The following is a 108,770-nucleotide window of genomic DNA, read 5'->3' on the forward strand; positions in this document are numbered from 1 at the left end:
GCAATTCAGATCAGAAACACTAGATGCTTAGACATTTCTCAAATAGAGTTAAACACAACTTTATTTGTCAAATAACAAAGCAAATACTAATATAATTAAGTCTGTTTTGTCTCAAGATGTTACGGTGAATACACTGACCGCTGCAGCCAGCCAGTAACAGGGTTGGTAGCAATTTCTCATATTACACATTCCTTCTGTTCACTTGTAGAGTAGATTTGATTCGAAAATGAAGCTATTTAAACTTAAACTGACACTTCACAGTATAATAAAGATATTAGATATTAACAATTCTTTCAAAAAAAAACTATTAACAATACAATTACAGCATATAAATAATTAATATATATGTATATGTTATTATTAATAATAAAATATTATTAAATATTGAAAATTCGGTTAACCGTTCAGTTTTTCGGTTAACCGAAATTAAAAACCAAATAACCGAATTTCAAAATTTTCGCTACCAAAAACCGAACCGAATTATATATTTTGTTTAACCGAACCGAAAAAATTTCGATCATTCCATTCGGTTTTCGGTTAACCGAACCGAATGCTCACCCCTAGGTCTAAGGGCGTTCTATCCTTGGGGTTTTCCATTCAAATTCAACGGATGCTGGATTGGATAGGATTTTTTGAATAATTAAATTTTCTAAATAATGTAATAATGCTTAATATATATGATATAAGTTAATAATAATCTTTCTTGAGTAAATAATGTTATATATAAATGAAATTATAATGGAATAAATTTAATAAATAATCATATATGAAATATTATTGGGCTATTAAATCACTATATATATTGTTTAGACTTAAATCTCTGTGATAATAAAATTCAAAATCAAGTGATTCGTTTAACAAAATTAAATAATATAACAAATTGGTTTATATATTTTCTCTTATATTTAAAATATTACTTGATATTTATATTTATATATATACATACACGCGCGCGTATGTAGTTTCGAGTTTGGAGCGGATTTTTAATTTTGAATTGAGTTTCACTTCAGTGCACATAAAATTTCGATCCAAAACATCAGATTCGGTGATATACAATCAAGTCGGAATGGATAGGATATCCATTCCATGAGGTTGTTTTGTTGCCCCTTTCCCGTTTTATTTCGTCCTTTGTCCATGATTGGTAAATTAAAATTTTTTAAATGAGTAATTGAGGATACAGTAAACCGGTAGAGCAGGGGATTAGTATTTTTTTGTCGAAATTTTTTAATTTTCATATATAATAAAAATATTAGCTTCCATTATCAAAATATTAATGATACACACACACACATTTATATGTATGACTTTAAATATCTTATGTATTTTATTGGTTGAGTTGTTTGCTATTATCGTATAATTAATTTTAATAATTTAATTTCATGTTTACTTTTTATTATAAACAAGTGTTAATTTGAATTAGTTCTTAAAAAGATGTTAAATGAGAAAAATATTAAACAATTATGATTTATTAAAATAATCTTAATTAAAAATATAGAAATGATAATAAAATCATTTACTCGAGGATCCTCTTTCTCCTTTCAGTAATATCGAGAATTAAAGGATCCTTATTCGAACATTGTGATGGGTTCAGAAATTAATTTCAAATATGGGGATCAACAAAAAGAACATTTTCAGATTTTGAAATAACCTTTATTTATTCTATCAATTTTTTAAATATTACCTCCACTAGTTTCAGTCATCGACCTTTTCAAAAAATTACTATCGACTTGTGATGGTACTACTCCGTATATCATCCGTTGTCGAAACTATCATTCTGACCATCAAAATCTTAAGTCAATGCTAGTTAACATGTATTTATCCCATATTTTTCATTAAAAAATACAACTAAAATCAATATTTTCCCTTTGAGTTCTTGAGGATTTAAGAACTTTTCGATCATGTTGTCGGTATCCATTTTAACAAATCAAAATTTGAAACAAACTCTATCTATTTCGGTCATCAATTTCACAACAGGGTTCGACTTTTTGATTTGTGTGTTCTTTGGATTTTGGGGGCATATGTGTTTTTGATGGATTTGTACTTGTTTGTTTTATATAATTCGCCCATGTGCTTCAATTCGTATGATATAATTGTGTACTTTGTATTGAGTTTGAAACAAATTTTGAAATCGATTGTATTTATTGATGTTTGGTTCCCTTTTTATATGTGAGTTTGTCAGAATCGAGGTTTGGGTGATGGTTTGTTGTTTGTCATTGTTGTTTGTCATTTGACTATGATTATTAATTCGATTCACAGAGTGATGACTGATGTTGGGAATTTGGGTATAAACAAAATAAAAATCAAACTAAAAGGAGTGATTTGAGCTATGGTCATTGGTCAGGACCTGACCAAAATCTGAAGCTTATCGGTCAAATTCTGATTTCCAAATATACGATGGCCACTTAACTTTTAATTAACATAATGCTGTTTTTAACGAGTATATAAATACCTAATAGTACCTCCAGCAAGTCAAAAACACGAAGAAATATCACAAGAATATCATTAATAATTTCCCCAAATTGATCTTTTGTTTTTTTATCTTCAATTTTAACTATGAAGTTTGTAAAATACTCCCTCCGTCTCAATTTATAGGTCCAGTTTGGAAAAAAAATTTGTCCCAAAATATTTGTCCCTCTCTTCTTTCAATACAAATTTATCTACATATTAATTGTGATTTTTTTTAAACTCAACATTATTCTCATTTCTCAATGCACTAAATCCCTATATTTATTGTGATTTTTTTGAAATTCAACAATAATCTCACTTATCAATGCACTAATTAATGATACATGAGATAAGATTCCATCTAACCAACTTTTTTCTTAATATGTGTGTTTATTCCAAAATGGACCTATAAATTGAGACGGAGGGAGTAATATTTTGTAAAAGATGTGTGAAGACTGAAGAACGTCCCTCGCAAAAATAACTCGACCGGATATTTAACGTATAATAACTTGTGAAACTCAAACTACTTAACCACACAGATACATGCGTGATGCGCGTGTCATATGATTGATGAAACCCTGGCTGGTTTTCAGGGAACAAACACAAACAAAATAGCAGCAGCAGCCATTAGTCCATTACACTTACTACCACAACAACAAGAACCCTTGTGTTAATATGGCCAAATCATCGCTCAACACTGCCAGAGAAAGAGAAGGGGCTTCAAATATAGCTGAAGATTCTCGTCCTGTAAAACGCTGTAAAATTGTATGTTTTCTATGTTTCCCCTGTTTTATTATTATTATTTTTCAGGGTTTTTGTATTTTTTTTTTGAAATTTTTATAGTCTGATCATAATTCATTACAGTGATGCAAAGCAAAGATGGCCCATTTCCTCTTTTTTCCATGTTTGTGATTTTTTTTTTGTTTTTTCCTTATTGGTGTTATGTACAGGAGAATTCAAGGGGTGAATCAAAGTATTGTCATCAGTGTAAAAGGAGTGATAAAGGGCGTGTTGTGAAATGTGGCTTGTGTGAGAAGAAGAAATACTGCGTACCTTGCATTTCGAAATTGTATGTGTACTTTTTTTTCCCCCCCTTTCTTTTTCCATTTAAAAGCACGCCCTTTTGATGATGATTCGTGTTTGTAAGTTGTAACTCATCTTGATGTGCTAAAAAAGGGTTGCATTATTTGCATTTTTCGGTATTAGGGTGTATGCAATGTCCATGCTATCATTCAGGGCTTGTTTGTGTAATCGACTTTTAAGTCCAAATTAACTTTTTTTAGCCCGTTTGTCTTACAACTGAATTCATAGTAAGTAGGAAGCATGAACTTAATTTGGTGTTATATAAAGCTATATTAGCAGTGAGACTTGGTACGAGTGTTGGACTCAAGTGTCGTGCCCTAGTGAAAAAACTATAGGATTTTTGGATGTGCGATTAGAATTGGTAGGGACTCGGCTAGTAGTCTTTTATCAGTATACTGCACTGAATTATACATGTTAAATATGTTTCATTATGAACTAGTTTTGTGCAAGGTGGATTGTCCGAGAAGGATCCACCTCAATCTCACAGTGACTCATACCCATGTCATGCCTAATAGACACCTGGCACAAGTACGAAGACAAAAAACAAGTGCGTCTGGGTAACAAAATTCCACGTATGTAATTGATTTGATAAAAAAATAATGCTACCTTCGAGAGCAAATAAACATTTTTCTTGTTGTTTTTTTGATATATAATTTATGAGCCATACTGTATATATTAATCCACTATAAATATCTATGAAGTAACTAGGTATGGATTATTAAAATAAAAAATAATTTGTAAGTACAAATTACCAAGTAAGCGAAATAGGGTGTTAGAAATTCTATCAAATTTACAATTTTGGTGGGCCTCTTTGCGTTGCGGGTTGCATTTAATTTTAGTTCATAAGTTAAAATTTTGTGTGGGTTTAAATTCGAATGTTGAATATATATTTTAAATGAGATTTGTCATGTATGTTTCAATTTGATTCTGAAATGTGTTTTATTATATTAATGGAACACCTAATGATTTCCTTTTTTCTGTTCTGTTCACAAATTTGATGACATACAACAGCTACCCAAAGATGAAAGAGGAAGATTTTGTTAAGGGGTGCCCTTTTTGTCGAGACATCTGCAATTGCAAAAGTTGTTTGTGCCTAAAATTGCCAATTAAAGTTCGTTTCTTTGACTTCAAACTTTCTTGTCAATTATAATTTATGTATTTATGGGGTTTCCTGGTTAACCCTAGATAAATGAATCCAATCGCGACTGTAGACTTCAATGCATTTATGGTAATTAAAAATACACTATCTCTATAGTGTTGGGACTGATAAGAAAAATTAATTTATCAAGGTTGTTCATCTATCAGATATTTATTTATTGAGGATTCAACCGTATAACCTTTATATTTACTTTTGGATGTTTGTTTCAGAATGCAACAAGTCTTACTAAAGAAGATAAATTCTGCCACTTGAAATATCTCTTGAAACGGCTTCTCCCTTTTGTTAGCAAATTCAATGAACAACAAAATTCAGAGAGGGAGATGGAGGCTAAGATTCAAGGTACTAATAACTGGCTGAAAAAATTAGCTGTGCTAATTAATCTAGTCAAACATTTGTATCATTATTGTGGGCTTTCTGAATACTTGGTGTGAGAGAATTTTCTTGAGTTCCCAGTGTATGTACATGGCTGATTCTTCTTATTCTTGTTGTACATCATTTAGTGAAAATCTGGTCAAGTAATTAGGTTGAAAGGACTATGTCATTGCTCTTGTTTGAGATTAAAGTAAATTAAATACTTAAATAATCTCTACTCATTTCAGTGTCTTTGGTGATTAATGGGTATTTTAATAATATATATATGTGTGTTTGGTGGTTAATGAGTATATTTAATAATAGGGTTTTTTGGGGTGTGTGCCCATGGGCACACACTAACAACTACTTACTATGATACACGATCGAGCTTGAGCTCTTTCTTTAGTAGATGTCTCTTTGACTCCTCTGATGAACAATGGGAATAAGATTAAAAGCTGTCTTTATTTTTTTCTAGTAAATAGTTTAAATATATTTGTTAAAGGAATTGATGTTATATTACTTATATCTTTTATATGTGGGGTCAAAAACTAAGTATGTAAGCTAATTATAATACGCTTGTTTATAATACTTATAATACGCCTGCTTCTTAGATTAAGTCCAATGAAGGCGCTAAAAGTGGTGCTATATCTATAATATAGCACCCAAGTAAAAAACCTCACTCCAATGGGGTGCTAAACATGGATGTAAAATAGCAAAATACTACAATTGGTGCTAAATATTAAACCAAGTATAGATGTTGCTATAATTGCCACGGAAGCATTCAAGTGGGATGATCAACATTTAAAGTAATGCTGACAACTAAAATAGTGTATATAAAGATTGGGTGAGTGATATATAGTTGTATTTAGATAATTTGGTGCTATTTTAAAACTACCATTGGAGTATAAGTTCTATTATAACACAAAAACCACTTTTTGATTTTATAATATAGCGATAGCTATATGTATTTTTAGCACCATCATTGGACTTGCTCTTAGGGGAATATGGCCATGTTCGGTATTGCCGCCGTTGCTAACAACAACTTATTGTGCAAAAAACTGTTTGGTAAATTTAAAAGCAGTTTTATGAACATCATTTTTGGCTCAAAACTATCTTTCGGGTCCCCCAAGTTTTTTCAGCTTTAGCGCTACTACATGTTTCACTATCAAGTTTTAACTAAAACATTGTATTTTATATTATACCTCAAAACATGCAAATATAAAAAATGTTACCATACAATTATCTCATTGCTGTTATCCGATATTTGCAACAACTCTTTTTTTACGAGCAGTTTATACTCAACATTTCCAAAGAGCCTAAGTTAGTTGAGAAAAGGCCCCGGATATCATAAATTGGGGTTATGTTACAAGGATAAAACGCAACACGATGTAGCGTCTTGAGGGATATGTTATATGGGCTTGGGCTTCAAACGTTAGATAAAGTAACGTTACATTATATGGCGTTAGATTTTTTAGCGTTTCTAGGTGTTTTCCTTATGGGTTTGGGCTTAAAAAAAGGGTAAACGTTACATCGTGTAGCGTTTTCAAAAAAAAGTTATAAACGTCACACGATATAACGTTGTAAAGTGATATTTGAGGCCATATTTTCCGGATATGATATTTGAGGCATTATTGCTTAAAATTGTGATAAAGAGGGCTAACACCCCGTGGGTTGTTTTATTTGGTATTCTGTTATCTGTATGTTATATGATCCCCATGTACCATATTAGACTTGATCATTGAGATGTTATCGAATATTTAATTAATTCTCCTTGTTCCTGGGTTGCGATACATAGTTTCTTGCCCATAATGCAGTACTTAAATGATTATGAAGGCCGCAACTTGTGGGTAGTACATGTTAATCTTCAGCTATTAAATTACCCAAGTTATTTCTATTCTTGTTTTACTTATTCCATCATTTTTTGAATGTCCTTTGGCCCGCAATTTGAGTATATTAATGTGGTCACTTTAACAATATATTTTGTCGCCTGTACCACCACCTTAAGGTTTTAGAAGAGCTCGTTAGTGCTATGTGTATGCTTCATACATTGAGTTTCACTAGCACCTTAAGGTTTTAGGAGAGGTGATTGGTGATAGCTTAATACTTGTAAATTTGTTTTATTGAAGGTTAATGAGTGTTAGAGGTTATAGTGCAAGCAGCCAATTGTCCAGTTGATGAGCTTTTGTTGCTCCATTTTGAAACTATTCCACTTTTTAGGATTGTTATATAGTGGTCCACTTGTGCGAGTGAGGGAGTATGCTAATAATATAGAATCCCTGTAGTGGCTTTTACTAACTGAGGTATCGGGAGAGCTAGCTGATATTTGAATAATAACTGATTTATATTTTGTTTAATAAATAAGGGTTTTTGAGAGGGTAAACATATTTAAGTGTTCAGAGTAATAATGGTTAAGAATATGAGATACTTGGTTATATCTCCGGTCATTTAAGATGACCCTCTTGAGTGTGATCACTTTTACCAATTGGTCCATTTTGTTGCTTCTGCCACCACCTTTAGGTTTTATAAGAGCTTGTTAAGGTTTAAGAACAGCTTGTAACTTGCCATGGTATTAGTTCAGGCTCAAACCTTTCGACCCTCGATATCTTGTAATGCTGTACACCTTTGTTTGTTTCCCCTTGCTGAGAGTGTGCCCCTTCGAGGGATTGTTTTTGTGCTCTCTACTGGGATTGTTCCTAAGAGTTGTTTTTTTTTTGGGGGGGGGGGGGGGGGGTGTTGTTGTTAGTGTATGCTTCATTTCGTCACTCTTAATAACAAACAAGGTTTTAAGAGAGATGATAGCTTAACACTTGCAAATTTATGTTATTTGTTTTCTCAAAGGGTTATCAGTGTCGGAGGTTAAAGTGCAAGCATCAAATTGTCCAGTTGATGAACGTCTGTATTGGTCAGTCTCCTTCCCTCACTCTCCCCTTCCCCCTCTGCCCCCAGTGAGCATTTCTGCATAATATAACAAATCACTCAATGATCTACGTCCTGTGCAGCAACTACTGCAGAACTTCTATTGCCGACTACCATCGGAGCTGTACACGTTGTCATTATGATCTTTGCATTACTTGTTGCCAGCAGTTGCGAGATTGTTGTTTGCATAAAAGACATATTAAAATCTTTCAATATGTAGATCCTGGGGAAGGCTATATACATGGTAAACAGTGTAAGAGTAATGGAACTTTGGGCACGACTGCCAAAACAAAGAACGGCGCTCGTGTGAAGTTAGAATCTGAATGGAAACCCAACAAAGATGGTAGTATATCTTGTCCACCAGAGAGAATGGGTGGCTGTGGTAAAGGAATTCTAAAATTGAACCAAGTCTTACCAAACAATTGGCTTTCAAACATATTAGTGAAAGCTGAAAAGTTATATGAACTATATAAGCTGAATGACATGCCAGAAACCCCTGCACATTGGTGCTCCTGTTATAATTTGGCTTCTAATAACATTGCCAAAAGAAAATTACGAAAAGCTGCTTCTCGTGACCACTCGAACGACAACTACTTGTATTCTCCAAGTGCTATAGACATTGAAGCGGAAGATTTGAAGTGTTTTCAGGCCCATTGGTCAAGAGGTGAACCTGTGATTGTTAGCAATGTGCTTCAAAGTACGTATGGTTTAAGCTGGGAACCAATAGTGATGTCACGAGCAATCCGTGAGACAAACTCGCAGACTGATATAGCTGTTGTTAATTGTTTGAATTGGTGCGAGGTAAGCTTAGTTCTGGCTTTCATTGTATATACACTTTTCCCTGTCTATTTTAGGAATTCTTTACCTCATTAATGTATGATATATTACTAAAGCACTGTTCTGGATGGTGTATATCCTAAAATTTATTTAGCAAAAAAGGGACACCTAGTGACCTTTAGTTCCAGATGGTCAGTTTTTGTATTCTGTCTTTATCGTCAATCAACAACTTTTAAATAGCCTCTTTGGAATCTTCTACCTTATCCCGAAGGCTCCACTTGTAACATTAATGAATTACACATTAAGAGGTAATTGTATTAGATCACATTCATCTTGTTCTCTTTATTGTTATAAATTTTGGAAATCAGGTTATTGCTATTAGCTGGAACAAGCATTATCCATTTATGTTTATCTTACATCTCATATGGAAATTCACACACGGTCTACAACTCTATAAGTCTAGTAACTTATCAATTGCTATATATCGTGCAGGTGAAACTAAGCGTAAACAAGTTCTTTACAGGCTATACAGAGGGCATATTTGACAAGGCTGACTGGCCCCAAATGCTGAAGTTGAATGATTGGCCCCCATCTGGTGTATTTGAGGATCATCTCCCACGTCATAACGTTGAATTTATAAGTTCTTTACCATTCAAGGAGTACACGAATCCACAGAGCGGCTTCTTAAATCTTGCTGTCAAGTTACCCAATGATCATTTGTTGCCAGATACGGGGTCGAAGCTGTATATTGGCTATGGCTTTCCCCAGGAACTGGGACGTGGAGACTCTGTAAAGAAAATCCACTGTCACGAGTCAGATGCAGTATGCTTTACTTCAGAATCAATAATTCACAATTCTGTTTGTTTATTGAATACCACATAAATCTGTTCTTATTTCTTTTTCTTCTTTTGGGATAATATGGTCTGTCGGCAAACCATTTTGGTATATTTTCTTGTATCATTGACTCACAGGTAAGTGAGGTTAATAGCAAAAATGTTATGTCTGAGCTGGGGCTTTTTGTGAACTGTTCATTATTTTGCAGTCATTGCTGTTATATATATTATAAGAAGTGATCATAAACTTTCTATTATTACGGGTTGTCACAGGTGTATGTGCTCACACATGCTAAAGAGATGACGTTTACTCCTTCACAGCTCGCTGAGATAAAACAGTTAAAAGAAAAGCACTATCTTCAGGATCTGAGAGAATTATACATGAACGGGCAAATTACAGATGGAATAGAGCAGCAGAAGGAACTTAGTGATATAGATGAATTAGAAAAGACAGATGGGGGTGCCCTTTGGGACATTTATCGCAGAGAGGACGCCTCTAAGTTGAAAGAATATCTCTCGAAACATTTAAAAGAGTTCAGACATATATATTGCCTGCCAGTAAAACAGGTAGTGTACAATATCTATAACTTTTCTCAAGATGGCTTGTAATCTCTTATAGGTGACTTTGTTTTCAACCTTGTTGCTTTATGTTCTCATTTGTATCTCGCTCTGACATGAAGTGTCTGTAAATATCCAGTCCCTGTCCTGTCCTGTTCTGTCCTGTCATCGTATTTTGAGTTTTTCATCGAGTATAAAAAGATAGTCATCCTTGTAGAAAATATAGAACCGTTGTGGCTGAATCGTATTCTCTACTGCTTTTTGGCCCTTTGTCTAATATCATGTCTGATATTAGCTTGTATGTTTTATCCCTTTAAACGAACATTGGACGATGTGCGAAATCATTTATTATATTTTGTCCCAGTCATTCATCTTTGTTTTTCCATGGCTGTTATATTTTTTCAGTATTATATGTGGAACAAAGTCATAGGGGACACAGAATTATAGACTATGCATAATTTATGTAAAGTTAAAAGTTAGGACATAATTATAGCCTTTTGTATAACTACAGACTATACAAGATATCAATACAAGAAAACTTGGTCCAGCTGCATAGAACATGCATAATTCTACATGTCTATTGGCATACCTTTACACATGTAAGAATATTCTTCTAGAACCTTCCATGATAATAAGACAATGTATGTGTGGATCCTTTGGGTATTAAGACAATGAAAAACGCATCTGTTTTTAGATAGTTGTATATTTATTCGAAATGTGTTATCCACTTTTAATTTTTTTGTGGGATTTACTGAAACAAACATTTAACTTGGTACTGTTCTTAGAAAAATCTGCACATCTATCGTATCACATTTTTGTAATATGATTCTGTTATTACTTGAAATGCATGACTACCTGTCAAATTGCTCTTGTTTGTTTTTGGGTATTGTATCTTTTAACTGTAATGTAATATTGTCCCTAATTAGCAAATAATTTAATCAGATATGGAGCTCATTCCTCTAGATACTACTTAGTTGACGTCAGGATATCAAGCGCTCTGATAACCCAAAGGAAACTTGGGCATTATCGTTTTTGCGGTGTATATAGTTTAAAATTTCTACTGATCTTAACATATAGACATATAAATAAATACTTTGAATTTCAGGTTTTTGACCCTATTCACGATAGATCATTTTACTTGAACACGGAGCATAAGAGGAGGCTTAAGAAAGAATATGGCAAGTTTTCATTTATTGAATATGCATAGGTGTATTAAGTTGATAATTACTATTGTATTATTTTCCTTTTAATGTTTTTATTATTTAGGAATTGAACCATGGACTGTGGTGCAAAATTTAGGAGATGCAATTTTTATACCTGCTGGATGTCCTTGTCAAGTCAGATATTTAAAAGTGAGTTTGCTCAGAAATCTCTATTTGTTATATTCAATCATTGTACTGTGTGTTATAAAAAAAAATTTATTAGTTGAAAACTTTAAAGTATAAATTATAAATTCAAAGCTATCCTCCCATGGTAGAGTCAATTGTTTTTTTGAGTTTCTGCTTATGGTTTCAGTATACTCATAATTCGTTTTACACGTGTTTGATCTATTTGCAATCCTCAGTCATGTATGCAGGTTTCAGCTGGCTTTGTGTCACCTGAAAATATAGATGCGTGCATCCGTTTATCTGAGGAAATCCGTGTCCTTCCTCTGAAGCACCGGGCGAAGGAAGACAGATTAGGGGTATCTGTCTTGTCTTCTTACTGGTTATTTTAACACTGCACCATTTTTATCATTCTACTACATAGGATGTTAAAATATTTCTATCCGTTGAGACTCTTAGTTTATTGTTTTGTCTTAAATTTTGCCTCCGTCTTGGAAAATTTTGCTTTATACAGGTAAAAAAATTGATCGTTCATGCAATGAGACAAGTCTTGGACGAGTTGGACGTGTTTACCAAGTATGATCGCTTGTATCTTGATTCTTCTACCTGTTCTTGTACTTTTTCCTTTCTTTTCCTCAACCCTGTTCTGGTAAACTCACTATTAAGAATTTTTTCTTTCAACTTTTAAGTTTATGTTGTGGCTAACAGTGCATTTCTGTGGTGCAATTTTTTGTTTTTTGTAAATGGATCGTGCTTGTTTATAATTCCTTCTTTAAACCTTTTCAAAGCACCATTATTGGGGTTAGCTGTAGTATGCTTATTGTTTACTGTCTAGTCAGTCGAGGTCAAGCTTTCTTTTCAATACCCAGTTTAGAATCCAAATAATTTCCTTGGGTGTAAATTTCTTTTAGCCTTGCCTGATAACGAATTTGTAAATTTATTGTATTGACTTTTCTTTGTTTAGTAATCAGCTCTCCGAGAACCGAACCTTTAGATGCCTTGAATAAAATATTATATTTAACACCTCCCCTGACTTATATTAGTGGACAATCATATGTAATATTCAATACTGCCCCTCACTCATACTAGGGACAAACCCATTTTAAGTAACCAGCTCTAGTAAAACCTTGAGGTGTTTGAAGGCAACCTTAATTGGATCATGTATTATATTTAGCATTCTTAAATTTTTGAATGTTACATAATAATTTAAAATAAAATCAGAAGTCACAAGGCACATTCAGCAAATGTCCCGATCTTCAAAATAGTCTTTTTGTGATTTGATCTAAATTTTGTGTTTTTAACAAAATACTTTTCCGTTGCTTGTTTGGAAGAGAAGCTCTTCTGCTTTTTTATTGGATTAACATTCCTTATTGTTTTATAAAATGGAATTTTTTTAATATATTATGTAAATAATGAATCCGATGTCTAGGCTCCTTAAATTTCATGAGTTACATATAATATTTTTGATAACACGGGCAGTTTGAATATTGCAGCTTTCAGTGTCCTACCAATCACCCTATGAAGACTGAGTGTGTGGATTTGAATTTTGATCCGTCAAAAGAAATTGGATACCTGGGATCAGTGCCAGACTTTGATCTTAAAAGTGACTTTCATCCTGCTAATTTGAAAATATATGCTAGGCGCCTATCAAAGAAAACACGGGTACTGGATCATAGTCCTAGATGTGATGCTACCATATTCAAGAGTGATTTTCAAAAGAAGGTTAATAAATTCAAGGTAATTTGGCTTAGCTGTCTTTTTTATGTGTGCGTGTTGTTAAGCTATAGCTAGGAAGTTGCTCCCCCTCCAGGTTGTTCATTTTTCCTTTCTTTTCAATGTAGGATATTTCTCAATCCATAACAAAAATATCGCAACCTCCGTCCTCTAACGGTTGTCCAGGCTTTTACAATCGAACACCCAGGTCAGTCCCTGCTGAGACAGTTGGGTTCTTCAAGCAGTTGGAGGAACTAATTCAAGAAAATAAGTTTGATGTATTTAAGACACTTCCTCCCCAAATTCAGCTGGATATACAGATTATCCAGAAGTATGAAAAAATGCTCAAGAAGTATTTGTCTGGACGCCTTCTGGACCTTGCTGATGATTTAAATTACCAAGAGTTTACTGAAGCCTTACATGGTTTGCTGGCTTGTAGGAGGATCCCTTCACGCTTGCAGCAGGGATTCTTAACCCTTCGTCGGGATTTGCCATATTTAATAAGTAGAGCCTATGAGCTTCACAAGGAAGTGAACCGGGGCATGGTTTTACCTCTTGCAAGGTCCAGCGAGAAAGAGGGGTTGAAGAGCATGTTGGGTAAATATAGTCGGATTGAAGATACTCTGGTGAATTTGGAGAAAGAGAAAGATGATAACTTGTTCAAGATAGACAAACTTCAGATGAGTAATGAAAACATAAGTGCGGAAGTCACAAAACTTAGCGCTGAAATGGTGAAGAACGTTGTTTTTGGTGGCTGTGGTATAATGTGCAATGACAATGTGAGGGAGCTGGAGCATATGAAAGAGCGTAACTCAGATGAGATGGTCAGACTTCAGGCCAAAAATGAAGCCATAGACGCGAAGATCGTCGAGCTTGTTGATGAAACTGAAGCGTTACAGAAGGATGCTGCTGCTCAGAACCATAAAGTGATGAACCTGGAGGCCTTGGGATCAATATACGAGGCAAATGTGGAGGAAGCTATGGATAGGTTGGTTATCATGGAGCTCAAATGGAAGCAACATGCTGAGTCCCTGCACTATTGAATTGCATTGTTTTATTGAATTTTAACCCTCTTCACTTGCTCTCTTTTTTAAGACCTCAAGAATCTTCATCAGCCTTAATTCCTATTTAAAACTCAATTCAGGGTGTTTAGTAGAATTCAGTACCATTACAAAATCTCATTGTTAATGTGAAGAGTATGATGAATTATAAAAGCTAGAAAGAGAGATCAACCAAAGCAGCAAACTGAAAGACTTGGGACATTATATAAGCCTTTCCTCACAGGAAACAAACATAATAAAATGAAAGCGGAATCAAACATTATAAGATGACATCTGATATTATAATCATCCAACATAAAATCCCTCGAGAGATCAACACATTAAGCCAATAAAAGCTTTCCCACCAGCTTCATATCTTATCAAGCTTTTCCGCCTTGACAACAGGATTAGCCTTGGCTATTGCATCACGTCCAGCAGTGCGGTAATCAAATGGGCACTCATGTTTGTCTGAGTAGCGATGTGATCCGCAGAAGAGGTTACCGCAGCGACATTTAAAGCCAGTTAATCCAACCCGTTTCTTGCAAGTGCTGCATCGACTAGGACCTTCTTTGGCCTTTGTTTCATCAGTTTCACCAGAGCCTGAAACAATAGGTGAAGGCAGAGATATGATCTTTGGCTCTGGAAGATCAACTTGCATACTCACAGTTCCTGCAGCAACAGGTTCTTTCTCACAGCCACTCGATGACCCATTTATAATATTTTCAATGGATGTTGCTGCAAGTGTAGCCTGCTCTCGTTTCATAACCATGTCCTTGTGGCACTTGGAGCACATATTCATAGTGGATGCACTTCCAAAAAAGCCACAGTTATTAATGCACAAGACGGGTCCTTCTGGAGGGGCTTGGCATCCTGTTTCATTGTTCTCCATTTCTCACTGCTGCAGCCAAGACACTTGAGAATTGCAATACCAAAACAAGAAATGAAAACTAAAGCAACTGAATCAAAAAGTAGAACTTACACATCCACATAATTCCATCGTTGATCATATTTAATACCCATTTAAATACATTTATGCGACATGAAGCATAATTATGATAGAAAAAACTTAACAGCAATACCACATTTCTTTTATAAACTACACATAGAATCAAGTAGAAAGCGGAGTAGAATTGAGCTAGGAGAAAATTCTGGTCAGTAACCTTGTGTGGCTAAGAGTATAATAGCAGGTTACCGCGGATAAACAAGGCTGGGCAGTATGTGGGTTCAATCAATCTGGTCAAGATTATAACATCATGAGCCATTTTAATAAATTTACTATATCATAACACCGTTCTAATCTGGAAAACTCATATTGCTACGACATCATTTGTCCAACTAATTAAGAGCTGGGGTACCACAATTTGTCACGCAGAATAAAATATGAATACTAACTAGGTAATGACTTTTAATGCTTTATTATCTTCTTGCTCCTAAAAAGACCACCTACCTCAATTCTGGCAAGTCCTCAAATATTTTCACAGTAAAGGAGAACTATCAAATAAAATTTGAAGTATTTTAATGATTCTGCAGTACTGAATCAGAGAGGCAGATGACTATATCCCAAACAAATTCTATGGCAAAAAATAAGAAGCTACTTTAAGGCTGAACAGGGAAGATTTGGATCATAAATCTGGGGAAGAAAAATTAAAAGCATATGGTGCGGTTAAATGAAACTAAATATCACGAAATTTGTGCTAACATGGAGAAAACATTTGATCCATAGTCTATCATGCCTCCCACTCCCACCTCAAGGTTCTCGAGCCAAGTTGCACAACCCGCTTAAGCTGCCTAATAAGTCATATCAACTGAAGAGGGGGACAAAATTAGGGATGCAAAGGGCCCGGTGGCCATGCACTAGCCTAGCATCTTAATCAGATATCCCTACACATGCCACCACCCGAGTCATCCAAGACACTTATATATAACGGCCTCGAAACAAACAAAAGCTTTGGTAACCAGTTCGGAGACCAAGAGTATAGTATGTTGTTTGCTCATAAAACACCCTACAATATGCATGCCTTCTAAATCATGTACAAGATTGCCATGCACAATATTCTACCCAAGTATTATAATTCTGTTAACATCTGACAAATCAGATGGTATAAACAAACTAGTAGCATAGAAAGACAATTTAAAACCCTTAAATATCAACACAGCAGATTAAAATACAAATTTCTGTTGCAAGCAAAAATCAACATATAGCAAACTAAACTAACCTAAGCTCATCAAATAATCTGCAACTAATCACACGAATTAGAACCTCCATATCCCATATCATCACATACCTCAATGATTCCACAATTTTTTTTATAAAATAAATTTAAATAAAAACACAAATTATCACCACCCCACATATCAAAAACACAAACCCATATAATCACACATACAATCACACGAAACCCCCAAAATTTTCGATCAAAATTAAAACGATAAACCCTAAAAAAATTAACAGATATTACAATAAAAAACACAACAGATCGACAAAATTGAAAGGCCCAACCTGTTAATCTTCCTCAAAATAGAAACTTTAAGCCGATCTCGCAACGATGAGCCCTAAATCAATCAAAAAACCAAGTCAAACATGAAAAAACAAGCGAAAAGAAACAAAAAACAAGGCATATACGTATATATTCATGAACGTAGAGGCTTTATGATAAAGATGATGTTGTATGAGACGGGTGGATGTAATTTGTTACCCTAGCGAACAAACGAGGGGATCGTCAGAGAGAGAGAGAATTGGAATAATAGAGCGAGCGAGAGAGAAAGAGAGAGAGGAGAGAGACTAGTACAACTTTTGGTTTTGAATTATTGACAGCTTTTTTATTTGCGTTTTAATTTAATTGTTCGAGTATAAATGTGGTGGTTGCGTGTGTTCCAATGTATGGTTTCTATCTAGACGTTTTCTCAGTCTCTTCCGCTTTACCGAAATAAAATATTTAGTCGAAAATATGATCATAAAAATTGAGAATTAAAATTAATCAATTAAACTATCGGTTCAGTATTTAATTAATATTTTTATGATAAATCGGAATATTTTCTGAGAATGGAATGTAATTGATAAATCAATGATTTTATTAAAGATTAATTAGAAATTATTCAAAAAAAATTAATAGACCAGATAATTTAAAAATATTGGTCAAAAAATATTGAAATTAATTAATATAGATATTCTTTACTAAATTGAATTTGGAGTATTTGTATATGGAGATTAATCGATTATGGATCGGCTTAAAAGGTTAATTTATCTATGTATGTGCAGTTAGAATGCTGTTTAGTTGGAAATTTCATGGTAGAAAAGTTTGAGGCTTCTAGAATCTAGTTGTGCCATATGATATGTCACCCCCCAAGTTTTTCTACTAGTAATTTGTAGGAAAAATAAATTTAATCTTTTTCTTTGGTATCCTGCAAAAAACTAGAAATACGTCATATTTTAAGTTTAATTACCGAAAGGCGAGTGGTTGATATCCTGTGAATAATTCCCAGTTTCCCACATTTATAATTTTATAGCATCCTTGTGGCTTTTGAGGCTTAACTGGGTTAAAAATATAGTTTGCCTTGAAAAATGTTGAAGCTGACCTTTGATTGGGTAAATACTAAACTTTATATGCTAAAAGGTCACAAAACTTGACACGGCGCCTATACTAGACTTCTTGTTTAAAACTCCCACAACTTGACGTAGCGCCTTCTTTTGTTTGTTTAGTCGTCAAAACGTAACAGCATTTTACCAAACACCGAATTCCAAAGACAAGAATCGAGTTAGTAGACCATACAACCATAAATGTACGGAATCGACTAAGAATGTCTACTATTGTCAAGTTCAATTCAAACGTAAGAAATAAGAAGATAAATAGTTAATCACATTGTATAAAACTAAAAATATATCTTGTTCTGTAATACCCACAAGCTATACCTCTCTTCCCTATAACAACTCTCAACACAACAAGACTCGGTGCTGTATTTCTTTTTTGTAGGTCTTTTAGGGTATTAGACAAGTGTCAGCTGAAGCTTGGGTCTATTCGGTTGGGGTTCTACAACTTCCATATGAATGTTTACGGTATCAAGAACGCTGTAGCAGACACTACCGTCCATCTTCTTAATCTTCTGTTGTTGCTCATCTACCGACCATTCTCCGCCTCCCTTCTCACCTCTCGCGGTCAAGTATACAGGTCCTTCAATACCATATCTATACAGAAGGATGAAAAAAGGCCAATCATGAATGACGGAAAAAAGAAAAAGTTACGATATCTTAAACTAATGGTAACAAGCACATTCTACTTCTTTGCTGTTAAGGAATATGTTCAAAGTATAACATCGGCAACCTAATATTCAGGACCATGCGCGATGATAATTGTTGGCAACGAAAGTTCTTAAAGCTCAAAAGTGACTAGAGAGGTGGGAGTGCACCTTTGGTGCAACAGTGAAACAGTGAAAGCAGTTTTAACTTTTAACTAATACAAAGTAACAATAAAAAATATCATATGCAAGGTGAGTTGACCATACTTGGGTACAAATACTATAAAGCCGTTTGATCTTAGCTTCACTATTCTGGCTTGGGTATCTGTAGGTCTGCAAAAGATCATGCACAGACATGAGATAGAGGAGGAGATTTGCGAGGGCGGATCCAAGGTCTAATATACATACCTTGTTCTGAAATATATGATTGTATGGAGCTCTACTGAGGCACGGCTTGCCATTTGTGCATTTCTATGTCGATAGTTTAGATCTGAAGAGAAACTCATTAGAAGCGATTTGTGATTACCATATAAAAGTAATAAATAAACCAGTAGATCCAAACATCTTATATTAGCAACTTTGGCATCTAAGCTTATACCAACACCTGGCCATGCACTCATCAATCATCAATATTCTCAAAACCACAGCTTGATGATGATATATATTACTTAAAAATGGCTAGTGTGCAATATTAGACATGCAAAAAGTACTTCAGTTTTAAACATAATCGGCAGTTCACCATAATAGTCTACTGTTCAGCTTTAACAGGACTTGTTTGTGGGAGAAATTGGCCGGTAAAGTGCAATTGCTATTATCACTTGCATTACGTGGTTTCAATTAATCAATTCTGTTTAGTAGTACATATTGGCTTTCTACAGGCAATGGAAAAAACAAATAGCAGTCTTACTATCAGCAATACTGGTGAGTTGGGGTCTGTCTTGGAATATATTTGGAAGCTTGTATATTCCTAAAGATGCAGCAAGCAACCTGTGTACAACAACATCTGAACAGGAAAAAAGTTTAGGTCATGCAAAAATACATCATTCACTTCATAGTTTATCGATTAAGAATATTTTTAGTAATAGATATATATAAATACTGAAACATTCATTGACCTGCATATCTCCTGATAGGGGAGGTAAAATGCGTATACAACAGTGCTGCAAGTCCATAATGGAAAAACTCTGGAGGGCTGAGGTCTCCACTACAGAAATATACTGCCTGAATTTGCAATCAACCACATAAATATATGCACATATTTTTTTCACACAGAAAACACATCAAAATTCCGAGATTGATCAGATGAAGATACCTGTGACATGCATCTCGTTGCAAGTATACGGATCAATTTATTGAAGTATGGATCATCGCCCTGGAACATTGTTATTGTGATTAATGTTGAGTTATACACACAAAGCAAGAGGGCCAGGAAATATCAGAGGCATCAGCTCTACACAAGAAACCTGACTTGACTAGTAGAGACGGAACTCACCACTGCATGATCAAGTGAATCAGCTAGTGCCTTTGATGAAGACACATCCAGACTGAGACCAACAGCACCAGCAGTACGTAGCAAAGGCTCAAGCATCTCTTTAGTTGGACTAGGATGGCGCCTGCAAGAAAACATATAATCATATGGTAGCCAATAGTCAATCAACAACCACATGAACTTTAAAAAGATTAAAATCAAAAGATCTTTTCCCAAAATTTACAAGGTAACTTAATGAAGCGGCATAAATGACACATGGCAAGGTTAAAATATAATGGATCTGCAAAGTCCACTACAACTGCGTTAAGACGATCATGTGATGCTTGCATTAGAATGAACTAGCTTACAACCCGTGCAAAGCACGGGGTAATTTTAAATGGTTTGTTTTTTCAGTAATTTTTAATTATCATATTTCTATATATTATAAATAATTTTAAAAAGTATATACTGCAATTGTCAGAATTTTACAATTATTAATGTTTTTAAAATTAATATTGTAAAAGTTCAACATAAAATTTAATATGCTGTCTGCGGGAATAGAACCATAGACATTTTTTATTGAATTTCTATTAGTATTATGTCTAAACATCAATTTGAGTTGAAAATTTTTAACGGATGTGATTAGAAGGGATCATACCTATTTTTGATTATTATAGTTTAGTATAGTATAGATATTGGATTAATTCAGTCAGACCCTACTTCCTCTTCTGTTTCTTGACAATCTACAGAATTAAGCATGCCATCACCCTAGTCAATTTATAGGAAGGCGTTATACCTAAGGTCATCACCTACTGTTTGACCTCATGTTGATGTTTGAACTCACATCAGAAATTAATATAGTCTCTGTAAAAGCTATTGCTTATCATCATAATATCAGCATATATTCAAAATTTAACAGTGAACACTTGACATGATGATATCTTGCAGACATTGCAAAATGCTGGCTTCAATATTTACAATCAGTTAAAGGTTTTGTTCCTACTGCAAAAGTTTTGGCAAGTTATGAGGACAAATGAGACAAAATATATATATACCTTAACAGTGAACACACAGGAAAATGTTTCAGAATCTTTTCAGCAACTGAAATGTTAGCAGCAAGCATAAATTCCTCAACCATCTGGTTTGCTTCCCGAATTTGATACATACCTACACATGCAAGTCATTAGTTATTAGCTTCAAAACTTCCTTCAAAGTCAGATTTCTGATCACTATAAGGACATGCAAGACGAGCTACATTCAGGACACATGAGAAAATTAAAGATGACAAATTTTAATCATTTTAAAATTAACAATAAATCCTGAAAACTACTGTTCCCACAATTCTTCTTCATCTAGCAGAGCAAGCAGATAATATATTTACTAAATTCTCCTATAAGAGATGTTTCCAGAATTCCTTGAACAAACTAACTCTTTTGCAACCATACAACGGTACTCCTTTACCTTTACCATACATATGGTCATCACAGAGCTGAAGGATAACCTAATAATTATTTAACAGTAAGTAGGAAAAGAAAACAATATAGTATCTTGTTAACCGACCAATATCTAGAGGATCATGAGTTTCAGTATCAATTTGAAACTTCACTTCAGCAGAAGCAAGCGTTAGTGCCCCTCTCTCAATCCGCCTTTGCCTCATTATCTGCAACACAATGGAAATACAGATCATAAAAAGGTTAAACATGTTACAAACATTAAGAGTGCTTTTTAATATGAATTATTGTTAAAAAATATTCTGCAGTCTTAACAAAATGATATATACATATATAAATTATACACATACCTTGGCTAAAGAATTCATATTTCTTAAATCTGCAGTTAAAGGATCCACCATGCGCCTGCAACTCAGAAGTAAAATAAACAGTTTACAAGCTGATTGGGGCAGGGAAGGGCAGTCTTTTAAGGCTCTGTCCACTCCAAAATATGATATCAATTTTATATTCTGAAAGTTGTTTTTGTGACATTATAGTATTTGAATTTGATATATATACCTCTATAGTTCTATAACTAAATCGAAATACTAATTTATTGTGCAGTTCATCTTATTATTTTTTTTTTGCCATACAGTTCATCTTATTTGTGTTGTTGATTTTGAGAAGCCTTCAGATTTCACTCCCAAAAGTCAATTGAGCTAAAATGCTGGAGTAGGGAGTTTAATTATGCTACTGTAACAGAATAACAGAGTCTATGATCTCCTTCAGTAACATTAAGCTTAATGTTTAATTAGAGAAAATATTAGCACCTGTCATCCATCCTTGCTTGCGCTTCTACATAAGACAATGCTGCACATGACTTGATTATACTTTTTGTAAATCTTGTAGAAATAATTTCTGCTTCAGGTGTCATTTCCTGGGATAACAATTTATGAAATATGGAAAGCATGTTCAACCAGCTGCAATCATCGGAGTATTAAGAGACAAAGAGATATGCACATAACTCTAATTTCACAAACATAAACTATTATTGTAGCAGAAATCAGGCTTGCCTAATGGATAATTCAGTGTTAGTTAATATCATGCATTTGACCACATAAACTAGAGCTCAATCTCCCTCACTCTATTTGGTCTGGACTCCAATGATCTCGGCCATATTTCTAAAAGCAAAATAGAATTTCACCTGGACGTATTAGCCACGAAAGCGGCGCAATCTTAAAGTATTGTATTACTAAATATTTCTAAAAGCACAATAAATTTTATCCGGACATAATAAATTCGAAAGCGGCAGAATCTAAGAGTGTTATATATTACTATAAATTATCTTAAAAAACTTCTAAAAGGATTGTCCAAAAATGCATGCTTTTAATGCTTATAACCAAGTGAACTAGAGCAATCAAAGCATTAAAAACTGAAAAAGTTGGTACATTCAGTGAAAGCAGGAATCATCAATAAACTAGGGACATAAAATAGAAGCAAATTGGTTTTCCTACATTTTACTCAAGTAAATGTACGTAGAAGAGGTGACTAGGTGACCTAAAATAGTACTCTTATAATTATTTTTAATAACTATTGATGATTCAAAGAAAAAGGATTACATTCTGACAAACTGCGGAAAAGGTTTCAAGTTGCCCATTTACAAACAACTAGAAAATAAATCCATTGGCTAGAAAGCATATTAAATTAGGTTTCAGTTAGGTGATTAAAAACAAGAAAAACTAAGATATCTGGTAATCACTTAAATCTTGCTGTATGCACGCCCTTTAAATGTCAAACTGCGACATATAATACTTGGACATCAAATAAACCCCGTTTCGAGATGAAATCTGATACATGGCTTCTAAAATATCGTACTCACTTACCCAAATAACAGAAAAGGCCAATCTCTCAACATCAGCTCGAAGAGAACAAATATCTGCAAATTATCAGGTCATAATGAGCTACAAAAAGCTTTGCATAGAATCATTATTTAATCAAAAAAAAGTCAAAACATGTCATGATAGCATAATTCAAGACTCTAGGAGGGCAATACAAATATTAAATTTAACTATAACACTTGAAGTTTTACCCTCTGTTAAAGGCTTTGGGAGCATGTCAATACGGCGTTCAACAAGGTAGACAGAAGTGCCTCTTTGAGTAGCCTCTTCATCGAGAGGAGTACCAGAATGGACAAAGTTTGTGACATCAGCAATATCTGATTTATTGTAATCAAAGATCCACAGTGGATATTATTGCAGAAGATTCTGTAGGTGAGGTTTACAGTGGACACAAAGATCCATTCAATCAAAGTAATTAGTGTTATACTAACATAGTAGGGGGAAAAAAATCACAACATGCAACTGCTAGTATTATTTTTACAAAAAAAATTAATGTAAAGAGGATTACAAAGTGACAAAAACTATGGCAGACCAGAAGGTTCACAAGAAATAATTTAGTACACCAAAATATCTATGAAAGTTACTTCCCAGGCCAAAGAATAAAACCCACTAGTAGCGGTAACTGGCAGGTAATATTAAACATGGTCTAATGATGATCAAATGTAGCAGTAGAATGTTTGATGGATCTTCAGAGTTTTGCTTGGCATTTACAGTTTTATATTTAAATTATCTGAGCCCTGAAAACCCAGCAAGTCTAACAATGCAGTTCTTCCCTTCGTCATATTTATTTAGGAGTTGCAATAAAGATAGACTAGCAATTTGGGCAATATGAAATATATATCCCATAGAGTGTACTGGTTATGACAATTTATATTGCACTGTCACATCTTACATCTGAGTAATGACTGTGAGAATCTCATTGGGACGAGTGAAAACTATGCATCGCCTCTGCTAATGACCAAGTTTAGACAATTGGCACATCGGGTGTATTAATATTGTTTCAGTGCGAGAAGAAATTTGAACTTTGCCCTGCATGTCCAAGACAATACACAGAAAGAATGAATGTTAAACAACACAAGAGGATACGAACTCCCACTTCAAAGTTTCCATTCGGAAAAGCCGTACAATGTAATGCATCATCAATATCCCTGCATCCTGCACCAATCAAAAAGGTCTAGTTTTTGAAAACGTATAATTGATTGTTAAAATATTTTTGATACTAAATAGTCCAGCTGAAAGTGTTGTTAAGATCACGATTAATCGCGCTTCGTGAGTAGGCGAAGATTCGGCAAGCTGAGTATGAGTGATTTATTCCGACTATGAAATTGGCTTAATATCGCGCTCGACTCATGACTACTTATAAAAGATTGCACTAAAATCACAGAAACTTGCAAAAATACAAAAAGACTGAAATGCCCTTAAAAAAACTACCTATCTTAATAAGTTATGACTCTTTATTCAGAAGAGAAAGAATTTGAGGGAACTGAGATTGAGCTAAACAATTTGAAAGCTTTAGACTTGCTAAGTGTTATTGATAGTTTGATACTTTTATGTGATATTCCCACTATGTTTGAGACTTTTACTTATGTTTTAAAGTATTTCAAGTATTATTCTATTGTTTAATACTAAAACAAACATTCTCAAATTATACAAGTATAATTATAGATAATTGTATAGATAATCTGATTCTAGGCAAATAAAATGTGCGAGTAATCGCGCTTCGCGAGTTGCAGTTCAAAATTGAAGCTTGCGATTTTCCAACTCTGCGTGTTTTACAACACTATGACTGATAAGAGGAAAAAAAAGAGAGTATATTTTAGTAGTTACTAATCCATTGTTCACTCACCTGGTGGATCAACACTAAAGACACGTATATGACGCAGATCCTGCCTAATTGGATTGCTTAGGTCTTCTGGAGACACAGACCAGGGAATGGGTGGGAGGCAAGCCAGAACCTGGGAGGAAAATGGTCTTGCATCTATGTCATTCTCTATTAATACTACCTGCAGTATCCATAATGAGAGATTGCAGTCAAAATAGATTCAAAATCTAATGAAACATAGACAATCAGAACAGCAAAAATCGATTAGCTTACCTCACTTTCAGTATCCCTATCACCTATTTGTCCAATAGTTCTCACGTAATGACCAGAAGGATAACGAGATGAACAATCCCAGGAATCAACAGCAACAATAATTCTTTTATCCATAAGATTTTCAAGCTGTCTAGTTTGAATTCGTATCTTCGGAATTCTGTTATCTTTCGAGACAAATAATGCATGGGCGATACCAGCATTACCTGCGGGCATAGGCATTGGCTCCAAAGATCCACAATAACTGCACAATGTAATGTTTATTTAGTAAATCTAACAAGTCATGGTACAAATGACTATAATGATTTCATTCTGCAATCTTGACCAGTTACGTCATTCATTATAAGCCTTCCAACCAATGAAGATCCAAAAAAATCACGAAGTTGGATATCATAGCATACATAACAAAGATAGCTGCAAGTTTAGATCAAAACAAAATGGGTTGTGTGCCACTGAATCTCAGGTCTGGACAAGCACGGGTCAACAATACTAGACAAACATCAGAAAAATAATTTTGTAAAAAATTGGAAAGATGAAATTATAGTGCTGCTAGACAACTGGTAGCAAGAAAACAAGAACTGTACCATGACTCCGTACATGGCAGAGAGAACACAATTCAGAATTGAGGTATAAACAATTGATTATACATGACGGTCCTGAGTATCTAAAATACGCTTCTAGTAAAGGATGAATTTTTTTTCCTACAAAGAGGAGGATTACTAAATGAAATGAAGTGAACTAACTGTAGTATCAAACCTTGAGAGTCAGTTAGATAACAAACTATTTTGACAAACCCACCAAGGCATTCCGGGAAAAAAAACTAATAACTTACGAGTGCCAGTTCCGCTTAATAACACCAACAACACGCCCGGCTGGGCGCGAAGCAACGGATTTCATGGTTCCATCTGATCCTTCAACTGGATTTGCAACCCTGGGAGCATCATCAGCGCTGGCAGGGACTAGGTGAACATCATCTTCAGGTTCATCCTCTAAAAAATAGAGAATTTGTTAAAAGGCTTTCATGCATAAAAGCAATGTGTTGCTACATAAAAAAAAAATTAACGGAAAGAATACATATTATGGAGATGTAACAAAACTAAAGCAAAGAGCTGTGAAAAGACCTGCTTAAATATATGGGTCTGTTCTAGACTTCCAGCATATGTCAAGACTCAAGAACAAAATAAGATTTGGAATTTTTTGGAGAATTAGAAAAGAGTGTAACAAGTTTCGGAAAAAAGTATGTTGAACTCATTAACTGTTAAAGAAGTTCAAGAGAATTGCGGGAAATCTCTTACCCGGTTTTGGAAACTCACCTCGTTGATTCATTTATTCACATACAACCATACACATAGTACAGATAAGGAAGTTCTGTATTCATTCTCATTGTACATCCCCTTCCTGTAACCTTTACTCTATGTCCTACACCCCAAATTAATTCCTATTTTACTGCCACCCTGCCTGAAATTCTTCAGAAATTAATTATTAATAGGTCATGTGACAATGTTTCTGAGAGTGCTTAAATTTAGTCCTTTAGGCTTCAATATAATTGATTCAAGTATTCAACTATTCCATAAAGCGAACAGAATTCATGTACCAACGGTTCGATACAAATGTACTAATTCTAATGAAAACTGAAACTAGGTAGTGGTAGTCAGGGTCTCAGAGATGGATACAATTCTAACAACTTGAGAGTCTTAATGCAATTCCATGATCTATAAAAAAATTGAATTATAAATTTTGATGCACAACTTGCATCTGTCTACATATATTACAGAATATTCAGTTTTCACTAATTTGTCTCCACATTGCACTCTAACCACCACAGGAAAGCTTTCAACAACTGGAATGTCATAAAAAAATTTATTTTGGAAGCATAACCTTTTAAGTTGTGTGCACGCTTAGCAACATTTCATATTCGTCATCGTAAGTAAAATTAATACATAAAGAAAGTAGAAATAACGCTAGATTTTAGCCACAAAAAGAAAAACATATTATGTCAAATATATATGCCCATCAGTGACTTGTAATTCATTTATTATTGTATTTACTAACAAGTGTTATTACCATGTACCTTCATCAGCTAAAAGTAGAGATTTCTCTTCCTGCCATTGTTCTTGTGGCAGCAGTTCAACGGCGACTATATCGCCGTCAAAAGCCCGATTCATGTTAGGACGTCCATAGATAATGATCTCGTCACCAATACTTTCACTACCAACATATGCTTCAAATGGATTGTAACGATTAACCCGAAGTTTTCCTTGATGATAGATTCTACTATGTAGGCCAGCAGTAATTTCTGACATGGGCTTGTGCTGAATTAAAAAAGCATATATTAATATTTTGAAAGGAATGACTGTATTTAATGGCTCACAACACTAAGTAGACAATTACAGCAAGCACAAATGCCAACATTACCTCAGTATATATCACTTTTCTCTTCGAAGGTCTAAGATCTTCAGAATCTACCATATGGACATCGTCAGATTGAGGACGGACAAGAAGATCAAGCAATTCCGGTTGACCAAGAGACTTTACGAATGACTCAACTGAAACAGAATGTTACTTTATCAGCGGACTTTAATAGTGTCAACCAATTTACAGAAACTACACAAGTCACCCAAGAAGATGAACCTGTCTCTGCAGAAATGCCCTCTTCAGTGGCTTTCCTTTTATTTTCTCTATCATTTGTAATTAGCAAAACCTGAACTCGACTGCCAAGATGATTTTGGTACCACTGGGTTGCCACACGAATTGCTGAACAACCAACAGTTCAAGTTACAGGTCAGAAATCAAAATTACATTTATTACATTTATACTTAAAGTATGCTAAATCGCGTTATTTTGGATGATAAATAATATAAAAAGTTAAGTGGCATGCTTGTAAACTTCGTGTGGATTTAACCTCATTGCCCCAGTAAATATAAGGAAGAATTTCAATTAATTATGTTCAGCAAAAATTTGTGCTACAAATCCGGCACATATTCCATTAAAACTAAACCCCTACACAGAAATGCTGTAGCACAAGATTTACTCTTAAAGAAAACTCTCTAGGAGGAAGCGCAAAGACCATACCTCTGTCATTACGATCATTTGGACTTTCACCGACCATAGCCTTCACATATGTGTCTCTATAGCAAATAAACTTCCCAGTTAGAAATCATAGAACTTAAACAAAAATTAACCATTGGAAGTGTGTGCTCTGTTTGAATCTGACAGAACCCCAAATCATGCTAAAGCATATTATCAGTTTCCCGTCACCTACTGACTGCAAATGTGAGCTACAAAGAAACTCAAAATTCAAATAGCAAGATGAAAATAAAATGTGGGACATACTTGTGGTATTCATTAGAAAACACGAAAAAGTTCCTCAAAGAATTGCTGCAAAGCGCCCTAAGTCTATTATAAACCGAAAGATTCTTATTCTTCGCCTCGTCCAACACCACCGACAACACCACGACATTATTAATCGCCGGATTCTCAAGCAAATCAATCTAACGAAAATTCAAACACAATTCAACACCACAATACTTCACATAACTCCAACACCAAACAATTCACAATCAATACCTGATTGAGCACGACATTCGTGTCCAAAACAAGCACACTCGGTATCGAAGAGCTCAGCCGAGCGTCCTTCGTATCGCAAACTTGACACGACGGAGCTCCGCAGTATATATCATCTCGTAAATAGTGCTCCCGAACAACCTACAACACAATTAAACAAATAAACATGCATAATTAATATGTGTGTTTGTGTGTGTAGTGTGTGTTTAGTTGAGGATGAAATTAGGGCTAGGGTTTAAGAGAAGACAGACCTTAACGACTTTTCCTTGACGTGTTTTACGCACGAAAGATTTGTTCTGCAACATTTTGTGCTCGTGCTACGGTTCGAAAGCAGGGCAGAAATAGATGTGACTTGTGAGTATGACAGGAGCTTCAGCAGCTTGAACAGGGCAATTGTTTTTTAGGGTTTGGTGGGTGCTGTTGTTTGAACAGCGCCAGCTGTTGTTTGTTTTTTTACCGTTTCCAGTTTATTGATCCAGCTAATCCGGCCGTTATGGTTTTTTTCCCCTTTCTTTGTCAATAATCATTGCCCCTGTTTGGTAACGAGGAGTGGAAGGTGCTTCTGGGCTTCTATTTCTCTGGACCAAGTAGAAGCACTCTTAGTAAATTGAGAATGCTAACTTCTCTCTCACGGCTTCTACTTCTTTTTCAAACACTTTATTAACTTATTTACTTATCATTCTTAATCCACTTTTTTACTTTAAGCAAAGAATTACTTTTTTTAAACTTGGCCAAACGGACCCAATATTATGAAAATGGAGAAAATTTTACTACGTAGTTGGTTTCTTTCTTTTCTTTTTGTTTATCGAATCTTTATATAATATTTTACTATACTTAGTGGTCCTATTATAATTTAATTTATGTAATCTATGTGTATATACATGCTTAGTAGTATAATATTGGTAATCCAAAATCTGATGGGATTTTTTCATAGATACCCAAGTCTAAAAAAAAAATTACAAAAATACTATTGTCTTTTAAAACAAACTGCAAGAATACTATGTTTCAAATAATTTTTTCGAAAATACAAATGTTGCATATGCAACCATATATGCAGCTTTGAAAAAATCTTTTGAAAATTACGTTTATTTGCATAATAAGTTGCGGCCAGTTGCAGAGATATAAAATGAATGCCCCTGTGGGGCCAATATTAACATCACAAAAAACAACCACAAAAATAATTACAAAAATCAAAATCAACAACCACGACAACTAACCATCAGTATACCTAATCAACCAACAACGCAATCACACATACAATCATACACGCGCAATTATATACATACATCTATATGATACCTATTTTTAAACCCTATTCTATAATTCAATTTTTGATCTTTCCAAAATTTTGAACCCTATTCTATAATTCAGTTATTGGAGAGAGGAGGAGGGAATGAGAAGAGGGACTACGACTAGAGACAATGAGGCTTGTAGAGCTAGGGGAGAGAAATAATGAGACATGAGATAATTAGAGGGAGGTTGACATGGGAGAAGTAGAGGGAGGTTGTGAGATGCTATTGTTGAGGGATGGATTGAGATATCGCGCTTGTTAACGTATATTTGCAAACTTTTCGGGGGTCGTCAAGTTCATGGGTATCAGGAATCAGGTATGGGGTTTGTCCATTCAAAACTCATACATGGTGTTTGGTTGGAAAAAATAAAATCTGAAACCCATACCCTAAACCCCCAAGGTATGGATTTTTGATACCCAAGTGGGGAGGTGGGCATGAGATGCATTCATTTTTTATTTTTATTTTTGTCTCTATTTAAGTACTGAAATATTAATATTTGATACAAAATTAAATCAATGATGCAAAAATATATAACTATAATAATTTTATTATTTTTTTTAATTAATATAAATTATTAACTAAATTTTAAACTCAACCAAACACATGATATCAGACATGATACCTCAAACCTATACTGGGCTTAACCCGATTCCTCAGCCCAACCCCACACCACTGCTCGAACCAAACGACCCCTTAAAAAAAAAGAACGTGAACTTGCAACGAAAAAACATATCTTCGATAACTTCCCTGATTTAATTTGTAGATTAATTGTTTAAGGTATCAATAACAAAACACGCACGTATCGGGACCGTTTGAGTAGACTTAAAATAAGCGATTCTTATTTAAAATAAAAAAGTGAAATAAAAGTTAGAAGCAAATTAAGACTTATAAGTGATTAAAGTGTCTGAGAAATAAGTAGAAGTCTTTTTAAGTACTTTTGAATTTTTTATACAAACGAGTCAAGAAAATCAGAAGTTGGCTTTTCACGAAAAAAAGCACTTAAATTTAATGTAGCAGCCAAACAGGCATAGGTAAAGTAAAAATAATCATACCGTATATTTTACAGCCGTCTTGCAAGGGTTTATTTGGGAGGCCGTCGCCGCTTTTAAACCCTCCGCTCTCGCCTTGTCCCCATAATATTTTGTAAATTAGGGTTCTTCTCCGTCTCACCAGCATCAATCATTCACTTGTATTCAGGTCACCCTATTCACTCTACTATTATTCCTCACTTGCTCAACAATTAACGTTTAATACCTGTTTTATTTCTCACTTTCTCTGCTTTGCTTCAGTTGGTATATCTGATTCTGCTCTCTCTCGCTGTTTGATAAAATGCCTGAATCAAATTTATTCAAGTTGCTTATCCGGTCTCCACTAACTTATAGAAGTCTGTGTGTATATTATTAGTTATTGAGTTGAATTAGTGTCTTGGAATTTCAGTTTTTAGGAGACTGGGGCGCGGGAGGTGGTTGATATCTATCGAGTCTTGACATTGTTATTATGAATATGGTGTTAGCTTAGTTCTGCTGGCTATATGTTTGTTTTTTGAAGGGAGTATTTTGTGCAGGTTGTTAATTATTAATTGGGGTGTCAAGGAGGAATGGGTCGAAAGAAGAGCAACAGCAGCAAGAAAGTGAATAAAGTGGTGTCCAATGAATTTGATTTCTCTGAAGATGACGAAATTGATGCTTGTAACTCTCTCTCTCAAACCCCCTCCCATCATCTCTCTCTCTCTCTCTCTCTCTCTCCCTCCCTCCCCTGATACTATGTGCTCTGTTGTTGCAGTTCATAAGCAAAAGGATGTTGTTCCCATTGATATAAATGACGATGTGGCCGAATCAGATGAAGAACATCCTGTATTTGGTTTCCAGGTTATCTATATATCTGTATATATGTTCTCTGTGATTCCGTATATTATTGCCATGAGTGTACTGTGCTCTAAGAAATATTTGGCGTTTTAAAAGTCTATTTATTACTTATTAGTTTTGATTTGAAAATGATGTATAACAGGATGACGATGAGAGCGAGGATGAAGAAGATGAAGAGGATATTGAAGATACCGGGCTTGCTGCACGAAGTAATATTATCTAGATAAGCTTGTTTTAATAATCTGTAATAAGAGGTGTTATGCGCAAAACCACTTTTCTTAACTCTGGTAGAAGGAACATAAAACAACTTTTGCGGAGTATGTGACTTGCTTCAACTTAAACAAGTTCTGTAAACATTTGGTCCATTTATGATTATAAGTAACTTATAAGCCAGAAAATGCATGTGATATTGGGCTTATAAGTTATGTATGAGCTTAGCCAAAACTACCTTATTATACCCTTGCGAACTTGTTGATAAGCAATATTGTTGCAAGTGCTTATTGTAGATTATAGTTGATCCTGATATTTAGTATAAGAATCTTCAGATACTGAAAGTACATCAAAGCATGATTTATCAACATACTTGACTGCAGAATGCAATGGCCACTAATTTGTAGTAATTATTTTAGTATCTAGAACTCTTGATTATAACTTCAAACGAGTTAAGATATGTCGCTCCATTGTTTTGTTTTTAAAATTATGTTTTAAAAAAAAAGTGGATAATTTAACAACCTAAAAAGAAAAATTGACAAATTACCATTTTATATCTGATCAATATGTATATATATGGTAGGTCTCGTAACTCCAGAGTCCTTGTATATAATTTTTTTGCTAATCATAATTAGTTTGGCTTATTTTATTATATTAATTCTACATTCACTTTATATAACTGAGGACTGCACTGTCATATATAGTCAAAAGGGAGCAAAAGAAATTACAGTCAAAGATTGGCGGGGTTGAGGATGAAATGGATGATGATCCCAAAGAGGCAGAAGAAGAAAGTACTGTGTGGGGAAGAGGGGGATATCATGGTGGTGATAATGTTGACTACGAGGTACAAGTGTAAATGATCACATTTTCTCTATATACATGAAACTGTATCACTGACCAGTATTATTAAGTTTGGAGTAGTGAATAATTAAAAGACTTCTGAACTGGCTGAATTTAAATTGCATTTGCTACATAATAGTAAACAGGATAGTATATTTTTATGTTTCTGACACTTAATAGTAATTCTATATACAGATACAATCCAGCGATGAAGATCTGCCTGCTGAGGAAGAGGCTGAAGTATTGCGATTGCAGAAGATAAAAACAAAATCTTTATCGAAGGCAGATTTTGGCCTTGAAGATGATAGTGAAGACGACAGTGATGCAGAGCCCACATTTGAGGTCTGAGATGCACACAATACGGCCTCTGTTTGATATTGAAGATCACAAACTTTATTTTATTTTTTTAAATTATTAATTTTTGTGTAGGGTACAAATAATCAAATTGTTTGCTATTGCAGGACATTTTGGTCAAAGGGAAAACATCAAAACCTTCTACAAAAGGACCTCAAGATGAAACCGGCACTACTTTTGAGAAAGTCAATAAAGATTTGAATGCTTTGACAACTGAAGAGCAGATGGACGTTGTCTACAGGTGACCTTATCGTAGAGGTTCACTGTAAAAATTATGTTGTTGCTAATGCAGTTTGTCTTAAGAATCTTCTAGGGATACAATCATATGGATGATGGGACAGTGCAAAATTATAAGAACATGTAATCTATATTGTAGAATTTTGTGATATACACCGCATAACTATTTTATAAAAATATAAAAGGTAATTCAATACAAGATATTGAATATATATAATAATGCTTGTCACACAGGGTACACTGTTGTAACAATGTTACTCATTAAGCTGTGTGGTCCAAAACTGTTGGCTAAGGAAGTTTTTGTGCACTTTATATTAAATCCTCTTAACATGGACATATACAAGTTTACAAATCACATAGCCTATATTAAGAGTACTAATATCTTAATGCAAACAACTACATTCATTTTCTATATTAGGATTATTTGTTGGAAGAAAATATAGTAAATCAAATGGTCTGGGTGTGAAACTGCAAACAATAAACTGTGACTGAAAATAGTGCAAGTGGAGCATGTTTTCTTGTAATTCGGAAAGAAGTGAAAGGTGAACATTTTAAGTAATATGCAAACATGTGAAAGGCACACATTTGGAAACAATGGCATTTTTGGATGAAATTCTGAATTTTTTTGTGTTTGTGTGTTACGAGATACCATTGGAACCCTAATAGGCTAATACAAATGGCCAGAAGCTAAAAAATCACACGTCAGATCCTTACCACTAAATCACTGATAGGTTTTGTTGTTTTTTGTCGCTGATTGTACTTCCATGTGGTTGATTTATCAAAAATACAAACCTGATTTATTTGAATGTGTTTCTATATGTGTGTTTCTAACTGTGGGCTGATCTATTTTAACAAATTATAGTGCTGCTCCAGAGTTAGTTGGTTTGCTGACAGAGCTTAGTGATGCATCTGAACAGCTTGAAAATATTGTTAATCCACTTATAACTAAGGTATGTTGTGTATATGTCAATTCTTAAGCAATTAGCTGTTTTGATATTCTGTTACTTTGTTGAAATAGACTTGTACTGTGCGCGTGACGAACTACTCGATTGATCTATGGTTCTAGCTGCTGTAAATATTACAAATTAACCCTTGAACAATAAAATAATGTGTTTTTAGGATATCTACTTGTAGTAGTATCGTATAGCAGTTGTCAGATATTTAGTACTTGCAGATTTTCATGTTTCCCTGGATGTTGCAGATGAAATTATATGGATTATACTGATTAGTGAGAATTTGGACTACAATTTCACCGATTGAAATGATTTTTGACTCTTTGACCTTGATCTTGGTGGAGTTTGTAGCTTTCTTTTGTTGTTAAAACTTGGAAGTGATGGTGTTTTTTTATTACATTATTTTGTCTCTTTGTCTTTATAACCTGTATTGCAATGCTTTTTTGAGTAAATGGCTTTTATTTCCAGTTTACAAAATCACATAGTTTGCACGTAATTATATTTAATATTATTTTTCTCCTTTAAGGGATTGTATGTTATAGTTAATGTGTTTGATTCCCTTGATTTTGCAGTGGCTTTTAATCTGTTATGCTTAATCGTATGTTGAAATTATATGTTTTGAAGGTTAGAAAAGGGAATATTGCTAATAAAGGTGGGTTGAAATTCTTGGAGCTTAAACAAGTTCTTTTGCTGTCATATTGCCAAGCTATTACTTTTTATTTACTCCTTAAGTCCGAGGGACAGCCTGTTCGTGATCATCCAGTCATTGAGCGGCTTGTGGAAATCAAAAGTCTATTGGAAAAGGTAAGTATACGTCAGTGTCCTCTTTTTCTCACTAACAAAGACAACAGAGAGATCACTTCAAGCTGGCAGGGTTTTAAAGACTTTGCTTGATCATATTATGAATTTCTTGGCATCACCATAAAATTTTTTATTAGGACCTCTATTTTAGTTCTTTGGTCACTTTGTTTGTCTTCATATGTTCGTTTTTTCAAGTGCTTGTGCTGATGCAATTTTTTTAGAACAAAAGAAGGCTCTTTGATATGTATATTTCTATTATTAAAGATAATAAGGATATTCTGGATTGTATTTCTGTCTTTACATTGTTAATACACAGCTAGTTGTGAAATTTCCCATTTCGTAATTTACACTTACTCATGTCTTGAAAAGCATATGTCACTCTTTACATGCACAAATTACCAGAAACGTTCTGGAGCGTATATTCCTTAAACCAGTATTAAGTCAAATTAGAATGCACAAGAACGTTATAATCTGAAAAACAAATTTAGGTTTGATGAACTTTAAGAAGATTAGAACTGACGTGGCATGTGAGTGAACAAGATCTGATAACCACAGAAAGAGAAAACACCAAGGAAATATTAGTAGTAGGAAGAGAAAAACGGTGAACAAAAAGAGGGAAGCGGGAACTACTTGACTTCTTAGTACTGAAAACATGATCTTTCCATTAGGCAGAGCTTCAGCTAGTGCATAGCTAATACCTTATATCTATGATTTGATCTTTTATAGAAGTTTCTATGAGTTTTTGACGTGTTTTAATCCCCTCCTTTTAAAGTTCACAATGAAATATATGAAAATGGAAGTGATACCATAATATGTTTGCACTTGACCTATATCATCTTTCAATCCATCTGATTGACTCTTGGCAGACTAATTTAAATGCTACTCCCTCCGTCCCTCCCAATTGCTTACAAATGGGTTGGACGCGAAGAATAAGAAAAATGTATAAAGTAGTTAGAAAGAGAAAGAAAAGTAGGTAAAGCGGTGGGACCGGTTGATATGTAATGTATAAAGTGAGTATAGTGGAGGAAAGTATTGGATGTAGTTAATTTTTTATATTATAAAATTTTACTTCTGCTAAGTTTTGAATTGTAAAGAATTGGAAGAGACATCCCAAGAAGGAAAGTGCAAAGATATGGTTGGGACAGAGGGAGTATATATGTAGCTTACTGTTTATTATTACTTGCCATCTCTTGTATCCGTGCTTTTATTTTTCATAAAAATGTGTAATTCTTTGAAATTCTAGTTTTTTTTACATATTTGTACTTTGATAAGTCAACTTTTCCTGTTATTATCATTCTGTCATGATTAAGCATGCATAACAAATGGTTTAACATTTTTTTGCTCCTTTTTGACTAAGTTTCATCTGTTGATTATTTGCTTTCTTACGCATGTTCCCTTGCAGATGAAAAAACTTGATGAAAATCTTCCAACAGAACTTGAGGATATATTGAACAGGAAGTTTGATACCGAAACAGAGACTTTGTTCTCTATTCAGGATGCCGATAAGTCTGATGTACTCAAAGAATTCAAGGCCCCACCAGTCCCAGCCAAAATAGAAGTGGTAATCATCATATCATGAACTTCTTTACTGGAATGTAGTAAGTATATTATAAAGAGTGAAGACTATACTTGATAGTGAAAATAAAATATTTATTCTGTAAAATCTCAATTAGCTCGTAAACTGCCAAATGTATGTTGCCAAATTGAAAAATATAAGGAACAGACGTGTTGACTTGTCTATACTAATTAGTGGCCATATGCAATGCAGCCTCAGAGAGCAACTGAGGTGAAGGAATCTGGGAGCGTAGGAGCAGAAAGCAAGCATCAGGTCTGTCAAACATCCTTTATGTCTTTATATTTAGTATTCCTTTGAAATCATTTGCCTGTCACAGCTGAGGACTGTGGAGACACCATTGCCCCAAAATTTGTCGAGACAACCTTTCCATGAATAGTTTGGCAATCTTTCACACTACTTGACATATCGTTCAGTTTATAATCAAACCATATATTGTGGCAGAATGATAAAGTTGGTTTGCAAAGCATGGAAATGCTAAAAGTAAGAGCAGCCCTTGAGGAAAAACTTAAACAGAAAGGTGTTTTTAGTTCTGTAGCCCCAAAGCATCAAAGTTCAAAGAGGAATGTGCAACCACTGAACAGGTATGTGCTATACTCACTTTACTGAGCTCCTACGTCAGTTGCTGTCTTTCAATCTTAGAAGTGGGATTTACATGAATAGTTTGTAATTGGACAGAAAACTCGAGACACTGGATGATTTTGACGATTATACTTCTGATATAAGTGGCCGGGAAAAGAGTAATGGGCATGCACAGCTTTCGCACACATCTACATTGGCCAAGATTGCAACACGAGTGAAAAAGACAAAGGTAGGGGGATTCATATATGTTGTCTTTCAAAAGACTGAAATCTTGGTTGGTGACTGAAGTGTTTTGCTAATGCATCTTATTAGTAACCGGTTGCTTGCAACATGACCATGTTAAATTTTTAGTTTTTGTACCTTGTGCAAGTCTCGTAATTCAATGTTTACAAATGTTGCATCGAATTTTAAGGACGTACCTATTTGGCAGTTGGTCATGTGCACTGTATACAGGCTCATCTTTTTTATAGGTGTCGTGGTCTGCCCCTATACTTTTGTACTTCCTATGGCCTAATATAACTTAACAAGCACCAAAACATCATCCTCACATAAATTGCTTGTTGACGTTTCATGTTCCGAGGGTATACGTAGTATCATTTTTGCTTCTTTTTTTCCATGCAACTAGAATCTGATTTTGATTTGAGATTTCTGCACTCTCATTTTACCTGGAGGCAATTTGGACTGTAAATTTGAGTGTGGTGACTGGTGATAATTGTGCTGTTCACCACTGTGACCAATATGAAGGGGGCTCAAGTTTCTGAATTTGTGAATTTTGGTTTTCGTACTAGTTCATTTCATCTCTGAACTATTGAGGACCAAATGTTATTTGTAAATTTGGTTACGGGTTAGGTTCTCCTGACTTGTTTATTTTTGTTTTATTTTTTTATATCATGATTCATGAAGTGGAGATTTGTGGCGGTGTTCGCGGTTCATCACTCACAGTTTTCAACCAAGAATGCCATACATCTTTCTTTTTGCTAAATAAGAATGCCATACATCTTTAACATATGCAAATTAATTTATATATATTTTGCAATAATAAGTAGATTAATTTACATATATTGTGTGTGTATATTTTTTTTTTTCTGGTAGCTTGTTTCTGGTGATGATGATTTGCCAAAGAGAGATGATATTGGAGAGAGGCGAAGGAATCATGAACTTCGGGTTCTTGCAGGAGCTGGAATCAAATCGAATGATGATGGCGATGATGAACCCAATACTGAGGATGTCAATGGGTCAGCTGGCATGGAGGTAGATGATGCAACAGAATCAGATTCTGAATCTGATTTGGAGTTCTACAAACAAGTCGAAGCACAACACAAGGCAAAACTTGCTTCCAAGTCAGAGAAGTACTCAAGGTATTTCTTTTTTGGTTTAACTTATTTCGGCATACGCAACTACTGCTAAGTAATCGAGAATAGTAAATTATAGACCGATACAGAGAGGCAGATGTACCTGTAAGCTCCATCTTTTTCCAACTTACCTCAACAACAAAAATATAAAACTTTTAGTTAGCTAAAAATAAAACTTTGAATGGCTCAAAAATGTCCTATATTGGTCAAGCTGCTCATTTTCGTGTACACGAATGTGGGGGGGGGGGGGGGGGGGGGGAGGGGGGGGGGGGGGGGAAGTTGAAGGACAAGTGACATACATTGAACACATACTATAATGTGAATCAATATGTCTTCATATAATTGTAGTCTTGTTTCCTGTTAGAATGGTAAATTGTTCTCAAATTTTGTGGTATAAAAACAATGTTCTCCAAAATGGCTGGTTATGAAAGAAAACAATTTCTCACAATACTTGTTTTCTAACTGAAAGATAATTTTTGACTTTTCCAGAACCCCAATGGAGGAGCCATTGTTGCCTGAAGTCCTTGTAGAAGGGAAGCGGCATATTACTCAGCAGGTAAGATGCTAGTAAACTAATGGTCAGATGGTAGATAATTCAAAATTTTGAACACCATTTGTTAATGCAAATGTAATATTATTTAAATTCAGATAGAGAAGAATAGAGGGCTTACTCGTGCTCGGAAGAAACTTACGAAGAATCCAAGGAAGAAATACAAGGTTTGTGCATGATGATACACATATGTGTCAACTTAAGCAACTGCACTTTCATAATTCCTAACAAGTTGCCTTCTTTCGTATATACAGTTGAAACATAAGGATGCTGTCAAACGCCGGAAAGGTCAAGTTCGGGAAATCAAGAAGCCAAGTGGTCCTTATGGTGGTGAAACCTCTGGTATTAATGCAGGAGTTAGCCGTAGTATCAGATTCAAGAATTAAGTGCCGTGGCTGCTGCAGTACTACGTTTCTTCTCTGTAGTTGAGAAGTTGTTGTATATCTATATGTGATTCAAATTTTGTTAGGCAATCCTCTAATATTATTGTTGGGTACTATTCTTATAAATGTTTGATGAATTTTGGCTATTGATGCCCATCCTTGAGTTTTGTTTAGAGTTCATGGATTGGGGATTGAGATTTGAGATTTGTAATGCAAGGATACCAGTAGCGAATTTTGTCTCTCACAAATCTATTCATAGAAAAATATAAATATGAATCATACCTTCAATCCCTGGATTATGAGTTTTTATGGTCAAAGGAAAGGCGAGTTAGCCAAAGGAAGGTGGGTACGAGAGAGTGTTATATGAATGAAATATATTTGTGAATTTTCATCTATATTTAAGTAATTAAAAGTAAATATTTAGTATAAAATAAATTAGTAATGTAAAAATATGTTATTAAATAAAATTTTTAATTAACTAAAATTAACAACTCAATTTTTGTTAAAACAATACTTATTCTAACCCGATCAAACCCACAAATCAGCTGAAATAATTTATTTTTTTTTAAATAAAATTTTTAAAACCATAACAACTCTCCTGATTCAAAACAAATACTCCTCTGAAATCATGTGGATATTAAGTACTGCTTACCTTCGAAGCAAGAAGATACTTTATTCAACATAAGTCTTTTAAATAACTAATTTATCAATATATTTTGAAACTTTAATTATACTTTATAAGAGCATTTCCAGCAGAGTTCTAACATGTTCCCTAAATATATAATAAAATATTTATTTTTTAAGGGATTACTACATTTTATTGAATGAGAACTCCAACAACATTCCCTATTTCTATTCCCTATTATTATTATAATATTATATTCAACTTGTAAGTAAGAGAGAGAAAGGAGAGAAAAAAGAGAGAAGTGAATATTTTATTCTTGAAAATAGTACGAGGAATGGTTCCACAATCCTTAAAAATGAGGAATGAAGTGGGCATCCTAACTTTTTAAGGGATGACCTGGACTCTGCTGGAGTTGTGTTTTATGTCATATTCTTTATATTAATAGCTTAGGACACCGTATAGGGAAGCTGCCCGAGATGCTCTAATATAGTTAGAGATAGACAGAACACAGATACTAGGATAAGATCCTTTTGCTCAAAAGTGTTTAATTGACGGGTTATATATATACTATCATCTAACATGCGATGTATCTCTTATTGAAAATATTATTGAATCAAATTTTTAAATAAACAACAAGTAGTATAAAATATTATTTTTCAAGTCGCAGTACAATAAAGATCGAAACCACTATCCAAAATCATATTTTCGGTGAAGATTGTCGATTTGCCGGTTCAATTTTCTTTCAAACCCCCTGATTCAAACAGTGATGTATTATGGCACCCACCAAGCAGTAATTATCTATCCGTTCAACATTGTCTTCAACTGTGGGACCCATCGACAGGTGTCAATACACGCTTGTGTTGCCATTACACTAAAATACTATAAAATCTTGAAAGCCCTTGCAACAACAATAATAATATTAATATTATTATTATATTTCTTCCGACAAGCCGAAGAGTCAGTTCGAGTTTAGCCGCAAAATGGAGAGCTGCAGAAAAAGAAAACAGCTGTATCAACTCGATCATTCTGATTCTGATTCCGAATCATCCACCAGCACTGATTCTTGTACACTTAAACGTTGTAAAACTGTAAGCTTCCTTTTCTTGTTTTATTTTCTCGAAGTGACGGAACCAGAATTCCGAAATATTTTAGGTCTAAATATTTTATTATTGTCTAATATTTTGGTGTGGTGTGCAGGTGGATACACGGGGTGGTGGTGAACAGAAGTCTTGCCATCAGTGCAAAAGGAGCGATAAAGGGAATGTTGTGAGCTGCAGCAAATGTGAGAGGAAACGATATTGTAGTTCCTGCATTTCGAAAAAGTATGTCCAGTGTATATAAATTAATTTCCTTTTTTCTTTTTGATGATATGTGAAATTATTAGAGTGATTCTTTGGGTGGTGATTGATTTGTGAGAAATGGTTGTTTAGAATTGCACTGACTTAATTAGTGAAGTCGAAAGTACTTAATTGCAATGACATTGTAGGTGCTTGCATAAGTCTGCCTGAATGTCGAATAGATATCAAAGAAGGATTATTTAATATGTTTTGGTTTGATGGTTGGCTGTGTTTATCATATTAATAGAGCAGTTCATGATTTCTTCTAGTGTTTTGTTTAATATCTGATTCTCACTTCGTTTATATACAGCTATCATGAGATGACTGAGGAAGATTTTGTCAAGGCATGTCCTTTCTGCCGAGATATCTGCAATTGCAAGAGCTGTTTGCGCCTGGAACTGCCAGAAAAAGTTTGCTTCTTTGACATTTTAACTTTTTTCATCAATGAATTTATTAATGAATTTACGAGGCTTATTATGGCTATATAACCCATGTGTACTGTTTTGTATGTTCATTGTAGAACAAAATAAGGCTCAGCAAAGAAGACAAAGTCCATTACTCAAAGTATCTCCTGAAACGGCTTCTCCCCTTTGTTAGACAATTTAATGAACAACAAATTTTGGAAAGAGAGATGGAGGCTAAGATTCGAGGTACAGCTCATTAATGATTGTGTAACCTCATATTACTAGATAATGTAGTCAAATAGTTTCCGCACTTGATAATGTGGTCAAGTAGTTTCCATATTGTGTAATCTCAGATCTCTTAATGTTTATTGTGTTTTTTTGTACAATTTTTGTTGGATTCTTTTTCATTACCCGTTTTCCGGTAAAAGCTATTTTCTGCTTACTATTAAGATAGAATCTATTATATTATTGCTCCTGTTTGATTAGGGTAGCTTAAATCCGTTTCCAGTAATTTTACTGTCTTAACTCTTAAGTGCCTCGATCTGTGTTTTTTATTTTACCAAGGGTTGTCATTATCTGATGTTGAAGTGCAAGTAGCAAACTGTCCAATCGACGAGCGTATGAATTGGTAAGGTTTTGCAATTTTTTTTTGTACTTCTCGCTGCTAACTGCATTCTGTATATCTTTGTGAGAGCATTTCTGCTTAGTATAGCAATGTCCTATGCAGCGACTATTGTAGAACTTCTATTGCTGACTACCACCGGAGCTGTACACAATGTCCATATGATCTTTGCATCACTTGTTGTCGGGACTTGCGTGATGGCTGTTTGCATGCACGTCAGATGGAAGGTGTTCAATATAAAAATCCCGGGGTGGGCTATTTACATGGTGAAACATGTAAACCTGTTAGTAATAGAACTGTAGGAACATTTACTGAATCAAAGGACGGTGCTTCCCCCAAGGCAGAATTTGAATGGAAACCTAACAAGGATGGTAGTATCTCTTGTCCACCAAAGAGCATAGGTGGGTGTGGTAAAGGCATTCTAAAGCTGAACCAGGTCTTACCAGACGATTGGCTTTCAAACATGTTAGCGAAAGCTGAAAAGTTATATAAACTATATAAGCTGAATGACATGCCAGAGACCCCTGCATATTGGTGCTCGACTTTTAACAATGCCAAACGAAAAGCTGCTTCTCGTGACAACTCGAATGACAACTACTTGTACTCTCCAAGTGCTATAGACATTCAAGCTGAAAATTTGGAGTGTTTTCAGGCTCATTGGTCAAGAGGTGAACCTGTGATTGTTAGCAGTGTGCTTGATAGTACGTATGGTTTAAGCTGGGAACCGATGGTGATGTCACGAGCAATTAGGGATAAGTCCCAGACTGATGTAACTGTCTTGAATTGTTTGAACTGGTGCGAGGTAAGTTTAATCTCTTGCTTTTATAGTGTATACAGTTTTGTCTGTCTAATCTAGCAAACATTTACCTCTATAATGTATTATGAATAGCTGAATACATTGTTTCGAAGTGCATATATAGTACTAGCAAGTAAAACTGTTTAGCCTTTTTTAAAATTTGTAAAGGGTAATATGTATTTGTTTTACACAAGCGAGTAATTGAATTTTTGGCTGTACTGTTCTATGACTCAATTATGTGAAAACAGGTGTACAGAAAGACTCTGTTCTGTCACCAACTTTATATTTGAAGTTCATATTTCCTTGTCTGTTTTAAAGCCATCAATTTAGTTTTCCTATGCCATCAATTAACATTCACATTCATACATGCAGTAAGGTAGTAGCTAAATGCAAGGGTATTAGCAATTGCATATTAAGAAAAAAAGATTCATACTGGAAAGAACTCTTAAGTTTTGTGTAAAATGTTTAGATATTAATAGAAAATAATTATTCATTATTTCATTTAAATGTTAATTAGCAAGGGAAGCGTCCTGGATTTGATAGCTTTTATTCCAGTAAGTCATGGTTTTAAATCCTTTCTTTTTTGTCAATTAACATTCATCTCTGTAGTCGCTTTTGGAAATCTTCATACCATTTGTAACCTCTTAATAAATTTTTATATTTACAGGTATTGTATCCTGTGAGGTGCATTATCTCATATATCCATCTTGTTCCTGTTTATAATTAATTGTAAAATTATGTTGTTGTCACTAGATGAAGCCGGCATCATCCATTTATTGTTAATCTTACGTCTCATAGAAACTCATAGACGCACTTATGCATCTCTGTTATTCATTAAAAAACCCAGTTACTAATCATAAAACTAAGTTATTAATTATTACTTGTCTTGCAGGAGGAGTATAGTGTAAGCTCGTTCTTTAAAGGCTATACAGAGGGTATACTTGACTTGTCTGACTGGCCCCAAATGCTGAAGCTAAATGATTGGCCTCCATCTGGTTTATTTGGGGATCATCTCCCACGTCATAACATGGAGTTCATAAGTGCTTTGCCATTTAAGGAGTACACACATCCTCAGAGCAGCTACTTTAATCTTGCTGTAAAGTTACCTAGCGACCATTTGATGCCAGACACAGGGCCAAAGCTGTATACCGCTTATGGGTGTTCCCAGCAACTGGGACGTGGAGACTCTGTCACGAAAATAAACTATAATGATTCAGATGTGGTATGATCTACTTTGTATTTTACGGCTAAGTTTGTAGTTTGAATACCAATTAAAATCAAGTCTTTTTGTTTCTTTCTTGGTTACGAAGTCTAACAAGGCATAGCAGTCAAATATTTTGTCAAGTCTTGTATCAGAAAGTAGTTTTTTTTACAAGAAACAGGACATTTTTGAGCTAGAACTTTTCATTAACTGTTTCAAGTTTTTACAAGTACTGTATGTAAGGCCATTATACACAATAACCAATCTTACGATTATTATGTCTTCTGTCAAAGGTGTATGTGCTTATGCATAATAAAGAGATGACACTAAGTCATTCAGAGCTTGCAAAAATAGAACACTTGAAAGAAAAGCACCATCTTCAGGATCAGAAAGAGATATATGTAGATGGCAAAATGGGGAATGGATTGGAGCAGCAGAAACATGATGATATAGAAGAATCAGAAAACCCAGAAAGCGGTGCCCTTTGGGACATTTATCGCAGAGCAGATGCTTTGAAGTTGAAAAAATATCTGAGAAAGCATTTTAGAGAGTTCAGGCATACATATTGTTTGCCGCTAAAACAGGTACCTTTATAACTACTTGATGAGGGGTTCCCCGAGAATATATAATATACAATATCTTACATCTCTTGCTGTTCTTTGTTCTTGTTTGTATCTCACTTTGAACTGAAGTATTCTCTATATGTCTGGTAACTCTCCTGTCATCGAGTATCAAAGAAGATAAAGTTATTCGTCAGGAAGGATAGAATTATTGGTTAATGTCACTGTTGCTGGAGGAAGAAATGATGTCTCATATGTTGCCAGCAGTACTGAAAGTTTAGTTTTCTGCGGCTTTAGTTTTATAGTGTTATCGATTGGGAGATATATTGCAGGAAGATTTCTTTTGCTTATACCCATTAACCAGAACTTTATGGAGCTGGCCGAATTGTCTTCTCCTTTGCTTCTTGGCCAATTTGCATACCCATTTGTTTACATTGGATCGGTAGTCATCGATCTTTGTTCTTTTCCATGGCTTAGTTTATTTGCTTGAATATTATGTGTGGAAAGTTAATATTCCATATATTAAGGACCCATTTGCCAATTTAGATACTGAGAACTTGCTGCACAAGTGCAGACTGCAGAGCTTGTGTTATTCTTGGACCTTTCATGATATTCTAGTGCGATTATTTTAGGTATTAAGACAATAAGAAATACATGATTTTTTAAAATTGCACCATCCCCCCCTTTTTTTTTTGTGGGACGTACTGAAACAAGTTCTAGAGTGTGGATCCTACAAAAATTTGTCCATCTATTGTATGACTGCTTGGCAAACAATTTTCTTGAACTTGCGATGCCTTTGATGTTTTACTGATTAGAACGTATGGATATGATAATCTTCTGCTTTCCAGGTTGTTGACCCTGTTTATGATGGAACATTTTACCTCAACACAGAGCATAAAAGGAGGCTAAAAAAGGAATATGGCAAGTTCTTATATATTGAATATACATAGGCATTATATCATTATTTCATATGAAATTGCTTTGAATCCTTTTTTTCTACTTCTAGGAATTGAACCATGGACTGTGATGCAAAATTTGGGAGATGCAGTCCTTATTCCTGCTGGCTGTCCTTTTCAAGTTAGAAATCTAAAGGTGAGTTTGCTAATAAAGCTCTTTATGTGCTAGTCAACCATTGTAATGTTATTTGCTAGTAGGGCTCTTACTCACATATTTAGCTCTTTTTGACTATGTTAAAATTAAACTATATGCTGGTCTCCATTTAAAAGTGTCAAATTTAAATGAGACAATACATAGTACATACCTTTATCATATTTCATAGCTATATATTTTACCATGGTCTGTATTTCTGACATTTTATGGTGTCCCTCTATTCTAGTCCCTCACACATCTGATCAGTTCGCAATTCTTTAGTCTTGTATACAGGTTTCAACTGGCTTTGTGTCACCTGAAAGCATAAATGCGTGCCTTCGTTTCACAGAGGAAATTCGTGTCCTTCCCCAAGATCACGTGGCCAAGGAAGACAAACTAGGGGTAAAAAACCTGCCTCATCTTTTATTATCCCAGTTTTCTAATCTTCACACTGTTTATTTTACCATTCTATAACATATGATATTGTAATTTTTTTTCTGCTGAAGGTATTTACTATTATTAACTATTGTTTTAACTTTAAAATTTTGCTTTCATGGCCTTGGATTGTTTTGCTTAATACAGGTAAATAAATTGCTTCTTTATGCCATGAGACAAGTCTTGGACGACCTGGAAGTGTCTCCCAAGTAAGATAGCTTGTATATTGGTTCCTCTACTCATTTTTGTACAAATTCTTTTGTATCCTCCTTTTGTCTAGCACCAGAAATGAGGTTGGGTTCTGTCTCTTACAGATCAATTGATTTCCTCGAGCTTATAATGCTAATGTTGTGTTTGGTTGGGGAGAATGGAACGGAATAAGCAAAAATAAAAGAAAATATTGGAGACAAGAGGGAAGTTTGGAAAAAAAATGAATGCAAAATTGTCATGATGAAATTTGAGAAGAAATTGAGCATAGGAGAGAATGGAGCATTCCATCTCAAATTGGGGGTGTCACTTCTAGTATAGCGTGTAAGGAAGGAATGAGTGCGGGAATGAAAATTTTGAACAATTTTCTTGACATCGTTCAAATTTCATTCCTTTACTTCTGAATTCATTCACCCCAACCAAACACAACATAAGCCTTGTCCGATTATGAATAAATGATATTTTCTTTTTGTATTTTTCAATGAACTATTACACAGTATACAATTAATCAGAATATTTTAACTTCCACCCTTGATCTAAAAATGTGCTCTTTAGTAATTTACTTCCCAGTTACATCTCATCTAAACTGATGCTTGTTTGTATGATAAGCTCGTGTATTATGTAAGTAGCATGATATGATTTTTTACACAAATTATGTAATGAAGTGTAAGTTCTTTATATTTGACTCATAGAACGGAGGCAAAGACTGATTATGTGGATATCAGTTCTGATTCATCCAAAGAAAGTGGATACCTGGGATCAGAGCCAGCAAATCTTGAGACCGAAAGCAACTCCCATCCTGCTATGCAGAAGGTATACTCTAGGTGCAAATCTAAGAACGACAGGAGAGGGTTATATAGTCTTATACGTGACCCTACTTCTGTACAAAGAAAGTCCCAGAAGGAGGCCAATATATCTCAGGTTATCTGACTCAATTTTTTCTCATATTATTTGCTCGTTAAAGCTATAGCTAGAAATTGCTCGCCCTTCCACTGGTTCATTTTCTTTCCTTGTTATGCAGAAGGTTTCACATTATGAAACAGTGCAGCCTATTTCATCGGATGATTCCCCAGGATCTTACATTCGAATACCGAGGTCAGTCTCTGCTGAGCTGCATATTTTCTGAACTAATGCTTGTTTCGATGATAAGCTCTTTTATTATGTTACTAGCATAGTATGTTTTAGTCATTATGCAATGATGTGGAAATTTAGTATGTTTGGCTTACAGAATAGTGCCTAAATCTGGTAAAGAAAGGGAGTTTGTGGATATCAGTCCTGATTCATCCAAAGAAAGTGGATACTTAAAATCTTCAGGATTTAATCCTGAAAGCGACTTCAATGCTGCTACTCAGAATGTATATGCGAGGAGCCCATCTAAGGACCAGAGTCGGTTAGGTAGTCTCAGATGTGACACTACCCCAATTGAAAGCGACTTCCAAAAGGAGGCTGATATGTCTCAGGTAATCTAGGTCAACTGCTTTCATAGCAGGCACTTTTTGTTATAGCAATAGATAGCAGTTTCTACTTGCTCACCCTTTTGCCGATTAATGTCTCTCTACTTTTTAACGCAGGAGGTTTCCGACGTCTTAACCAAAACAGTGAAATCTTCTACCTCGAATGATTCTCCAGGCTCTTACAGTCAAGCTCCCAGGTCAGTCTCTGCCGAGATGGTTGGATTCTTCAATCAGTTGGAGGAACAAATTCAAGAAGAGAAATTGGATGTACTTAAGGTGCTTCCTCCTCAAATTCATCTGGATGAAGAGATCATCCAGGAGTATGAGAAGATTTTGAAAAAGCACATGTTTGGACGCCTACTTGACCTTGCGAATGATTCAAATCTGCAAGACTTCAATAAAGTCTTGCACTTTTTGCTTGCCTCTAGGAGGATCCCTTCACACTTGCAGCAGGGATTCTTAACTCTTCGCAGCGATTTGCCTAACTTAACCAGTAGAGTCTATGAGCTTCACAAGGAAGTGCACCGGGGAATGATTATGCCTCTCGCGAGGTCCAAGGAGAGAGAGGAACTGAAGACCATCTTGGGCAAATATCGCCAGGTCGAGGATAATCTGGTGAAGTTGGAAAAAGAGAAAGACGGCAACATGCTTGTTATCGCTAGGCTTCAGATGAGGAATGAACACCTAAACAAGGAAGTCACAAGTCTTAAAGGAGAAGTGGCGAAGAATGTTGTTGGCGGCAGTGGCAACTTGTGTAATGATCAAGTATGGAAGCTGGAGCAAAAGAAAGATTATAACTCAGATGAGATAGTCAGGCTTGAGGCCAATAATGAAGCCATAGGTGCCAAAATTATCAACTTCGCAGACGAAGCTAAGATGTTACACAAGGATGCCAATGCTCAACATTATAAGGTAATAAACCTTGAAGCTATGGCAGCTGTATATGAGGGAAATGTTGAGAATGCCATGGATAGGTTGGTTCTCATGGAGCTCAAATGGAAGCAGCGGGTCGAGTCACTAGACTATTGAGTACTGTCCAGTGTCCGTGAAGCACAATGTATACTTGTGCCTTTTTTTTTTTCCAAGGCAGAGACAGTGAAAGGGTTGTCATCTTGAATCCGAGCTTCTTATATCTTAGCAATCAATTGTTTAACGTTGTAATCAGATAAGCCATGTGTGTAAAGAATCCTGTTGCACAGCTAATAGATACATCACAGGTAGTGTTGCCCCATTTTCTCTGTGTTGAAGCTTCACTGAGATAACAGCAAGTCATATATGAGGCCTTTTATGTTGTGTTTGGTTGGGGAGAATGGAATGGAATGGAATGAAATGAGTAAAAAATACTTGAAACTAATAGAGATGTGAAGAAAGTTTTGAAAATTTTTGAAAGAGTGCAAAATTGCTATGATGAGATTTGAGAAGAAAATGAGAATGAGAGAGAATGAAGCATTCCATCTCAAATGGAAGGGGTGACATCTAACATATGATGTAGGGAATGGAATGAAGGAAGGAATGAAAGTTCTTAAAAATCATCCATAAGATAGTTCATTTTTCATTCCATTCCTTCCGGAATCATTCACCCCAACCAAACACAACATAAAAGGCCTCATATATGGTAGCTCTCTTGATGCACATTAAAACAATAACATTAACATGTCTCTGGTTAATATTTGTAATTTTAATAATTAAAATTAAAAATTAAAAATTTACGAAATAACAGTACTCAATATAGTTTATTGATTTTTAAAATTATTATTTTACAAAACAATACCATTTCAATAAATTTTATTTGAGTTGAATTTTTCCTCAAATAAATAAGGTTTACAAGAAGGTACAACTCAAGAGATTATATTACATACTCAACATATTTAGATAAATAATATATAACATATCTGATGTATTTTTTGATAATTTATGTAAATTATATGCATTTATGTAACTTCTTCATATTAGCAAACCGATGAAGACATGCCTAAAGTAAAGTTCGGAATATCGAGATATAGAAATCAAAGTATAAAAGAAAAAATTACAAAAAAAAAATTATGTAAGCACAAATTACTAGTTTATTTTTGCTCACTATAGTCATACATTTTAACACCACACATTCAAATTGAACGTAGATGAAAAACCTAAAAAAAAAAAACAGAATCAATCAACTAAAGATTGGAGGAAGAATAAAGGAAAAATACAAGATCATTAAGAATGTGTTATGTGTATAAGTAATTGCCAATTAGGAGAAATTTGATTAGTTGTCAAAGAAATCATCACTCACATATACACATATTCTTACAATTTTCTGTTATACTTGTACAAAAAGATGAAATAGTAAAAATTAGAAAATATTGAGTGAAAAGATTTTTTCACTATCACGCAGTAACAAACATGGGTGACAGATATATGTGCAATTGTAAGTTAAAAATTCAAAACGAGAATATTAGAATCACTGAGCGTGAGGTGTCTAATGTTCTTGACAAAATGATTTTTAGAGTCGCATCTATTATGTCAGTTCTTTCTCCGTCGTGAAAACAGGGTAATGCGTCGTTTTTATGTTTAACACCAACGTATATTAAGATTGTGATATACAACCGACGTTTAAAGTATACAATATGCGTCGCCTTTAGAAAATCCGACACCTAACACTATCTATAGTATTGGCCTTCTGTTTAACCGACGCTGTAGGTTATAGTTTATGCGTCACTTTGACTCAACGGCCGCTTTAGGTTAAAAAAAATATAATCAAGCTTGAGGCCGGCCAGTAATGAAACTATAGAAGCCAAGATTAACAAGTTTGCAGATGAAGCTGAGGTGTTACATGCTCAAAATTATAAAGTACTGCTTATTTGGGGGTCACAGCTGCGTGTAGAATCCTCGCAATCAATTTTTAAACACTATCAATAACATAAAATCAAAATAGTATCAGCAAATTTTTTTTTTTAATGAATTTTACAAGCATAAAAAGGATAAAAGGAGTTTGTTTCTTCAACTTGTTTGAAAATCTAGGTATCTGATTTTTCGAAGAGAAGCCCATAATAATATTCCTTTTTAATCAAGAACATTCAACATATATAACACGTCTAAAGAAGCCATGTAGTGAAGAATCAACAAATATGAGCTTAACAGCGACAATTAAAAAAAAAGCAGAGTTTTGACTGTCCTAGAGAGATGTTTTACATAGGAATTCTAAAGCTCAATTATATTTTATCTGAACCAAATTTTACCAGACCACTGGCTTTCAAGTTAAAACTCTGAAACCTCAATTCAACAATAAAGAAATTTTCTCAATATTGTTTTTTTTTATCCCAAAAATCACAATAAATAAACTTGGTCGGTTCATCCACTCTCTCATGATGTGTTCCCTGAAAAACTAATCGCGGGTTCCTCTCTCGACATGACAGGGGTCGGTATTCATATGCAATTCAAATCTTGAAACCTCTTATCATCTGGGGTCCTAGTTAGTTGCATGACTCTCATTTCTTTTAAGACTTTCATTTTAATGCTCTAACATTAGGACGACAATTTCACTAGTGTTCACTTAATGAAATAGAATGAGAGGAGAATGGAACACAAGTTTTAATTGAGAGAAAAGCAACATTGGACATCCGAAGCACACATGTAGTACAACGTTTGCATGTTTGAGAACAACACTTGTACACCCTTCTGCTAGGCTATACTAGCTAAGTCTTCCTCATTCCTGCATTGTTTTATGGACCCAATGGGAAGAGGATTGGAATATTATCTAAATATGTTGAAATACTTGCAAAAAATTTCAAAACCAAAGAAAATCTTATTAACTATCATACACCTATGCAAAAAAATAACCAATTAATTAATATAATATCATTATCTACCACAAAAGCATGATATAATTTTTTTGATCCCTTGTTTCTAAAATAAATTCTCCATATGCCCTAGACGAGCTATTATATATTCTCAAATCTAGGAAAGTTAAATCAAGCTAGTCATGAATTCCATGTATTATAATTATATTTATTCTTGTCAGTATACTGCAGGAGTCATTACTACAGTAATGCATATTTTACCAACTCATACCTGCTCCTGATAATAAGCTTGTTACCAAAAGGTTAAGCTCGAAGGAGTATGACTACAATTACAAAACTAGCTAGTTAACTATAGAACATAATTTAACTGACATTACGCCAAGGAGTTGTAGTTTTTGGCTGATTTGCATCTTTTCGATAAAATTGTACATATCATCGATCAATATAATAAAGTAGATTTTGCAGTTAAATTGTTAACACATAAAGAAGTCAGGTATGATAAGATGACCTTCCAAAAAATAAGATGGTCATAGTCTTCTCCCTTGCTATGATGGGTGTCCTTTGTCGTCTCTCTGAATTTAATCTTTAAGAATTAAAGAATAAATAAAAACCTTTTTTTAATAGAATAGCCAAAGAGATAGGGTAATATCCATGCACTTGACATCTAATATTATTGTGCAAAATGCTAGAGACTACACTGTTCTCAAAACAATTTCATTAAATTAATTGTTCATGTATATATATCAACAGCACCCATTAAATTTTACATTTTACTATCACATCATAATTTATTATTTACTTGCCACAATAGTATATATGGAGAATGTAGAGTCTGAGAGATGTAATCATAAAATATACTTTTCATTCTAGTGCAGTCAATATAGGAGTTATAGATATAAGTTCACTAACGATAACATTTGTTGTTGACAATATAATATAAAAAAGTCTTTTAAGTATGCTAATAGCACACAATATATAATAACTGATTATTAATTAAAATGAATAATTTTATTGGTGAAGATTTTTATATATCATTATAAACCAGCAATGTAGGGGCTTAGTGACAAATATAACACCTGTAATCATGAGCGACAACTTTTAATCATAACTAGTGTGGTTAGTATTGGACCCACTGACATATAATAATCGTGAATAGTGTTCCATTTATTTTTGACCATAGTACCCATAAAGGTCCTAGGGACAGGCATGAAAGTTGTACAAATCGGGTTATATATAAAATAGGCGTTTGTTGTTGTCAATATAATATAAAATCTAGCGGGCCTTACTTAAATAATTTATTAATCTGAGACAAGTTGAAGAACTAGTTGAGTCGAGCTGCAGAATGGAGAGACAAAAGCAAGAGTTAATTCAGTATATTACTTGATATACTAGAGACCCACACTGTTCATGTATATATAGCAACCACACCCATTAAAATCTTTCATTCTACTATCACATCATCATCTTATTATTTATTTTTCACAGTAGTAAGGTGAATGTAGGGCGTGAGAATCATACAATTTATTTTTCATCATAGTGCGGTCATTGTAGGGCCCCACAGATATAACAGTTGTATTCACTAACGTTTGTTGTTGCAAATATAATATAAAAGAATTTTTCTAGTGTGTGCTCATAATACAGTACACACGTTAACAACTAATTTTTAATTAAGTGGAACATATTTATCGGTGAAGATTTTTCTTCATGCAGAGTCATTATTATTAATGAGATGAGAGTACATAAATATATATATGCCACCCACCTAAAGAGTGGCTTTCACACTAGCAATTGTGAATATAAATTTATTATAGAGACCATCAATGTAGGGCCTAGTGACAAATATAACGGCTGTAATCATGAGCGATACCTTAGTCATATTGTGGTTAGTATAGGGGCCTATTGACAGCTATAATTGTGAATAGTATCTGGTTTATTTTTTTTACCGTAATGCCCATAAAACTACCTAGAGACAGGTGTAATCATAAAAATTGTACAAACACGTGTTTGTTGTCAATATAATATAAAATCTAGCGGGCCTTGCCTGGATAATGGAGAAACAAACACATGAGTTAATTGAGTATATAGCAATCACACCCATTAAAATCTTCCATTCTACTATCACATCATCATCTTATTATTTATTTTTCATAATAGTAAGGTGAATGTGTAGGGCGTGAGAAATGTCATCATAAAGTTTACTTTTAATCATAGTGCGTTCATTGTACGTAGGACCCCACAAATATAACAGTAAAAATTGTATCATTAACGTTTGTTGTTGCAAATATAACATAAAGAGTTTTTCTAGTGTGTGCCCATATATAACACAAGCTAACAACTAATTTTTAATTAAGTGGAACATATTTATTGGTGAAGATTTTTCTTTATATAGGGTCATTATCATTAATGAGATGGGAGTACATAAAAATATGCCACCTACCCAAAAAGTGGCGTTCACACTAGCAATTGTGAATATAAATTTATTATAGACGGTCAATTTATGGGCCTACTGTCTACTGATAAATATAACGGCTGTAATCTTATTATTTATTTTTCACAATAGTAAGGTGAATGTAGGACGTGAGAAATGTCATCATAAAGTTTAATTTTCATCAAGGGCTCACAGACAGTTGTATTCAATAACGTTTGTTGTTGCAGATTTATACATTACAAATGGGCACGACTTTTTATGTTAAAGGACATCATGTCTTGACTACAAAAACTCACCTTTGATCATCATTTTATTCACAAGTTGAACAAAACCAAAAAACCAAGAAAGAAGAAGAAGAAAAGGGAGAAGAAGAAAAAGAAGGAAGGAAGGATCGAATATATCAAACATCAAAACAAAGTAAGCTAGTTGCGTCGAGGTGCAGAATGGAGAGAAAAACACAAGAGTTAGTTGCTTCGAGGAGTAGAATAGAGAGGTCTAGAAAAAGAAAACAACTATATCAACTTGATGGTTCTGATTCATTTGATTCATCTACTAGCAAAGATGCTTATAAGCCTAGACGTCGTAAAATTGTAAGTTTTTTTTTTCAAACTTATAATCACGAACGAAACCCCCCAATTCTGATATATCTATGAACCAAAAGACTTTTTTTTAACATGATTCAAAATTATTTCTGTGAATTTTGTGATTCAACTTTGACTTAATTAATTGATGATAGATCTAAAGAAAATACACAATTGAATTGATTATTTATTTAATATCTCGTGTACAGGAGAAAAATAGGAGTGGCGGTGAACAGAAGTACTGCCATCAGTGCAAAAGAAATGATGGGCATGTTGTGACCTGCAACAGATGTGAGAGGAAACGATATTGTACTTCGTGTATTTCAAAAAAGTATGTTTATCTGTTTTTCTTTTTTATTGATAGAAAAATAATTAGAGTGATCTAGCGTTTGATGATTAATTAATTTATGAGAAAAGGTAGTAATTTTATATAATAGCAATGACATATAAATTATATATTTCAATTATTAAAATTATATGTATATCAATTATATGGAATTTTTTATCCAACCACTTACCTATTAATATGTTTTATCTCAATTACAATATCTATATGAGTTTGTATCCGGTTATGAGTATAGGAAGTTTTTGAAGTTGGCTCAACAAATTAATATTTGTTAGAATTTAAGATTTAAGAACGTATATTCAACCATTGTACATTGGTACTGTGTAAACACTAAACAAAACAAAATTTGAGTGTTGAAGTGGAAAGTAATAATTTTTGTGGTCTTTCCACATTGATGGGTTGCTTGCATTTAATATCTGGTTTTTGCTTCTTCGTTTATAAACAGCTATCCCCAGATGAATGAGGAGGATTTTCTTATGGAATGTCCTTTCTGCCGAGACATTTGCAATTGCAAGAGTTGTTTGCGCTTGGAATTGCCCGAAAAGGTTTGTTTCTTTGACATTTTAACTTCAATCATCAATGAATTCATCAAGGTATTCATGAGGCTTATCATGGCTATATAACCTATATATATACTATTTTCGATGTTTTTTCCAGAACGAAACAAGGATGAGCGAAGGAGACAAAAAGAATTACGCAAAGTATCTCCTGCGACGGCTTCTTCCATATGTGAAACAAATTAACGAAGAGCAAAGTTTGGAAAAAGAGATGGAGGCACAAATTCGAGGTACACTACAACAAACTGGGCTATTTACGACGTAAACTGATATATGGTTATATTACTTAATATATATAAGTATCTGTTGACTGCGTTTCTTTTGCTCGATTCTTTTTCATTACTCTCGTTTCCTGTAGTTAAATCTATTAATTTCACTTTACTATATATTAAGATAGAATGTATTAATTAAATGGTTGCTCCAGTTTGATTAGGGCAGGTTTTCCATTTCTAGTCATTTTAACTTGTATTGTATTATTTTCCCCAGGGTTGCCATTTTCTGAGGTCAAAGTGCAGCAAGCAGACTGCTATGTTAATGAGCGTCTAAATTGGTAAGATTTTGAATATTCTCCTCCCTGCTGTTAACTGCATGCCTTCTGCAGTTGTGCTTAATTAGTAAAGCAATGTTCTATGCAGCAACTGGTGCGAAACTTCGATTGCTGACTACCACCGGAGCTGCACAAAATGTCCGTATGATCTATGCATCTCCTGTTGCCGGGACTTGCGTGCTGGCTCTTTGCAAGCAGGTCATCCGGGAAGCATGAATCAATATAAGAACCCGGGGGTGGGGTACTTACATGGTGAAACATGTAAACCAGCTCGAAGCAATAGAACTGTGGGCACATCGACTGCAACAAAGGACGGTGGTTCCCGCGGGAAGGCAAAATTACCTGAATGGAGGCCTAACAAGGATGGCAGCATCTCTTGTCCACCGGAGAGTTTGGGTGGGTGTGGAAAAGGTATTCTGAGGCTGAACCAGGTCTTGCGAGACGGTTGGCTTTCAAACGTGATATTGAAAGCTGAAGAATTATGCCAACAGTATAATCTGGATGGCATGCCAGATCCCACACACGGGTGCTCCTGTTGTGATTTGGCAGCTGGTGATGACACGGCCACAGAGAAAATACGGAAAGCTATAGACATTCAAGCCGGAGATCACAAGCATTTTCAGGCGCACTGGTCAAAAGGCGAACCGGTGATTGTGACTGGGGGACTTGACAGAACATATGGTCTAAGCTGGGAACCGATGGTGATGTCTCGAGCAATGCATGATAAGTCCCGTACCGGTGTGACTGTCTTGAATTGTTTGAACTGGTGCAAGGTAAGTTTGTTTCTTGTTTTTATAGTATATACAGTTTTTTCTGTCTTGTTTCACAAAAAAACATTTACATTTATAGTGTATTATGAATAACCTAGAAAACAAGGAGTCTTCACCCACCTGCCGCACTGCGTACTCGATTCTTGACGATTTTTGGGTGCTCGGGGATTGCTGAAGATTCTTTTTAATAATTAATTGTGTGATTTAGTTGAATACTCTACACTTATACTACCTTGTCATGTGATAATTGTGGTCTTAAATAATTATATTGTAAACTGTTATGGATATTGAACTTATTTATTTAATTATTCGGTATTAATATAAATATAACTCTTGAAATATATATATATATATATATATATATATATATATATATATATACTTAATATATACTTTTAATATATTAATATTTGTTGAATCCCCTCGTACCCGAATCCCCATTTGAAATTTACTGAATTCTCATATCCATGTACCACGTACTGCCATACCCGCACGTGTTCTCATGCTTTATAGTGTATAACTGAATCCACCGTTTTCCAAGTGCATATATAGTACTAGCAAATAAAGGGTATATATGAGTACTTGTTTAACAGAAGCTAGCAATTAAATGTGTAGCTCTAATAATTATGAAATCCAGTTACTAATCATTTAACTAAGTTAATTAATATTAAATGTTATCTGTCTTGCAGGAGGAATATAGCCTAAGTTTGTTCTTTAAAGGCTATACAGAGGGTAGACTTGACTTGGCTGGCTGGCCCCAAATGCTAAAGTTAAATGATTGGCCTGAATCTGGTTCGTTTGAGGATCGTCTCCCACGTCATAACGTGGAGTTCTTAAGCGCTTTGCCGTTCAAGGAGTACACACATCCACAGAGCGGCTACTTGAACCTTGCTGTCAAGTTACCGGAGGGCCATCTGAAGCCAGACACAGGTCCCAAACTATATACCGCTTATGGCTTTTCCCAGCAACTCGGACGTGGTGATTCCGTCTCCAAACTCAGCTATCATGACTCTGACGCAGTATGATCTCCTTTATAATTACAATTAGTTCTGTTCAGTGATTACCTATAAAATTAAATATAATTGAGCTAGAAGTTTTCTGTGTAAAGTAGAATACGTAAACCACATTATTCAAATTGAATAACTCTTACCATTATTATGTCTTCTGTCGAAGGTATACGTGCTAACTCATGTCAAAGAGATGACATTCACTCCTTCTGAGCTTGCTAAGATGGAACAGCTGAAGGAGAAGCACCGTGTTCAGGACGAGAGAGAAATATATGCAGAGGGTGACATGGGAAATGGACCGGAGCCGCAGCTGGAATCCAATGATCCAGAAGAGCTGCAAAACCCAAAGAGCGGTGCCCTCTGGGACATTTACCGCAGAGAAGATGCTTTCAAATTGAAAGAATATCTGAGAAGGCATTTTAAAGAGTTCAGACATACATATTGCTTGCCGTTAAAGCAGGTACCCTTATAACTACTACTTGATGATAATTTCTTGTCGATCAGAATAGATGGATATAATGATTTTATTTTGCCAGGGTGTTGATCCCATATATGATGGGGTATTTTACCTCAACGCCGAGCATCAAAGAAGACTTAAAGAGGAATATGGCAAGTTTTCATATATAGAATTTACATAGACATTTTCTTTTTATTTGATATGAAATTGCCTGGAATAATAATTTTTTCTATTTCTAGGAATTGAACCATGGAGGGTGGTTCAAAATCTAGGAGATGCAATTTTCATTCCTGCCGGCTGTCCTTTTCAAGTTAGAAACTTGAAGGTGAGATTTCAACAAAAGCTCTTAATTTACAAGTCAATCACCGTAATGTTTTTGATTTCTTGTTAAAATTAAAATATCTTCTGTTGTTCATAGCAATTTATTTTATCATGATAAGAATTTCTGACATTTCATGGTGTCCTCCTTGATTAAAAATTATTTAAATATTTATTTTTGTTCATAACAATATATTTTATCATGATATGGATACTGCTTACTAATTAATATTTCTGCATATTTCATTAGTCATGTATACAGGTTTCGACCGGTTTTGTGTCACCTGAAAGCATACATGAGTGCCTCCGTTTTACCGAGGAAATTCGTGTCCTTCCCCGAGAGCACGTGGCCAAGGAGGACAAATTAGGGGTAGGTTATTAATTTTTCTTTTTTACTACATATGATATTGTCAAAATTTATCTGCTCAAATCATATTCACTTACCATTGTTTTTATTTTAAATTTTACTTTCATGGCATCCGATTTAATTTCTTTTAGTACTTATATTCATTTATAACTGTTTTTATTCTAAATTTGTCTTTCATGACGTTGGATTTGAATTTCTTTTTGCTTCATGCAGGTAAAAAAATTAATTATTCATGCAATAAGACAAGTATCGAACGACTTGGAAGAGGTTACCAAGTAAGATAAGCTTGTATATTGATTTTTTTATGAAATACTACACATTATACAATTTAATCATAAAATATCTTGACTTTCTCCTTTGATCTAAAAATGTGCTCTTATAAAACTACTTCGCCAGTTACATCTCATCTAAACTGTTATATTTGACTCACAGAACGGAGACAGTGACTGATAGCTTGGATGTCAGTTCTGATTCTTCAGTACAGGGTGGATACATGGGTTCAGACCTAGCAAATTTGGAGATCGAAAGCTATTACCAAGAACCCAACCCAACTTTAGTACAAGGTGACTTCCAAGAAGAGGCTAATATATCTCAGGTAATCTAGGTCAATTTTTTTTTTAGCATTCACTTTTTGTTATGGCAATAAATTGTAGTTTTACTTGCTCCGCGCTTCTCCTAGATCATGTTTCTTTACTTTTTAATGCAGGAGGTTTCTGACATCTTAACCCAACGCATGAAATCTGTTACCTCGGATAATTCTCCACGTCAAGTTCCCAGGTCAATCCCTGCCGCGATGGTTGAGTTCTTCAATGAGTTGGAGGCACAAATCCAGAAAGAAAATGTGGATGTGTTAATGGTACTTCCTCCCCAAATACATCTGGATGAAGAGATCATCCAGGAGTATGAGAAGAGTTTGAAGAAACACATGTCAGGACGCCTGCTTGACCTTGCCGATGATCCAAATTTGCAAGACTTCAATAGAGTCTTGCACTTTTTGCTTGCCTCTAGGAGGATCCCCTCACATTTGCAGCAGGGATTCTTAGCTCTTCGCAGGGATCTGCCAGACTTAACGAGTAGAGCATACGAGCTTCACAAGGAAGTGAACCGGGGCATGGTTATGCCTCTGGCAAGGTCTAAAGAGCGAGAGGAACTGAAGAGCATGTTGGGAAAATATCGCCAGATCGAAGAAAATATGATGAAATTAGAAAAAGAGAAAGATACCACCATGCTCAGTATATCTAGGCTTCAAATGAGAAATGAACAACTCAACGAGGAAGTCACGAATCTTAGGACAGCTGCTGAGAATGATGTTGGGGACCGGAGCAAATTGTGTAACGATGAGGCATGGAAGCTGGAGGAGAAGATAGATCACAACTCAGCTGAGATAGTCAGACTCCAGGCCACTAATGAAGCCATAGGCGCCAAACTTGTCAAATTCTCAGATGAAGCAAAGAGGTTACACAAAGATGCCCATGCCCAACATTACAAAGTACTAAATCTTGAGGCTATGGCAGCGGCATATGAGAGAAACGTGGAGAATACTATGGATAAGTTGGTTATCATGGAGCAAAATTGGAAACAACAGGTCCAAGCACTAGACTATTGAGTACCGTGCAACAAGCATAATGTATACTTGTAACGTTTTCTTCTAAAATGGTGGGACTGTGAAAGGGCTGCCATCCTCAAACAAAGCTTCCTGTATCTTGAATAACAGCTTCCAAAATAAATGTTTTAAATTAATTTATCTCAATTTTTATGTTGTATAGCTAGTTATTCATATGTCAAGATTAAATTTATATCATATGTTTTCTAACTTATGTTCACTACAAGAAAAACCGGGTATTTTTGACCGATTACTTTTGACCGGCTTATTTTTGACCGCAAGCAGTCAAATTTATGGTCAAATTCGTATGATATCAAGTCAAGGTTAAAATTGACCGACTATTTTTGACCGCTTTCATATTTGACCAAAACCGGTCAAATTTAGCACCGGTCAAATTTATTCGGTCATATTTAGTATGTGGGTCCCTCAAAAATTAGGAGGGAAAGTTCCCTCCAAAAAAATTAGTGCTGACGTCATTATTTTTGACCGCCTTCGGTCAAAACTATAGTCGGTCAAATTTAACTTTGGGCGGCAAAATTTCTCGCTTGAAAGGGTGGAAAAATTTCAAAAAATAATTGACTGATTTCGGTCAAATTTATAAATTTGACCGCTGGCAGTCAAATTTATCCTGGCTAAATTTGACTACTCCTTAAAATGCGATTCATTCCTAATTAATAAAATAATTTTTGTAAAATAATTCTATCAATGATCCTATCGTACGGATGTTAACATATATTGATTTTATTCATGTGAAAAAATAATTAAAATATTTGAAATTTGACTTGCGTGACTTTATAAGAAAAATCGGTAAGAAGTGCTACTTCTTAAAATGAGATTTCTTCCTGATTAATAAAATAATTTTATTAACAATCCAACCATACGGATACTAAGATATATTGATTTTAGTCATGTGAAAAAATATTTGAAATTTGACTTGCATGACTTTATAAGAAAAATCTAGTAAGAAGCACTTCTCTTTAAAATGAGATTCATTCTTGATTAATAAAACAAATTTTTTAAATGATTTTTTCAATCATCCAACCGTAGGGATGCTAAGATATATTGATTTTAGTCATGTGAAAAAATAGTTAAAAGATTTGAAATTTGACTTGCATAACTTTATAAGAAAATTCTAGTAAGAAATACTACTCATTAAAATGAGATTCATTCCTGATTAACAAAATAATTTTTTTTTGAATGATTTTTTCAACGATCCAACCGTACGGATGTTAAAATATATTGATTTTAGTCATGTGAAAAAATAATTAAAAGATTTAAAATTTGACTTGCATGACTTTATAAGAAAAATCTAGTAAGAAATACTACTCATTAAAATGAGATTCATTCCTGATTAACAAAATAAATTATTAAAATAATTTTTTCAACGCTCCAACCGTACGGATGTTAAGATATATTGATTTTAGTCATGTGAATATTTTTTTTTAAATATTTGAAATTTGACTTGCATTACTTTATAAGAAAAATCCAGTAAGAACTATCACTCCATAAAATGAGATTCATTCCTGATTAACAAAATAAATTATGAAAAAAAAATTCAACGATCCAACCGTACGGATGTTAAGAGATATTGATTTTAGTCATGTGATTATGTTTTTAAAAGATTTTAAATTTGACTTGAATGACTTTATAAGAAAAATCCAGTAAGAAGAACTACTTCTTAAAATGAGATTCATTCCTGATTAACAAAATAAATTATTAAAATAATTTTTTCATCGATCCAACCGTACGGATGTTCAGATAATATTATTTGAATTTAGCACCTTTTTTTAAATAATTTAATAAAATGATTATATATTTATTTTGCTTTTTTTTGAAATTAATCTATTAAATTTATTTGACCGATTTCGGTCAAATTTACATTTTCGACCAGCGGCGGTCAAATTTGCATTCAAATAATTCAAATTATTTTGTGAGGGAAATTTGCCGCCAAAAGTTAAATTTGACCGACTATAAATTTGACTGCCAGCGGTCAAGTTTAGCTAAATTTGACTGCCAACGGTCAAATTTAACTAAATTTGACTGCCATCGGTCAAATTTAACTAAATTTGACTGCCATCGGTCAAATTTATTGCCATGTCACGTGGCCCTTATTTAACATACCAACACAACAATCCAACGGTCTAAAATCATCACAACATATCCTTATCATATATATACATACAAACACACATTATAACCCAAATACACTCTCCATTCTCCAAATCTCTCCCTCTCCCTCTCCACATCTTCATCTCCCCCTCCCCATCTCCATGACTCCATCTCCCCCTCTTTTACATACACATTCATAACCATATATATATATATATACTCAATCTCTATCTACAATAACATGATTTGTACTAGAATATCACCAAGAAAATTAACCCGTGGAATGTTAATTTTGGAGGAATTCCGGCAACTCAAGCAACTCCGACGACCGAGAAGCAACTCCGGTGACCAAAAATCTCAAGTCACAATTTCCGTCTAAATTGATAAGGAACAAAGTAGAGTTACAAAATCAAATTAGGAACTTATATTAAATTTGTAACATTTCTTTTGTACATAGAAAAATTCTTAATAAGGTATATAATTATGAGAATTATGTGATATATATGTTGATTAGTAAGATAATATCATCTAAATTTACTAAATAAAGTATTAAAATTCGCACAAACAATATACCACAATGTAGTAAAATACATTCTGTCCAGGATTAAATTTGACCAGAAATGTAGTGTTCCATTTATTTTTGACCATAGTACCCATAAAGGTCCTAGGGACATGCATGAAAGTTGTACAAATCGGGTTATATATAAAATAGGCGTTTGTTGTTGTCAATATAATATAAAATCTAGCGGGCCTTACTTAAATAATTTATTAATCTGAGACAAGTTGAAGAACTAGTTGAGTCGAGCTGCAGAATGGAGAGACAAAAGCAAGAGTTAATTCAGTATATTACTTGATATACTAGAGACCCACACTGTTCATGTATATATAGCAACCACACCCATTAAAATCTTTCATTCTACTATCACATCATCATCTTATTATTTATTTTTCACAGTAGTAAGGTGAATGTAGGGCGTGAGAATCATACAATTTATTTTTCATCATAGTGCGGTCATTGTAGGGCCCCACAGATATAACAGTTGTATTCACTAACGTTTGTTGTTGCAAATATAATATAAAGGAATTTTTCTAGTGTGTGCTCATAATACAGTGCACACGTTAACAACTAATTTTTAATTAAGTGGAACATATTTATCGGTGAAGATTTTTCTTCATGCGAGTCATTATTATTAATGAGATGAGAGTACATAAATATATATGCCACCCACCTAAAAAGTGGCTTTCACACTAGCAATTGTGAATATAAATTTATTATAGAGACCATCAATGTAGGGGCCTAGTGACAAATATAACTGCTGTAATCATGAGCGATACCTTAGTCATATTGTGGTTAGTATAGGGGCCTATTGGCAGCTATAATTGTGAATAGTATCTGGTTTATTTTTTTACCGTAATGCCCATAAAACTACCTAGAGACAGGTGTAATCATAAAAACTGTACAAACACGTGTTTGTTGTCAATATAATATAAAATCTAGCGGGCCTTGCCTGGATAATGGAGAAACAAACACATGAGTTAATTGAGTATATAGCAATCACACCCATTAAAATCTTCCATTCTACTATCACATCATCATCTTATTATTTATTTTTCATAATAGTAAGGTGAATGTGTAGGGCGTGAGAAATGTCATCATAAAGTTTACTTTTAATCATAGTGCGTTCATTGTACGTAGGACCCCACAAATATAACAATAAAAATTGTATCATTAACGTTTGTTGTTGCAAATATAACATAAAGAGTTTTTCTAGTGTGTGCCCATATATAACACAAGCTAACAACTAATTTTTAATTAAGTGGAACATATTTATTGGTGAAGATATTTCTTTATATAGGGTCATTATCATTAATGAGATGGGAGTACATAAAAATATGCCACCTACCCAAAAAGTGGCGTTCACACTAGCAATTGTGAATATAAATTTATTATAGACGGTCAATTTATGGGCCTACTGTCTACTGATAAATATAACGGCTGTAATCTTATTATTTATTTTTCACAATAGTAAGGTGAATGTAGGACGTGAGAAATGTCATCATAAAGTTTAATTTTCATCATAGGGCCCACAGACAGTTGTATTCAATAACGTTTGTTGTTGCAGATTTATACATTACAAATGGGCACGACTTTTTATGTTAAAGGACATCATGTCTTGACTACAAAAACTCACCTTTGATCATCATTTTATTCACAAGTTGAACAAAACCAAAAAACCAAGAAAGAAGAAGAAGAAAAGGGAGAAGAAGAAAAAGAAGGAAGGAAGGATCGAATATATCAAACATCAAAACAAAGTAAGCTAGTTGCGTCGAGGTGCAGAATGGAGAGAAAAACACAAGAGTTAGTTGCTTCGAGGAGTAGAATAGAGAGGTCTAGAAAAAGAAAACAACTATATCAACTTGATGGTTCTGATTCATCTGATTCATCTACCAGCAAAGATGCTTATAAGCCTAGACGTCGTAAAATTGTAAGTTTTTTTTTCAAACTTATAATCACGAACGAAACCCCCCAATTCTGATATATCTATGAACCAAAAGACTTTTTTTTAACATGATTCAAAATTATTTCTGTGAATTTTGTGATTCAACTTTGACTTAATTAATTGATGATAGATCTAAAGAAAATACACAATTGAATTGATTATTTATTTAATATCTCGTGTACAGGAGAAAAATAGGAGTGGCGGTGAACAGAAGTACTGCCATCAGTGCAAAAGAAATGATGGGTATGTTGTGACCTGCAACAGATGTGAGAGGAAACGATATTGCACTTCGTGTATTTCAAAAAAGTATGTTTATCTGTTTTTCTTTTTTATTGATAGAAAAATAATTAGAGTGATCTAGCGTTTGATGATTAATTAATTTATGAGAAAAGGTAGTAATTTTATATAATAGCAATGACATATAAATTATATATTTCAATTATTAAAATTATATGTATATCAATTATATGGAATTTTTTATCCAACCACTTACCTATTAATATGTTTTATCTCAATTACAATATCTATATGAGTTTGTATCCGGTTATGAGTATAGGAAGTTTTTGAAGTTGGCTCAACAAATTAATATTTGTTAGAATTTAAGATTTAAGAACGTATATTCAACCATTGTACATTGGTACTGTGTAAACACTAAACAAAACAAAATTTGAGTGTTGAAGTGGAAAGTAATAATTTTTGTGGTCTTTCCACATTGATGGGTTGCTTGCATTTAATATCTGGTTTTTGCTTCTTCGTTTATAAACAGCTATCCCCAGATGAATGAGGAGGATTTTCTTATGGAATGTCCTTTCTGCCGAGACATTTGCAATTGCAAGAGTTGTTTGCGCTTGGAATTGCCCGAAAAGGTTTGTTTCTTTGACATTTTAACTTCAATCATCAATGAATTCATCAAGGTATTCATGAGGCTTATCATGGCTATATAACCTATATACTATTTTCGATGTTTTTTCCAGAACGAAACAAGGATGAGCGAAGGAGACAAAAAGAATTACGCAAAGTATCTCCTGCGACGGCTTCTTCCATATGTGAAACAAATTAACGAAGAGCAAAGTTTGGAAAAAGAGATGGAGGCACAAATTCGAGGTACACTACAACAAACTGGGCTATTTACGACGTAAACTGATATATGGTTATATTACTTAATATATATAAGTATCTGTTGACTGCGTTTCTTTTGCTCGATTCTTTTTCATTACTCTCGTTTCCTGTAGTTAAATCTATTAATTTCACTTTACTATATATTAAGATAGAATGTATTAATTAAATGGTTGCTCCAGTTTGATTAGGGCAGGTTTTCCATTTCTAGTCATTTTAACTTGTATTGTATTATTTTCCCCAGGGTTGCCATTTTCTGAGGTCAAAGTGCAGCAAGCAGACTGCTATGTTAATGAGCGTCTAAATTGGTAAGATTTTGAATATTCTCCTCCCTGCTGTTAACTGCATGCCTTCTGCAGTTGTGCTTAATTAGTAAAGCAATGTTCTATGCAGCAACTGGTGCGAAACTTCGATTGCTGACTACCACCGGAGCTGCACAAAATGTCCGTATGATCTATGCATCTCCTGTTGCCGGGACTTGCGTGCTGGCTCTTTGCAAGCAGGTCATCCGGGAAGCATGAATCAATATAAGAACCCGGGGGTGGGGTACTTATACATGGTGAAACATGTAAACCAGCTCGAAGCAATAGAACTGTGGGCACATCGACTGCAACAAAGGACGGTGGTTCCCGCGGGAAGGCAAAATTACCTGAATGGAGGCCTAACAAGGATGGCAGCATCTCTTGTCCACCGGAGAGTTTGGGTGGGTGTGGAAAAGGTATTCTGAGGCTGAACCAGGTCTTGCGAGACGGTTGGCTTTCAAACGTGATATTGAAAGCTGAAGAATTATGCCAACAGTATAATCTGGATGGCATGCCAGATCCCACACACGGGTGCTCCTGTTGTAATTTGGCAGCTGGTGATGACACGGCCACAGAGAAAATACGGAAAGCTATAGACATTCAAGCCGGAGATCACAAGCATTTTCAGGCGCACTGGTCAAAAGGCGAACCGGTGATTGTGACTGGGGGACTTGACAGAACATATGGTCTAAGCTGGGAACCGATGGTGATGTCTCGAGCAATGCATGATAAGTCCCGTACCGGTGTGACTGTCTTGAATTGTTTGAACTGGTGCAAGGTAAGTTTGTTTCTTGCTTTTATAGTATATACAGTTTTTTCTGTCTTGTTTCACAAAAAAACATTTACATTTATAGTGTATTATGAATAACCTAGAAAACAAGGAGTCTTCACCCACCTGCCGCACTGCATACTCGATTCTTGACGATTTTTGGGTGCTCGGGGATTGCTGAAGATTCTTTTTAATAATTAATTGTGTGATTTAGTTGAATACTCTACACTTATACTACCTTGTCATGTGATAATTGTGGTCTTAAATAATTATATTGTAAACTGTTATGGATATTGAACTTATTTATTTAATTATTCGGTATTAATATAAATATAACTCTTGAAATATATATATATATATATATATATATATATATATACTTAATATATACTTTTAATATATTAATATTTGTTGAATCCCCTCGTACCCGAATCCCCATTTGAAATTTACTGAATTCTCATATCCATGTACCACGTACTGCCATACCCGCACGTGTTCTCATGCTTTATAGTGTATAACTGAATCCACCGTTTTCCAAGTGCATATATAGTACTAGCAAATAAAGGGTATATATGAGTACTTGTTTAACAGAAGCTAGCAATTAAATGTGTAGCTCTAATAATTATGAAATCCAGTTACTAATCATTTAACTAAGTTAATTAATATTAAATGTTATCTGTCTTGCAGGAGGAATATAGCCTAAGTTTGTTCTTTAAAGGCTATACAGAGGGTAGACTTGACTTGGCTGGCTGGCCCCAAATGCTAAAGTTAAATGATTGGCCTGAATCTGGTTCGTTTGAGGATCGTCTCCCACGTCATAACGTGGAGTTCTTAAGCGCTTTGCCGTTCAAGGAGTACACACATCCACAGAGCGGCTACTTGAACCTTGCTGTCAAGTTACCGGAGGGCCATCTGAAGCCAGACACAGGTCCCAAACTATATACCGCTTATGGCTTTTCCCAGCAACTCGGACGTGGTGATTCCGTCTCCAAACTCAGCTATCATGACTCTGACGCAGTATGATCTCCTTTATAATTACAATTAGTTCTGTTCAGTGATTACCTATAAAATTAAATATAATTGAGCTAGAAGTTTTCTGTGTAAAGTAGAGTACGTAAACCACATTATTCAAATTGAATAACTCTTACCATTATTATGTCTTCTGTCGAAGGTATACGTGCTAACTCATGTCAAAGAGATGACATTCACTCCTTCTGAGCTTGCTAAGATGGAACAGCTGAAGGAGAAGCACCGTGTTCAGGACGAGAGAGAAATATATGCAGAGGGTGACATGGGAAATGGACCGGAGCCGCAGCTGGAATCCAATGATCCAGAAGAGCTGCAAAACCCAAAGAGCGGTGCCCTCTGGGACATTTACCGCAGAGAAGATGCTTTCAAATTGAAAGAATATCTGAGAAGGCATTTTAAAGAGTTCAGACATACATATTGCTTGCCGTTAAAGCAGGTACCCTTATAACTACTACTTGATGATAATTTCTTGTCGATCAGAATAGATGGATATAATGATTTTATTTTGCCAGGTTGTTGATCCCATATATGATGGGGTATTTTACCTCAACGCCGAGCATCAAAGAAGACTTAAAGAGGAATATGGCAAGTTTTCATATATAGAATTTACATAGACATTTTCTTATTATTTGATATGAAATTGCCTGGAATAATAATTTTTTCTATTTCTAGGAATTGAACCATGGAGGGTGGTTCAAAATCTAGGAGATGCAATTTTCATTCCTGCCGGCTGTCCTTTTCAAGTTAGAAACTTGAAGGTGAGATTTCAACAAAAGCTCTTAATTTACAAGTCAATCACCGTAATGTTTTTGATTTCTTGTTAAAATTAAAATATCTTCTGTTGTTCATAGCAATTTATTTTATCATGATAAGAATTTCTGACATTTCATGGTGTCCTCCTTGATTAAAAATTATTTAAATATTTATTTTTGTTCATAACAATATATTTTATCATGATATGGATACTGCTTACTAATTAATATTTCTGCATATTTCATTAGTCATGTATACAGGTTTCGACCGGTTTTGTGTCACCTGAAAGCATACATGAGTGCCTCCGTTTTACCGAGGAAATTCGTGTCCTTCCCCGAGAGCACGTGGCCAAGGAGGACAAATTAGGGGTAGGTTATTAATTTTTCTTTTTTACTACATATGATATTGTCAAAATTTATCTGCTCAAATCATATTCACTTACCATTGTTTTTATTTTAAATTTTACTTTCATGGCATCCGATTTAATTTCTTTTAGTACTTATATTCATTTATAACTGTTTTTATTCTAAATTTGTCTTTCATGACGTTGGATTTGAATTTCTTTTTGCTTCATGCAGGTAAAAAAATTAATTATTCATGCAATAAGACAAGTATCGAACGACTTGGAAGAGGTTACCAAGTAAGATAAGCTTGTATATTGATTTTTTTATGAAATACTACACATTATACAATTTAATCATAAAATATCTTGACTTTCTCCTTTGATCTAAAAATGTGCTCTTATAAAACTACTTCGCCAGTTACATCTCATCTAAACTGTTATATTTGACTCACAGAACGGAGACAGTGACTGATAGCTTGGATGTCAGTTCTGATTCTTCAGTACAGGGTGGATACATGGGTTCAGACCTAGCAAATTTGGAGATCGAAAGCTATTACCAAGAACCCAACCCAACTTTAGTACAAGGTGACTTCCAAGAAGAGGCTAATATATCTCAGGTAATCTAGGTCAATTTTTTTTTTAGCATTCACTTTTTGTTATGGCAATAAATTGTAGTTTTACTTGCTCCGCGCTTCTCCTAGATCATGTTTCTTTACTTTTTAATGCAGGAGGTTTCTGACATCTTAACCCAACGCATGAAATCTGTTACCTCGGATAATTCTCCACGTCAAGTTCCCAGGTCAATCCCTGCCGCGATGGTTGAGTTCTTCAATGAGTTGGAGGCACAAATCCAGAAAGAAAATGTGGATGTGTTAATGGTACTTCCTCCCCAAATACATCTGGATGAAGAGATCATCCAGGAGTATGAGAAGAGTTTGAAGAAACACATGTCAGGACGCCTGCTTGACCTTGCCGATGATCCAAATTTGCAAGACTTCAATAGAGTCTTGCACTTTTTGCTTGCCTCTAGGAGGATCCCCTCACATTTGCAGCAGGGATTCTTAGCTCTTCGCAGGGATCTGCCAGACTTAACGAGTAGAGCATACGAGCTTCACAAGGAAGTGAAACGGGGCATGGTTATGCCTCTGGCAAGGTCTAAAGAGCGAGAGGAACTGAAGAGCATGTTGGGAAAATATCGCCAGATCGAAGAAAATATGATGAAATTAGAAAAAGAGAAAGATACCACCATGCTCAGTATATCTAGGCTTCAAATGAGAAATGAACAACTCAACGAGGAAGTCACGAATCTTAGGACAGCTGCTGAGAATGATGTTGGGGACCGGAGCAAATTGTGTAACGATGAGGCATGGAAGCTGGAGGAGAAGATAGATCACAACTCAGCTGAGATAGTCAGACTCCAGGCCACTAATGAAGCCATAGGCGCCAAACTTGTCAAATTCTCAGATGAAGCAAAGAGGTTACACAAAGATGCCCATGCCCAACATTACAAAGCACTAAATCTTGAGGCTATGGCAGCGGCATATGAGAGAAACGTGGAGAATACTATGGATAAGTTGGTTATCATGGAGCAAAATTGGAAACAACAGGTCCAAGCACTAGACTATTGAGTACCGTGCAACAAGCATAATGTATACTTGTAACTTTTTCTTCTAAAATGGTGGGACTGTGAAAGAGCTGCCATCCTCAAACAAAGCTTCCTGTATCTTGAATAACAGCTTCCAAAATAAATGTTTTAAATTAATTTATCTCAATTTTTATGTTGTATAGCTAGTTATTCATATGTCAAGATTAAATTTATATCATATGTTTTCTAACTTATGTTCACTACAAGAAAAACCGGGTATTTTTGACCGATTATTTTTGACCGGCTTATTTTTGACCGCAAGCAGTCAAATTTATGGTCAAATTCGTATGATATCAAGTCAAGGTTAAAATTGACCGACTATTTTTGACCGCTTTCATATTTGACCAAAACCGGTCAAATTTAGCACCGGTCAAATTTATTCGGTCATATTTAGTATGTGGGTCCCTCAAAAATTAGGAGGGAAAGTTCCCTCCAAAAAAATTAGTGCTGACGTCATTATTTTTGACCGCCTTCGGTCAAAACTATAGTCGGTCAAATTTAACTTTGGGCGGCAAAATTTCTCGCTTGAAAGGGTGGAAAAATTTCAAAAAATAATTGACTGATTTCGGTCAAATTTATAAATTTGACCGCTGGCAGTCAAATTTATCCTGGCTAAATTTGACTACTCCTTAAAATGCGATTCATTCCTAATTAATAAAATAATTTTTGTAAAATAATTCTATCAATGATCCTATCGTACGGATGTTAACATATATTGATTTTATTCATGTGAAAAAATAATTAAAATATTTGAAATTTGACTTGCGTGACTTTATAAGAAAAATCGGTAAGAAGTGCTACTTCTTAAAATGAGATTTCTTCCTGATTAATAAAATAATTTTATTAACAATCCAACCATACGGATACTAAGATATATTGATTTTAGTCATGTGAAAAAATATTTGAAATTTGACTTGCATGACTTTATAAGAAAAATCTAGTAAGAAGCACTTCTCTTTAAAATGAGATTCATTCTTGATTAATAAAACAAATTTTTTAAATGATTTTTTCAATCATCCAACCGTAGGGATGCTAAGATATATTGATTTTAGTCATGTGAAAAATAATTAAAAGATTTGAAATTTGACTTGCATAACTTTATAAGAAAATTCTAGTAAGAAATACTACTCATTAAAATGAGATTCATTCCTGATTAACAAAATAATTTTTTTTTGAATGATTTTTTCAACGATCCAACCGTACGGATGTTAAAATATATTGATTTTAGTCATGTGAAAAAATAATTAAAAGATTTAAAATTTGACTTGCATGACTTTATAAGAAAAATCTAGTAAGAAATACTACTCATTAAAATGAGATTCATTCCTGATTAACAAAATAAATTATTAAAATAATTTTTTCAACGCTCCAACCGTACGGATGTTAAGATATATTGATTTTAGTCATGTGAATATTTTTTTTAAATATTTGAAATTTGACTTGCATTACTTTATAAGAAAAATCCAGTAAGAACTATCACTCCATAAAATGAGATTCATTCCTGATTAACAAAATAAATTATGAAAAAAAAAAATTCAACGATCCAACCGTACGGATGTTAAGAGATATTGATTTTAGTCATGTGATTATGTTTTTAAAAGATTTTAAATTTGACTTGAATGACTTTATAAGAAAAATCCAGTAAGAAGAACTACTTCTTAAAATGAGATTCATTCCTGATTAACAAAATAAATTATTAAAATAATTTTTTCAACGATCCAACCGTACGGATGTTCAGATAATATTATTTGAATTTAGCACCTTTTTTTAAATAATTTAATAAAATGATTATATATTTATTTTGCTTTTTTTTTAAATTAATCTATTAAATTTATTTGACCGATTTCGGTCAAATTTACATTTTCGACCAGCGGCGGTCAAATTTGCATTCAAATAATTCAAATTATTTTGTGAGGGAAATTTGCCGCCAAAAGTTAAATTTGACCGACTATAAATTTGACTGCCAGCGGTCAAATTTAGCTAAATTTGACTGCCAACGGTCAAATTTATTGCCATGTCAGCAATCCGTGTGGCCCTTATTTAACATACCAACACAACAATCCAACGGTCTAAAATCATCACAACATATCCTTATCATATATATACATACAAACACACATTATAACCCAAATACACTCCCCATTCTCCAAATCTCTCCCTCTCCCTCTCCCTCTCCACATCTTCATCTCCCCCTCCCCATCTCCATGACTCCATCTCCCCCTCTTTTACATACACATTCATAACCATATATATATATATATATATATATATATATATATATATATAGATACATACATACTCAATCTCTATCTACAATAACATGATTTGTACTAGAATATCACCAAGAAAATTAACCCGTGGAATGTTAATTTTGGAGGAATTCCGGCAACTCAAGCAACTCCGGCGACCGAGAAGCAACTCCGGTGACCAAAAATCTCAAGTCACAATTTCCGTCCAAATTGATAAGGAACAAAGTAGAGTTACAAAATCAAATTAGGAACTTATATTAAACTTGTAACATTTCTTTTGTACATAGAAAAATTCTTAATAAGGTATATAATTATGAGAATTATGTGATATATATGTTGATTAGTAAGATAATATCATCTAAATTTACTAAATAAAGTATTAAAATTCGCACAAACAATATACCACAATGTAGTAAAATACATTCTGTCCAGGATTAAATTTGACCAGAAATGTAGTGTTCCATTTATTTTTGACCATAGTACCCATAAAGGTCCTAGGGACAGGCATGAAAGTTGTACAAATCGGGTTATATATAAAATATGCGTTTGTTGTTGTCAATATAATATAAAATCTAGCGGGCCTTACTTAAATAATTTATTAATCTGAGACAAGTTGAAGAACTAGTTGAGTCGAGCTGCAGAATGGAGAGACAAAAGCAAGAGTTAATTCAGTATATTACTTGATATACTAGAGACCCACACTGTTCATGTATATATAGCAACCACACCCATTAAAATCTTTCATTCTACTATCACATCATCATCTTATTATTTATTTTTCACAGTAGTAAGGTGAATGTAGGGCGTGAGAATCATACAATTTATTTTTCATCATAGTGCGGTCATTGTAGGGCCCCACAGATATAACAGTTGTATTCACTAACGTTTGTTGTTGCAAATATAATATAAAGGAATTTTTCTAGTGTGTGCTCATAATACAGTGCACACGTTAACAACTAATTTTTAATTAAGTGGAACATATTTATCGGTGAAGATTTTTCTTCATGCGAGTCATTATTATTAATGAGATGAGTGTACATAAATATATATGCCACCCACCTAAAAAGTGGCTTTCACACTAGCAATTTTGAATATAAATTTATTATAGAGACCATCAATGTAGGGGCCTAGTGACAAATATAACGGCTGTAATCATGAGCGATACCTTAGTCATATTGTGGTTAGTATAGGGGCCTATTGACAGCTATAATTGTGAATAGTATCTGGTTTATTTTTTTACCGTAATGCCCATAAAACTACCTAGAGACAGGTGTAATCATAAAAATTGTACAAACACGTGTTTGTTGTCAATATAATATAAAATCTAGCGGGCCTTGCCTGGATAATGGAGAAACAAACACATGAGTTAATTGAGTATATAGCAATCACACCCATTAAAATCTTCCATTCTACTATCACATCATCATCTTATTATTTATTTTTCATAATAGTAAGGTGAATGTGTAGGGCGTGAGAAATGTCATCATAAAGTTTACTTTTAATCATAGTGCGTTCATTGTACGTAGGACCCCACAAATATAACAGTAAAAATTGTATCATTAACGTTTGTTGTTGCAAATATAACATAAAGAGTTTTTCTAGTGTGTGCCCATATATAACACAAGCTAACAACTAATTTTTAATTAAGTGGAACATATTTATTGGTGAAGATTTTTCTTTATATAGGGTCATTATCATTAATGAGATGGGAGTACATAAAAATATGCCACCTACCCAAAAAGTGGCGTTCACACTAGCAATTGTGAATATAAATTTATTATAGACGGTCAATTTATGGGCCTACTGTCTACTGATAAATATAACGGCTATAATCTTATTATTTATTTTTCACAATAGTAAGGTGAATGTAGGACGTGAGAAATGTCATCATAAAGTTTAATTTTCATCATAGGGCCCACAGACAATTGTATTCAATAACGCTTGTTGTTGCAGATTTATACATTACAAATGGGCACGACTTTTTATGTTAAAGGACATCATGTCTTGACTACAAAAACTCACCTTTGATCATCATTTTATTCACAAGTTGAACAAAACCAAAAAACCAAGAAAGAAGAAGAAGAAAAGGGAGAAGAAGAAAAAGAAGGAAGGAAGGATCGAATATATCAAACATCAAAACAAAGTAAGCTAGTTGCGTCGAGGTGCAGAATGGAGAGAAAAACACAAGAGTTAGTTGCTTCGAGGAGTAGAATAGAGAGGTCTAGAAAAAGAAAACAACTATATCAACTTGATGGTTCTGATTCATCTGATTCATCTACCAGCAAAGATGCTTATAAGCCTAGACGTCGTAAAATTGTAAGTTTTTTTTTCAAACTTATAATCACGAACGAAACCCCCCAATTCTGATATATCTATGAACCAAAAGACTTTTTTTTAACATGATTCAAAATTATTTCTGTGAATTTTGTGATTCAACTTTGACTTAATTAATTGATGATAGATCTAAAGAAAATACACAATTGAATTGATTATTTATTTAATATCTCGTGTACAGGAGAAAAATAGGAGTGGCGGTGAACAGAAGTACTGCCATCAGTGCAAAAGAAATGATGGGTATGTTGTGACCTGCAACAGATGTGAGAGGAAACGATATTGCACTTCGTGTATTTCAAAAAAGTATGTTTATCTGTTTTTCTTTTTTATTGATAGAAAAATAATTAAAGTGATCTAGCGTTTGATGATTAATTAATTTATGAGAAAAGGTAGTAATTTTATATAATAGCAATGACATATAAATTATATATTTCAATTATTAAAATTATATGTATATCAATTATATGGAATTTTTTATCCAACCACTTACCTATTAATATGTTTTATCTCAATTACAATATCTATATGAGTTTGTATCCGGTTATGAGTATAGGAAGTTTTTGAAGTTGGCTCAACAAATTAATATTTGTTAGAATTTAAGATTTAAGAACGTATATTCAACCATTGTACATTGGTACTGTGTAAACACTAAACAAAACAAAATTTGAGTGTTGAAGTGGAAAGTAATATTTTTTGTGGTCTTTCCACATTGATGGGTTGCTTGCATTTAATATCTGGTTTTTGCTTCTTCGTTTATAAACAGCTATCCCCAGATGAATGAGGAGGATTTTCTTATGGAATGTCCTTTCTGCCGAGACATTTGCAATTGCAAGAGTTGTTTGCGCTTGGAATTGCCCGAAAAGGTTTGTTTCTTTGACATTTTAACTTCAATCATCAATGAATTCATCAAGGTATTCATGAGGCTTATCATGGCTATATAACCTATATACTATTTTCGATGTTTTTTCCAGAACGAAACAAGGATGAGCGAAGGAGACAAAAAGAATTACGCAAAGTATCTCCTGCGACGGCTTCTTCCATATGTGAAACAAATTAACGAAGAGCAAAGTTTGGAAAAAGAGATGGAGGCACAAATTCGAGGTACACTACAACAAACTGGGCTATTTACGACGTAAACTGATATATGGTTATATTACTTAATATATATAAGTATCTGTTGACTGCGTTTCTTTTGCTCGATTCTTTTTCATTACTCTCGTTTCCTGTAGTTAAATCTATTAATTTCAGTTTACCATATATTAAGATAGAATGTATTAATTAAATGGTTGCTCCAGTTTGATTAGGGCAGGTTTTCCATTTCTAGTCATTTTAACTTGTATTGTATTATTTTCCCCAGGGTTGCCATTTTCTGAGGTCAAAGTGCAGCAAGCAGACTGCTATGTTAATGAGCGTCTAAATTGGTAAGATTTTGAATATTCTCCTCCCTGCTGTTAACTGCATGCCTTCTGCAGTTGTGCTTAATTAGTAAAGCAATGTTCTATGCAGCAACTGGTGCGAAACTTCGATTGCTGACTACCACCGGAGCTGCACAAAATGTCCGTATGATCTATGCATCTCCTGTTGCCGGGACTTGCGTGCTGGCTCTTTGCAAGCAGGTCATCCGGGAAGCATGAATCAATATAAGAACCCGGGGGTGGGGTACTTACATGGTGAAACATGTAAACCAGCTCGAAGCAATAGAACTGTGGGCACATCGACTGCAACAAAGGACGGTGGTTCCCGCGGGAAGGCAAAATTACCTGAATGGAGGCCTAACAAGGATGGCAGCATCTCTTGTCCACCGGAGAGTTTGGGTGGGTGTGGAAAAGGTATTCTGAGGCTGAACCAGGTCTTGCGAGACGGTTGGCTTTCAAACGTGATATTGAAAGCTGAAGAATTATGCCAACAGTATAATCTGGATGGCATGCCAGATCCCACACACGGGTGCTCCTGTTGTAATTTGGCAGCTGGTGATGACACGGCCACAGAGAAAATACGGAAAGCTATAGACATTCAAGCCGGAGATCACAAGCATTTTCAGGCGCACTGGTCAAAAGGCGAACCGGTGATTGTGACTGGGGGACTTGACAGAACATATGGTCTAAGCTGGGAACCGATGGTGATGTCTCGAGCAATGCATGATAAGTCCCGTACCGGTGTGACTGTCTTGAATTGTTTGAACTGGTGCAAGGTAAGTTTGTTTCTTGCTTTTATAGTATATACAGTTTTTTCTGTCTTGTTTCACAAAAAAACATTTACATTTATAGTGTATTATGAATAACCTAGAAAACAAGGAGTCTTCACCCACCTGCCGCACTGCTACTTGATTCTTGACGATTTTTGGGTGCTCGGGGATTGCTGAAGATTCTTTTTAATAATTAATTGTGTGATTTAGTTGAATACTCTACACTTATACTACCTTGTCATGTGATAATTGTGGTCTTAAATAATTATATTGTAAACTGTTATGAATATTGAACTTATTTATTTAATTATTCGGTATTAATATAAATATAACTCTTGAAATATATATATATATATACTTAATATATACTTTTAATATATTAATATTTGTTGAATCCCCTCGTACCCGAATCCCCATTTGAAATTTACTGAATTCTCATATCCATGTACCACGTACTGCCATACCCGCACGTGTTCTCATGCTTTATAGTGTATAACTGAATCCACCGTTTTCCAAGTGCATATATAGTACTAGCAAATAAAGGGTATATATGAGTACTTGTTTAACAGAAACTAGCAATTAAATGTGTAGCTCTAATAATTATGAAATCCAGTTACTAATCATTTAACTAAGTTAATTAATATTAAATGTTATCTGTCTTGCAGGAGGAATATAGCCTAAGTTTGTTCTTTAAAGGCTATACAGAGGGTAGACTTGACTTGGCTGGCTGGCCCCAAATGCTAAAGTTAAATGATTGGCCTGAATCTGGTTCGTTTGAGGATCGTCTCCCACGTCATAACGTGGAGTTCTTAAGCGCTTTGCCGTTCAAGGAGTACACACATCCACAGAGCGGCTACTTGAACCTTGCTGTCAAGTTACCGGAGGGCCATCTGAAGCCAGACACAGGTCCCAAACTATATACCGCTTATGGCTTTTCCCAGCAACTCGGACGTGGTGATTCCGTCTCCAACCTCAGCTATCATGACTCTGACGCAGTATGATCTCCTTCATAATTACAATTAGTTCTGTTCAGTGATTACCTATTAAATTAAATATAATTGAGCTAGAAGTTTTCTGTGTAAAGTAGAGTACGTAAACCACATTATTCAAATTGAATAACTCTTACCCTTATTATGTCTTCTGTCGAAGGTATACGTGCTAACTCATGTCAAAGAGATGACATTCACTCCTTCTGAGCTTGCTAAGATGGAACAGCTGAAGGAGAAGCACCGTGTTCAGGACGAGAGAGAAATATATGCAGAGGGTGACATGGGAAATGGACCGGAGCCGCAGCTGGAATCCAATGATCCAGAAGAGCTGCAAAACCCAAAGAGCGGTGCCCTCTGGGACATTTACCGCAGAGAAGATGCTTTCAAATTGAAAGAATATCTGAGAAGGCATTTTAAAGAGTTCAGACATACATATTGCTTGCCGTTAAAGCAGGTACCCTTATAACTACTACTTGATGATAATTTCTTGTCGATCAGAATAGATGGATATAATGATTTTATTTTGCCAGGTTGTTGATCCCATATATGATGGGGTATTTTACCTCAACGCCGAGCATCAAAGAAGACTTAAAGAGGAATATGGCAAGTTTTCATATATAGAATTTACATAAACATTTTCTTATTATTTGATATGAAATTGCCTGGAATAATAATTTTTTCTATTTCTAGGAATTGAACCATGGAGGGTGGTTCAAAATCTAGGAGATGCAATTTTCATTCCTGCCGGCTGTCCTTTTCAAGTTAGAAACTTGAAGGTGAGATTTCAACAAAAGCTCTTAATTTACAAGTCAATCACCGTAATGTTTTTGATTTCTTGTTAAAATTAAAATATCTTCTGTTGTTCATAGCAATTTATTTTATCATGATAAGAATTTCTGACATTTCATGGTGTCCTCCTTGATTAAAAATTATTTAAATATTTATTTTTGTTCATAACAATATATTTTATCATGATATGGATACTGCTTACTAATTAATATTTCTGCATATTTCATTAGTCATGTATACAGGTTTCGACCGGTTTTGTGTCACCTGAAAGCATACATGAGTGCCTCCGTTTTACCGAGGAAATTCGTGTCCTTCCCCGAGAGCACGTGGCCAAGGAGGACAAATTAGGGGTAGGTTATTAATTTTTCTTTTTTACTACATATGATATTGTCAAAATTTATCTGCTCAAATCATATTCACTTACCATTGTTTTTATTTTAAATTTTACTTTCATGGCATCCGATTTAATTTCTTTTAGTACTTATATTCATTTATAACTGTTTTTATTCTAAATTTGTCTTTCATGACGTTGGATTTGAATTTCTTTTTGCTTCATGCAGGTAAAAAAATTAATTATTCATGCAATAAGACAAGTATCGAACGACTTGGAAGAGGTTACCAAGTAAGATAAGCTTGTATATTGATTTTTTTATGAAATACTACACATTATACAATTTAATCATAAAATATCTTGACTTTCTCCTTTGATCTAAAAATGTGCTCTTATAAAACTACTTCGCCAGTTACATCTCATCTAAACTGTTATATTTGACTCACAGAACGGAGACAGTGACTGATAGCTTGGATGTCAGTTCTGATTCTTCAGTACAGGGTGGATACATGGGTTCAGACCTAGCAAATTTGGAGATCGAAAGCTATTACCAAGAACCCAACCCAACTTTAGTACAAGGTGACTTCCAAGAAGAGGCTAATATATCTCAGGTAATCTAGGTCAATTTTTTTTTTAGCATTCACTTTTTGTTATGGCAATAAATTGTAGTTTTACTTGCTCCGCGCTTCTCCTAGATCATGTTTCTTTACTTTTTAATGCAGGAGGTTTCTGACATCTTAACCCAACGCATGAAATCTGTTACCTCGGATAATTCTCCACGTCAAGTTCCCAGGTCAATCCCTGCCGCGATGGTTGAGTTCTTCAATGAGTTGGAGGCACAAATCCAGAAAGAAAATGTGGATGTGTTAATGGTACTTCCTCCCCAAATACATCTGGATGAAGAGATCATCCAGGAGTATGAGAAGAGTTTGAAGAAACACATGTCAGGACGCCTGCTTGACCTTGCCGATGATTCAAATTTGCAAGACTTCAATAGAGTCTTGCACTTTTTGCTTGCCTCTAGGAGGATCCCCTCACATTTGCAGCAGGGATTCTTAGCTCTTCGCAGGGATCTGCCAGACTTAACGAGTAGAGCATACGAGCTTCACAAGGAAGTGAACCGGGGCATGGTTATGCCTCTGGCAAGGTCTAAAGAGCGAGAGGAACTGAAGAGCATGTTGGGAAAATATCGCCAGATCGAAGAAAATATGATGAAATTAGAAAAAGAGAAAGATACCACCATGCTCAGTATATCTAGGCTTCAAATGAAAAATGAACAACTCAACGAGGAAGTCACGAATCTTAGGACAGCTGCTGAGAATGATGTTGGGGACCGGAGCAAATTGTGTAACGATGAGGCATGGAAGCTGGAGGAGAAGATAGATCACAACTCAGCTGAGATAGTCAGACTCCAGGCCACTAATGAAGCCATAGGCGCCAAACTTGTCAAATTCTCAGATGAAGCAAAGAGGTTACACAAAGATGCCCATGCCCAACATTACAAAGTACTAAATCTTGAGGCTATGGCAGCGGCATATGAGAGAAACGTGGAGAATACTATGGATAAGTTGGTTATCATGGAGCAAAATTGGAAACAACAGGTCCAAGCACTAGACTATTGAGTACCGTGCAACAAGCATAATGTATACTTGTAACTTTTTCTTCTAAAATGGCGGGACTGTGAAAGGGCTGCCATCCTCAAACAAAGCTTCCTGTATCTTGAATAACAGCTTCCAAAATAAATGTTTTAAATTAATTTATCTCAATTTTTATGTTGTATAGCTAGTTATTCATATGTCAAGATTAAATTTATGTCATATGTTTTCTAACTTATGTTTCAAGATTAGCTATAACCCACAAATTATAGTTATGTATGTAACAAATAAGATTATAAGTGAAAGTTTTCTATAAAATTTAACTAATTTGATTTATATTAAAAGAATGAAAATGTAATCTGAAAACTTTTTTTAATAAATGTAACACAAAACTAAACTTATACACAAATACTATAAATGATTCTAGTTGGCACTCAGTTTTTTTTAGATGGTACTACAAAATCACTCCGTTGTTTTAATGGTACACAAGTATAAACGACTCTACTACGCGGCACTCAGTTTTTTACAATGTTTAAAATTAATTCACTCAATTTTATGTCAAGGTTAATTTATATAACATATTTTTAATTTATATTTCAAGATCAATTTTAATCCCCACACACACATATATATATTATATTTAACGGTTGAAGGCAATAAATATGATTATAAATGAAAGTTTTTTAAAAAAAATCAAAAAATTTGTTTTGTTATTTTCTAAAAAGAAAAAACATAATCGAAAATATTAAATTTAACCCACACCTTAACTTATACACAAGTATTTTAGTATAGGCTCATGTACTCCGGAATTAATTTTCAGTTCACCTATTAAAATATTGATGACAGTAAGCAATACCAATTCTCGATATCTTTGTAATGATTATTTATGTAATAATTGATTTGGAATTTTCTTCATGTTAGTGAGCTCTTATAACCACATTCCAATAATAACAAAATATTGTTCAGATAAAAGTTAATCATGTCTATTTATCCGTAAAATAAGTTATATATAATAATCTGTTGAGTAATTTATGCGAGTAATAAAAGTAAATGTATATCTTAGTATATAATTTTTTTCAATTTCTAAAAAATGAAATTTATCTCGAACTTAATTTATATAATTTATAACCTGGCCCTTACCTTAGACGGTTATTTAAGCTAATATATATTTGGTGAAATAGTTAATAATCAATTTGAGGTCCTTTTTGTTATTGACAATATTTTACTTTCCAGATTAAGTTCAATACATCTAGTGGGCCTTATATATAAGTTATTCTTCTCCAAGCCCAAAAAGCCCTAGGATACTTGGTGTATTTTATATAACCTGATCAACTACAGATAAGTCGGCGGGCGTTTGTATAATTATCTCTTCAATCTTTCAAAGTAAACGATCAAAATCATCTTAAATAAGATAAACAATGGACGATCAAAGACTCTTCTAACTACGAAGACACCGATGACGACGGCGATCACGTCTTTTTGAGGTTTTTTCTATTATTTATATCTGATGTATATACTATAATTGTGTAATTTGAGAGTTCTCTTTATATATGCATATGTGATTTATTAGTTTTTGGGAAGAAGAGGAATTTCAATCACTTTTGTTATTAGACATTTTGAATCATATTTATATGAAACTTCTAATTAGGGTTTGGTTTGTTATTCTTTTAGCATGATTTCTCGGGGATTGTTTATGGTACATCAAATCATTTCAACAGCATTATTGTGTCTATTCGGGTACAAGGCCGCAAATGGAGCCTCTTCCGGAACGTCATTTCGTCGTGTGAGTAGATCAAAGAGTTTTAGACATTTTTCTAGAAGAAACGTTTGTGATTTGTTTTAATTGATTATCCCTATTTTATTTGCAGGTTTTGCAAGTGTGAGATGCGGGACGATTCTAATAGTTTGTGTATGAACTTTTATTATTGCTGCTTATATTATTCATATGGTCGGTTTTTAAATTTTGATAAACTCACTATCGAAGAATGTGATAGGTTCTCATCGATCTGTAATATAACAGGAAACAAGATCTTTTTATCAAGAATGAATATTAAAGATATGGATTAACAAGTTTAGGATATTCTTTCCTACCTGACTATCAGCTCTTCATGGAGGTTTGTAGCTGTTTGTATAAATAATTTCGACTCTATGCAATATTTGCACTTTATAAGCACCTAATTTGTAACTCAATGTTTGTTGCCTATCTGTAGGAATATTATGTGATTGCTGCAGCGTGGTATGATGTTAGAGTTTTGGGACCGTCAGGGAATTTGGAGTAGGGGTTTCAGGTTTCTACAGGAATACTTGGTAGCTAGGGAGATTCTCTTATTAGTAGCTGATGAAGAAACGCCGTGTTAAGGATGATTTGCATCATAAATGCTTAACCTGATTTGGATCACTGATTATGTAGCTGTATTCATGCAATCAAACTCTTGTTTTGCAGATGAATCACTTGCCTCTTTATATTAACTGGAATTCACATGTAAGGTTTGGTGTCTAAATTATAATGGGCATCCATTGTCATAAAATACATATATCACACTGTTTGTATGATTTCGTATCATTGTTTTCAAAGTGGCTGCATATAGCTATTCTATAAGTCAACTTGTTTTGTGACACAAAATTGGTTTATATATGTTATGGAAGAAAGACATGTATATGTGATTTATATTAAATATTGACAATTTATATATGAACTAAAGATATATTTAATATATTTGTCCTACTAAAATTGCCTAACTTTAAGCTGCTTACACAAATCTATTGCCATTAGCCTCTTGACCTTCTTTCGAGTGTTAGTTTAAATTAAAGAAAATCTACAATTGGCAATCTTGTCCATGCTACCCAGACATCTGCAGTTGCGATTGCAAGAGCTGTGTAGGCTTAAAGTTGCCAATAAAAGTTTCTTTATTCAACAGTTTTACTTTTTTCATCAATGAGCTGATTAATGTATTTGTGAGACTTGCCATGGTTATATGTATATGACCTATATACTCTTTGGATGTTTTTTCAAGAACAAAGCAACGCTCAACAAAGACTCGTCCTCCTCCACTCAACATCACAGAAACAATAATATTAATTACTGCTCTTCCTGCAGACTCCAGCCTGGAGTACTTTTCACACTGCATTTTCTCTGTGCAATACTAATAATGACATCCCAGTGATTCTTGATCAAGAAGGTGGTCACCATGCTGCCTGGATAGAGTGCTCTATTTGTCAAGATATTATATAATTTTGAACACATTTGATTATCTAAAAAGCTCGATTAGCCTAGCAGGCCTCCCGAGATGATGGTCCAAAACTGGAGGTTGACCTGATAAAATTAGCTTAATATATGGCTCAAATTCCACTTTGATTATTATCAAGATATTCAACTCCAAAATTTTATTGAGCCAAAATTCCGACCAGACACATTAATTTACACTCCTATTTATACAAATTAAACCGCGGTTAATTATAAATGATAAATTTGATTAATTTTTTCAATAAATTTGAAATAGTTTATAGTGTAATCATCATAATTTCATATTTATTTATATCTACAAAATTGATATTGTGAAAGTTAAATTTTAATATATTGTAGGTGAAACTTAAAACTTACACATTTGTATTTTTTTTTTAATATTATATCTATAACAAAATTTGATAAGTTGTTGATGAAAATTGAAATTTCGACATTTGAAATTTAATAAAATTTGAAATACCTCTTTATTTTTCAAGATTTAATTAAAATACATATATGTGTGTATAATATCAAATTATTTTTGCAACAAAATCACTGACAACTGCTATAAAAACGTAACAAATTAGGATTCTAAATAATAAATATTAACTCTTATTGTTAATATAATAATTTTATTTTTTAGTCCTTGTTGAAAAATTTATGTGAGTAATGAATGTAAGTATATATCTTCGCATGTAAATTTTTTAATTTTTGAAAACCTTAATTTGTCTCAAACATAGTTTAGATAATAAATATTTTTTTTGATAGCCTAGCCCTTGTGATTATTAGACATACGCTTTTAAGCAATATTTGGTGAAATAATTAATTTGAGGTTCTTTTTATTTTGGACCATATTTTACTTATGGACTAGAATTAATATATCCGGTGGGCCTCATGTTCTTCATTTCCAAGCCCAAAAAAACCCTAGCCTAGATTACTTGGTATGTTCTATATAACATAACCATATGTACATAAGTCGGCGGCCGTCTCCATAATCCTCCACTATTCTTCATCTTCAAAGTAAACTATCTAAATCATCTTAAACAGGATAAACAATGGATGATCAAGACTCTTCTTGCGATGAAGACACCGATGACAACGACGATCATGTCTTTTTGATGAGGTTTTTCCATTTATTTATATCTGATTTCAATTTGTGGCTTATATAATGTATATATACACTTTAATTGTGTAATTTGATAGATCTTATGCATATGTGATTTATTAGTGTTTTGGGAAGAAAAGGAATTTCAATCACTTTTGTTATTAGACATTTTGAATCATATTTATATGAAACTTCTAATTAGGGTTTGGTTTGTTATTCTTTTAGTATGATTTCTACAGGATTGTTTATGGTACATCAAATCATTTCAACAGCATTATTGTGCCTATTCGGGTACAAGGCCGCAAATGGAGCCTCTTCCGGAACGTCATTTCGTCGTGTGAGTAGATCAAAGAGTTTTAGAAATTTGTTTAAAAGGAAACATTTGTGATTTGTTTTAATTGATTATCCATATTTTATTTGCAGTTTTTGCAGATGTGAGATCAGTATGATCCTGATGGGATTATGGTTGATGTTCCGGTGCCACGGTGCAAGTATGGGTATGAACTTTTATTACTACTGCTTATATTCTTCATATGGTCAGTTTTTTTCGATTTTTAATATAATATTAAATCAGTCGTTCTGATGTGATAGGTTCTCATTTGTAATATAATAGGTAATAAGATCTTTTTATCGAGAATGGAGATTAAAGATCTGGATTAACAAGCTCAAGATATTCTTTCCTACCTGAGTATCAGCTCTTCATGGAGGTTTGAAACTCTATTTATAAGTAATTTCGCTCCTATGCAATACTTGCACTTTATAAGGACCTAAATTTCTAACTCAATGTTTATTGCCTGTCTGTAGGAATATTATGTGATTGTTGCAGCGTGGTATGATGTTAGAATTTTGGGACCTGTTTGGCCCAACATCAACCCAAAGCCCAGCGGAAGCTCAAAAAATAAGGGGTCCAGGAAGAAAGCACATGCAAGGCACGTGATCGAGTTGGGGGATGTTGGTACTCAAACAACAGTACTCAATGTAGTTTATTGATTTTTAAAATTATTATTTTACAAAACAATACCATTTCAATAAATTTTATTTGAGTTGAATTTTTCCTCAAATAAATAAGGTTTACAAGAAGGTATAACTTAAGAGATTATATTACATACTCAACATATTTAGATAAATAATATATAACATATCTGATGTATTTTTTGATAATTTATGTAAATTATATGCATTTATGTAACTTCTTCATATTAGCAAACCGATGAAGACATCTAAAGTAAAGTTCGGAATATCAAGATATAGAAATCAAAGTAGAAAAGAAAAAATTACAAAAAAAAAATTATGTAAGCACAAATTACTAGTTTATTTTTGCTCACTATAGTCATACATTTTAACACCACACATTCAAATTGAACGTAGATGAAAAACCTAAAAAAAAAAAAACAGAATCAATCAACTAAAGATTGGAGGAAGAATGAAGGAAAAATACAAGATCATTAAGAATGTGTTATGTGTATAAGTAATTGCCAATTAGGAGAAATTTGATTAGTGGTCAAAGAAATCATCACTCACATATACACATATTGTAATATCCCGTATTTTTAGAATAATATTAATAGATTAGTATTAATAAAAAAGGATTAAAATAGGATTATAAATTTGATTCTGTAGACTGGCCTTTAGGCAATTGACCTGTGAGAGTGGGTAGACACGCGTTAGGATGGGTATCTATTCAAATTTATTTTATTTGCTTGTTTCGTTTTATCAAAGTTTTATGGAAAGATCATCCGGGATGAGAGTCTACTTGAAAACGTAAGATTCAATTCATGTGAGATGTCCGCACTTATTCGATTTAGGTACGAGTTTTAGTTTCGTTAGATTCCGGGGACGGAATCCTTTTTAAGGGGGTATATATGTAATATACATAGTTTTGCTAATAATAAAAAAAAGGGAGAATTTTCAGTTATGTATCTTGTTTTTAAATGGGTATTGGTGAGTAGATTTTGAGAATTTGGGGACCAAATTCTTTTAAGGAGGGTAGAATGTAATATCCCGTATTTTTAGAATAATATTAATAGATTAGTATTAATAAAAAAGGATTAAAATTGGATTATAAATAGGATTTAAAACTGAATTAGGATAGTGGACTTAGAATATGAATCAGACTTGTATTCAGATAAGGATAGGTCCAGAATTAGGGTTTCAAGACTCTATATATTGATTGTGTTCCCCCATTCTTTTGTATACACTTTTGAGAGCCATCCAACTTTCCCTTCGTTTTTATTACGAAAATTCGCTGGGTTTTATCCTCACAAATCAGTTGTCTTGTAAAATTCGTAGTAAATTCAATTCTTATCGGAATTCGATGATTCTTGATGTTTCGGAAAGCTCTTTTAATTGTCTACAACTTTCGTTCATAATGTTTTCTCAGATTCGTTTTCGAACTGTTCTCAAAATTACCAAACATAATCAGACCCTGTTTATTCTTTGAGTTCTGAATCAGCGGACGTTTTATTTAATTCCCCATTCGTTATGTGTCCGTTTTTGATGAGTCATGCCTTTTCGGAAAGGTCTTTTTGTTCTCTACGACTTTCGAGTTTTGAGGTTTTCCAGAAAATATCGTTTAGAGGGTCAAAACAGTCGATTATTGGTCTGGGCAGATTGGAATAATGGAGAAATTTGGAGTTTAAGATCAAGTCGGGGTTCAGGAGTTTAGATGGTCCCTTGTGAGGTTCGTTAGTGTTTGAGTTTGCTATTTTCGAGGTACGGATTTCTTCATTTTTTTCTCCTCATTTGTATTTTGATTACTCGTTATATTTATAATCACGAGTTAATTTTACAAAATTGTGACCTTGTACTCTACGTGTATTTTTCACACTCATTATTTTATTTCTTTTGTATTCTCTATTGTTGGAACTATTATCGCAAACTCATTTATAATTGTCTTGTTTTGTTTCGCATTTATTTGCGACATTGTTTTGTTCTGTTTTGTTAAATGAGTTTGGCAATATTTGAAACCTATGTGTTGGGCTCTTAAACCTATCTGTGTGGATAAATCACAGACAATGTTCACATGGAGTTCGGAGTGAAGGTGAACTAGGCACTTACTCGTATCAGTGCTGTGAGTATACGAGCACGTCTCTGGAGTATGAGATTGTGTATAGATCATGATCACTATTGTGTGTTTTCTTCTCGTGGATTACCGGAGAAGGATTCTCTTTTTTGTACTCTGCTTTGTGCTAGTACATATTTGTATAAGAGACTCTTATGGATACATACCTTACTTGATTCAGCCTTATATATGTTCTGCTTCGATTCAGTGCACTTATTATCGTTCAATTCTTTTCGGCACTGTTTCATTTTATTTTCAGTCTCGATTTAAAACGTAAGACACAATTCTTTCAGTTATTTTAAACTTAATTTTGTTTTAAAATTATATTCGTACTGGGCATCTGGCTCACTCTGTTTATTTCCTTTCCGCAGGAATTCAGGGGTTAGCGGGACTTGAGATGAGTGCTACCCAAATTAGTTTGTTGGACTATTTAGTAAATTTCAGGACTTGGTTTAGTTGATTTTAAACTTTTATTAGTATCACTGGGAGATTTCCGAATTACTTTTAAACATTGAGATTATTATTTTTCCTTCTCAGTTTTAGGTTAATATCATTCATGCTTAATTTTCGGTAACTCATTGTTAAATAATAGCCTGAGAAATTGGGCTGTTACACATATTCTTACAATTTTTTGTTATACTTGTACAAAAAGATGAAATAGTAAAAATTAGAAAATATTGAGTGAAAAGATTTTTTCACTTCACGCAGTAACAAACATGGGTGACAGATATATGTGCAATTGTAAGTTAAAAATCAAAACGAGAATATTAGAATCACTGAGCGTGAGGTGTCTAATGTTCTTGACAAAATGATTTTTAGAGTCGCATCTATTACGTCAGTTCTTTCTCCAACTCCGTCGTGAAAACAGGGTAATGCGTCGTTTTTATGTTTAACACCAACGTATTTTAAGATTGTGATATACAACCGACGTTTAAAGTATACAATATGCGTCGCCTTTAGAAAATCCGACACCTAACACTATCTATAGTATTGGCCTTCTGTTTAACCGACGCTGTAGGTTATAGTTTATGCGTCACTTTGACTCAACTGCCGCTTTAGGTTGGACTTTATGTGTCGCCCTTTCTTTAACCAACACTATAGCATCAGTAATAATAAACAATGATTAATTTCTCTTTTTTAGTTTAAGATTTGTACCTTCTGAATTTTAATTTAAGAAATGTTTTCTTTCAGTTTAGAATTATTTTTTCTCTTAAGTAACTCAAGAGATTTTCTCTGTAAAAAAAAAACTCAAGTGATTTTCAAAAATTGAAATAATATTTTTGTTCATTTATTTCATAATTATTTGTTTAATTAAGACATAAAAGTTGTGTTTCTTATCATTTTCCTAATTTAATCATATATTCACATATTATTAAAATATATTACTATTTGTTAATATCTTATTATATTGTTAATAATGTAGAAAAATATTAGTTAAAAAATAAAATAAAATATACTTCAAAATAAATATAGTTAAAAAAAATATAATCAGGCTTGAGGCCGGCCAGTAATGAAACCATAGAAGCCAAGATTAACAAGTTTGCAGATGAAGCTGAGGTGTTACATGAGGATGCCACTGCTCAAAATTATAAAGTACTGCTTATTTGGGGGTCACAGCTGCCTGTAGAATCCTCGCAATCAATTTTTAAACACTATCAATAACATAAAATCAATATAGTATCAGCAATTTTTATTTTTTTATGAATTTTACAAGCATAAAAAGGATAAAAGGAGTTTGTTTCTTCAACTTGTTTGAAAATCTCGGTATCTGATTTTTCGAAGAGAAGCCCATAATAATATTCCTTTTTAATCAAGAACATTCAACATATATAGCACGTCTAAAGAAGCCATGTAGTGAAGAATCAACAAATATGAGCTTAGCAGCGACAATTAAAAAAAAAATAGCAGAGTTTTGACTGTCCTAGAGAGATGTTTTACTACCTGGTCCCGGAAGATGTAGTGAATTAGGAATTCTTAAAGCTCAATTATATTTTATCTGAACCAAATTTTACCAGACTACTGGCTTTCATGTTAAAACTCTGAAACCTCAATTCAACAATAAAGAAATTTTCTCAATATTGTTTTTTTTTATCCCAAAAATCACAATAAATAAACTTGGTCGGTTCATCCACTCTCTCATGATGTGTTCCCTGAAAAACTAATCGCGGCTTCCTCTCTCGACATGACAGGGGTCGGTATTCATATGCAATTCAAATCTTGAAACCTCTTATCATCTGGGGTCCTAGTTAGTTGCATGACTCTCATTTCTTTTAAGACTTTCATTTTAATGCTCTAACATTAGGGCGACAATTTCACTAGTGTTCACTTCATGAAATAGAATGAGAGGAGAATGGAATAAAAAATTATACACAAGTTTTAATTGAGAGAAAAGCAACATTGGACATCCGAAGCACACATGTAGTACAACGTTTGCATGTTTGAGAACAACACTTGTACACTCTTCTGCTAGGCTATACTAGCTAAGTCTTCCTCATTCCTGCATTGTTTTATGGACCCAATGGGAAGAGGATTGGAATATTATCTAAATATGTTGAAATACTTGCAAAAAATTTCAAAACCAAAGAAAATCTTATTAACTATCATACACCTATGCAAAAAAATAACCAATTAATTAATATAATATCATTATCTACCACAAAAGCATGATATAATTTTTTTGATCCCTTGTTTCTAAAATAAATTCTCCATATGCCCTAGACGAGCTATTATATATTCTCAAATCTAGGAAAGTTAAATCAAGCTAGTCATGAATTCCATGTATTATATTTATATTTATTCTTGTCAGTATACTGCAGGAGTCATTACTACAGTAATGCATATTTTACCAACTCATACCTGCTCCTGATAATAAGCTTGTTACCAAAAGGTTAAGCTCGAAGGAGTATGACTACAATTACAAAACTAGCTAGTTAACTATAGAACATAATTTAACTGACATTACGCCAAGGAGTTGTAGTTTTTGGCTGATTTGCATCTTTTCGATAAAATTGTACATATCATCGATCAATATAATAAAGTAGATTTTGCAGTTAAATTGTTAACACATAAAGAAATCAGGTATGATAAGATGACCTTCCAAAAAATAAGATGGTCATAGTCTTCTCCCTTGCTATGATGGGTGTCCTTTGTCTCTCTGAATTTAATCTTTAAGAATTAAAGAATAAATAAAAACCTTTTTTTAATAGAATAGCCAAAGAGATAGGGTAATATCCATGCACTTGACATCTAATATTATTGTGCAAAATGCTAGAGACTACACTGTTCTCAAAACAATTTCATTAAATTAATTGTTCATGTATATATATCAACAGCACCCATTAAATCTTACATTTTACTATCACATCATAATTTATTATTTACTTGCCACAATAGTATATATGGAGAATGTAGAGTCTGAGAGATGTAATCATAAAATATACTTTTCATTCTAGTGCAGTCAATATAGGAGTTATAGATATAACAGTTGTTCACTAACGATAACATTTGTTGCTGACAATATAATATAAAAAAGTCTTTTAAGTATGCTAATAGCACACAATATATAATAACTGATTATTAATTAAAATGAATAATTTTATTGGTGAAGATTTTTATATATCATTATAAACCGGCAATGTAGGGGCTTAGTGACAAATATAACACCTGTAATCATGAGCGACAACTTTTAATCATAACTAGTGTGGTTAGTATTGGACCCAATGACATATAATAATCGTGAATAGTGTTCCATGTATTTTTGACCATAGTACCCATAAAGGTCCTAGGGACAGGCATGAAAGTTAACAACTAATTTTTAATTAAGTGGAACATATTTATCGGTGAAGATTTTTCTTCATGCAGAGTCATTATTATTAATGAGATGAGAGTACATAAATATATGCCACCCACCTAAAAAGTGGCTTTCACACTAGCAATTGTGAATATAAATTTATTATAGAGACCATCAATGTAGGGGCCTAGTGACAAATATAACGGCTGTAATCATGAGCAATACCTTAGTCATATTGTGGTTAGTATAGGGGCCTATTGACAGCTATAATTGTGAATAGTATCTGGTTTATTTTTTTACCGTAATGCCCATAAAACTACCTAGAGACAGGTGTAATCATAAAAATTGTACAAACACGTGTTTGTTGTCAATATAATATAAAATCTAGCGGGCCTTGCCTGGATAATGGAGAAACAAACACATGAGTTAATTGAGTATATAGCAATCACACCCATTAAAATCTTCCATTCTACTATCACATCATCATCTTATTATTTATTTTTCATAATAGTAAGGTGAATGTGTAGGGCGTGAGAAATGTCATCATAAAGTTTACTTTTAATCATAGTGCGTTCATTGTACGTAGGACCCCACAAATATAACAGTAAAAATTGTATCATTAACGTTTGTTGTTGCAAATATAACATAAAGAGTTTTTCTAGTGTGTGCCCATATATAACACAAGCTAACAACTAATTTTTAATTAAGTGGAACATATTTATTGGTGAAGATTTTTCTTTATATAGGGTCATTATCATTAATGAGATGGGAGTACATAAAAATATGCCACCTACCCAAAAAGTGGCGTTCACACTAGCAATTGTGAATATAAATTTATTATAGACGGTCAATTTATGGGCCTACTGTCTACTGATAAATATAACGGCTGTAATCTTATTATTTATTTTTCACAATCGTAACGTGAATGTAGGACGTGAGAAATGTCATCATAAAGTTTAATTTTCATCATAGGGCCCACAGACAGTTGTATTCAATAACGTTTGTTGTTGCAGATTTATACATTACAAATGGGCACGACTTTTTATGTTAAAGGACATCATGTCTTGACTACAAAAACTCACCTTTGATCATCATTTTATTCACAAGTTGAACAAAACCAAAAAACCAAGAAAGAAGAAGAAGAAAACGGAGAAGAAGAAAAAGAAGGAAGGAAGGATCGAATATATCAAACATCAAAACAAAGTAAGCTAGTTGGGTCGAGGTGCAGAATGGAGAGAAAAACACAAGAGTTAGTTGCTTCGAGGAGTAGAATAGAGAGGTCTAGAAAAAGAAAACAACTATATCAACTTGATGGTTCTGATTCATCTGATTCATCTACCAGCAAAGATGCTTATAAGCCTAGACGTCGTAAAATTGTAAGTTTTTTTTTCAAACTTATAATCACGAACGAAACCCCCCAATTCTGATATATCTATGAACCAAAAGACTTTTTTTTAACATGATTCAAAATTATTTCTGTGAATTTTGTGATTCAACTTTGACTTAATTAATTGATGATAGATCTAAAGAAAATACACAATTAATTGATTATTTATTTAATATCTCGTGTACAGGAGAAAAATAGGAGTGGCGGTGAACAGAAGTACTGCCATCAGTGCAAAAGAAATGATGGGCATGTTGTGACCTGCAACAGATGTGAGAGGAAACGATATTGTACTTCGTGTATTTCAAAAAAGTATGTTTATCTGTTTTTCTTTTTTATTGATAGAAAAATAATTAGAGTGATCTAGCGTTTGATGATTAATTAATTTATGAGAAAAGGTAGTAATTTTATATAATAGCAATGACATATAAATTATATATTTCAATTATTAAAATTATATGTATATCAATTATATGGATTTTTTTATCCAACCACTTACCTATTAATATGTTTTATCTCAATTACAATATCTATATGAGTTTGTATCCGGTTATGAGTATAGGAAGTTTTTGAAGTTGGCTCAACAAATTAATATTTGTTAGAATTTAAGATTTAAGAACGTATATTCAACCATTGTACATTGGTACTGTGTAAACACTAAACAAAACAAAATTTGAGTGTTGAAGTGGAAAGTAATAATTTTTGTGGTCTTTCCACATTGATGGGTTGCTTGCATTTAATATCTGGTTTTTGCTTCTTCGTTTATAAACAGCTATCCCCAGATGAATGAGGAGGATTTTCTTATGGAATGTCCTTTCTGCCGAGACATTTGCAATTGCAAGAGTTGTTTGCGCTTGGAATTGCCCGAAAAGGTTTGTTTCTTTGACATTTTAACTTCAATCATCAATGAATTCATCAAGGTATTCATGAGGCTTATCATGGCTATATAACCTATATACTATTTTCGATGTTTTTTCCAGAACGAAACAAGGATGAGCGAAGGAGACAAAAAGAATTACGCAAAGTATCTCCTGCGACGGCTTCTTCCATATGTGAAACAAATTAACGAAGAGCAAAGTTTGGAAAAAGAGATGGAGGCACAAATTCGAGGTACACTACAACAAACTGGGCTATTTACGACGTAAACTGATATATGGTTATATTACTTAATATATATAAGTATCTGTTGACTGCGTTTCTTTTGCTCGATTCTTTTTCATTACTCTCGTTTCCTGTAGTTAAATCTATTAATTTCAGTTTACTATATATTAAGATAGAATGTATTAATTAAATGGTTGCTCCAGTTTGATTAGGGCAGGTTTTCCATTTCTAGTCATTTTAACTTGTATTGTATTATTTTCCCCAGGGTTGCCATTTTCTGAGGTCAAAGTGCAGCAAGCAGACTGCTATGTTAATGAGCGTCTAAATTGGTAAGATTTTGAATATTCTCCTCCCTGCTGTTAACTGCATGCCTTCTGCAGTTGTGCTTAATTAGTAAAGCAATGTTCTATGCAGCAACTGGTGCGAAACTTCGATTGCTGACTACCACCGGAGCTGCACAAAATGTCCGTATGATCTATGCATCTCCTGTTGCCGGGACTTGCGTGCTGGCTCTTTGCAAGCAGGTCATCCGGGAAGCATGAATCAATATAAGAACCCGGGGGTGGGGTACTTACATGGTGAAACATGTAAACCAGCTCGAAGCAATAGAACTGTGGGCACATCGACTGCAACAAAGGACGGTGGTTCCCGCGGGAAGGCAAAATTACCTGAATGGAGGCCTAACAAGGATGGCAGCATCTCTTGTCCACCGGAGAGTTTGGGTGGGTGTGGAAAAGGTATTCTGAGGCTGAACCAGGTCTTGCGAGACGGTTGGCTTTCAAACGTGATATTGAAAGCTGAAGAATTATGCCAACAGTATAATCTGGATGGCATGCCAGATCCCACACACGGGTGCTCCTGTTGTAATTTGGCAGCTGGTGATGACACGGCCACAGAGAAAATACGGAAAGCTATAGACATTCAAGCCGGAGATCACAAGCATTTTCAGGCGCACTGGTCAAAAGGCGAACCGGTGATTGTGACTGGGGGACTTGACAGAACATATGGTCTAAGCTGGGAACCGATGGTGATGTCTCGAGCAATGCATGATAAGTCCCGTACCGGTGTGACTGTCTTGAATTGTTTGAACTGGTGCAAGGTAAGTTTGTTTCTTGCTTTTATAGTATATACAGTTTTTTCTGTCTTGTTTCACAAAAAAACATTTACATTTATAGTGTATTATGAATAACCTAGAAAACAAGGAGTCTTCACCCACCTGCGGCACTGCGTACTCGATTCTTGACGATTTTTGGGTGCTCGGGGATTGCTGAAGATTCTTTTTAATAATTAATTGTGTGATTTAGTTGAATACTCTACACTTATACTACCTTGTCATGTGATAATTGTGGTCTTAAATAATTATATTGTAAACTGTTATGGATATTGAACTTATTTATTTAATTATTCGGTATTAATATAAATATAACTCTTGAAATATATATATATATATATATATATATATATATATATATATATATATATATATATATATACACTTAATATATACTTTTAATATATTAATATTTGTTGAATCCCCTCGTACCCGAATCCCCATTTGAAATTTACTGAATTCTCATATCCATGTACCACGTACTGCCATACCCGCACGTGTTCTCATGCTTTATAGTGTATAACTGAATCCACCGTTTTCCAAGTGCATATATAGTACTAGCAAATAAAGGGTATATATGAGTACTTGTTTAACAGAAGCTAGCAATTAAATGTGTAGCTCTAATAATTATGAAATCCAGTTACTAATCATTTAACTAAGTTAATTAATATTAAATGTTATCTGTCTTGCAGGAGGAATATAGCCTAAGTTTGTTCTTTAAAGGCTATACAGAGGGTAGACTTGACTTGGCTGGCTGGCCCCAAATGCTAAAGTTAAATGATTGGCCTGAATCTGGTTCGTTTGAGGATCGTCTCCCACGTCATAACGTGGAGTTCTTAAGCGCTTTGCCGTTCAAGGAGTACACACATCCACAGAGCGGCTACTTGAACCTTGCTGTCAAGTTACCGGAGGGCCATCTGAAGCCAGACACAGGTCCCAAACTATATACCGCTTATGGCTTTTCCCAGCAACTCGGACGTGGTGATTCCGTCTCCAAACTCAGCTATCATGACTCTGACGCAGTATGATCTCCTTTATAATTACAATTAGTTCTGTTCAGTGATTACCTATAAAATTAAATATAATTGAGCTAGAAGTTTTCTGTGTAAAGTAGAGTACGTAAACCACATTATTCAAATTGAATAACTCTTACCATTATTATGTCTTCTGTCGAAGGTATACGTGCTAACTCATGTCAAAGAGATGACATTCACTCCTTCTGAGCTTGCTAAGATGGAACAGCTGAAGGAGAAGCACCGTGTTCAGGACGAGAGAGAAATATATGCAGAGGGTGACATGGGAAATGGACCGGAGCCGCAGCTGGAATCCAATGATCCAGAAGAGCTGCAAAACCCAAAGAGCGGTGCCCTCTGGGACATTTACCGCAGAGAAGATGCTTTCAAATTGAAAGAATATCTGAGAAGGCATTTTAAAGAGTTCAGACATACATATTGCTTGCCGTTAAAGCAGGTACCCTTATAACTACTACTTGATGATAATTTCTTGTCGATCAGAATAGATGGATATAATGATTTTATTTTGCCAGGTTGTTGATCCCATATATGATGGGGTATTTTACCTCAACGCCGAGCATCAAAGAAGACTTAAAGAGGAATATGGCAAGTTTTCATATATAGAATTTACATAGACATTTTCTTATTATTTGATATGAAATTGCCTGGAATAATAATTTTTTCTATTTCTAGGAATTGAACCATGGAGGGTGGTTCAAAATTTAGGAGATGCAATTTTCATTCCTGCCGGCTGTCCTTTTCAAGTTAGAAACTTGAAGGTGAGATTTCAACAAAAGCTCTTAATTTACAAGTCAATCACCGTAATGTTTTTGATTTCTTGTTAAAATTAAAATATCTTCTGTTGTTCATAGCAATTTATTTTATCATGATAAGAATTTCTGACATTTCATGGTGTCCTCCTTGATTAAAAATTATTTAAATATTTATTTTTGTTCATAACAATATATTTTATCATGATATGGATACTGCTTACTAATTAATATTTCTGCATATTTCATTAGTCATGTATACAGGTTTCGACCGGTTTTGTGTCACCTGAAAGCATACATGAGTGCCTCCGTTTTACCGAGGAAATTCGTGTCCTTCCCCGAGAGCACGTGGCCAAGGAGGACAAATTAGGGGTAGGTTATTAATTTTTCTTTTTTACTACATATGATATTGTCAAAATTTATCTGCTCAAATCATATTCACTTACCATTGTTTTTATTTTAAATTTTACTTTCATGGCATCCGATTTAATTTCTTTTAGTACTTATATTCATTTATAACTGTTTTTATTCTAAATTTGTCTTTCATGACGTTGGATTTGAATTTCTTTTTGCTTCATGCAGGTAAAAAAATTAATTATTCATGCAATAAGACAAGTATCGAACGACTTGGAAGAGGTTACCAAGTAAGATAAGCTTGTATATTGATTTTTTTATGAAATACTACACATTATACAATTTAATCATAAAATATCTTGACTTTCTCCTTTGATCTAAAAATGTGCTCTTATAAAACTACTTCGCCAGTTACATCTCATCTAAACTGTTATATTTGACTCACAGAACGGAGACAGTGACTGATAGCTTGGATGTCAGTTCTGATTCTTCAGTACAGGGTGGATACATGGGTTCAGACCTAGCAAATTTGGAGATCGAAAGCTATTACCAAGAACCCAACCCAACTTTAGTACAAGGTGACTTCCAAGAAGAGGCTAATATATCTCAGGTAATCTAGGTCAATTTTTTTTTTAGCATTCACTTTTTGTTATGGCAATAAATTGTAGTTTTACTTGCTCCGCGCTTCTCCTAGATCATGTTTCTTTACTTTTTAATGCAGGAGGTTTCTGACATCTTAACCCAACGCATGAAATCTGTTACCTCGGATAATTCTCCACGTCAAGTTCCCAGGTCAATCCCTGCCGCGATGGTTGAGTTCTTCAATGAGTTGGAGGCACAAATCCAGAAAGAAAATGTGGATGTGTTAATGGTACTTCCTCCCCAAATACATCTGGATGAAGAGATCATCCAGGAGTATGAGAAGAGTTTGAAGAAACACATGTCAGGACGCCTGCTTGACCTTGCCGATGATTCAAATTTGCAAGACTTCAATAGAGTCTTGCACTTTTTGCTTGCCTCTAGGAGGATCCCCTCACATTTGCAGCAGGGATTCTTAGCTCTTCGCAGGGATCTGCCAGACTTAACGAGTAGAGCATACGAGCTTCACAAGGAAGTGAACCGGGGCATGGTTATGCCTCTGGCAAGGTCTAAAGAGCGAGAGGAACTGAAGAGCATGTTGGGAAAATATCGCCAGATCGAAGAAAATATGATGAAATTAGAAAAAGAGAAAGATACCACCATGCTCAGTATATCTAGGCTTCAAATGAGAAATGAACAACTCAACGAGGAAGTCACGAATCTTAGGACAGCTGCTGAGAATGATGTTGGGGACCGGAGCAAATTGTGTAACGATGAGGCATGGAAGCTGGAGGAGAAGATAGATCACAACTCAGCTGAGATAGTCAGACTCCAGGCCACTAATGAAGCCATAGGCGCCAAACTTGTCAAATTCTCAGATGAAGCAAAGAGGTTACACAAAGATGCCCATGCCCAACATTACAAAGTACTAAATCTTGAGGCTATGGCAGCGGCATATGAGAGAAACGTGGAGAATACTATGGATAAGTTGGTTATCATGGAGCAAAATTGGAAACAACAGGTCCAAGCACTAGACTATTGAGTACCGTGCAACAAGCATAATGTATACTTGTAACTTTTTCTTCTAAAATGGCGGGACTGTGAAAGGGCTGCCATCCTCAAACAAAGCTTCCTGTATCTTGAATAACAGCTTCCAAAATAAATGTTTTAAATTAATTTATCTCAATTTTTATGTTGTATAGCTAGTTATTCATATGTCAAGATTAAATTTATATCATATGTTTTCTAACTTATGTTCACTACAAGAAAAACCGGGTATTTTTGACCGATTACTTTTGACCGGCTTATTTTTGACCGCAAGCAGTCAAATTTATGGTCAAATTCGTATGATATCAAGTCAAGGTTAAAATTGACCGACTATTTTTGACCGCTTTCATATTTGACCAAAACCGGTCAAATTTAGCACCGGTCAAATTTATTCGGTCATATTTAGTATGTGGGTCCCTCAAAAATTAGGAGGGAAAGTTCCCTCCAAAAAAATTAGTGCTGACGTCATTATTTTTGACCGCCTTCGGTCAAAACTATAGTCGGTCAAATTTAACTTTGGGCGGCAAAATTTCTCGCTTGAAAGGGTGGAAAAATTTCAAAAAATAATTGACTGATTTCGGTCAAATTTATAAATTTGACCGCTGGCAGTCAAATTTATCCTGGCTAAATTTGACTACTCCTTAAAATGCGATTCATTCCTAATTAATAAAATAATTTTTGTAAAATAATTCTATCAATGATCCTATCGTACGGATGTTAACATATATTGATTTTATTCATGTGAAAAAATAATTAAAATATTTGAAATTTGACTTGCGTGACTTTATAAGAAAAATCGGTAAGAAGTGCTACTTCTTAAAATGAGATTTCTTCCTGATTAATAAAATAATTTTATTAACAATCCAACCATACGGATACTAAGATATATTGATTTTAGTCATGTGAAAAAATATTTGAAATTTGACTTGCATGACTTTATAAGAAAAATCTAGTAAGAAGCACTTCTCTTTAAAATGAGATTCATTCTTGATTAATAAAACAAATTTTTTAAATGATTTTTTCAATCATCCAACCGTAGGGATGCTAAGATATATTGATTTTAGTCATGTGAAAAAATAATTAAAAGATTTGAAATTTGACTTGCATAACTTTATAAGAAAATTCTAGTAAGAAATACTACTCATTAAAATGAGATTCATTCCTGATTAACAAAATAATTTTTTTTTGAATGATTTTTTCAACGATCCAACCGTACGGATGTTAAAATATATTGATTTTAGTCATGTGAAAAAATAATTAAAAGATTTAAAATTTGACTTGCATGACTTTATAAGAAAAATCTAGTAAGAAATACTACTCATTAAAATGAGATTCATTCCTGATTAACAAAATAAATTATTAAAATAATTTTTTCAACGCTCCAACCGTACGGATGTTAAGATATATTGATTTTAGTCATGTGAATATTTTTTTTTAAATATTTGAAATTTGACTTGCATTACTTTATAAGAAAAATCCAGTAAGAACTATCACTCCATAAAATGAGATTCATTCCTGATTAACAAAATAAATTATGAAAAAAAAATTCAACGATCCAACCGTACGGATGTTAAGAGATATTGATTTTAGTCATGTGATTATGTTTTTAAAAGATTTTAAATTTGACTTGAATGACTTTATAAGAAAAATCCAGTAAGAAGAACTACTTCTTAAAATGAGATTCATTCCTGATTAACAAAATAAATTATTAAAATAATTTTTTCATCGATCCAACCGTACGGATGTTCAGATAATATTATTTGAATTTAGCACCTTTTTTTAAATAATTTAATAAAATGATTATATATTTATTTTGCTTTTTTTTGAAATTAATCTATTAAATTTATTTGACCGATTTCGGTCAAATTTACATTTTCGACCAGCGGCGGTCAAATTTGCATTCAAATAATTCAAATTATTTTGTGAGGGAAATTTGCCGCCAAAAGTTAAATTTGACCGACTATAAATTTGACTGCCAGCGGTCAAATTTAGCTAAATTTGACTGCCAACGGTCAAATTTAACTAAATTTCAATCACTTTTGTTATTAGACATTTTGAATCATATTTATATGAAACTTCTAATTAGGGTTTGGTTTGTTATTCTTTTAGCATGATTTCTCGGGGATTGTTTATGGTACATCAAATCATTTCAACAGCATTATTGTGTCTATTCGGGTACAAGGCCGCAAATGGATCCTCTTCCGGAACGTCATTTCGTCGTGTGAGTAGATCAAAGAGTTTTAGACATTTTTCTAGAAGAAACGTTTGTGATTTGTTTTAATTGATTATCCCTATTTTATTTGCAGGTTTTGCAAGTGTGAGATGCGGGACGATTCTAATAGTTTGTGTATGAACTTTTATTATTGCTGCTTATATTATTCATATGGTCGGTTTTTAAATTTTGATAAACTCACTATCGAAGAATGTGATAGGTTCTCATCGATCTGTAATATAACAGGAAACAAGATCTTTTTATCAAGAATGAATATTAAAGATATGGATTAACAAGTTTAGGATATTCTTTCCTACCTGACTATCAGCTCTTCATGGAGGTTTGTAGCTGTTTGTATAAATAATTTCGACTCTATGCAATATTTGCACTTTATAAGCACCTAATTTGTAACTCAATGTTTGTTGCCTATCTGTAGGAATATTATGTGATTGCTGCAGCGTGGTATGATGTTAGAGTTTTGGGACCGTCAGGGAATTTGGAGTAGGGGTTTCAGGTTTCTACAGGAGTACTTGGTAGCTAGGGAGATTCTCTTATTAGTAGCTGATGAAGAAACGCCGTGTTAAGGATGATTTGCATCATAAATGCTTAACCTGATTTGGATCACTGATTATGTAGCTGTATTCATGCAATCAAACTCTTGTTTTGCAGATGAATCACTTGCCTCTTTATATTAACTGGAATTCACATGTAAGGTTTGGTGTCTAAATTATAATGGGAATCCATTGTCATAAAATACATATATCACACTGTTTGTATGATTTCGTATCATTGTTTTCAAAGTGGCTGCATATAGCTATTATATAAGTCAACTTGTTTTGTGACACAAAATTGGTTTATATATGTTATGGAAGAAAGACATGTATATGTGATTTATATTAAATATTGACAATTTATATATGAACTAAAGATATATTTAATATATTTGTCCTACTAAAATTGCCTAACTTTAAGCTGCTTACACAAATCTATTGCCATTAGCCTCTTGACCTTCTTTCGAGTGTTAGTTTAAATTAAAGAAAATCTACAATTGGCAATCTTGTCCATGCTACCCAGACATCTGCAGTTGCGATTGCAAGAGCTGTGTAGGCTTAAAGTTGCCAATAAAAGTTTCTTTATTCAACAGTTTTACTTTTTTCATCAATGAGCTGATTAATGTATTTGTGAGACTTGCCATGGTTATATGCAGTGGCGGAACCAGAGGGGGGCTAGGGGATGCTAGAGCCGCCTAACCTAAAAAATACAGTGTATATTTTATTTCCAGCTCCCGTTGAATTTGTGATGTCAATATAATTTTATTAGTCCCGCTGAATTATAAATGTCATAGAGAGTGACTTAATATAAAAGAAGAAAAGAGAAGGCACTTCGTCTAAAGAGAGTCTAATTAACAAATACATTCAAACGGATACACTCAGAGCAACTAGATCACGCAAACTGTATGATGCATGTTGAGTACTTTGTACATCAGAAAAATAATATAAAATATAGTTAAGAGAGAAAGTGTGCTCCTCATTGTTGAGGAAGCAAATAGAGCTCTTAAGTTCTTAAAGAGGTGCTAGGAAACATAGAGCTACTACTTTGTATTGGCTCTTTGGATCTTAGAAATTAATTTTCAAATTTCAATAACTCAAAACTGGTCTGCCTTGCACAATTTTATCCAAAGGATTTCTCTTTACTAGACTTGGAGTTGTTGCCAAATCAGTTACACAATTTTATCTATGATATGAGAGCGGAGATTAATCTGGACTTCAAAATATAGGAGATTTTTCTGTCATGATGGTTAAAACACACAGACACACTACTTATCTCTTAATTTATTTTCTGGTTGAGTTAGCTCTGGTTTTACCGGTTGTCATTGCTACTGTTGAGAGAGTTTTTTTTGCTATGAAAGCGATCAAGACTTATCAGCGCAATAGGATGGAAGATGTATGAATGAATGATAATATGATGATATATATTGAGAAAGCTATTTATGCAAGTATAGATGACGAAATATTTTTCAGCCCCCCTAATTTTTAGTCCTGGTTCCGCCACTGCTATATGACCTAAATACTCTTTGGATGTCTTTTCAAGAACAAAGCAACGCTCAACAAAGACTCGTCCTCCTCCACTCAACATCACAGAAACAATAATATTAATTACTGCTCTTCCTGCAGACTCCAGCCTGGAGTACTTTTCACACTGCATTTTCTCTGTGCAATACTAATAATGACATCCCAGTGATTCTTGATCAAGAAGGTGGTCACCATGCTGCCTGGATAGAGTGCTCTATTTGTCAAGATATTATATAATTTTGAACACATTTGATTATCTAAAAAGCTCGATTAGCCTAGCAGGCCTCCCGAGATGATGGTCCAAAACTGGAGGTTGACCTGATAAAATTAGCTTAATATATGGCTCAAATTCCACTTTGATTATTATCAAGATATTCAACTCCAAAATTTTATTGAGCCAAAATTCCGACCAGACACATTAATTTACACTCCTATTTATACAAATTAAACCGCGGTTAATTATAAATGATAAATTTGATTAATTTTTTCAATAAATTTGAAATAGTTTATAGTGTAATCATCATAATTTCATATTTATTTATATCTACAAAATTGATATTGTGAAAGTTAAAATTTAATATATTGTAGGTGAAAATTAAAACCTACACATTTGTATTTTTTTTAATATTATATCTATAACAAAATTTGATAAGTTGTTGATGAAAATTGAAATTTCGACATTTGAAATTTAATAAAATTTGAAATACCTCTTTATTTTCAAGATTTAATTAAAATACATATATGTGTGTATAATATCAAATTATTTTTGCAACAAAATCACTGACAACTGCTATAAAAACGTAACAAATTAGGATTCTAAATAATAAATATTAACTCTTATTGTTAATATAATAATTTTATTTTTTAGTCCTTATTGAAAAATTTATGTGAGTAATGAATGTAAGTATATATCTTGGCATGTAAATTTTTTAATTTTTAAAAACCGTAATTTGTCTCAAACATAGTTTAGATGATAAATATTTTTTTGATAGCCTAGCCCTTGTGATTCAGATCGAGACTTTTAAGCAATATTTGGTGAAATAATTAATTTGAGGTTATTTTTATTTTGGACCATATTTTACTTATGGACTAGAATTAATATATCCGGTGGGCCTTATGTTATTCATTTCCAAGCCCAAAAAAACCCTAGCCTAGGTTACTTGGTATGTTCTATATAACCTAACCATATGTACATAAGTCGGTGGCCGTCTCCATAATCCTCCACTGTTCTTCATCTTCAAAGTAAACGATCTAAATCATCTTAAACAGGATAAACAATGGATGATCAAGACTCTTCTTGCGATGAAGACACCGATGACAACGGCCATCATGTCTTTTTGAGGTTTTTTCATTTATTTATATCTGATTTCAATTTGTGGCTTATATAATGTGTATATACACTTTAATTGTGTAATTTGATAGATCTTATGCATATGTGATTTATTAGTTTTTTGGGAAGAAGAGGAATTTCAATCACTTTTGTTATTAGACATTTTGAATCATATTTATATGAAACTTCTAATTAGGGTTTGGTTTGTTATTCTTTTAGTATGATTTCTACAGGATTGTTTATGGTACATCAAATCATTTCAACAACATTATTGTGCCTATTCGGGTACAAGGCCGCAAATGGAGCCTCTTCCGGAACGTCATTTCGTTGTGTGAGTAGATCAAAGAGTTTTAGAAATTTGTTTAAAAGGAAACATTTGTGATTTGTTTTAATTGATTATCCATATTTTATTTGCAGTTTTTGCAGATGTGAGATCAGTATGATCCTGATGGGATTATGGTTGATGTTCCGGTGCCACGGTGCAAGTATGGGTATGAACTTTTATTACTACTGCTTATATTCTTCATATGGTCAGTTTTTTTCGATTTTTAATATAATATTAAATCAGTCGTTCTGATGTGATAGGTTCTCATTTGTAATATAACAGGTAATAAGATCTTTTTATGGAGAATGGAGATTAAAGATCTGGATTAAAAAGCTCAGGATATTCTTTCCTACCTGAGTATCAGCTCTTCATGGAGGTTTGAAACTCTATTTATAAGTAATTTCGCTCATATGCAATACTTGCACTTTATAAGGACCTAAATTTCTAACTCAATGTTTGTTGCCTGTCTGTAGGAATATTATGTGATTGTTGCAGCGTGGTATGATGTTAGAATTTTGGGACCTGTTTGGCCCAATATCAACCCAAAGCCCAGCGGAAGCTCAAAGAATAAGGGGTCCAGGAAGAAAGCGCATGCAAGGCACATGACCGGGTTGGGGATGTTGGTACTCAAACAACTCCGAGAAGAGAAGATCCAGAGCAGGGGTTTGAGGTTTCTACAGATGTACTTGAGATCGAGATCGGGGGATTCTCTTGTTAGTAGTTGATGAATAAATACCTGATTTGGATCACTAAGTAGCTAGCTGTATATATGCAATCAAAATCTTATTTTGCAAACAAATCACTTGCCTCTTTATATTAATTGGATTTCACATGTAAAGTTTGGTGCCTAAATTATAAGGGTCATCCACCGGCATAAAAAATATATGTATCACACTGTTTGTATGATTTTGCACATTGTTTTCAACGTGGCTGCATATCGTCATTCTGTATGTCAACTTGTTATTTGACGCAAAATTCTCGAATCCGATTGAATTTAAGATCAACGAAGAGTTAGTTTATATTATGGAAGAAAGACATGTATATGTGATATATATTAAATATCAACTAGTTATATATGAACTAAAGATATATTCATCTTGTTTACGTTCGAGTGTTTATGGAGAGTCTACTATTGGCTATCTTTCTTGGGCACACCCTTGTAGGCGTTGTAGCTACAAAAAAGAATCTCAGGAATGATAACTGATTTAAATGATTATATTTTGAGGTTTGTCCATTCAACCGAGACATCTGCAATTGCAATTGTAAAAGCATTGTACACTTAGAGTTGCCAATAAAAATTTCTTTCTATAACAGTACAAGACTTCTCCCTTATGTTGATGCCCCTCATAGAAATGGTCAATATAGAACTATCAGCTGAAACGACTTGAGCACATACAATATTTATGAAACCAGCAGTGACGGCAAACAAACTCTGGAAAAGATTAATGGAAGAATGTCATTCAAATGATAGGTTTGGTTTGGTTCTATTTGCTTATGATTACTAATCTGAACTCTCCCCGTTCCAAATCAACCAACAGTACAACCCAGCCCTCTGAACACCGACAGCCCATCAAGAAAGATCAAACCCAGGAGATCGTAAAGGGAAAAAAAAAGAAAGAAAGAAAACTCAAACCAAGTCTCCAAGACTCCAACACTGACATCTCTATAATGAAAAGGTTTACAATTTCCGGATAATCTTTTACATAATTTACTCACACTCGCGCCCTTGGACTATTGGATCTTAACCCCTTCACCCTCAAGCAAAAGTAAAACCCTCAAACCAAGTCCTCAACACTAACATATCTATGATGAACAGGTATACAATTGGCGGATAAACTTTTACATAATCTACTCACGCTCGCGTACTTGGACTATTGGATCTTAACC

General features: G+C 34.0%; 12 protein-coding genes and 2 long non-coding RNA genes across 16 annotated transcripts; 12 read left to right on the forward strand and 2 right to left on the reverse strand.

The window, feature by feature from the left end:
- The first annotated feature begins 2,977 nt into the window (after window positions 1-2,977).
- Window positions 2,978-14,318, forward strand: LOC108223011 (lysine-specific demethylase JMJ26-like). Its single transcript, XM_017397040.2, has 14 exons — window positions 2,978-3,210; window positions 3,396-3,514; window positions 4,540-4,639; window positions 4,897-5,026; window positions 7,877-7,940; window positions 8,038-8,755; window positions 9,224-9,553; window positions 9,838-10,131; window positions 11,228-11,300; window positions 11,389-11,474; window positions 11,687-11,806; window positions 11,962-12,023; window positions 12,941-13,184; window positions 13,289-14,318. Exons 1-14 carry the CDS (start codon window positions 3,121-3,123, stop codon window positions 14,201-14,203), a joined length of 3,345 nt encoding a protein of 1,114 aa, XP_017252529.1. The 5' UTR covers window positions 2,978-3,120; the 3' UTR covers window positions 14,204-14,318.
- A 70-nt stretch (window positions 14,319-14,388) lies between these two features.
- Window positions 14,389-17,037, reverse strand: LOC108223012 (zinc finger A20 and AN1 domain-containing stress-associated protein 8-like). Of its 3 annotated transcripts, none has more exons than XM_017397043.2 (3): window positions 16,897-17,037; window positions 16,701-16,753; window positions 14,389-15,095 (listed from the first exon to the last, which is right to left on the reverse strand). In XM_017397043.2, the coding sequence occupies exon 3, from the start codon at window positions 15,087-15,089 to the stop codon at window positions 14,571-14,573; it is 519 nt and encodes a 172-aa protein (XP_017252532.1). In that variant the 5' UTR covers window positions 15,090-15,095; window positions 16,701-16,753; window positions 16,897-17,037; the 3' UTR covers window positions 14,389-14,570. The 3 variants fall into 3 exon arrangements, with proteins under 3 accessions (XP_017252532.1, XP_017252531.1, XP_017252533.1); XM_017397042.2 differs by having other exon boundaries at window positions 14,389-15,098; XM_017397044.2 differs by having other exon boundaries at window positions 14,389-15,112.
- A 942-nt stretch (window positions 17,038-17,979) lies between these two features.
- Window positions 17,980-29,371, reverse strand: LOC108223337 (exosome complex exonuclease RRP44 homolog A). The gene is made up of 24 exons (XM_017397529.2): window positions 29,137-29,371; window positions 28,889-29,026; window positions 28,655-28,812; window positions 28,394-28,449; window positions 27,953-28,075; window positions 27,737-27,867; window positions 27,393-27,633; window positions 26,154-26,310; window positions 25,325-25,565; window positions 25,076-25,232; window positions 24,316-24,384; window positions 23,421-23,546; window positions 23,215-23,267; window positions 22,162-22,268; window positions 21,703-21,757; window positions 21,462-21,561; window positions 20,957-21,068; window positions 19,926-20,046; window positions 19,746-19,805; window positions 19,549-19,654; window positions 19,341-19,436; window positions 18,842-18,923; window positions 18,701-18,766; window positions 17,980-18,383 (listed from the first exon to the last, which is right to left on the reverse strand). Exons 1-24 carry the CDS (start codon window positions 29,188-29,190, stop codon window positions 18,185-18,187), a joined length of 2,808 nt encoding a protein of 935 aa, XP_017253018.1. The 5' UTR covers window positions 29,191-29,371; the 3' UTR covers window positions 17,980-18,184.
- Window positions 29,372-31,206: 1,835 nt separating this feature from the next.
- Window positions 31,207-40,109, forward strand: LOC108223594 (protein THALLO). The gene is made up of 17 exons (XM_017397917.2): window positions 31,207-31,374; window positions 31,742-31,865; window positions 31,960-32,045; window positions 32,185-32,251; window positions 32,957-33,096; window positions 33,288-33,434; window positions 33,554-33,687; window positions 34,546-34,633; window positions 35,261-35,440; window positions 36,840-36,998; window positions 37,206-37,265; window positions 37,455-37,594; window positions 37,689-37,821; window positions 38,685-38,950; window positions 39,434-39,500; window positions 39,593-39,661; window positions 39,749-40,109. Exons 2-17 carry the CDS (start codon window positions 31,775-31,777, stop codon window positions 39,878-39,880), a joined length of 1,959 nt encoding a protein of 652 aa, XP_017253406.1. The 5' UTR covers window positions 31,207-31,374; window positions 31,742-31,774; the 3' UTR covers window positions 39,881-40,109.
- A 1,116-nt stretch (window positions 40,110-41,225) lies between these two features.
- LOC108220736 (lysine-specific demethylase JMJ26) lies at window positions 41,226-49,838 on the forward strand. The gene is made up of 16 exons (XM_064094755.1): window positions 41,226-41,590; window positions 41,700-41,824; window positions 42,150-42,249; window positions 42,360-42,489; window positions 42,808-42,871; window positions 42,971-43,667; window positions 44,554-44,883; window positions 45,156-45,446; window positions 46,271-46,343; window positions 46,429-46,514; window positions 46,794-46,913; window positions 47,094-47,155; window positions 47,846-48,074; window positions 48,175-48,248; window positions 48,382-48,613; window positions 48,725-49,838. Exons 1-16 carry the CDS (start codon window positions 41,483-41,485, stop codon window positions 49,634-49,636), a joined length of 3,633 nt encoding a protein of 1,210 aa, XP_063950825.1. The 5' UTR covers window positions 41,226-41,482; the 3' UTR covers window positions 49,637-49,838.
- A 5,308-nt stretch (window positions 49,839-55,146) lies between these two features.
- On the forward strand, window positions 55,147-59,210 carry LOC135152651 (lysine-specific demethylase JMJ29-like). The gene is made up of 8 exons (XM_064093178.1): window positions 55,147-55,404; window positions 55,605-55,726; window positions 56,187-56,286; window positions 56,399-56,528; window positions 56,785-56,848; window positions 56,934-57,618; window positions 58,305-58,634; window positions 58,789-59,210. The coding sequence occupies exons 1-8, from the start codon at window positions 55,258-55,260 to the stop codon at window positions 59,092-59,094; spliced, it is 1,884 nt and encodes a 627-aa protein (XP_063949248.1). The 5' UTR covers window positions 55,147-55,257; the 3' UTR covers window positions 59,095-59,210.
- On the forward strand, window positions 59,132-61,537 carry LOC135152890 (uncharacterized). Its single transcript, XM_064094051.1, has 6 exons — window positions 59,132-59,231; window positions 59,319-59,404; window positions 59,648-59,767; window positions 59,978-60,039; window positions 60,197-60,359; window positions 60,471-61,537. Exons 1-6 carry the CDS (start codon window positions 59,132-59,134, stop codon window positions 61,368-61,370), a joined length of 1,431 nt encoding a protein of 476 aa, XP_063950121.1. The 3' UTR covers window positions 61,371-61,537.
- Window positions 61,538-65,704: 4,167 nt separating this feature from the next.
- Window positions 65,705-67,820, forward strand: LOC135152891 (lysine-specific demethylase JMJ25-like). Its single transcript, XM_064094052.1, has 6 exons — window positions 65,705-65,962; window positions 66,162-66,283; window positions 66,744-66,843; window positions 66,952-67,081; window positions 67,338-67,401; window positions 67,487-67,820. The coding sequence occupies exons 1-6, from the start codon at window positions 65,816-65,818 to the stop codon at window positions 67,818-67,820; spliced, it is 897 nt and encodes a 298-aa protein (XP_063950122.1). The 5' UTR covers window positions 65,705-65,815.
- On the forward strand, window positions 67,500-72,024 carry LOC135152892 (uncharacterized). Its single transcript, XM_064094053.1, has 9 exons — window positions 67,500-68,173; window positions 68,852-69,181; window positions 69,336-69,629; window positions 69,706-69,778; window positions 69,866-69,951; window positions 70,195-70,314; window positions 70,525-70,586; window positions 70,744-70,906; window positions 71,018-72,024. Exons 1-9 carry the CDS (start codon window positions 67,907-67,909, stop codon window positions 71,915-71,917), a joined length of 2,295 nt encoding a protein of 764 aa, XP_063950123.1. The 5' UTR covers window positions 67,500-67,906; the 3' UTR covers window positions 71,918-72,024.
- A 4,217-nt stretch (window positions 72,025-76,241) lies between these two features.
- Window positions 76,242-79,703, forward strand: LOC108221020 (lysine-specific demethylase JMJ26-like). Its single transcript, XM_064094054.1, has 7 exons — window positions 76,242-76,499; window positions 76,699-76,820; window positions 77,281-77,380; window positions 77,489-77,618; window positions 77,875-77,938; window positions 78,024-78,708; window positions 79,368-79,703. Exons 1-7 carry the CDS (start codon window positions 76,353-76,355, stop codon window positions 79,701-79,703), a joined length of 1,584 nt encoding a protein of 527 aa, XP_063950124.1. The 5' UTR covers window positions 76,242-76,352.
- A 683-nt stretch (window positions 79,704-80,386) lies between these two features.
- On the forward strand, window positions 80,387-82,580 carry LOC135152660 (uncharacterized). Its single transcript, XM_064093192.1, has 5 exons — window positions 80,387-80,467; window positions 80,711-80,830; window positions 81,041-81,102; window positions 81,260-81,422; window positions 81,534-82,580. The coding sequence occupies exons 4-5, from the start codon at window positions 81,321-81,323 to the stop codon at window positions 82,431-82,433; spliced, it is 1,002 nt and encodes a 333-aa protein (XP_063949262.1). The 5' UTR covers window positions 80,387-80,467; window positions 80,711-80,830; window positions 81,041-81,102; window positions 81,260-81,320; the 3' UTR covers window positions 82,434-82,580.
- Window positions 82,581-86,590: 4,010 nt separating this feature from the next.
- Window positions 86,591-87,729, forward strand: LOC108220080 (uncharacterized). The gene is made up of 5 exons (XR_001806662.2): window positions 86,591-86,752; window positions 86,960-87,071; window positions 87,158-87,231; window positions 87,348-87,441; window positions 87,539-87,729. It is a non-coding gene; the product is annotated as an uncharacterized LOC108220080 (long non-coding RNA).
- A 6,980-nt stretch (window positions 87,730-94,709) lies between these two features.
- On the forward strand, window positions 94,710-101,038 carry LOC108221768 (lysine-specific demethylase JMJ26-like). Its single transcript, XM_064094055.1, has 14 exons — window positions 94,710-94,961; window positions 95,160-95,281; window positions 95,742-95,841; window positions 95,950-96,079; window positions 96,336-96,399; window positions 96,485-97,169; window positions 97,874-98,203; window positions 98,358-98,651; window positions 98,728-98,800; window positions 98,888-98,973; window positions 99,217-99,336; window positions 99,547-99,608; window positions 99,766-99,928; window positions 100,040-101,038. The coding sequence occupies exons 1-14, from the start codon at window positions 94,815-94,817 to the stop codon at window positions 100,937-100,939; spliced, it is 3,276 nt and encodes a 1,091-aa protein (XP_063950125.1). The 5' UTR covers window positions 94,710-94,814; the 3' UTR covers window positions 100,940-101,038.
- A 5,391-nt stretch (window positions 101,039-106,429) lies between these two features.
- LOC108220890 (uncharacterized) lies at window positions 106,430-107,808 on the forward strand. Its single transcript, XR_001806820.2, has 5 exons — window positions 106,430-106,570; window positions 106,778-106,889; window positions 106,976-107,049; window positions 107,166-107,259; window positions 107,357-107,808. It is a non-coding gene; the product is annotated as an uncharacterized LOC108220890 (long non-coding RNA).
- Window positions 107,809-108,770: the final 962 nt, after the last annotated feature.

This window comes from Daucus carota, chromosome 5, assembly GCF_001625215.2.
Source record: "Daucus carota subsp. sativus chromosome 5, DH1 v3.0, whole genome shotgun sequence".
Taxonomy (NCBI): domain Eukaryota; kingdom Viridiplantae; phylum Streptophyta; class Magnoliopsida; order Apiales; family Apiaceae; genus Daucus; species Daucus carota.

Bases quoted from the DNA above. Each gene is read 5' to 3' on its own strand.
- LOC108221020 (XM_064094054.1), top strand. From the start codon at position 76,353: ATGGAGAGAAAAACACAAGAGTTAGTTGCTTCGAGGAGTAGAATAGAG. The intron at 76,821-77,280 runs GTATGTTTATCT...GTTTATAAACAG, and splicing joins ACTTCGTGTATTTCAAAAAA to CTATCCCCAGATGAATGAGG. The intron at 77,381-77,488 runs GTTTGTTTCTTT...TGTTTTTTCCAG, and splicing joins GCTTGGAATTGCCCGAAAAG to AACGAAACAAGGATGAGCGA.
- LOC135152660 (XM_064093192.1), top strand. From the start codon at position 81,321: ATGGGTTCAGACCTAGCAAATTTGGAGATCGAAAGCTATTACCAAGAA. The intron at 81,423-81,533 runs GTAATCTAGGTC...TTTTTAATGCAG, and splicing joins AAGAGGCTAATATATCTCAG to GAGGTTTCTGACATCTTAAC.
- LOC135152651 (XM_064093178.1), top strand. From the start codon at position 55,258: ATGGAGAGAAAAACACAAGAGTTAGTTGCTTCGAGGAGTAGAATAGAG. The intron at 55,727-56,186 runs GTATGTTTATCT...GTTTATAAACAG, and splicing joins ACTTCGTGTATTTCAAAAAA to CTATCCCCAGATGAATGAGG. The intron at 56,287-56,398 runs GTTTGTTTCTTT...TGTTTTTTCCAG, and splicing joins GCTTGGAATTGCCCGAAAAG to AACGAAACAAGGATGAGCGA.
- LOC108223012 (XM_017397043.2), bottom strand. From the start codon at position 15,089: ATGGAGAACAATGAAACAGGATGCCAAGCCCCTCCAGAAGGACCCGTC.
- LOC108221768 (XM_064094055.1), top strand. From the start codon at position 94,815: ATGGAGAGAAAAACACAAGAGTTAGTTGCTTCGAGGAGTAGAATAGAG. The intron at 96,080-96,335 runs GTACACTACAAC...TATTTTCCCCAG, and splicing joins GATGGAGGCACAAATTCGAG to GGTTGCCATTTTCTGAGGTC. The intron at 97,170-97,873 runs GTAAGTTTGTTT...TCTGTCTTGCAG, and splicing joins ATTGTTTGAACTGGTGCAAG to GAGGAATATAGCCTAAGTTT.
- LOC108220736 (XM_064094755.1), top strand. From the start codon at position 41,483: ATGGAGAGCTGCAGAAAAAGAAAACAGCTGTATCAACTCGATCATTCT. The intron at 42,872-42,970 runs GTAAGGTTTTGC...TGTCCTATGCAG, and splicing joins ATCGACGAGCGTATGAATTG to CGACTATTGTAGAACTTCTA. The intron at 43,668-44,553 runs GTAAGTTTAATC...CTTGTCTTGCAG, and splicing joins ATTGTTTGAACTGGTGCGAG to GAGGAGTATAGTGTAAGCTC.
- LOC135152891 (XM_064094052.1), top strand. From the start codon at position 65,816: ATGGAGAGAAAAACACAAGAGTTAGTTGCTTCGAGGAGTAGAATAGAG. The intron at 65,963-66,161 runs GTAAGTTTTTTT...TCTCGTGTACAG, and splicing joins AGCCTAGACGTCGTAAAATT to GAGAAAAATAGGAGTGGCGG. The intron at 67,402-67,486 runs GTAAGATTTTGA...TGTTCTATGCAG, and splicing joins GTTAATGAGCGTCTAAATTG to CAACTGGTGCGAAACTTCGA.
- LOC108223011 (XM_017397040.2), top strand. From the start codon at position 3,121: ATGGCCAAATCATCGCTCAACACTGCCAGAGAAAGAGAAGGGGCTTCA. The intron at 11,807-11,961 runs GTATCTGTCTTG...TGCTTTATACAG, and splicing joins CGAAGGAAGACAGATTAGGG to GTAAAAAAATTGATCGTTCA. The intron at 12,024-12,940 runs GTATGATCGCTT...TGAATATTGCAG, and splicing joins GAGTTGGACGTGTTTACCAA to CTTTCAGTGTCCTACCAATC.
- LOC135152890 (XM_064094051.1), top strand. From the start codon at position 59,132: ATGGATATAATGATTTTATTTTGCCAGGGTGTTGATCCCATATATGAT. The intron at 59,768-59,977 runs GTAGGTTATTAA...TGCTTCATGCAG, and splicing joins CCAAGGAGGACAAATTAGGG to GTAAAAAAATTAATTATTCA. The intron at 60,360-60,470 runs GTAATCTAGGTC...TTTTTAATGCAG, and splicing joins AAGAGGCTAATATATCTCAG to GAGGTTTCTGACATCTTAAC.
- LOC108223594 (XM_017397917.2), top strand. From the start codon at position 31,775: ATGGGTCGAAAGAAGAGCAACAGCAGCAAGAAAGTGAATAAAGTGGTG. The intron at 31,866-31,959 runs GTAACTCTCTCT...CTGTTGTTGCAG, and splicing joins AGATGACGAAATTGATGCTT to TTCATAAGCAAAAGGATGTT. The intron at 37,822-38,684 runs GTAGGGGGATTC...TTTTTCTGGTAG, and splicing joins CACGAGTGAAAAAGACAAAG to CTTGTTTCTGGTGATGATGA.
- LOC108223337 (XM_017397529.2), bottom strand. From the start codon at position 29,190: ATGTTGCAGAACAAATCTTTCGTGCGTAAAACACGTCAAGGAAAAGTC. The intron at 29,027-29,136 runs GTCTGTCTTCTC...ATTGTGTTGTAG, and splicing joins GTCAAGGAAAAGTCGTTAAG to GTTGTTCGGGAGCACTATTT. The intron at 19,655-19,745 runs GTATCTTCATCT...TTGCAAATTCAG, and splicing joins CAACGAGATGCATGTCACAG to GCAGTATATTTCTGTAGTGG.
- LOC135152892 (XM_064094053.1), top strand. From the start codon at position 67,907: ATGCCAGATCCCACACACGGGTGCTCCTGTTGTAATTTGGCAGCTGGT. The intron at 69,779-69,865 runs GCAAGTTTTCAT...TTCTATTTCTAG, and splicing joins AAGACTTAAAGAGGAATATG to GAATTGAACCATGGAGGGTG. The intron at 70,587-70,743 runs GTAAGATAAGCT...TTTGACTCACAG, and splicing joins GACTTGGAAGAGGTTACCAA to AACGGAGACAGTGACTGATA.